The sequence below is a fragment of the Notamacropus eugenii genome, chromosome 5 (genome assembly GCF_028372415.1).
Source record: "Notamacropus eugenii isolate mMacEug1 chromosome 5, mMacEug1.pri_v2, whole genome shotgun sequence".
NCBI lineage: Eukaryota > Metazoa > Chordata > Mammalia > Diprotodontia > Macropodidae > Notamacropus > Notamacropus eugenii.
The window spans coordinates 234284340-234416429 of record NC_092876.1 but is presented as its reverse complement, the minus strand read 5'-3'; the positions used below and the strand labels follow the sequence as shown (position 1 = coordinate 234416429).

The window sequence follows — 132090 nt, the reverse complement described above, 5'->3', positions numbered from 1 at the left end:
AAGAATGTGAGAATTATTATGTTACCTGAGTCTACAACACTCTCTAGATCCTCAAGTTGAAGAAAAACCCATATTTTAATGGAGGGTTTTGCTCTTCCCAACCCAGGGCCATTTTTCTTGTTATTGTGACAAAATTGTCAACCTCTTTTTCTGGACTTAGGTAAAGATTAGGGAAGGCCTAAGCAAACCTTGAGAGGCCTGATAAAATGCCCCAGCCTAATCTAGAACATGGTGAAGATCTATGAATTGTTGTTTATATATAGACTTTACAAGGGTTGCAAGAAATGCTGTACCATGGTTGAAACCAGATCAAAATCAGTGTCTGAGAAGGGAGAATCTCAATCCAATCTCAATCCTTGGTCAACACGAAATATAGGTAATTCCTGAACATTAAGCCAAAATATGGCCACAACAAATTTGGAGGATGGGAAAAATGCTGCAGGTAGACACTGAAGCCCAACTTTAAGTAATGTAATGTAGCTGACAGGTGGGGGAAAAAAACCTCAAAAAATAGCAGACCAGCTGTCATGGGATAGTCCAAAGCCAGGTGGCTTTAGGGGCAAAAAACATGAAGCAGCCCAGGAGGTAAAAAGGCAACCATAAATAGCTTCAAAGATCCCACCATCTCCAAGTACATGCTATAAAAAAAGAAAAAAATGCCAAAAGATAATTAATTTTCAGTAACATTGAAACACAAAGATTGCACTATCTATTACACATTGTAGAGTATGGACAATAATAATTAAAACAAACTTACTGAACCTCATAATTAAGGAGGGGAAAATTAAATTCACCAATTAACAATGAATCAACAAGTGTTTATTAATTGCCCACTGTGTCATGCTCTGGTAAAACAAATACAAAGAATGAAAGAAACCCTATTTACAGGAATCTTATATTCTAATAGGGGAGACAGCAAGGACATGTGTATGTGAATAAATACAAATGTGTGCAAATTAGTTTGTACTAGCAACTGGGAAGATCAGGAAGGGCTTCATGCAGAAGATAATTCCTTAGCTTCATTTTAGAAGGAAGAGGAGGACTCTATGGGGCAAAGATAAGAAGATAGTGCATTTCAGGCATGGGTCAGTACAAACATAGAGATAGGAGACAGTCTCCTGTGTGAGGAACAGAGAGAGAAGGCCAGTTTGACCAGTTTGGAGAGTGCAGGAGGAGAAGTAATCCTAATAAGGCAGCAAAGGTAGGTTTTGTCCAGATTGTACAAAGTTTTAAAAGTAATCAGAGAAGTTTATAGTTTATTCTAGAAGCAGTTGGAAACTTCCAGTTGATTGAGCAGGAAATTGATATGGTCAGATTTGTGATTAAGAAAAATTACTTTGGCAGCTGTGTATAAAATGGATTAGAGTAGGAAAAGACATGAGTCAAGAATACTAATTAAGAGACATTGCAATAATTTAGGTGAGAGGTGATGACAGCTTGAACTAAGGTAGTAGCTATTTCTGAATGAAGATAAGAAGTTTGATGGAAGAGATACTATGAAGGTGGAAATACAAGATTTGGCAAAAGATTCAATAGATGAGGGAGAATGAGTTGAAGATAATACCAAGGTTATAAACCTGGGAGATTGGAAGGGTGATGGTGACTTCAACAGAAATTGGGAAGCTTAGAAGAGGAATAGGTTTAGAAGGAGATAACATGTTCAGTCTTGGATATGTTTAGCTTAAGATAGCCATTCCAAAAGGTTTAATGGTCATTTGGTGATACAAGACTAAAGTTCAGAATAGTTACTAGCACTGGAGATAGATAGATAGATAGATAGATAGATAGATAGATAGATAGATAGATAGATAGATAGATAGATAGATAGATGGTGTCATCTGCATAGAGATGGTAGTCAAACCCACAAGACTGATGAGACTACCAAGAAGGAGAAGAGAAGGTGACCAAGGACAGAACCTTGAGGTACATCCAAAGTTAGGGGGCATGATATAGATGATAAATTTACAAAGGAGACTGAGAAAGAATGTTCATTCAAGTAGGAAGAGAGCCAGGAGAGAGTAGTGTCATGAAAACTCAGAAAAAATTTCAGCATCACCCCCTTCCTCCTTTCAGTTCCTGGGTATTGTAGTGTATTGACTTTTGTTTGGAAATTTAGATAGGTTTCATTTTTTTGTTTTCCTAGAAGAACTCATAGTAGAAAAGAGCAAAGGGAATTTGAAGAATTACTGGTGCTTGATCATACAGCGAAAACTAGTACACAAAGTTCAGTTATATTTTAATCACAAGTGGAAGAGGGGAGAAGAATGGAATGTCTCACTACAGAAGCTTGCTATTTTTAACTGTTGGAATTGGCTATTTAAGGTAATAAAATGTGTATGATCCTAATCTGTTACTGTGTTTAAAAGCTCTTTTGAATTCTACTAATTAAGAGACAGAAGTGAATATGGTGCTTGAAAGAAAAATGTACTAGGAGCTGTAATTCGATTTCAATTTAACAAACATTTGGTAAATAAACAATCAGCTAGGTCTGAGCACACAAAGACAAAACTGATAGAGGTGCTCTTAACAAGTTCACATTCCACTGGAGGGACACTGCACATAAACATATTAATAACACTTGTGATATGAATTATATTTTAGCTACTTCCTAACATAACACTGCATAACTACTAACATAACCCTGAAACAACACATTTCAGCAGATGGACAATAGAGGCATCTTTGAATTCCTGGGTGATTACCTCCTCTTGCCATATAACTTGGAAAATTTCAGTCAGCTTTTGTATGGGCAATGGACCCTCTACCTTGTAAATCTCAGCTAGAATAGAATCAGCACCAGGTGCTTGAAAGACACGCAGAACCTCTTCTTTACTTGGAGCTTCAGCTAGGAACGGATTGACTTCAACCTGAGGTAAATAGTCAATGACCTCAGCATTGATTGATGATGAGTACACTATGGAAGTGTTCAGATCTCTAGGATCATATTGCTAATCAAACTGGCTCCATCAGCACTGAGTAACTGAGATGCACCATAGGTCTTTGGCCTATAAATAGCCTTCAGGGCATCATAAAAGTGTTTTGGATTGTTACTATCAGAATAAAACTGAATTTCATCTGCCTTCTTACAGAACCAAGAATCCTGCATCTCTCTAAGCTTTGCTTGTACTTTACCTTTGATGGAATTAAATGCTGCCTTCTTAGAGATGGATGAACTATCCTTCTGGTAAGCCCTGTAGAGTTCTCATTTTTCATTTAGCAGCTTCTGAATTTCCCCATCATTTTCGTGATGAGCAAATGCAACACTGTACACCAAATCTCTGAAAGCCACCCACTTGTTTTCTGCTCCACTGTTGCCAGCTGTGTGTGTGTTTGCTCAACTTTTCCTCCAAGTTAGCAACAAAGTGTTCCCTGTAAAGGTAAAGGAAATAGATTGTCCTGTGACAATCACAGGGGGTCTCTCTCTTAGTCATTGCTGGCAAGATTCTTGCCAGAGTTCTCCTTCACCTAATCCTTCAGCTGGAAGATGATCATCTACCTGAGAGCCAGTATGGCTTTAGAAAGGGCTGAGGAGCACTGATATGGTTGCTGCCTGACAATTCCAGGAGAAATACCAGGAGCAAAAGAGAGATCTGTATACATTTGTAGATCTGACTGAGGCCTTTGATACTGTTAGTTGTGAGGGCGTATGGAAAATTATGTCAAAATTTGATTGCCTGGAGAAATTCATCAGCATTGATCATCAATTTCATGATGGCATGCTGGCCCGGGTTCTAGATAATGGACAATGTTCTTGTGCCCTCCCAGTCACCAATAGAGTAAACCAAGGCTTACTCCCATGCCTTTTAGCATGATGTTTTCAGCCTTGTTTTCAAATGCTTTCAATGAGGATGAACACGGCATCAAGGTCAGCTACTGCACTGATGGTAAGTTCTTCAACTTGAAAAAGCTACAAGCCAGGACCAAAGTGGAGGGAATGTTGGTGCATGATTTTCTGTTTGCAGATGATTGTGCACTCAATGCAGCCTCTGAAGTTGAGAAGCAACAAAATATGGATCAATTCTCTGCTTCTTGTGCTAATATTGGCCCAACAATTAACACCAAGAAAACACAGGTGTTCCTTCAGCCACCACCACACCATCCATACATGGAACCATTAGTTACAGCAAATGGAGAAGTTTTGAATGCTGTGGATAAGTTCACTTACCTTGGTAGTGTATTTTCTAGGGATGTACACATTGGTAATGAGGTTGATGCATGCATTGCCAGAACTAGCTCATTGTTTGGGAGGTTCTAAAGGAAAGTATGGGAGATAAGAGGTATTAGATTGACTACCAGACAGAAGGTCTACAGAGCTGTTGTGCTGAACTCATTGTTTTATGCCTGTGAAACCTGGGCAGTCTATAAGTGCCATGCCAGGAAACTGAATCACTTACATTTGAATTGTCTTAGGAATATTCTGAAGATCACCTGGAAGGATAAGGTACCAGACACTGAGACCCTTACTCGAACTAAACTGCCAAGCATTCACACTGCTTCAGAGAGCACAGCAACGATGAACTGGCCGTGTTGTTTGAATGCAAAACGTGAGCTTGCCAAAAAGGATGTTTTTTGAACTCACACAGGGCAAGCATTCACATGGTCATCAGAAGCAAAACAAGGACACTCTCAAGGTGAATCTTAAGAACTTTCAAATTGATTTTGTGACATGGGAGACACTGGCACAGGACTGCTCAGCATGGCACACCCACATCAGAGAAGGTGCTATGCTCTGAGAGCAAAGCAGAATTGAAGTAGCTCAAAGGAAACTCAAGACATGCAAATTTAGAGTATCCACCCCAAATGTTCACACATACTATTTGTGCCTAATCTGTGGTAGGCATTCCAAGCTCATATTGGTTTGATCAGCCATAGTCAGACACATTGAAACTTAACTCTAGCACAGTGATGTCATTTTGGTCCTCTTGGAGAATGAAGGACAACAACCAACCAACCAACATTTCAGCAAACTATACTAACATAGCATAATGTGACATGCAGGGTCCCTTTTTAAAATATTCAGGATGCCCAGGGATTCTAAGTTAGGTGGCATAGTGGATAGAATGCTGAACCTGAGGTCAGAAAGACCAGAATTTAAATCTGGCTTCAGTCACTTAAGTAGTTATCTGATTCTGGGCAAGTCCCTTAACCTCTGTTTGCCACAGTTTTCTCATTTATTAACTGGGGATAATAATAGCACCTACCCCCCAGTGTTATTCTGAGAATCGAGTGAGATAACCGTAAAGCTCTTAGCACTGTGTCTGGCACATAGTATGCATTAAATAAATGTTAGCTATTTTATAATGTTAACAATTGGGTTTGTTCCAAAGATGAATTTTATTTACATATAAGCAGGTATTAACTCTATGCATTATTTATTCAATTATTAATTTTTTTTGTTCTACGATCCCCTTTTCAATCCTTTCTGTAGCTTTTGAGATTGCTGACCAATCTCTCCCCCTGGATATTCTCTTTTTTCTGGATTTTCATGATACTGCCCTATTCTGGTTTTCCTCTCACCTGTTTTATTGCTTCTTTGCAATCTCCCTTGCTAAATCATTATCCGTGTCACTCCCCATAACTGGAGGTATTCCCCCAACACATTGTCCTGGGCCCTCTCTCTTTTTCTGTCTCACATACTCTCTTGTTCAGTGACTTCATCAACTCCCATGAGTTCAATTACTATTTTTATGCAAATAACTTCCAGGTATATCATTGATATATCCAGATGTATCAGACTTTGTTTCTTTTCTAAAGTCTAAAATGAATGCTGCCAGGAAGATCAAAGAAGTCCAAAATGAATACGATCAGATAGAAAATGAGAAAAGATTATCATGTCTCATTTCAATTATTGTATTGCCTCAGGAACCCCAGTGAAGAGAAATAATAAATTTTATCCCCTTCTATCTTTTTTTCAATGCTCATTTATTCCTCCTTTAACCCTTCCTTCTCTTTCCCCTCTTCAAGCACTCAGAAAAGAACCAATGCATCTCAAGATCATCCATTTTTTCTTATTTAATGTCCTCAATAACATTTGAAGACATTAAAGTTATGAGAGGACACTTGTATCTTCTCCCCCATCAGAATGTTAATTTACATCATTAGACAGCCCCATTTCAAGTGCTCAAATAAATTCACCTTCCTAGATTTCTCTTGACTCTGTCTGCACTTAAAAGTTCCTATTCAACTCTGCTTCTGACCACTGACTCCCCAAATCTGCCCTCTCTCTTATCACCTCTCACCTTTCTCTTCACCCCTTTCCTTTTTACTTTCCTATTGGGTAAGATAGATTTCTATACCCAAATGAGTGTGTATTTATATTCTTCCCTCTTCAAATGGGTTCAGATGAAAGTGAGGTTCAAGCACTGCCCTCCCCCATTTTCCCCTCCATATCAAGCTATTGTATTTTCATAACTTTTTTGCATTGTTCCCATTTATTTTATCAATTTTTCCTCCATCATCCTCATTTGATTTTTAAAATCTTTTTTTCTTTAGTTCTTCCAGGAGTTTTTGTTGGACTTGTGTTCAATTTGCATTTTTATCTGAGATTTTACTTTTAGCCATTTTGACATTGTTGTCTTCTGAGTTTGTGTCTTGATAGTAAGTTTTTATAGTCAGGTTCTTTTTTTTTGTTGTTTGCTCATTTTTCCATCATATCTCCTAGTGAAATGAAGGGGCACTGTCCCAACATTGAGGCTTCTTTGTATTGTTGTTTTCCAAGGTAGTTCTGAGGATTTGGATGTTTTCAATATTACCAAGGTTTTATGATTTGGAGAGAGGTGTGGCCACTGCTCTTCTGGTCTGCATTCTGACCCTTACCCAGGAAGCGTCCCTGATTCCCCACAGCCATAAGCGTATTGCTCTGCATAGTGCCTGCTCCCTTTCAAGTGCTTCTCTCTGTCCTAGAACCATGATTTGGAAGTGAGTATGGGCAATGAAGTTGTCAAATAGTGCTCCATCCCATGCCCAGTACTAGCAGAGGGGTCCCCTATAATCTTTTTCTGACCAGTTGTCCAATCCCCTTACTGCCTCTAGGCTGAAATTTCCAAAGCTGCTGCTTTGTCACTGCCATCTCCAAGCCAAAACCTGGTATTGCCATCATGTGTATTCTGACCAGCTCCCCTCCTCACAGACTTTTCCTCCTGACCTCTGTATTGCTAATGCAATGCTTTGTATTGCCAATGCAATGCACTGTGGCTGAATTTTACTTTCGGTTTGGATCACATAATAATGCACACTTCAGGCAGAGTAGTTAGTATAAAGTACTACTTATTGATTATAAGCTACTAAATAATATAGGTTATATGAATATGTATATATATATATATATTATATGAGTATATATCCATCACCAAATTGAGGAAGTACCTACATCTGGGTCAGTCAACTAGGAAGTCTTGTTTCAGCCACCTGGAGTCCTGATTGGAAAATTCCCAGGTGATGTGTCCATCCCACAGGTGAGCCTTCTGTTGACTAAAAGGAGAATTCTCACTTTATGGGGTTGTGGACAAAGAGTGTAAAAATAGGCTGGCCCATCTGTTTCAGGGTTTGAATGTTTACATTCCTCCAGGGGTGGCCAGCCCCTTAAGAAGGCAAAAATTCTACCAGGAGCATCTAATCTTTATGGGAAATGATATGTGGTTGATTTATTCATTTTTTTCTCAGCAAGTCTTATGAATTCTGCCCATATTACATCATGTGACTTATGCCTGTATTACATCATGCAGGAGAAATAAGTCCCTGCATGACCTTACAAATTCAATATGGAAGACCTAAAAGTCTTAATTTCCCTTATGACCTTGTGTGTTGTCTTAGGCTGGAAAAATGTCATTACTCATTAACTTTACCACCCCAAAATTTGATTTGAGGCATTAAAGTTGTTTTCAGGGAATTGTTGGGAAACCTTGGCTGCAAAGCCTCCTCTACTCCACCATCTTGGCTCTATCCCCAGGGTGATTCTTGATATTGGATCTGGCACTGAGACAGGCTGCATGCAAGAGGCACATGACCTCTGTTACCTTACTACAAATGATCCTGCCTGACCTAGGATAGGATTAGTGACAGTGCCAGCAATGTCATCATCAGTACTGTGGCCCTGGTGTTCCTAGTGCTACTCCTGCTCATCACTGCTACATCAGGATACTGACTGTGATCTTCAGAGATTTGGCATGGACTGGAACATGACTAGATCTTGAAGGTCTGGAACTCAGTTTTTCTAAAGCAAAGCCTGGGATTTATAGTTTTTGTTCTGTTCTATATTATGTCACTCCTTTAGAGGACCATTACATTGCCTTTTGTTTTTTGAGGGGTATGTGTTGCTGCCTTCCCATTTTAATTTTTCTTTCTTTCTTACAAAGCTGCTGATGCAAGGCTTCTCATATCCCCAAGATGAGGGTTGCCTAATACTGGCCCTAAAGCCATTTTAGTGTCAGATTTGTGGCTGCAAAACTCCTGTGCCCAGAACAGATCAAAATGGAACTGGGAAATGTTTAACAAAATAAATCGAAATGCAACACAACATAATGTTAATTTGTAGCTTTGTAAGTCAATATGTGATCCTTCAGGATCCATTTCTATTTGAGCTTTAATATTATTCTTCTGGAATAACTTTGGGACTTTGCTATCAAAGGGTGGATTGTGGTAGGAGCAATATCTACCATGTAAGTTAGGTTAATTTTTTGTTAAGGTAAGTCCTTGGATATTGACATAGCTTCCTGGTGGCAAAATAGTACAAAAGCCCAGCAAAGGAGGAGTATAGAGCACCTCTCTCAGGATCCTGATTGGAAGACCAAAATTTCCAACAGAAGCAGAGAAGATGTACCCCACTGAATCAATGCTATATCCTTGCTGAATATCTTTTACCTTCATTGGCTAAGTAAATTTATGAAGTATGGCAAGATCTGTTTGTTGAGACTATTGTGGTAGGCTGGGTCTGATTTGTGGTTTGTCCGTTGCTTCCAGTTCAGAATTAGAATGAAGTTATACTGTCATAGACCAGGTAACAGATGGGTAGTTAGGTGATTAAATTACTAGCCTTGGAGTTAGGAAGATCTGAGTTGGATCCAGACTAAGACATTTAATATCTCTGTGATCATAAGCAAGTCACTTAACTCAGCCTCAGCTTTCTCATCTGTTAAATGAGGATAATAACACCTGTTGTTGTTGTTATTGAGTCTTTTCGGTCATGTTTGACTCTTCATGACCCCACTGAGGGTTTTCTTGGCAAAAATACTGGAGTGGTTTGCCATTTCCTTCTTCAGCTCACTTTACAGATGAGGAAGCTGAGGCAAATGGGGTTTAGTGACTTACCCAGGGTCACACAGCTAATAATTGTCTGAGGTTGGATTTAACTTAGACAGGTAAGTCTAACACTCTATCCACTGTAGCTGCCCCATATAGCATCTACCTCCCACAGTTAATGTGAAGACCGACTAAGATAATATGAAAAGTGTTTTGTAAACCTTAAATTATTATGTAAATACTATTATTATTATCACTCAGACATGGTAGATCCTTGAGATGCTCTCATCTAAATATGAGTAAATGTGATTACCATGTGAGAAAGCACCATTATCTGACTCTCCTCTCACTTTCAGCTTTCCCAGCTTGGATTTCCAAATGTGTCTGTAGCTATCCTAACTGACAAGCAGGGCTGGACAAGGGAAGATTTTTACCCTGACACTTAGCTTTGCTGACTGTTACAAAAATGGCACTTGACATTGCTCTCTTCAATGTAACCATCAAGTATTTATCTCCCCCATTTTCCCCATCATGGTGCCTGGCCCACCTTTACCCTGTGTTAGGCCAGTTTTCTTGCAAAAGTCTGTGCATTTGCAACTTACTTCTCCTTAGACAGACAATTTAGCTGTTAATCCTTTTATTACTTTCCTCAGAGATAGGGACAAGTAGTAACAGCCGCTACAGAGATGGTCTCAGTCAGCACTTCAGTAATACTCCCAAATTATAACAGCTGGATCAAACAACTTCCAGATCTAAGAAACCTATATTTATTTTAAGGTATGACAGAAGTAGAAAGACTGATTTTCCATTTGGTCATAATCAGGAGCCAAAGAAAACATCTATTTGTTTATTTATATAAAACTCTCTTGAAGTCACAACTAAAGGGAGCTCCAAAGTCCCCTGGGACTCATTTTCCCCACTAAGGAATGCCAGTAGCAGGCCCCTTGACTTTGGTGTCAGAAAAACCTTGTAAAATCTTAAATCTAAATGTCGCCAAAGCTGATCCTCTAGGTATGAGATAAAATCCTCAAACCTAGAATGTTGTGTTTGCCTTCTGTTTTCTAACCTGTTTTCCTTCTCCTTTGAGGACATATAACTTAGAAACCTGTTTGTTAAACTGTCTTTTTTCTACCTTAGACCATCCTAACTAACTGTTCGTTCCTTTATTGGTAGTTTTTACATTTTCCCTACATTACTAAACAATCTAGAAACATCAGCATTCTGACAAGCAATGACACAGGTTATTGTGAGTGGCAAGATTCCTCTACTCTTTGAAGATGAACTAAGAAAGCAAGCATAATTTATTTTTCAGACAAATACCAAGTCAAAAAGATTAATGAAGGAGATTTCTTAGTACAGGTCAACAACATGGTGCACCTAGTATGTGACTCTTTTTCATTTTGTTAAATTATTTGATAACCAATGATGACCTAATTTATATACTCTATCTTTCTAGAAAATGAGCCTACCAGCTATTATTTATTACTTAGACTTGACAAAGCCATTCATTTCCTGCCTCTTTACATTTGTACAAGACACTCCATTTATTGGCATGCACTCTTCGATCACCTTTTCCACTTGGTCTATTTATCAATATTTATTCAAGGCTCAGGTCAGGTATAACCTCCTTATTTCTCTTACCTATCTCTCCCTCTTCTAATATTCTCATAACACTCTGATAACTCTTCTTTGCCTCTTTCATTCCTGACCATTAATTATCCTTATCTGTGTTCATGCCATAGACAGTGAAATGGAAGACTGTTGAAGGCAGGAACCATCTTCAGTTTTTGTCCTTGTATCCCAATCACTTGGTACAGTCCTTTGAACACTCTTTGTGAGCTCTCCTTTATCCCACCTCTTCTTCATTCCCTACTTTAAACTTGTACAAGTTGTATCTGCCCTGTAGAATGTAAAGGCACTGAGGGCAGGGGCTCTTCCATTTTGGTCTTTATTTCTATAAGGTGCCTTGCATATATTCCATCCGCTTATTAAGTGTTTGTTGACTTGAATCTTATAAGAGAATTTTAATAAAGCTGCTAGAGTAGGGATTAAGTCAAAGTGATTAAAGACTTGTTTTTCAAAGAGTAGACCTGAAATAACAATTTACTTTGAAGGTAAGTAAACAGCTTAGGCAAGAGTGGAAATGTATTCCTTTTAGTGCAGTGGTGGTAGGAAGTCAGTGGTGCCAAATGATACCTTATCAGTGGCACCACAGGACTGAGCAATCCCACTGAGGTCATTCATTCTCAATATTGATACAGATACCTTACATTTATATAAAACCCTACAGCCTACCAAAGTGCTTTTTAACATATATTATCTCGTTGGATCTGTATAATCCTGACTTGACTTGATAGGACATTTTAAATAATTCTAAAATAAATGATGCAATGATATTCTTGCTTATTTTGGCTAAGGCCATTTGTTTTTTAAAGTATCAAGGCCTACAATACTGGCCAAACAGCTTGGGCTCCACTTCAATTCTTTGGCACATCTGTGACGGATTTGGGTCCTCTCTTCAGAGATGTAGACAGCAACACAACTATGTTCAAGTCAGTTTAGAATATGGTTTATAGCTATGTCTACATGACTTTAGTCTGTCTGTATCTTCCAGTACATCCATCAATGTGTCCGGTAGTTTAATGAGTGAAGTAAATTACTTGATTATCATAATTATTCCCATTTTGTTGTTTAGTCATGTCCAACTCTTTGTGGCCCCATTTGAAGTGTTCTTGACAAAGATAATAGAGTAGTTTGCCATTTCCTTCTCCAGCTTATTTTACAGATGAAGAAACAGGGGTCAAATGACTTGCCTGGGATTACGCAGCTAGGAAATGTCCAAGGCTGGATTTGAATTCAGGTCTTCTCGACTCCAGGCCCAGCACTCTATCCACTGCACCACCTAGCTGCCCCATATTAGAGATGGACAAATTGAGACTGAGGTTAAATGACAATGACATAATAAGTAGTATTAGAACAAGGACTCAGGTGTTTTGACTCCAAGTCCAGTCTTTTTTCTATTACACAACATGGCCCAGAATTAGCATCCATTCTGCAGATGTTCTTCTATGTACGTAATCTCTTAGGCTTTTCATTCACTAAGAAAGAAAACCATTCTAAAATTTATCAACAACCAAAGGAGAAATGCCTTCTTGATTACTTCAAATAACTTCACCTTTTCAAGCTGGTAAAAACACTATCTCATCATTGTCCAAAATTAACGTGGACACAGAATCGTAGATTTAGAGCTTGGACAAATCTTTGAGGTTTTCTGGTGCAACATCTTCATATTACATGTGAGGAAACTGGGGCCCAAGTAATAACTGTCAGACTTAGAATATACTAAGGACCTGGCAGATAGTGTAGGCCAGGGGAAAAAAAACAGGATTGCCTCCTTCATTTGCATAGACTCACATAAAATAGGTATACCATTGTCAATTTTAAAAAAGCTGTTTAAACTATCCAAATTTTCTTATTAATCACAAATTTTATATAGCCTTTTCTTTGAGTGTTTGTTTACTCATTTACATTAAAAACTAGTCAAAATTGTATTTGGACAACTTTCAGATGATTTTGTACATTAAAAGTAATTAAATAACTCATGCTATTTCATAAGTCTTATATAAGACCTAGAAATAGCTGGTTTCAAGTAGAGAGAAAGTATGGCAATTAGGACTCTCTCACAGATGTTTGCTATGTTACAATACTAAAGTGGGCCTCATGACAGCGACTAAACAATAAGTACTTTATAAAAAAATTTTATTTCACACTTTTATACAAATATCCACAGGTACGTTCTCATCTTGGAATGATTTCACAACGTTAGTTACTATAAAAATTTATCAAATGCAAACAGACCAGTGACTTGACTTGAGATGACATTTTGCATAATTCTAAATTTAACACTGCAACAACATTCTTGCTTTTTGTGTTGTTGAAAACTACACCAACTTCAGGACATTCATTTTTTTATAGCAAAGGTCTACAAACAATGCCAACATAAGCAGCCTCTTAGCAGCTTATAAAGCCAGTACATTAGGATCTTGAGTTATCCAGACAAGAAAGTGAATTTTTAAACACTGATGCTACCTAGTTTTTTGAGACTAAAATTGTAAACAAAATACAATTTGTGTAAATGTCTCTATGAATGAAGACCTTTGAAATGCATAAGGATTTTAATGGCATGTAGTTCCTGAAAAGGAAAAAAAAAATACCCCAAACCAATGAAAGTACACATTTGGTATTTGGTACTTTTGGAAATTTCTTATACTAGTTTCAAACTAATTAGCACCTTCCTCCTTTCCCTCCCTATATAACTTAATATTTTGGAACATGATAGTTAGATAAACTATTTTATGATGTCCATTTCTATTCAAGATACAATCAATGTATGTAACACAGCAGTTGCCCTATTATGTCAGCAGAATGCAATAAGCAATTTGAAGGCATTGTAAAGTTCTTATTTTAATAATCACAAAGTCACTCAGGGAACGTAAGTTGGAGAAAAAACATCAATGCACTCTTTTGGTGGCTCTAATAGTAACCCAAAAATTAAAAGTCATGCTATTGTGCCTGAAAAATAAAATCACTGTTTTGACATTAGAGCATCATTCAGTAGTCTCAAATTGGATCAGTTCAGATCCACCATATGCACCTAGGCTTTTTCCAAGTGCTATTAATAGAGAGCATCTGGAGGAGTGAGGAAGAGAGACAAACAGGTCCATTTCCTCCAAGACTTCCTTAAAGCATGTGTGTGATGTTCTGCAAATAGTTGCTGGAGGGAAAACAAAATGCCCCCAAAACAAAAAAAAGAAAAAGAAAAAAAGGATTCTTACTGTTCAGTAAGGACAATCTTAATCTTAAGAGTTAAGTCCTATCTCTTAACCAAACCCAGATCTAGATGGAGTTTAGGAAGAATGAGAATGGGAAGAGAAAAGAGGGGAAGATGCTACAATATAGTTAAGTTTTAAGTTATTAAAAAAATATCTCTGGTATATTTATAAAGAATTATTATTTTCTTTTTGAAGTGGAAGATTTAGGTCAAAACCACTAACCACCTAGGTACTAACAATGATCACCTAAACGAATCAAAGAAAGGTAAATTGGATAGATAGTCTTTGGCCTATGTGTTAGTGAAAGGCAAAACCATTTATGAGAAAAATAAATACCAGGGCTAAAATATATACAAAAAAATAGAACTAGTATTCAAGCCTGGTGTGTGTGTGTGTGTTTGTGTGTGTGTGTGCGCGTGCATGTGTTAGTCAAAAAAGAAGATGATAACCTATGTATTTTGGTGTGAACAGTATTCACACAAATCTGAGGTGAAAAACAAGATGATCGGATGGCAGCATCATCTTCTATTGCACATTTGCTTGAAGACAGTACTTTAGCTTAAATCATGGTTGATTTAAAGTTCTCCAATTCTAGTGGAAAAAATGTTTGGAAAGGCAATGCTAGTATTATGAAACTTACTACACACCAGTAGATATCAGCACGACTGAGGATGGTGGCTTTCTTTCTAATATACTAATGGGAAGATTTCACAGGAGGTACAACCCAGCACAATCTTTCTCATGTTAGGTCAGTCACACCAACATGAAAAGCAATCTGGATATTTAAATTAAGGCAGTTTAAAAAAAAAAATCAGTTCTGTCCATCTCGAATTTAGCTGTGCAAAATAAAAGCCTTGGGATACGTAACAATATCCACAGTTTAAAACTGTAGGTCCATACTGTCTGTAGTAAGTCTGAAACCAATCCTCAGTTACCAAAGGAACTTTTAAAATCCATTTAAATGTCTGAGTTGGAAAACAAGAGAACAGTCTGGAGAGTGTGTTGTTTTTCCCCCTAGGAGTAGCTTTCATCTTCATTCCATTTTGTGATCCACTGTTTTTTTTCCAGGCCATCATTATATTTCTCATCTTTGATCTGTCGTTCCTCTTTCCGGATTCTTACAGCATGGTATCGGGGAACGCTGTCATCGTACCTGGAGCGCTTAAAGAATCCACACTAGAGGCAGAAAAAGGGAACAAAAATATTCAGTTATAAAATGCAAAAAAGAAAAAATGTACTAAGCAGGAATAGCTAAGTTTTTTTTTCTTTTAAAGTAATGCCCACATTTGGGAGAAAAGAAATAATTTTCCTTAAGAAAGGAACACATATGACTGAAAAGAAAAATGGCCGAGGTTGGAGAAAGGGAGAGTGATAGAGTGAGAATACAGAAGAAGAGCTTTTGCAACTGGAGGCCAAGTCCATTTTCACCTGTTGACTTTAGATTAAAAATTCTTTTTTTTACAACAGTGAAACCCATCTCTGTTCTAACAATTTAAGAGTTACTGGGAAAATGCTTCTACAATTTAACAAATAATCACAATATTACATTTGAATTATAGCTCATTTTAAAATCACACTAGGGGAGTCGTTTCAGCATAAAGGACATTTTGGAAATAGATTAGGAGCTAAATCAAGCCTGAAAAAAAAAAAAGAGAAAAGGTTTCCTTGCCAAAACAAACTGATGTTAAGTCACAAACATTTTGCAAGACAGTACTTGAATATACCAGTATGGTGTAACTGGCATATTTAAAAACCTTACCTATGCTTCCTGTTTAAAGCTTCATTGCTTTATCATATCTCCTAGGAGCTATATGTCATCTCAGTTGCATGGGACATGTTGACCTCTTTACAAGTTAATCCTTTTCTTTACAAATAATGAAGTAAACGTGTGCTAGCATTAAACTGAATTACACACTGCCTAAACCTTTTGTTTGTTTGAGCTGCCATGGGACTCACAACACCAACGAGAATGGCTTCTTGTTTTTCTTGGAAAATACAAGATGCCTTTTCCATTGAAAGTGCTATATGAATTAAACACTTTAGCTGTATCTACCCTGCTCTGTTGAAAGATGACGCAATCTGAATGGAAATTTTCTAGGTTATTTCGGAATCAAAAACTGTTTGGAATGCAGTGTGGTAGTAAAGGAAGAGTCTTCCAATTTAGAAATGCAGCTAGATGATGGATGATGAGCATATTTAGAATGAAAGATTAGACTGTTTATTATGCAACTACCTACAGGAACAGAATGCTTATGTTGAATGGTATTATAGTAGTATTAAAATACCATGGTAAAAAATGCATTAAGTATTAATATGGCAACAGGAAAAAAATGGTATGAGAGCTTTTGTCTCAAGGCTACTTCTATACTGACCACATTTTTTTCATGATTTATAATTTCAGACCACATCACAGTGGTATCTACCCACCATAAAACACAGCTATTACCCCATTTAAACAATGCAGTGATTAAATCACATTCAATGGCATGAGAGAAGTACTACGCTATTGAAATTTGCATGGGGTAGCAAACTGAGCCATGGAAAGGAACAGGAAGTTGGGAAAACGTCATCCTTTCCCTGTTTACCAAGATATCCAAAAAAAAAAAAAAAAGAGAGAGAGAGAAAGGGAAACACTCAACTTCTCTCATGGGTCTACAAATAAGAAAAGTAAAAGGAAATCCAAAAACTTCAGTGAAACCTCTAAAAAGAGTACATAGAGGTCCAAGTGCACTACAATAAACTCAGTGGACTGTCTAAATTACTTTGTTAAACTTAAATTTCTTTGTATCTTTTACTATTTCACTAGTGCGTAGAGTTTGAAATCCTAATTAGAGAAATTTTGGTAGTAATGTAGCTGAAATGGGCTTCGGCCTGTCTTGTGTTTGCAGCAAAGCAAGGCTGCATCTCTTGATCTTAGCAGCACAAGATTTCTGAACAACAAAATTATTCCAACTGTCAATCCCCCCTCCACTTAATGTAAGTAGATTAAAATGATAATGATGAAAAAATAAGGTAAAATTAAAATGATGAAAAACCCTTTTCATCAAGAGAAATAATGTTTTCAGCATGCAACAAAGGTTAATAAAACAGCCAACAGACAATTTCATGATTAACAAAAAAAAATCAGTAGCAATTTCTTATGTGTTTAAAATCTCCAATTTTGCTCACCATCTAATAGTGAGTACATATGTATGTATGCATGTGTGCACATACACACACACATATATATACACACAGAAGCAAGTTATAAAAGTTATAGAGATTTGAGTATTCTTTGTTTAAGAGTATATAAGGATTCAAATTTTTGCTACTGTTTTAGCTTGTATTGGAATAAAAGGGGAGGGGAAATCATACTTGTAGTTGAAGGATTTTTCCTATAATTTTTTTTAAAAGCATGTGAGCATTCAAATGCAAATAATGCAAATAAACAGAAGCAAGCAAGCACATGATGATACATGGAAACTCATGTGTTAATGAAACGAATGCAGCAAGCTCTTTCCCATAACATTAGCCACCACAACCACAGCGGGTCCCATAGCTAGCAATGAAAAAACATTCATCAATTACCAATTACAGAAGTAGCTCAATACTATGCATCAGAAGTAAGCCTCTCTTTATCAGATGGCTGAGCATGGATCTCAGCCTTGTGATATGTGGCATCAAAATGATCTTTCTTATTTCTCTTGAAGAAACCACACTATAAGGAAGCAAGGTACTTAGTCAATTTCACAGGTTGATGTACAATAGCCAAACAAAAGAAAACTCAGCACTTGATCCATTACTTTTATAGCCCATTTACAAAGATACCAATTTCAGTGGCAAGTAGGTAAGACAACACACTAAATATTTGGGGTAACATTCAACCTAATCCCTCCAGGACATATTATCTCTTCTGCTGATTTTGCTTTATGACTCCAACAACTAAAGAACCAAGATGGGTTAACCTATCAGAAGGGAATGGATTTCATTTATTCAGAAGAAAAATGTCAAGGTATGCATTTTCTCCAAACGAAAGGCTTAAACATGCCAAGCTGTGGCTTTGGTTTCATCTAGAAGGTGCATTGTGCCCTTTTGCAGAAGGTCAAAAGGCTGACCTATGCTGTTTGTTCAGACAAGTTAGGAAATGAATTCTCTTAAGTGAGACAGCGCAAATCCTAGGAAAAGAGTTTCTGAGGTTTTTTTTTTCTCCTTTCACAATAAATTCTGCAGAACAAATACCATCATCTACTCGAGGCCTAGGGATTTATGGAGTGAATTACAATACAAATTTGAAGACAGCACAGTGAAAGAATGATTGCTGTCATTTTCACAAATTCTGGAATGAACATGAAACCCTCAAATGGTAGAAACTTAAGTGAATTAGGTTAGGTCATTCTAAATGAGTATAAAAGCATTATCCCACTTTCCACTGTAATTTCCTTCATATAACTGGAGAACTTGGTCTATTTACTTATACTCAGTTCATAAGGTCTTGAAATTATACTTTGAAATATAGCTTGGCCTGATGGATCTGTGACCTTTGGCGAATTCAACTTCTTATGCTGACAAATGTTATGAAGGAAAAGATATACCTAGTTGATATTGGGAAATGTATGCTTGCTTGTGAAACCACCTACTGATCTCTCAATTATCCATGCTAATCAAGAGACAGTGTGATCTAAGGCAGAAGGGTCAAACTCTTGAGAGCAAAGCCCAAACAAGATTAAAATGTAACTGGGGAATGCTTAACAACATAAATAAAAATACAACATATATAATGTTAATTTGTGGTTTTCTAAATAGTCAATACACAGATCCAACCCTTTTCTATCTGAGTTTGACACCACTAGCTTAGTGGATAGAATGCCACCCTTGGAGTCAGGAAGTCCTGATTATGACAAATACTAGTTCTATGATCATGGGCAAGTCACTTAATCTTCCAATGCCCCAAGCAATTCTCTAACACTGTGAGTAAATATGAGTTGCTGATCTGAATTGGTGGAGGAATGTTCCCCACACCAAGAATTCACATGTCTGGGGGATCCAAATGGAGGAAAATCAAGGCCTTAGTATGATGGAAGTAACCATAAAATAATGAGTCTTAGTCACATGTGTATTCTGTACAAAAATTTAAAAGAAAAGAGTTATAGAATGGCAGATCAGGGAGTGATCTTAAAAATTATCCAATCAAACCCTATCATATTTCAAATAAGAAAACTCAGGCAAAGAGAGATTATATGATGTAGCCAAAGCAACACATCTAGTTGATGAGTGTGCTGGGGCTAGAAGTCATGTCTTTTAAGTACCTTTCCATGACACCAATTTTTAGATAGCCTATCTTTAGATAGGATAGTCTATCTGAAAGCTATCCTTAGGCACTCCCTAACACGAAAACACTTTTCTCTTGGTTTCATTTTTCTTGATTTTATTTTGGCATGGACTGGTTAGACTTGTCCCAGACTATGAAAAACACAATTACATAAACCTGATGCTTGAGCAGTAGAAGGTCTACATTGGGCTAATGGAGGTCAAGCTCTGTCTAAGATTCACTGTGAATTAAAAGCTCTTGGGATAATAAGAACTCCAAACACATCCTCTGGGAGAAGTCTGAGGAATGACTTCACTTTGGAAGAAACAAGTGTGGCAGAGGTTGGAGGATGCATAGTTCTCATTTATTATAGCAGAAAGGTGAAATAGTGTTTTGTATAGCCCATTACACTCTGAACTCTATTTGTAATTTGTAACTCTCTATTGTAATGAGGGTAGCTAGATAGCACAATGGCCAGAGCACCGAAGTCTGAAAGACCTGAGTTCAAATATGACTTCAGACACTTACTAGCTATGTGATCCTGGACAAGTCACTTAACCTTGTTGGCCTCAGTTTCCTCAACTGTAAAATGAGCTGAAGAAGGAAATGGCAAAATAGTCTAGTATCTTTGCCAAGAAAACTCCAAAATGGGGTCATGAAGAATTGAACATAACTGACAATGACTAAATAACAATAATATTGTAATATGAGGTGAGAGAATTGTGAATTACCAGTAATAATAAAAACCAGGCCACAAAATAGTGTCTGTATGTTGTAACCTCTAGGAAGAGCAGCATATATATATATATATATATATATATATATATATATGCAGGCAGACTCCTCATAAAAGATACATGTAGGAAGTATGTATACATATAAATATAATCCTCATATAAGATGTAGGATATGTATACATAACATATAAATCCTCTTAGAGCATATATATAGGAAATCATATGAGGATGAGTACATGTTATATGGAGGAAATGTTTGTTTTAATGTGCTAAAGTGGTTTCAGAAAAGGGGAAGGGGAAGGTGTTTTTCCAGTTAAAACAAAATTAAAACTTTCCATGTAGACTTTGCTTATGTTTAGAATAGAAAGTAAAAGTGGTACTTTTTTTCAAATTGATTCCAAGTTTTGCTCACCTCATATAGTCATTTCACATTAAAGTGGTGGGCGACTTGGCTAAAACTTGCCAAGACTACAGTAGCCAGCAATTAAGGATGTTTTTTTCCCAAAGGAACAGCATTGCAGTCTCAAACAACAGAAAGATGAATCTAGTATTGCTAAAACATTTAGTTATGTATTCTATGGCTATACATTAAGGTGGCTGAACTTCATACATCAAAACTTTCCATAATATCCAGATAATTATAACATGCTGGTCTCACTCTTTTAAAAGCCAGTAGTTTTTAAAACATGAAATAAGATGCATACAAAAATGCTAAATGAAACCCACCTTCCATAGTAAAAATACTAATAGAGCAAGCATCAAAATTCCAGCAAGGATAGCCACAAGGATGATCCACCAAGGCACTCCAGAATACTGGGCAACTGTCTTTGAAGGAAATACTGTAACACGGACCTGTGAGACAGAAGAAACCATGTGAGGATGAGTGTACGCTGTGTGAAGGAATGCAAAGAGCCAGAGTTTGAGAGATCAATTCTCACTCTGATTTGCCCCCAAAGGAAGTTAAGGCAAGGCCATCTATGAAATTTTAAAGGGAAATTTTTTTCCCTCTATTAGCTGTGTAATACATTCCACTCTTGTTTACTTCTCCAATCTCGCTTTCTTCACTATAGGCAGCCTTAAAAAAGCTTTAAGTTCACAATGATTAAGCTCTTTTTTTTTTCCAATCAAAAGTTCAGTAAAGGAAAGAACTGTTAAATTAGACAGAAAGAATGTACATGGACAAGAAGCTTTCCTACATTTTAGAGGTGGCAGTGAGGGACACCAAGACTGATGGAAGGCATGGAAGTCAGGAGAGATGTGGGTATGCATAAATACTTTTCTTTGGGTGGAAGCAGCATGGTGGAGGGAATCAGGAAGATCCCTGCACATGCGAGTCCCTCATCCACCACATCCAATCACTTATATGATTCTGGAAAATTCATTTCACCTCTCAATGGTCCAGGAAACTGAGATTTTAAATTGTGATTCTGCCCTGGTCAAAGAACTTCCTCTTCAGGAACTCCCAGAACTGAGGAAATCTGAGATCTGATCAGCAACACTGACCTGCATCCTTACCTTACCTTACCTTACCTCCCTTGCCTGATAAACTCCTGACCATCCTTTAAAGCCCAAATCAAATGTTATCTCATCCATGAAGCTTTCCCTGATGCCCCCATTCCTCCATTAGGATGATCTTCCCCTCTGTCCCTCACGTGACACTTATACCTTCTCTAATGCACTCATGCGTCATTGGGTAAGTTTGTTTTCTCTTATAACACTGTCCCAGTGAGGGTCAACACACTGGACTCAGATGGTTCTGGAGGAGAAAGTGAGGCTGGTGACCTTGCACAGCCTTCCCTCACTCAAATCCAAGTTGAATGCCAGTCATGTCATCACCTTGATGTCATGGTCTTCTCCAAGAACAAAGGAAAATACAATATTTCCTCCCTCTCCAGATCCATATGGCCTATACATAGCAAGTTTTAAATAAATGCTTATTGAACTGAATTACTGATCAGTAATAATACTAGGAATATTTACCTTTGAGAAAAAGGAAATCTTATCAGTTTTCAAATATTTGCATGAATGAGGAAGGAAGCATGTTTTGTATTACTCCAGAGTGAAGGATCTTAAACGGAAGTACCTGGACTATAGAGAGAGGTCACGGATTCTATGAACTTGAAAACTTATCATATTTGGATAATTATTTCAATATAATTGGTTTCCTTTATATTCCTATGGATTTTGTTTTGTACATTTAAAAATATTATTCTGGAAAGGGATCCAAAGACTTCATCTGACTGCCAAAAGCATAGAGGAACCTCTGCTATAGAAGGCAGAAAAATTATTGATGGATAGAAGCAATATTGTGCTAGTAAATCTTTAACAATCAACTCTCTAAAAACATATAACACCATTTTAAGATCATCTGCATTATCAGCACTTTCTTCATCACCTTAAATCCAAAAAAATCAGCAAAATAATAAATCACGTCCTGATTTGTAACATTTGCTGATTTCTGAAGTATAAATTACTCACAATGAAAATTTAACAATCAGCTTTTGAAAGCCTATACAAGTTGATTCCAGTACATTCCTGGTTAGAAGTTACAAAAAGACCAACCTAGGTTCAACACAAGGAAGAATTTCATAATAATTAAAGCTATTCAACAATGGAATAAGATTCCTTGTGAGTAGTAATAAGCTTCCTGTCACTGGAGGCATTAAAATACAATTTTCTACAGCAAATAAATTGTCACAGTCCCAACTTGATTCAACTATTTTGTGAAGACATGATACTTCTGTACTTATTGTAAATTGGTCACAAGAAAGCATTTGGCTCTGTAGAGTAAAATGTAGCTTTTTAGATTCTTCTCCAAAGTTTCTAGCATGCAAATGTTAAAATCATGCAACACTTTCCTGACAGATGAAACCACAGTTATAAGTTCAATTGATGATTCTCTGATAGTATTAAGACAGAAAACAGAGAGGCATATGCTTGCCGAAGTCTGGCCCTGGTTTAGGGGAATGTCCTGTGTGTAGTCAAAATGGAAGAGGGATTACCTAGAGATACTGAGGTTCTCTTATTGTTCATGTTTGAAATTGTGCTCAATGAGATACTTCACTTCTCAAAAAAGATGAGCCCAATAATCACACAGCCAAGTGTGTGTTTGTCCTTCGTTGCTGAAGAAGACCATGCCATCAGAGAAATGATGACATGACTTGCATTTGACTTTGTTTTGAGTGAGGGAGGGCTGTGCAGGTCACCAGTCTCACTTCTCCTCCAGAGCCATCTGAATCCAGTGACCAGATATTCATCAGGATGACTGGAGATGACCCAGGGATGAGGCAAGTGGGGTTAAGTGACTTGCCCAAGGTCACACAGCTAGTGAGTGCCAAGTGTCTGAGGTGAGATTTGAACTCAGGTCCTTCTGACTCCTGCAGTGGTGCTCTTTCCACTGCACCACCTAGTTGCCCCTACATAGTCAAGCAGATGAAGAATAAATATGCTTACTGCCCAGATTACAACATATAATAGCTTTGGCAGCCCACTGAGTTAGTCAATCACAGTGCAAGTACCTTAAACTAACACAGCAGATAGATAAGGACATGGGTGCAAGACAGAACAGGTATAGGACAGAAGACTATACTTCATTTAGGAAACTGCATAGCCCTATCAGTGATCTCAAGATGCTCCCTTTGGTTACCCCAAAGGTCAAAAGAAAGATGTGTGGTGGTTCTAAGTAAGTTACATTGTATTGACCTGGAATTAAGCTACAGAGTACAATGATAACTTTCACTCAAGAGGACTAGAAGAGAGGATTATTTTCACTTAAAAGAGGTCACTGAAGACCTGTCTAACTGCAAAAGGAGTGAAGCCAGTTATGTATAGATTGGAAGGGTTAACAGATGGGCAGTCTGTTATACCTGCATTCATAAAATATTAAAAGACCTAGAGTAAGGCTCTAGATTGTTTGGGTAGATCTGGAGATTTTTAGCAGTGCTATAGAAGAAAATGGACAAGAATCACATAAGATGAGAAAGAAAAAATGACTTACAAAATTCACCAGTGGAGGTAATGTTCACATTTATGAGATTCTGGATCTGTCATCTTAAAAAAAAATGAGAGGATGGGCCTAGATCGGCGTATTTGACCTGAGGTCTATGAACTTGGTACAACAATATTTCAATTTAATGGGTTTCCTTTGCAATTCTGAGTTTGATGCATTTAAAACCTTTACTCTGAGAAGGGGTCCATGACCTATAAAAAATGTTAAGAATACCAGACCCAGATAATCCTTGCAACTCCTCTAAACTCTGAAATTCAGTTATTCTATAAGTCATTCTACAAATACTTGGATTATTTCTAGGTTTCATTCTGACTCTAAGATTCTATTAGAATGTATATATCTTTTTAAGGGAATGGGTAGATGTATAAAGAGGAATGATGAAAGACAAAAGTTTACCCTTCTATGAAAAACACTGACAACTAGCCCAGAAAAAGATCAAAATGATTCTGAAACTACTCACTTGAGTGCCTGAATTTGGGACCTTAATATTCTCTGCAGCAGCAGTAACATTAATGGAAGCCTGAAGAAGAATATCTAAATAGTTCAGCTTGGAATATTCCTGTTTTGGGGAAAAGACAGTACACATGTCAAAGAAACAATTGATCCATATGAGAAAGCAAGTCTCTCTCCAAACAAGTGTCCCATCATGAGGCCATACCTCTAGGAATGTACCGTTCCACAGCCTTGACCGTAATATAACAGAAGCCTTACTGTCCAAACCGTGTAGGGGACATTTTATGTTCACACAGTTAACATTTGTGCTACAGTTCTGGAAAGAAATTAAAATTGAAAAGTTGAAATGTAGTGTACCAAAGAATGCTAATAATCTGCCAAATCTCTTAGAGAACGCTTACAAGTGTCTGATATTTTCTTTCTGCAAATAAAGAAAATTTTCTGCCATCATCAGTTTGTTTCTCTGCAATTTCTCGTTTCTTTCTTGAGTTGTGAGGAGATTCCTGAAGGAGAAGGAGAAGAAATTTCACCAGGAAGATCTCAAGCGATCAAGTGGTTCTTCCTTTTCGTTTTTGCCCATACAATCTGGACCTAATTACTTATCATCCCTCCCAAAATTATTTCAAAACTACATTTTTATGCTACAGTCACACACAGATTCCTTCTCAACAATTTATGTACAAAACCAGCAAAAGTTCTTGTCACCTAAACTTTGAACATTTAATGATTTTAAGACTAGTCAGATCATCCCTAGCTTACATAAATACATGCTGGAAAAAAGAACAAGCTCTCCAAAGAAACAGTGAGGGCATAAACAGCCCATCACCACACTGGTGTAGGGAACTCCCAGGGAGGAAATTTCTTCTATTAATGTAGATTAGCACCTCCTTGGAAACTTAAGAGATGTCCAGGGGCACTGAGATGCTATGGGTTACACAGAGAGTACATTTCAGAGGCAGAATTAGAAGTCAGGTCTTCTAGACACTAAGGCCAGCTCTCTATATCACAACATACTACCTTCTCACAGGTCCAGAACAACAAAAAAGCCTTTACACTTGTGATTGATTCTGAAGGACATTGTCAATGCCCAACAGCTGTACTACAAAACATCTCTGGCTTATATGGTTAAAGCAAAGCAAAATTGAAACTGCCTGTCCAAGTCTCTAGCATGACTAGAGAATTATTCATTATAATTGCTGACATTTTTTTAACACCATTAGGATTTGCAAAGGGTTTTCTGCACATTATCTCATCTGATCTTCATAATAACCCTGTGAGGGAAAGATTGCCAATAGCATGGCCCCATATTATTGATGAAGAAACTGACGTATAAGAAGATAAGTGACTTGCTCATGGTCACACAGCTAGTCAGTGTCAAAAGGCACGATTAGAACACACGGCTCTTCTGACTACTAGGTCAGCTGCATTTTCACTGTACCATAATACCATACCAACCATAGTATCATGCCTCCCAAATCTTCTCAGCTCTCAATAGATATTATCCTATTATTGACCATCAAATTTCAGAAGTTTTCATTTCCTGGAATGAGTACTAAGTAAAGGTGGCTCTAGCCTTTGAAATTAGGTATTCAACCTGAAAATTTCTCACTCTTCCTTAGTAACTTATAACTAAAAGGAAAATATAAGGAAAGAGGAAAGGCAAGGTTATCATTCTATTGATTTCCTCAAAAAAGTTTGGTTAATGTATCAAAGCAATCCTCTCCCATTTCACTGACATAACGACATTAGATACATTATAAGCTGAAAAAAACCTCACTAACATACCCTTAGTCGCAGATAGTTAATTTCCTCTTGTGGCTCACAGTTTATTTGCTCCAATCCTTTAGATTCTATTTTCATCAAATAAAGCAGCCATTTGCCATTGCTTATTTCTTTGGGCCACTGAATGTTTAGAGATGCTGTGCCAAGATTTTTAAGAGGTTTTCCTAAATTAATTACCTGTTGGGAAATAAAAATGCATAATTTCAAAGTAAATTCTCTTAATGCAAATCTATAGCAGCAGTTACCACTCATGAACAGTTGGAAAAATGTCAAGAGTATTTGATGTAAAAATGGAATGAGAGCAGTGAGGCATCAGAAGCACAGATTCTGGGGCCATGTTTGTTCATGCAGAGGACAAGGGCAAAGCACACTTGTCTCCTGATCCGTGTCTATGGAATCAGGTCATCACCATTAACTTCAAATGTGAAGATACCCATTGGAATCTCCTTATGTGAAGATACCCATTGGAATCTCCTTGTGTGGTGGCTCTCACGGGTCAGGAATGACACTTCTGTGACAGACAAAGCGTGTCATAGCAGGCTTTTAGTATATGTAATTGCTATATTTCTGAGCTCAGGATTTTTAGTCACAGGAAAGGGAAACCTACGTATGACTTTACAGAAAGATTCAATGTCATATGGATAAAGTCAAGCAGATATTTGGACAATTTAATCATCTGCTGTGTGTGTGTAGCTAGCTAGTCCTGAGGGAATTTTTCATCACTTCATTGCTGTGTTGTGCAACACAGTTCCAAACCTCCTTTCCCACTGTGGTCAGTATGTTTTACAAAATATAAACCCAGTTTCACATTTCTTAAGTAAAACAAAAACAGGAAGATAAACCATTTGAGAGAAACAGAGATATTACCTTCTAAAACCAAAAAAATTTTTTTTTAAATTTTCATTAGTATAAATAATTACAAGGTGCCAAGTTGCCTCAGAGTTCCTGAACTGAGGAATGAGCTGCAGAAGGATGTGGCAAACCACTCCAGTACCTCTGTGAAGAAAACCCCAAATGGGGTGAGACCCTATTGAAATACTGAACAACAACAAAAATAACAAGCGTATATAGCGCCTACTGTGCACCAAACACTGTGCTAAGTGTTTTACAAATACTACCTCATTTGATCCTCAAACCAACTCTCTGAGATAGGTGCTATTGTTATCCCCATTTGGTGATTCAGCAAATTGAGGCAAACAGAGAATATGAAATATTAGAGGTTGGATTTGAACAGCCAGCACTGCACTTCTATTGTATATATAGAGTTGTATATTGTGTATAGAGTATGTGATAAGTACCATGTAAAATGTGGATGGACAGGTCAGGTTGTAGGGGCCTTAAATGCCAGGCTAAGGAGTCTGGAGTTTATTTGGTAGACAATGGGAAGACAAGTTAAAAAAAAAGAAATTGTTTTTGTGAACACTATATCTTACACACATTTGCTCTAACTCACCCTGAATTCATATTCTATTAAGTTTCCAATCTCATCTTCAGATTTCATAGCTCGCTCACCAACAACAGTACCTCCAAAGTACACCTGGGAAGGTTTAGCAACTCTGTTAAATTAAAAAACACTGGGTTTCAGTAAAGATTGTAAATGGTTCTTTCAAACATTGATTTGTTATGCTAAATACAAACACTTACCCAGAGACCGACAAAAGCAGTTCAATAACCACTTTAGCTTTAGCTGTAATTGAAGCCAAATTATCTTGATTGCTTGTTCTGAAGTGAAAAGGAAACAATGAGGTTTTATTTTAACAGTTTTTTCATTATAATTATACTTCTTTCGTGAGTCAGATCAGAGGCAATTCATAGGGGCCTACACATTCATGGTGCAAGGCTACATGAAGATACTGAGGAAAAAAGCAGTCTTACGTTTCCAACTTCAGATTCACATCGAGGTCTGTGCTATCAAAGGTGACTTCTGTGGTACTTAAAATCAAATAAAAAGTAACCTAGAAAAGAGAAACACAAGTGTATGCCAATTAACATGAATCCAATCTATCAAAATCTTAATGACATTTTAAAATACTAAAATGAAAAAAAGTTAGCACCCACACTGGAATTTCTCTTAAAGGGATTTCCAAGTTCACAGTCCACTTGGGAACCATTTATATTGGCTGCACAACTCAACTGTTTTTCCTAAGAAAGTTAAAAAAAAAAAAGGTCAAAATATCAAATGCTTAAGATTTATGTGTGCATATGAAATACACACACCCATTTTCTTTCTCCCTTTTTGTCTTTAAGGATACTCACAGGATAAGCCTTCAACTCTCTATATGCAGAATAAGTTAAGGTGTCAGGAAAAGTTGCAACGAGTTTGGCTTCATGGGCATCATCCCCATCTTTTGCAGGATTCCTGGGATCAGATGGGCTATTTGTCACTGTTATTTCTAAAGCAATATCCTTCTGGTCTTTGAGAACAAGTTCTGGGACACCATTGTGACTATAAAAAGACAGAGTGATAACACGATCATTCTCAAGACACTTGAAATCTTTCCTCATCAAAACAGTCCTTGTCAAATGATAACAGTTTATGCTAATGCTACAAAAGGGATTCTTACATTGGTAAATAAGAAAATTTGTCTTGGTTGCCATCTCGTGTACAAAATCTGTACTTTAATTTCAGATTGCTATTACAGATGTTGTCATTTCCGCATCCCTCTTTTAAGAACTGGACCTAGAGAAAAACCAGAAATGAGTAAGTTAATATCCATCAGGAAAACACAGAAAGCTAAATAAATCAATGGCTTCAATAATATCCACCTTCTGGTATGACAACCTCCACCTTTGAAGAAACCACAGGCATACAAGCCCTTTGTGAAATATCCAATTCCCACTTGGGTCTGGAAGGATGTAGTAAATAACATTTTGATAACTATATTACATAAGAATAGATCATAGCCAAAGCTGTCTTGTGGTAGAGTGGATAGTGTGTCAGCCTGGAGTCAGGAAGACTCATCTTCCTGAGTTCTAATCTGGCTTCAGACACTTATTATCCGTGTGACCCCTGGCAAGTCACTTCACCCTGTTTGCCTTAGTTTCCCCATCTATAAAATGAGCTGGAGAAGAAAATGGCAAATCATTCTAGTATCTTTTCTAAGAAAACCCCAAATGGGGTCACGAGAATCAGACACAACTAAAAACAACAACAAAAATGTTTTTTTCCTCTTTGTTTCACCATGCTTCACTGAGGCTTCTTCCAGAAGGCAGAAATGTGCTAGAAAGAGGTTATAAAGATGACAAAAATATCCATTTCAAGCAGTGTTATATACACTAAGGTATTTTACAAAGTTTAGATTTAACTGCCTCTGGTTTCATAAAATCTTATACCTTTTACTATTCACTCTGGGAAGGTAGCCTCCAAAAATCCATCAAGACTAGAAGAGATCACAGGGGGACTGTGTATAGCATGAATGTAAGCTGGCCTACTGACAGCAAGTAAGATACACAATTATAAATAAGTGAATCCTCTCCTCTCTAAATCAGCGCAATACCAATTCCTAACCCTTCCACCTGTCCTACTCCCAACCTAGTGCAGGATCTCTAGCAATTCAGACTGTAACTTTCTCCGATTCTAACAAAATGTAACTAAGTATCTAATGCTGCGTCCATTTCATCTTGCTGATCACAGCTTAAAGCAATCACTTCGTTTTCTGAGTAAGACTCGCCCCTTGATTCTAAGAACCAGACCAACCAAGAGTAGCTTTATGACTTTCAAAGGTAGAAATGAGTATAATTAGGTATGAGAATACTACTGCAACAGGAGAAATATACTATATACTGTAAAGAAATATTAAACTCAGCTGGTTATAATATGAAAAAATTGCAACAGAAAAATAATTTCAGCCTATAAACTACTAATAATTACCTACATGCCTTCCTAATTTGGGGGGAGAGGAGAAGAGGAAAGAAATTATCATTTCAATGATGTGAAACAAGAGTGTATGCATGTGTGTATATATACATATACACACATAATACACACATATACACACACACACACACAGATGTATGTGTATACAAACATGTAGTATATATGCATGTATACACACACACATTAATGTATCTTTCAATATTTACACCTATATCTGGATCTATGATCCTTGTTAGTCTCTAGATTATTAGAGATCAGAGTGAAAAATAAACGTCAGCTGCTAGGGTAAATCTATATAGGTAACATGTACATAAATATTAATAAGTATATATATACTTGACATATATATTAATACGTATTAATACATATTAATACGTATTAATATAATAGTATATATTAATATTAATATATTAATAAAATACATTATATAATATATGTGTATAAAATATAATATATATTATATAATATGTATAATAAATATAATATGCTATATAACATATAATGTAATATAATATATAATATTATAATATATTAATATATAATAGTATATATTAATATTAATATATTAATAAAATATATTGTGTAATATATATGTATAAAATATAATATATATTATATAATATGTATAATAAATATAATATGCTATATAACATATAATGTAATATAATATATAATATTATAATATATTAATATATAATAGTATATATTAATAAGTGTATATATATACGTGACTTTTGTTTGAGAGATCAATGAGATGGTGATTTTTCCAAATTCTAAGAAATGTAGGTAATTATTTGTACTGCATAACCAGAGATTATTTTTTCCTATCATTACTTCCCTAGATTATGATTGGCTGTAACATGTAACATATACTGAATATGTAATACATGCATGTGTCACAAAACAAATTTATACAAAAGAGCATCCTCTCAACCTAATCACACGTTCTAATTATCCCCTCAGGAAGACATTTTATTACACTGTTTAACACTGTAGGAAAAAACTTCTGAAATCTGATGGAGGGTCAGGCAAACCTACCTCTGAGGTCACTGTTTTGGGTTCATTTGAATTCAGAATTGGAAGAAGTTCTGGAAGTGAATTCACTCGCCGCCGTGAACTTGGTTCTTGGATTTCCACTGAAGCTGTTATGGGAATGGGACGTAGTTTATCTCTGATGTTCTCCTGGAAAATAGAGCCATCGAATAAGGATAACTTACAGCCTGGAAACAGTACCATTCTGACACACTTCTGAGGAGTATTTAATTTTGAATTTAAATATTCTACTTTCCTACTTCTAAAAATCTGTACACACCACTATAAAACCCCTCAAATCAAATAAGAATAATACTCATGCAGTATCTTGACCCTCCCTCTAAGCTTAACCTCTTAATCCCTTACCTGCAGCCAAAGTGTTCTCTCCATGCACATTTTTTGCTTCTGCCCCTTCAGAGTCAAGGTATGGGAAGACTTAGGTTCAGAAGCTTGATTTGGAAAATGAACTCTTGATGATAATCCGGATTTCCTCCTCTGACTTTCAGCTTCAAGTGTACCCACAATTGCTAAGGAAAATTCAACAAGTAAACAGACACTATGAAATATTTATTGACTCAAAGCATAATCTGCTACAGGCATATTTTTAGTTTTTAAAATCCCTTCTTTTTTGAACTTTGGTGGAAAAACATTTTTTCCCATTTGCCAAGATGGAAAATTTCCTGGCTACCCAATGTGGAAAGGTGATTTTTTCCTGTTTCCTACTAACAATTTATTTACACATTCAACATCCAATGATTTATAAATGAATTTCAACTCCAGCCACGTGAGGGCACTCAAGAACAATCAAAATTGCACAGCACCATTTTCTGTTTGTGGCTGGCATGATTACAGCAAATCACAGAATTCTAGGACGAAATGGGGGTCAAAGTTCTCTTCAAAAAGTAGAAATAATACGATTTCCCTTGCCTAAAGCTATCAAGCAGGGAGCTTTTTAAAAAAAGATGAAAAACAAAACAACATTAAAAAAACACCACAGTGTGATACTGGTTGCATTTTCTTACAAAAATTTAGTTATGAAGTAGCCTTCTGATGATGAAATTGACTTCTAAAAAAAATTAAAAGATGGTTGTTGCGTGGTCCTTTTGTCAGTGTAACATTCCTATAAGGATGAAAAGCCACCATTACCAAGTTTCCTACACAGTAATTCTGAGCTAAAAGATATTAATGTTACAAATCAATATTTATCTCCATTTATATAGCCTCTAAAATACAGAATTATAGAACTGGAGCTAGAAGAAACCTCAGAGTACAAAAACCCCCCTCATTTTACAGCTGATAAAACTGTGGTCCAATTTTAAAAACTGATTTGCCCAAGGTCACATAAGATAATAAACACCAGGCATGGGATATGAACCCAGACTTACATGAGGGTTGAAGCAGCATTTATATATATGACTTTAGGATACATTTCCCACCTACCCTGCCCCCAAAAAGCAGATTTATTCTATTATGTTTCTTTGACTACTAGAACTTAGCTCGGATTTACTCAATACATGGTAAATGACCAGAAGGAGAAACAGTTCAGAGGTAAGTTAGGTTTAATAATGTTGTTCTTATTAATATTAGTTACTATTGCTACTGGCACTGATAATACGAATTCAAACACTTCATTTTAAAGAAACTGAGACCTGGGAAAGTAAAGTAACTGCAGGAAAGGAGGCTTTTTGGGGTGGGGGGGTAGGGAACCACCTTTAGACCCAATTGTCCTTATGGGATAAAATCACAGATTTTATGGAAGAGACATCAGAAGCTATTTATTCTAACCCCCTAATTTTACAGATGAAGAAACTGAGGACCAGAGAGATCAAATAACTTGGCCAAGATCAGAGGTTGTAAGCATCACAGGAGTGGGATTTTTAAACCTCAGTCCAATGACTCCAGCCAATGCTCTTTATACCATATCATGTGTTAAAAACAATAATGATAATTAATTCTTTGTATTAAAACACTCATATGTACACATACACACATGCACAACTCCCACAACTATGTGACTCTCTCCTTCTAACTGATACTACTTCTACACAGACAGGCAAGACCAAAACTTAGAGACACTGACATATTGTTTCAACAGTAGGCATTTCTGAGTCCATCTGAAGAATTCCTAAATGTCAGAGCTGCCAAATGGAATGTTTCCCATTTTAAGGCCCTCCACAATCTTGACATTATCCATTTATCAGTGACCTGCAAACATTAAAATGAACTAGATGAAGGCTTACAAGCTGAGTGCCCCTCAAAGTAAAAAGTCAGGAAGGCTTTGGGTGCATTAAAACCATTTATGTACCAAATTCTACAGTTCACATCATCATAAAATATTTTCAGACTGCCTCTGAACTGACCTTTTGAGAGCAAGCCAAGTAGAAGATTCATTAAAACTAAATAATGAGTATCTGTGTAAGTGGATTACTACATTTAAGGCCTGTGCAATAAAAACTGCCTTGCCACACACCAGTTCATAATTTTTTTAATACAAGGAGGGGCAATTAAATGCATTTATTTTTATAGGTTTGCAAATATTTTTCTAATTGACTTGCAATTTTTTTAATATTACGGAATACTCATGAATAGTAGGTAATCTTTGAATATGCCCTGAAAAAGGTTAATATATGCACATATCTACAAATACAATACACACAGATAAAAATAAATCTCTGTATTGTAGGCATTTGATAAATATTTGATTGACAGACTAATCATACAAATGCAAGGTCCTTTATACAATTCATAAAATATGGTGAAAACCTACCATACTTTATTCTTCCAAAGATAAAAAAATAGTTCATTTCCAGGGAGGTAGTAATAAGTGCTTTGAAGACTAGACCTTCATTTTACCCAAAATGTGACCTGAAAATTTCTTACTAGATTTCTAACAAAATTTAACAAGACTTCTCCTCGTAGGATCATCAGTTTAAAACAAGAAGGGATCTTTGACATTGGTTGTCCAACCCCCTCTATAGATGATGAGGAAATATCTTACAGGGTCCCACAGGTAGTAAATAATAGTTGGGATTCCAAGCCAAATCCTTGGATTCCAAACCAAGTGTTCTTTCCACTGAATCTTTCTGCCTCCTATTACTAGTCAAGGAATAGTTTTTGTTGATTTTTTTTACTGGAGTGGCTAATTTCCTCCCAAAGAATAGCAGAGGATCTGTGAGTTTTCAAATAAGTAAGTATAAAGTAATGCAAATAGGGAGAAAAAAATTCTATTTATACTTGGATACATTGCAGGCTATTCCTTGTACATGTGAGCTTAAGATCTGGCAAGTAGGCTAAGAGAACGCTGAGCAGTATTAAGGAGAATATTATAAATAAGATTAAAATCCAATCAGTACATGCCCTTTGCACAGTCACAGTGCACCTGGACCTGCATTACCAAATGCAAGACCCAAAAGATAATGACAAAGACCTAACAGAACTGGAAATAATCCAGAGAAATGAACAGAAGCCAAGTAAGGCTGCGTAATTATCTTTACATTATCTTCCCTGTTAGTATGTAAACCTCTTGAAGGCAGGGATTGTTTCATTTTTGTCTTTGTATCCCTATCCCAGGCCCAGCACATAGGAGGTATTTCATAAGTGCTTGCTGATCGACTCATTAATTCATCTGTATGGCTAGAGGCTAAGAGGGAGCATGTGATCAAAGTGAATGTAATCTGGGACTTTAGGCAAACACAAATTTCACAAAAATCTAGAATGAACCAGAGGACATCCCTTGAAGCTTAAGAGAGGTAAATTTGAGGAAAAAAGGAGGGGAGGAGAAGGGTATTGTTCTACACAACAGCCAATAAATTTATTCAAATAATTATCCTCCCTACTCCCTCCCCTAAAGGTAGTACAAGCTAACGTGGATTTAGTAAGTGGATTTAGTGGAGGGTAGGTACACGATAGGATTTGTTCAGGAAAACTAGAATATCCTATAGATGTGTATGTGTATAAAACCTTTCTGAGAGTGATATATTAGAGAATGATTATGTCCCTAGTATCTCTATCTAATCAAAAGAAAGGAGTAGACTGGACAAATCAGAATTTAGACCCAGTACAAAATTTCTTATATTTCTGTCTTTACCTTGGGAGTTTAATAGCCATTTAATTTGGCTTTAAACTCTGACATATCTGCCCCGAACTATGAAGCAAACCAAGGAGGTCCCTCACTGCAAGGCTCATAAAAAAATGCCATGTTACCACAAACACCTGTCTTTGCCTTCTGTGTTTCAAATAAAAAATAGGTGTACCACCATATTAAATCATGCACCAAATTCAGTAACTAAATGTGCCACAAAAAGGGAAACTTTCAACCTAGCATAAATTCTTCTAACATCTTATGAACAAAAATTTACCATTAAGATTGTCAAACCCTTGTCGAAGAAGTCAACTTGGGTTGTTCTAGGAGATAGACTATCTGCCCTTTTAATGGATGAGCAAGGACAAGAAACAATGCTGTTTGTGTCCTTCAGGATATGAAAAAATGTGGGGCAAGGGGAGGTGCCCCATAACAACACCCCATAGGGTGTTGTAAGGGGTGGAGGCAGGAGAGTAGACTTGGTGAATCTACCTAACTCTAGCCACCTCCACAGAACAGCAACAACCCCAAAGCCAGCTTTTCCACACACTAATTTGCACTGGAAAGGAAAGTCTTCCCTGGTCTGCCATGAAACTAGGAGCATGGTTAGAGGAACAGTTATTCTCCAAGGTATGCTGGTACAAATGGATTTTCTACAGTGAAGGTTTTCTCTATTATTTAGTTCTGGAATATGTGCTGTTGTATTTTTTAAAGAAGGAGGGGGAAGTAGGTATACTCATGTAATAACAGTAATAATATTTATAAGGTGCTTTAAAAGTTTATAAAATGATATAATATGTATAAAGCACTTTATCATCACAATAACCCTGGGAGGTGAGCATAATTATTTCCATTTTATGTATGAGGAAACTGACATCTACAGAAGTTACTTGCCATGGGACACATCTAAACCCATTTCATTGTCTCTAATAAAAAGCATTTTAGTCCTATTTCTTTTGTTTGCCATAGTTCTATTTTTTTCTAGAATTTTTGAAGATCTTTCAACTTTGAAATAATTTCTTTAAAAATCTGTAAAAATCCATACATATATACATTCTCAGGTACTTACATATTGCAGGGTTGTAATTACTGGGCTTGGCAGTGTATTCAAAACAGGCCTTGACCTTCAGGCTGTATGAAATCAAGCAAATCATTCTTAAATAATGTCTTATCATGGTGGGATAAATCAATTAAAAACTTTAATTTTCACATATCCCCAAATTACTTTTTCTTTCCAAAAAAGGATGACTGTTTAAGAGAATAATAATGATAGTTAACAATTATATAGCACTTTGAAGTTTACAAAACACCTTATAAACATTACCTCACTTTATCCTTACAATAGCCCTGAAGGGTAGGTACAATTATTATCTCTATTTTACAGCTGAGGAAACTGAGGCAGATAGAGATTAAGTGACTTGCCCAGGGTCACACATAAGTGTCTGAGGTAGGATTTGAATTTAGGTCTTCCTAGCTCTGGGCCTAGTGCTCTATCCATGGTACCACCCAGCTGCCTCTAAAACTAGTTAACTTTCCTTATTTTACAATTGAGGAAAGTCAGGCAAAAAGGGATTAAGGCATTTTCCCAGGGCCACCCAGCTCATAAGTGTCTGAAGCAGGATTTGAACTCAGGTCTATCCTGGCTTCAGGTCCAAAGCTCTATCCACTGCTCCACCTAAGGATAATATAAGGTTTCTTCTTTCCATGCCCCAGCACATCTTGCTTGTAGAAAAGTATGCAAATAAAGGGAATTAAAATTCACAGGAAAACACAATTAGCACGCACGCACGCACGCACACGCACACACACACACGCACACACACATGCATATACAAATACAAAGCCAGTCTGACAGACAGCGCTGACCATTCCCAAAGTATGAAGAAGCAGACAGATGCAATCGATAGCACCCAACTATTGATCTCACCATATGCCACTTGGGGCATCGCAGGCCATTTTCTGTCTTAGATCAATTCTGTTTGGTGTTACTGTGATTGTTTTCAGGATGTTGATCACAGGTCGAGATCTGGAAGAGAACCCATTTAGAAGTCTGTTGGCCTCTCCCTTGAACGTCCTCTTCAAACAGCTTTGCTGTGTGAAAGTCAGGTGTACACCACAGAGCAGAGATGTTTGGAATCCCAGGACTTAGAACCTGAAGAGGCCTTAAAGGTGACTTAGAGGTCACCCACTCTCCATATTTTATAGATGAGGATAGGGAGACCCAGGCAGGCTAAGTGACTTATCATGAATCACCCAAGTACTAAGTAGAAGAGCCAGATCTTGAACTCAGGTTTTCTGACTCCAAATCTAATTACCTTTTTATTATATAAAAAAGTTGGTAAAGTATAGCCTAGGGATAAAAAAAACCAAATGTGGGCTGGATGTGGTCCACAGGCTATGGTTCCCTGGTTTTTTCTATGCAGCCTCTCTCCATCTGATGTGTGTTTGAACAACAATGTGTTTGAAGTGTTAAAAGCAATTTAAGCTGAAAGTAACTGATGATAGGAATTTTAGCCTCAAGGATCTGATTTCTTGAAAAAGAAAAGAAACTAAACTCTTGGACGAATCATTTTAACAGCTGTTCTTTCGGAGCTCTGATATCACACAGGGTGGATATCACTCTGTACTATCTATCAATATTTTCCTGTTTTCATCCTTTTTAAGACATAAACAGATGTCCATGTTTTTCTCTTTTGTGCTTAGCACAATTTTTATTCCTCTGCCCTTTCTATTCCTCTAGAGGAAGATTGGAATCCATGTCACAAGAAGGGATCTACAATTATCACAGCAGGGAAAACAACACAGCTGAGCTGCAGAGATGGTGAGGGAACAGGTGCATTCACTGTGACAGCCGAGCACACCAGCCTGGAGATGATGTCCTGAGGTGTGGGTGGCTGCTCGCTCTCCCAGACTACAGAGCCACTCTTTCTCTTCATCACTGCTGGTGTTTGCCACTCACCACCCCCATGGCCACTTGTAATCATGGCCACCACCATCACTTCTCTCCTCCCTCCATTCTTCTTCTCTTTTTTCAGTCTTTTTTGTCTTTTCTCCCTTTTCTCCAGATGTGTTCCTTAGTTGCCAAATGCTCGGGGAGGAGCTGCTTCTTCACTTGTAAATAATTAGGCTCTGTGTGTGTGTGTGTGTGTGTGTGTGTGTGTACGTTTGGGTGTGTGTGTGTATGCACCCACTTCCAGGTCTGAAGCCATTCTGAAAGATGACAGGTCTAGGAAGCTATTTTCTGTATAGCCAAGGCTTTCCACTATATTTCTTGAAAAATATTCTTTAATTCAGAAAATGTATTAATTTTTTAAAGTGCTCTTTCCCCCAATTAATCTAAAATGACTCAGATTTTACTACAGACCTCTACTAAAGCACTTCTCTGACACGTGAGCATGGCAGGGAGCTGGCCATGGGTTCTCAAGGCTAGGTAAGTAGAGCGCATTCCACCATGCTTCAGATAAAGGCTAAGTCCAACAAGAGGCACTGACAATGTGCCTCTTATATGTTAAGTTCTGAGGATACAAAGAAAGGCAAAAATGCATTCTCCACCCTCAATGAACTCACACTCTAATGGAAGAGATACCACACAAACGACTACAGACATATAAGATATAGACAGTGCAAATGGGAGGTAATCTCAGAGGGAAAACACTAGCACTTGAGGGAGAAAGGGAAGATGAGAAGGAGGGAGATGGGACTAGGAAAGTTATTTCACATAAAATGGAATTTATACTGAGCCTTTTACTAAGTTAGGGAAGCCCAGAGGCAGAGGCAAGAAGAGAGCATTCCAGATGTGGGGGAAGTCAGTAAGAAAATGTTAAGAATCAGGAGACAGAATGCTATATGGAACAGCAAAGCCAATGTCACTACAACATTCGTTGTAGAGTACATGTGGAGGAGGAGAAAGTGGGATAAAACATAGAAAGCCTGGAAAGGTAGGAAAGGGTCAGGTTAGGAAGGGATGTCAGAGTCAAACACAGGATCACAGAGATAATAGGGAGCCCCTGGAGTTGACTGTTTCTTGTTTAAAGATCAGCCTGGGCTCATTTACTAGGCTTGGCCACAACAGCTCCCTATGACCATCTTCCACAAGGGTTCTCAACCTGAGGGTCTATGGATATATTTTTGGGAGTCTATGATCTTGGACAGGGAAAAAAGGTATCTTTATTTTTACAGTTGTTCAGTCATGACCCCATTTGGGTTTTTCTTGGCAAAAATACTGAGTGGTTTGCCATTTCCTTTTCCATCTCATTTTATAGATAGGGAAACTGGTGTAAACAGGGTTAAGTGACTTGCCCAGGATCACAGAGCCGAGGCCAGATTTGAACTGATGAGTTTCCCTGGCTCCAGGTCCAACACTCTATCCACTGCACCTCTAACTGACATTTGGCATTTTCTTCCATTATTGAAATACATTATTCTGAGAAGAAGTCGATTGGCTTCAGGGTCTATGATGCAAAAAAATCTCAGGAACCTCCAGTTCTACTAATTTACAAATGGACTGGGAGCTCATCCATGGAGTGTGTTTCCATGGTAATGAAATAGCAGACTGCTGAAGTACTGCAACTCTTACTGTATCAGAAAATTATTTTTTGGTTTTTCTTCTAAATAATTCTCAAAGCCAAAGAATATCTTCAAAATTAGTTTTTTAAAAATTTGTCTTTGCAGCATAGACACCAAGCTTTTGAAATTTCAATCTAAATTATCATTCTAAATATGTCATTAAAATGTAGATTTGTATGATTAATCAAAGACACATATGTACCTGAAAACTGACACTGAATCAGAGAGTGATCCAACAGCGACATCAGGATAGGAATTTTTATCAAGGTCCATATTTCCAGCAATTGAGTAGCCAAAATATTGAGATTTACCCTCCAGAACCTAAAATGAGAAGGAAAACAGAATATTAGATTATTCAAATGAACTTTTTAGTCATGTTTTGAAAAAGAAATACAAAATTTCTTTTGGCCCATGTTCCTTTAAAGTTCATCTCCAAGTCCCCCCCAATTTATACTCCCAAAGTTCAAGTATTTTAGTTCATCCAAGGTTTCCAATTTATGTTGCTTCTACACAGGAGAAGTGTGTAATTATCTGATTAGCTTGTTCCATGTACAAAGCTAATCTGGATAATTCAATTTTTTTAAAAAGCTCTCATTTTCCTTAATAGCAGTTTTGAGGGCTTGAATCATCCAGGTAATTGCAATAATTCTCCACTTCATTCCACCTTGGTGGATACAAGCCGAAATATGCATTTAGCATGGCTGTACAAGGAAATCCTAGTTCAGAGGGTTACTTTGTAAAATATAGAAAGGCTGAATAGTCAAAACTATTCTTCATTTGGGATTACTCTGATCTCTAGTTGTTTATTTAAAATATTTCAAAATTAAAATAAATAGATCATGGAATTTGTCTCCAGAAGCAAATTCCCCAGATGTTTCCCAGTGTTAAAGATGAAAAGAAATTCAATTTAGATCTGTGAATGTTATATTGTAGCACAAAACTGAATTTGAAATAAGTGGTCAATGATATTGAATCACCTGTGTGGGTTTGGTATTTATTCCACTTGGAGAGCCATGATAGATAAAAACTTTCCCAGAACCATCGTAAGGTGCTCCTACTGCAATATCTGTTGAAGACATAACAGTTTGACAGGCATTTGCGTTTCCAAAAGTCACAAACAAGCATTTTCATAAGATTTTAGACGCAGTCATTACTGGAAGTCATTTCAACATTCAGACCATCAACATTTTGTCATCCATTGTCTCACCTGGATATCCATCTTGATTAACATCACCGATGTTTTCAACCGCAATGCCAAACATAGAATCTTTGGTTCCATTAAGACGAATTGGCTTGACATTATTCCATTTGCCTTGTTGATTAATATAGACATACACAGCACCCCCAACTTCTCCATCTCTATCAAAATACTGTGGTGCTCCAATAACAATGTCTTGCCAGCTTCAAATATAATAAGGGGAAGAATTGTATACAATTAGGTCAAAATCCTTGAAAGTTTAGGGTTATAAGACTCCTACCCATATTGCTGAAATGCACAGTTGGCTTGTCATCATCAGCACAGAGAAAGGTAAGTCCAAAATCACTCTAGTCATCAAATACTGAAGACTATCTCTGGAAGAAATGGTGTATCAAAGGAGTACTTTTGGTTCAGGGGAAGCAGGAGATCCTCCTGCTTTGGTCCACACTTAAGAATCTGGTCCAATTCTTGAGATATCTGAAAAGGTGGATAGTTTATAGGATAGGAAATTTTGGTCATGGGTTAACTCTCATACTGAGTCCCTTCATGGTGTGGGAAGGGGATTTAGGAGTCTTGGTTTGATCAAAATCCCCTGAGAATTGCACCCCCCCCCCCCACTCCTAGAAAGGATGTAAATGATAACTGGACTAGATATGTTCCTTTGGAAGTCTTTAACATCCCTAGAAATAACTGATAGTTCTTATCATTTATTTTTTCTTTTACTTAGGCACCAGGAATATGTGGATAGGAAGAGAATGGAAAGGCCAGGAGAAGGTGATGGTAGTGGAAATTCCAATGCCATAAGTTTTTCCTGTAATAAAGAACTGATGTGATGATATGATAGTCATGTATCTCCATTTCGCTTTCCTGGTTTTCTCACTGGATGTAACCCACCATCTTGGGAGTCAATTGGCAAATACCTAATATGTGCCAGGAACTGATTCAAATACAATGAATGGAACAATTCCTGCTTACAAAAAGCTTCCATTCTAATGATCAAGACAAAGATGTTTAACGTACATACTGTTGTTTAGTTGTATTAAACATGTCTTGACTTTTTGTGACCCCCATTTGGGATTTTCTTTGCAAAGATACTAGAGTGGTTTGCCATTTCCTTCTCCAGCCCATTTTACAGAAGAGGGAACTAAGGCAAACAGGGTGAAGTAACTTGCCCAGGGTCACACAGCTCATAAGAATCTGAGGTCACATTTGAACTCAGGAAGATGACTAGTCTTCCTGACTCTGGGCCTAGCACTTTATCCACTGCATGACCTGGTTGCCCCATAAATACAAACAAAAATTGTTAAATACAAGGTAATTGGGAAGGAAAGGCACTAGCAATAGGCCCTAGGGTGGTTGAGGAAAAAGATCCAAAAAGGCTTCATGTAGAAAGTAGCACTTGGGCTGTATCTTGAAAGAAGGCTTCTATGAGGTGAAGTTGAGGAAATGCATAATTATGAGGAAAGGCCTGAATGTGGGAAACTGATGGAGAATTCGATCAGGGGAGAGTCAGAGGAGAGGGTGGGGATGGATGTATATGTATCTGAGAGTCGTCTGCATAGGAAGTCATGAGGTTTCCAAGAGAGGCAGTACAGAGGGAGAAGAATCCAGGAGGTGTGAGATGGAGAATAAGGTGTGAGGAAGAGGGTTCAAGACAATCCAACTATACAGTCCAAGAAGGGTAGGAATGTTCAGTGAGGCTGGAAAGACTGGTTAGAGCCCAAATCAAGACAAACAGAAGAGTTTTTATTTTATCCCAGAAACAATAGGTAGTGGTTAGGGTTAAGTGAATAGAAAAAAATGAGACGGTTATTGGTCTGTGTTAAAGGAACCAAGAGAGGGCCCAGTAATCAGAAGGAAAGTGTGGTTAGTAGGGTGAAATGCAGCAGAGTCTGAGAAGGATAAGGGCTGAAAAGATGATAGATTTGGCACGAAAAGAGCATTGGCAATTTTGGAGAAAAACGTTTCAGTGGCATGATAAGGTTAGAAACCAGACTGCAAAGCCTTGGAAAGTGAATGCCAGGTGTTCAGTAAATGTTTAAAGAATGTCTTTTGATTTGAATATTTTTAATTGTATTTTGGCACTATGATGGGCTTGGAGGATTCTGAGAGATATATGACACATTCCTTGCCCTCCACGGATCTAAAATCCAGTTGATGAGATAAGTCAATATTCATAGAAAGATAAATACAATAACAAACCTTTTTTTTTGTAATAGTATTTTATTTTTCCCAATTACATGTAAGGATAGTTTTCAACATTCATTTTTTTATAAGATTTTGAGTTCCAAATTTTTCCTCCCTCCCCTCTCCCTAAAATGGAAAGCAAACGTATTTCCACATTAGTCATATGGTGAAAGAAGAAACAGAATAAAAGGAAAAAGCGACAAAAAAAAAAAAAAGGGAAAATAGTATGCTTCAATCTGCATTCAAACGCCATAGTTCCTTCTCTGGATGTGGATTGCATGAGTCCTTTGGAATTGTGTTGGATCACAACAAAATCTTTTTATGTAATTACAATGCACATGAATATAAATCAAAAATCAAACAATCCCTACTCTTATGGAACTAAAATGCCCTGAAACTGAAATCACTATCTTTCTCCCAAACCCTCTGCTGTTCCAAAATTCCCTATTTCTGTCAAAGGCAACACCATCCTTCCAATCTTCCAGGTTCATAACCCCAGCATGATTCTCAACAACTTACTGTCCCTCATCCCACATATCCAATAAATGGTCAACTCTTGTCATTTCTATCTTCACAACACCTCTCGTATCGGATTCCTTCTTTCACATAGCTCACATAGCTACCACTTTAGTTCAGGACCTCATCACCTCTCATGTGGATTATCTTACTAGTCTCCTAACTGGTCTGCCGGCCTCAAGTTTCCCATATTTCCAATCTACTCTATACCCTACTGCCAAAGTACAATTATCCCTTCCACATCACGACTTATCCCATTGTGATTTTGAAGTTATCACAGGTAGGCATAAAAAATTAAATGGGAATGGAGGCATTTTTTGAAAACAGCAGATGACATGTGAAGGTCAGCAGATGAAATAGGAAAAAATTTAGAAACTCAGAAATGTATAAAATTTACATATAATATTATATAATACCAATAATCCATAAAACCCATAACCCATAAAAGAAAAAAGAAAAAAATTCAGGCTTCTCTAGTACGAAGGAGGACCAAAAAATCTTACATGGATTTTGCAGATCACGGGGGGCACCATGTCCCTAACCTCTACAATGTGGAAGAGATAGCTATTAATTACAGACCATAACCTCCTATTCACCATCTACACACTTCCTTCCTACTGCCTCTAGGATAAAAAACAGAAACATGTTCAGAACTTGGCTGCAACATATTTCCAACCTCAGTAAACATTCCCCTCCTTCCCAAATTCTGAAATCCAGCCAAACTAGTCTTCTCTCTGTCCCTCACATGTGACTATCCCATCTCCCACCTTTGTATCTTTGAACTAGCTATCTTCCATGCTTGCAACATACTCCTTCAGCTCCACCATATACAGAGGCCCCCTCTTCCTTCAAGGCCTAGTTCAAACACCATAGCCTTTCCTGATCCCTCCTTGCCCTGCCCACCCCCCCATAGCTGCTAGGTGCCTTCCCTCCTAAACTACCTTTTATTTAAATACTTTATGTTTATTCTCCTCATATTTATCCTGCATATGCTTACATATGTCATACATTGCTTACACATCCCATACTGTAAGTAGGCATTGTTTCATTCTCTGTAACAATTGTATCCCCAATGCCCAGCACTGTGCTAGGCACAGGGTAGGCACTCCACAAATACCTGCTGATTTTTAATGATTGATTACCTTCTATGCAGGGGATATGACATATGTACAAATAGGTAAATATGAAGAAATGTAAGGCAGGTGAGAGCATTCCAAACCGTTGGGGATTGGCTTCCTGTAGGAGGTAGCATCTAAGCAGCGTTCTTCTCCTTCCAAGAAGAGGGAAAAAGACCCAAGATTCTAGGTAGAAAAAGAATATTCCAAGTGTGGAGGCCCCATTGGGCTAAGGCCCAGAGACACAAGATGGAACAGAAAGTTCCACTCAGCTGCCTGAGTGATTTTCTGTAAAGCATGGGTCTGACCACCTTACTCACTTCCCAATTTAATAGAGTCTAATTTCTCTCTATCACTACCAGAATAAAATATCAAATCCTCTCTTTGATTTTCACAATCTTACCCCTTTTTACCTTTACCTTTCTAGTCTCCTTATACTTTACCTTTAAAGCATTCTCCACCTTATATGTACAGTTATTAACATATTATCTCCCTAATTAGAATGGGAATTCCTTAAAACTTTTTAAACTTTTGTATAGAGTAAGCACTGTAATCAGTATCAGGAAGACGAGTTCAAATCTGGCCTCAGACACTTACTAGCAGTGTGACCCTCAGCAAGTCACTTAACCCTGTTTGCCTCAGTTTCCTCATCTGTAAAATGAGCTGGGGAAGAAAATGGCAAACCACTCCAGTATCTTTGCCAAGAAAACCTCCAATGGGGTCAGGAAGAGACTGAAATGACTGAACAACAGCCAGAATAAAATGCTCATCGACTAACTGGGGCTAGGGTAGAAAAGTAATAAGAAATAAGATTAGAAAGGAAGGTTCAGCACCATATTATGGGAGGCTGAGGAATTTGTATTGAATCCTAGAGTTACTTAAAGTTTTTATACAGGGGAGTTTCATGGTCAGACCTATCCTTTAAGCAGTTTATTTTTGTAGTTGTATGAAGAGTGCTTTAAGAGGAGAGACACTAGAGGCAAGGATACCAATTAGGGAGTTATTATACTAGTATGGGTATAATGTGAGAGTGGCCTGAACGAGGGTGGTGGTCTTGTTAAATGGAGAGAAGGGGATGGATGTGAAATAGTGGGATAGGACTTAAAGAACATGGCAAATTGAATGGAGGTGGTAAAGAAAAGGCAAGGATGAGCCTGTATGCCCAACAGGATGGTGGTAATCTCAACAAAAATAGAGTTTAAAAGAGGGACAGACAGGTTTTTAGAGTGTAAGGGTAGAAAATGAATTCTACTCTGGATATGTTAAACCTGAGATGCTAACAGTACACTCTGACAGAGATGCTCAGTAGCATTAAGATAAATCGCATTCCTGGCTACCGTACACTAAGTAATACAGATCATAGGTCCTATAGGGTTAGGTTAGGCCAAAAGCAGGTTCAATATAGTTGTACACTGGGATGGGGTTCTTGATATGGTGGCCTGAGTGCTGAAAGCCTGCACACTGTTCTTCTCCTTCTCCATTCCAAATCTTCCTTTCTCCAGAGTATTCAGGATATTCCAACCGCTGGTTATAAACAACCCACCTAGTGTCATAGAACATCTGCAAAGGCTGACATGTTGAATTACTTTGAAGTTTTTAGTTTTATTTACTTTTTTTTTTTAAATCATGAAGCAGTGTAAGTCATAAGGTCATTAGAAAATTAGGCAGGCCTAAAACATATGGAGGGTCAGTATTTAATATAAAAGTCATATTGCAAAACACAGACAAATGTAATGATGCTCACAGTTATCATGCGCATTTTCTCCAAATAAGAGAAATAATCAAGAAAATAGGGCAGCTTAGTAAAAACCTGTCAGCAGAACTAAGAAAATCCTTAACAGAAAGAATAAAACAAAATAAAAACAATCTATGTGCAAAGTTATCTTCAAGTCCTAAGAACCAGTAAGCAATGAATACTTTTCAATATAAAAGTAGAAACAAAATAAAGCTAGTTCTGCTGAGAAATCCTTACCCATCTCTGTTGAGGTCCACTACTGCCACATCATAACCAAAAGAGGAGGCCAGCCCTTCTCCTTCAAACAGATACTCAGTAAAAAGGTGTGAAGATTTCATGCCTCTCTTTAGAAGAACCACAGCTCCACTATGGTTGGCTCTTGGTGCACCAGACACAAAAGTGATGTCATCTTTAGAGACAATACCTTTTCCAGAGTCCAGTGAAAAACCTAGGAAAGCAAGACAGAGACACAGAACATCACAACAACTTTCTATTACAGGAAAGGCATATGTCACTGGTGTTTCCACTACCATCACCTCCTCCCTGCCCCACACCCAACCCCATGCACTTTGGAAAAGGAACTACAAAGCCAAGAGCCTTGGCATCCAAGTTTAAAAAAAAATGATAAGAACTATTAGTGCTTTCTAAGCATATTAAAGACTTCAAAAAGAAACCCTACTCTGATTAGCATTTTACAGAGTATGAAGAATTTATACAATTTATAAATGTAACTAAGTTCATTTTAGTGATGATAAGGGTAATGCTTGGATTATAGGATATGCTGTAACATAGTAGAGAACATCTTGGTGTATACACACGCAGGGCATGACTTGACTTTCAGCAGAGCTGAGTCCATGCAGTAAGTTGGGTTTTACCATTCCACACTGTATAATGCAATGATAAGGTTTTGATGCATCGATATATCTTCTACATTCAATCTATTCTGCAACCAATCAAAAGAGAAATCTTTAATACACAATAGATAGCACAGAGATGTTTCAAGGAGATTTGGTTCTTGGTTATGGACATGCAAAAGAAAAGCATGATGTAATGCTGATGAGGCTGTGTAGTATTTCAGAAGCTGCACGATGGAAAATGCCATCCACATCTAGAGAAAGAACTATGGAGTCTGAATGCAGATCAAAGCACATGATTTTCTTTTCCTTTTCATTTTGATTCTTCTTTCACAACATGATTAATGTGGAAATATGTTTAACATGACTGCGCATGTATAATGTTTATTAGATTGCTTGCTCTCTTGGGGAAGAGAGTAAGAAAAATCTGAAACTCAAAATCTTATAAAAAAATGAATGTTGAAAACTATCTTTACATGAAATTGGAAAAAATGAAATACTCTTTAAAAAAACGTAATATTAAAAAAATTTGAGAAGTTGGTATCAACAACAGAGTTGAATAAGTTGTCATTTTTCATCAAAATTTTTAGAGGACACACCTAACAAGGACCTGAACCTAATCATTTCAGATTGTTTGCTAGAACCTATAAGTGGAATGTAAGTACTGAAACATATGTATGTATATGCATATATGTGTGTGTAGATACACATACATGTGCATAAATGTGTATATATGTATGTATACATACACCTACATAAATGCATTTATATGTGTAGGTATACATATATACACATATACATAGTGTGTGCGTGTGTGTATAGAGGAAGGAGAGTTGCTGAGGGAGCGGGGAATTGATTTGGTCAGGTCTGGAGCATAAACGCCAATACTGAACCATTCAAATGGAGAAATGAATCCTATACAAAAGCACAGCAAATGCAGAAAAGTATCAGCCTAGCCTCTCTATTTTCTTTAACTTGCGGAAACTTTCACCACTATTGTTCCAATTCTCAAATTAGGAACTGACTTTAAAATATGATATGTAGGAAAGCTACAAGAAGTTTTGACTGGAGTGTTCCATTATCAATCGGTCCCTGAAAGTGGTTCAAGGGCTGAATCCCTGCTATCAAATGCTTTTAATTGTGGTTTTATTTGAAATGGAGTGAGATTTAAAAAAAAAAATGCTGGCATGTAAATCAAGGTGGATTTATTTAAAAAAAAAAATGACAAAGACAATTTACTTGTCATCATCTCCGGGGTCACAGACCTAGGTAGCTATTCATCATCACATCAGGAGATTTGTCGGCCCTTACAATGGGGGGCTGTGTTTTATAAACAAATTGATCAGGATCTGTATAGGAAACACTGGTCAAAAAGAGAAGGCCTGTATACACACATGGGGAAGAAATCAAATAAAAAGCAATTATGTTTGGTAAACAGGGTGATAACTGTTGTGTCTCTTTTTAGATAACCAAAGATATGACAGAAGCCAATGGACGCCCAAGTTGTGGGGTCACCTCCTCACACCTCGGACACCTATCCCTTTATTCACAAGAAATAATAGCCAAGAAAGTGCTTCAATCAAGCAACAAATATCTACAGACAGCCAAAAAATACAACTAACACTATTTGTTTTCTTGTTCTACCGTTGAAGCCCTGACACACCAGTAAGGGGGAAAAAAGTGATAAGAACTATCACTCTCCCCTAATTTCTAGGGATATCAAAGATTTCAAAAGAAAAATATCTAATCTGTTTAGCATTTACATAGCTTGAATCATAAAGAATTTATGTAGCTTATAACTATAGGCTCATTTTCATGATGGCACTGGAATGAGTGTAACACTAGGGTTTGAAGCTATGCCATAAGGAGAGCCATACATAATATATACATCCTTTTGTATGCCAAAGATGGCATGATTTGACTTTCAGCAAAGCTAGACCTATGGAGGTTGAGTTTTTTCAATCCATGCAAAAATTATTCATTCAAAAGGAGGCAAAGGCAGTGTGACAGAGAGGTGCAAATATTTAGAAATGTCAGCAAACTGTGGTCAAAATATTTAGGGGAACATGAGCTCCTTCAGGGCAGGGGTTTTACTTTTTCTTTGCATCCCCATTATTTAGCACAGTGCCTGGCATATGGTAAATTCTTAATATAAGCCTGACTGATTGATTAACAAACGTTTGCTGTTTTACTGAATCAAAAGCTAAAACAAAGGTCAATTTTGGCCAACCCACTTAGTATTTCCCATGTTGCACAGATTTCCAAATAAAACTGACTTTAAAAATAAAAGGTGGGAGTGGTCCATCAGAACATACTCATATGTGTGTGCTCTAACATCAGTGTTTAACTTGAAAAGTATTATGAGTGTGGGCATGATTCATAATGGGAAGGAGTATAAACCATTTACAGCAGCCTTCCTTTTCTGTCCCATTGTTAATCAATGCAGAGATGCAAAATGGTGACTCATAAATTCCAAAGTCTCAAAGTTTCACATTGGCAGTAGCCCTCGATACTCCCACAGTTCCCACTTTTGAGGCATTTTCACTTGACCTTCATCTTCATCAGTTCTTTCTTTGACCAGTCTTCCATCTGATTTGTGTTCTGTCTTTCCTGGCTCCTTAATTTGGTCTTTTAGTTGCGAATAAACAGTGCCGCCTTCAGGACAGAAGCCTTCTTTTTACCTTTCATTTTGTAATTCCTTATTGGAAGTGTCATACACCTATAAAGTTAAAGCTAAAAATTTTTAGAGAAGGTAATTTTCTAAAATTTCAGGCCATAATTAATATTCTCCTTCAAGCTTCCTTATTTGCAGTAGGATCATAGGACTGAACTGGTAGGACCGCAGGTATCATCAGGTCTGGCTTCTTCATTTTACAGGTAAGAAAGCAAAGGCCAAAAGTTGGGCAACAGGAGTTGCCCAAAATTACACCAATACCAAGTAGTAAAGCCAAGATTCATTCTCAAATCTTCTCATGGCAAACCCAGTGTTATTTCTATAACACCAAGGAGGATTTTTTATTAGTTCTATCCAAGTACTTTCTCTTCTTTTGTTTGATACAAATTCCTCAGCTTAGTTTTGGATGTTAATTTTTTTCTTATGTTTTTGCCATGAAAACCACAGTAACTGTTCTTCACGTCAATTGACACCAAGAATTAGAGGTTTTTAAATCCTGTTTATAATTTCCATAGTGCACTTGAATAATTTACAATAGTCATTAGTAACACCAAGAAGCCTTAGGCATTAAGGGATTGACACAATCACCATTTTGTAAGTCTCCATCATAGCTCCAGCAGTTAAGCTCAAGCTAGAAAACGAATGTCACAAGCCAGGATGCCAGATGGCCTGAGTCATGCTTACCTTTTAGAGGATGATTCCAAATCACAAAATAAGGAATGTAAGGTCTTTACCACATCATTCAGTACTGCCAAACATAATGAAACTCTTAAGAATACTTTCCTAAAGGAGAAGGTTAGAACTCCACAGGGAATTTCATTTCCAGTTACCTTTTTTTTTTTCATTTCCGTATGGCCCATGGTTAAATGCCACCAGTACATATGATGCCTTCTTTCTAAGTACAAAGCAGAGGGCCATATCCCATACCAAGAAAGGGGCAGGGAGGGTACTAGTTTGGGCAAAAATTGGCATTATTATTCTCTTAAGTAATCTGAAGTCAGGTAGAATTCCACTGTCAAACCAAAACAGGTATAGGCAGGTACCTTTCACTCTGGTTTTTATTAGGCAGAATCTAACAAACCTTGAAGTTCTGAGTTTCCAAGATTTGAAGAACGAAGCTTTTGAGAGAGGGACACAGGATTGTCATATAGCCACAGAGTGGTCTGGAAATGTTTGCCATCTGTACTTATTCCTACCTAAATAACTGTTAGCTGGCACAGGAACTAGACTCTCATCATGGTCAGTCTCACCACCAACTTCATATGGCCCATCTTCAAAGATATTCATATCAAAAAAACTGTCATTCTTTTGCTCTGCACGAACAATTCCTGAAGGAATGAAATGGCAAAAACAAAAAAAAGGGAATGAAGACAAAACCAAAAGAAAATAAATGGTTCCTAACACATTTTCCATGTGATCACTGAAGAGAAAAGAGCAGAGTTGAAAGGAGAGTAAGAAGCTAAGAGAGAATAATGAAGAAATGAATCGTAATTAACCAGGGTGAAAAGAATATTACTGTCATCCATGTAAATTCTAAAGAGTCAAGGAAATTGAGATTGTAATAGTTTTAAAAAAAAAAATAGATGCCTTGAATCTTAATGAAATCTCTACGATGTCATGAAACAAGATGAAAACATGTTTGCTATAAAAATGATAAAATATATGTATGTATATGAGAAATTGACAAAAACTTCCTCCATAAACAAGCCAAAAACAATTTAGTTTCTTTACAGTGATGTTAAAAGTCAAAATTTGTTTTTAATTCCCTAGGAGAAAGATATAACCAAGTTATGACTTTTAAAAACTATATATATTTAATTTTAAAAACAGAATTTCATATCACACACTCAAACCCTCTGCTGCTACTCCTGCAAAAAAACAAAAAACAAAAAGCCACAGAAATAAAACCAAACTCCAAGCCCATCTTATCTCTGCTTTTATGTCAAGGCTTAAATAACAAGAGCTGACAGTTACACAGTGCTTTATGGTTTAGAATTGTTTTCCATAAGTTATCTTCATGCTACTCCTGTGAGGTAAGAAGGAAAGATATTATTATGACCATTTTATAGCTGAAAAAAATGAGGTCAAAGAAATTAAGGAACTTGCTCAAGGTTACCAGGCAAGAATTTGGCAGAACTAGGGGCACCAACCCAAGGCTGCTGCCTTCAAATCCATTGCTACTTCTAAAATACTCCCTGCTGTGAGTCCCTCCTTCTCCACAAAAACTGAAAGAACCATCCTCTTGTAGTTAATAGCAATAATTCCTCTTTGTTCAAGAGAAGTCATTTAAAATCTCTAAATATTTTTTCAACATGGTCTGAGCCATGTGGCAGGCACAGGAGACATGTTGAGAGATTACACCTTTTGTCAAGGAGTCCCATAGGCAGATTAAATATAAGTGTAATTATGAAATTTATCAGAGGACAGTATTCATAAGAACCATTTTTAACAGGAATCAAGTCCTGAAAAGGCCCCAGTAGAAAGGAGGAAACTTTAAAAGTTATTTTCCTAGAGAAAGTAAATAAAATTCTTCTTATTTTTTTAATCAGGGAAGTTTCTTCTTGATATGAGTTAGAAGTCAGTCATTCATTTGTTTTCTACACTTTCAACATCAGATAAAATTATTTTTATTATAGCAGTGGGACTTTTTAATATTACTCTCAATTAATAACTGTGGACCAAATTACTTGACTGCCTCCCTGTCTCCCCAAACCACGCTTTTTCTTTGAAGATCATCTCAGCATCTCCTAATTCCTGATCTCAACTGAACTGACTGCTTTACCATATTGGTATATGACATCCTAGGAAAAGATGCAACCAGAGAAACATCCACTATAATGAAGCTTTATTCCTTCACCTGTCACCCCTTCACTTTTCTTGATGCTTACAGATAATGGTTTGAGGAAAAAAACATTCACCGCCTATTAAGATTCCTGTTAAGAGTAACAGATATCAAATTGGACAGTAGTAACCATTACAGCCACACTGCAAAGAAAATTATTATTTCCATGTATCATATATTTGCCTACATACAATAGATAATATATTAAAAACAGCAAATAAAAAAGAAATAAAGATGACCTTAAAAATTGCAGAATGTAAATGTGACATTATAAACCTTTCCCTTTAAATCATATAACTTGGAGGTATTAGGATATTTTATTTTGACCTACTCTTGCTTTTTCCATTCTGAAGGTCTAACTTTTTTTAAAAATGTAGTAATATTTTTACTTTTTTATGTCACCTGCCCCTTGCATCTGCATAAATAAAACTGCTCCCTTATCTGAGCTTCTCCTTTCCAACAGCTATGTTATAGACTGCTAAAATCTATCCTTCTTTAGTAGATGCTTAAAACTATTAGAGATTTTTGACACTGCTTTCTTCCAAAGTCTTCCACTGTCTTCTTCCTACAGATCATTCTTAGTATTTTTAGAAAATTTCTCCATTTGTTCTATAGTAATAAAGTATCCCTTTAGACACACATAATCCTCACTGTAGGGGTCATGGCAGCAGTTAAAATAATGTGAATCCTCAAGATGAGTTTTCTAGATAATGACCATTCCAGCTTCCAGACATGGTGTTTTGTGCCCAAAATTAAAACTGGAAGAGTAAAAATTCTTTGGCAAAAGTAAAAACTCTCACTGAATGTACATGTATACACAATATCAATATAAACATATACACACATAAAGAGACAGATATTGATACTGATATAGATATGTTCTCTTACCTTTTTCCCACCTTACTTACTACATCTAATCACTTATTTTCAATTCAACACTGGTCAAAAGAAACTTCTTTTTTTTTTACAGATAATTGTGTATTTTGTGAAAAGGATACACAGGTTCCAAGCCACCCACAGTTTTTCCCATGGCTCTTAGGAGAATAATAATGTCTATCTGCAAGGAGACAGGTTCTCTTACCTTTCCAATTATAAGTGCCTGGGGCTCCAAAAACAATGTAATGGAAATCTTTAGTAAAAGTTGCAGAGACACCTTGCTGACAGGAACCAAATTTTTCATGGCCTCTTAATCGGCCATCACAAAAACTCCAGTCTCCTCCATCCATGTCGTCTTCAATTCTAAGAGACTGACTCAACACGTAGCACCTCCCGATTATGTCCCGAGACTCCTGCTTGGTGTTAACATGTTGCCTTTTTTCATACCGATGGGCACACGTCTGTGAGACATAAGAGATAAAAGTACAATTTAATCTGTAAAAGCACCTCATAACTAAGCTGAGGGTCAACTGCACAGGAAGAACAAAAACAATGATATAATATGACATAATAATTCATTCTTCATTTCAAGATCTGATGAAAAGGTATCTCTTAGTTACTTGGTGAGATGACATCTAGCTAACTTCTAGCTCCTCAAACACTAGTAGTTTTCACCTAAGGGGAAGTTCCAAGTGCAATTGTTAGGTGCTAATTCCCAAAATGCAATGAAGAAATGGCAAATACCTCAATTTATTACAAAAATTTATAAAAACTAAGAAAATGTCTTACTTCCTTCTTCTTTAATCAACTCAATACTAAAAAATTTGTAACTAGAAGTAATTTTATGTTCTGGAAGAAAAGAAAATTTTGCTACATTTGCACATATACCCAATGCACTGATGTTTGAAATATATTTACATACGTTAATACACGCACATATATGTATATTCACTTACATGTGTGGATGTATACATTAGTATATACATATGCATGTGCATGTGTATGAATTTATTACAGAGAATGCTGTATAAACATAAGCCATTGGTATACAGTACTCCTAGGGAGGGGAATCCCTCTACCAAGGAGATCAACAACTCTTCTGCAACTTACAAAGATGCCTAGGGCCCTCAGAGGTTAAATGATTTGCCTAGGAATCATGCAGTAAGAATGTTAAAGGAAGGCCATGGAACCTAGGTATTCTTGATGCTTCCTTCTCCCCATATAACACTGTTTCTCATTTACTGTATGTGTTATTCTAAAAAGAGGGAAAGAACATATAGCCTAAAAAGCTAATACTCTCTATTTTCCAATATTATAAAATCCATAACAACCTCCAGGATTCCATGGGACACGTACTGAAAACCAAGGAAAACACTTAAAATTTCACTAACTATATCCTTCTCCATTTCTTCCTGCTCACCCCCTCCAAAAAAAACTACCATAAAATTAACAGAATCTTTTGTTTCTTAAAATGCCTCTTATTCCTCTTCACAAAAAATGTAAATTTGTACAAGTATACAATAGTGAACCAACCTATAAGGATTCACTAATTTTTTAATAAATTTTATGTTTCTTGTAATATAGTTTTTTTTTTTAATCCAGTCCCATGATTTTATCAGTGAAGGTTACTTCAGGTGAGGAGTATTAGAAAATCTCCTGTAGTCCTGGGTTTAAGTGACTTGCACATAATCACACAGCTAGCCTGTGTCAGACGTGGGATGTAAACACAGGTCTTCCTGATTCCAAGGCTGGCCATCTATCCAATATGCCACCTTGTGTTTCAACTTACTCATATGCATTGCAAATTTACTTTATAATAATCAACTCTTGTGGTTTTTAAATATCATGTATATTTAGCATGTGTGACATACACTTAAGATTAATAAATTTATTTTAACTGTTTATAATTTGTATGCAACATTTTTTGGAGGCAATCAGAGTTAATTAATTTGCCCAGGGTCACATAGCTACTAAGTGTCTGAGGACAGATATGAACTCAGGTCCTCCTGACTCCAGGACCAGTGCTCTATCCATTGAGCCATCTAGCTACTCCTGTAATTTTTTTAAAAGGCAGGAAAAGCCTACTTCAGAGTATGTCAAAGAATAAACACTTCCACTGCTCATTATAGTCATTGGTAGCAAAGTCTAAAACAATTGGTCCCTTAAACCTCTGATTCTCAGTACTTACCACCACCTTTCCCCCTGGTCCCTGACTCTGGACAGTGACACCCATCCACTGGTCTTCCTTACTCTCGGAATTAGGGTCAGCTATGATATAAAAAGATAATCACACATCGTTAGCATTTTGGAGCTCTCTCAGAACATGAACAAAAAATATCTGCTTACTTCTTTAAAAAAAAAAATAGTAACTCTCTGTCCTCGGATCTTACCCAGAGATACATAGATACTATTACCAACCTTGGACAAACTGATAGTTATTTGTAAGGATGTTTAAGAATATTTCATACATTTTTATTTTGTTTTTAATTTATAAAAAAAAAACATTTCCATAACTTAGAAGAATAATAAAATGACTGCACATGAAACTATAAATCTATTATGTACAATTTCTCTTTTTTTAAAATATATAATAAATTTATCATGTAAATTTCTTCTCTCCCCTCCTTCTACCCTAGAGAGGGCTATATCAGACACGCATATATGTACACACACACATATATACATACTTCTATTTATAGTTCTTTCTCTGGATACAGATAGCATCTTCCTTCATATGTCCTTTGCAGTTAATCTGGGTATTTATAACAGTCAAAATGACTTAGTTGCTCAAAGTTGTTCTTAGAACATTGTTGCTATCACTGAATACAATGTTCTCTTAAAGCTGCTCATTTTGTTCTTAATTATTTCATTTTTCTAAAATGAATGAGCTCATCATTTCTTATAGAAAGTGAAGAACTCTAGCTCTTTTTTTGTGGGGAGTGGGGAAGTCATCAGGGTTAGGTGACTTGTCCAGGTCACACAGCTAGTAAGTGTCTGAGGCTGAATTTGAACTCAGGTGCTCCACACTCCAGAGCCAGGTTTCCATCCACTGCACCACCTAGCTGCCTCATGTAGTGTTGAAATATATAATACTGTATCATTGCTGGTTAGCCCTTTCTCCTACCTTTTGATATTCAACACAAATACCAAAAGATATTAATGCCACTTTAAAGCCAAGGTAAATAAGGAGATCAACCAAAGATCCTTCTGTACAAAAACTTGCTAACAAGTGTTTCCTGATGATGACAAGAGGTAACATTTCACCTCTGCACATGATTGTCCCTTGTTCCTGGAGGTTACAAGCACAAGTGTTTCTTAATCCAATCTGTAGCCAAGACAGCAAAAAGTGGTGCTTCTCAGACCAAGATATCCAGTCAAAGAATACCAGTAGAAGTGTATAATGAGTAATAGCACACTTCTCTTTACTTGAAGTAGAAAAGACCTCAATTCACTTTTTTCTTTTAGCTAACAATGTATTTTCACGTTGTCTCCCCTAGTGATTTGTGAACTTCTTGTACGTAACGATTGTTTTTTTGCCTTTTTTTGTATTCCCCGTACTTAACATATGTTTGGTATACAATAAGCATTTAATGGACGTTTGCTGATTTGACAATAATTATTTATAATACAATTTAGAAATCCCTAAAATCCTTTTAAGAATTACATTTAACAATCCAGAATGACCTTTCTCTTCATTTCTATTTTATTTTTACTGAGGCAACGTATTGTAGCAGAAAGAATGCTGAATTTTGGGTCTGAAGATGTCTCTTCAATTTCTGCCTCTGATAGATACCAGCCGTTATGACCATGGGCAAGTCATTCAACCTGTCTAAGCCTCAGACAACTCTCTAAGGCTATCACGAGGTAGTGGAAGTTTTCCACATCAACTCACAAATCACCAGGCGTTGACATACTGACATAAGGAATCTTCATTATTTAAGCTAATCAGGGACCTGAAATCTAAGCTCTACTCAAGCGAAGCACAAAAGTTAAGTGGGAAACAACATTTAAGTACTAGTAAGTTCTAACTCCTTTTCCAAGTGTAACCCACTATGGAGTTTTGTACAATCCCTCCCACTGGTCTCAACATTTTTCCCCAAGAAGGCAACAGTATTCATTCTAATCACTGATACATAAAGACGATAGTTAACGATTTTACAATCTAGGAAAATTTAAAACAACTGCAAGTGGAAGGAACCTATGTCCTTCTGTTCACATTGTAAAAAGTGTGCAGAGATTTTAAGTGTAGTTAACAGTCTAGATAAAACTTTAAGAGAGTAGGGCTGCTAAACATTTCGAGGACAACTGTGTGAAAGTCTCCTGGCAGGGCATCACTGAAAAGCTACTGTTTTGCTGTTTTTAGTCATGTCTGTCTCTTCATGACCCCATTTGAGGTTTTCTTGGCAAAGATCCTAGAACGGTTTGCCATTTCCTTCTCCAGTTCATTTGACAGATGAGGAAACTGAGCCGGGCAGGGTTAGGTGATTTGCCCAGGATGACACAGCTCATAAGTGTCTGAGGCCACATTTGAATTCAAGTCTTCCTGGCTCTAGGCCCCACACTCCATCCACTGTGCTACTCAGCTGCCCCAAGAACTGTAGAAAACAGTAAATTGGGTGTTAGAGGGCAGTGCATATGAGCAGTATCTCACCTCCTATGGCTCCAGATGAAAAGTCAGTATGAGATGGTGAAGGGAATGCTGGCCTTGGGGAATCAGAAAAGGCTGCATTTCAAATTCTGGGGGATACTTATTAACTGTGTGACCTTTATTAATTGTGTGGCAGGTCATGTTTCCTCATTTGTAAAATGAAGATAACAACCCATGTGCCTCACAAGGCCGCTACAAGCATCAAGTGAGACAATGAAGGCGAAGCGTTTTGCACTTTGAAGCATTACATGAATGAGAGATTTACCATTTATTATTATGGTTGATGTTTTTAACCAATCATCTAGAATTTTAACCATGCTTTCAACTTTCACCTTAGGAAAGAGATCTGGAGTTTAAAGCCATCTTTTATGTTCACATATTTTTCATATCAAAGATTTGATTGCTGAGAATAAAATGCAAACTCTTATTTTTCTCTCTGCCATGAATGCATTCTCAAACAATGGCTTTATGCAGTACCTTGTTTTGTCCATAGGTGGCAACATCAGAACACTTTATTAGTGAAAAGGATTTTTTTTTTTTTTTTTTTTTTTTTTTTTAAATTAACGGGCAATTCTTGTTAGGATAGAAGCAATAAAAGTAGCACTTTTAAAATATCTCACTGAGATTCAGAAGTTTATTATTTCATGAAACAAAATGTTTTAAATACAGACCATCAACATATAGAACTGTATAGACACTTGTACAAAAATGTTTTATTCCCCCATGGAGCTGGAAAAACACTTAAGAGGTCACCGAGTCCAAACACCTCCATTTATAGATAAGGAAACAGATGTCCAAAGAGACTGGGTGACTTGCTCAAGTCCACACAGTGAATGCAGAAGCGAGATTTGAACCAGGCTCCTTTAATTGCAAAGTGGGCCCTCTTTCAACTTAGACCTTGATAATCCATTATAGAAAGAGTTAAAGGAAGAAGAATGAGAAATTCACAATAAAGTCTAAGGTGATTCCTCCCCATAAGACCTCCAGAATCTGTATTTGTCTAAATAAAGTCAGGAGGAACTTACCATCGTTATCAAATTCAATGCGTTGGCAAGGTTCCTGGGATGTGATGTCACAGCTGTACAGGCCTCCGGTCCGGTTGGCCATCTGTAGTGGAAAAGCTTTGGCTCGAGGGGCTCCTACCAGCAACCTATGGACAAGATAAAGGTAAAGAGGGTGTTTGAGTGCCTGAAAAAATTAACATCTCTAAGATTAGTCAGAATAAGGCGACATTTATAGAGGCTGGTCAAAGTCACTGGCAGATTCTGCAGGGATGAGGCAGCCTTATCCATTTGTATGAGCCACCCTCTCAGAATAGGTTTACTCCTACAGATATGGTACTCTTCTCATCTCCCATTACTTACCTCACTGTTCAGCCCACATTAGACTACAAACTCCTCCAGGGTAGGGATTGTCCTTTGCCTCTTTTTTACATCTCCAGTGCTTAGCACAATGCTCAACACCTAGTAGATGCTTAATAAATATCTACTGAATTGAACTTAAAAGGGGTAACAGGAGCCTTTAATCAGTTTTATGTCACGGACCTTTTTAGCAGCCTGGTGGAATCTATCCGCCCCCTTCTCAGAATATTTTTGAATGTACAAAATAAATATATAATATACTGCACAGGTGGTTATATCTATAGATGTAAAATAGATATAGATATATCTATAGATACAGATAAAAATGGTTGTTTGCATGTTGTTTCCCCTTGAGCCCCTTAAGGACACTCTCTTTCCCTTCCATCCTCAGCACTTAGCACAATGCTTGGCACATTGTAGGCACTTAATAACTGGTTATTGACCAGCTGACAGAAAACCAATTATATTGAAATAGTTACCAAAATATTTTCCAAAAAGTTAACAGACATCAGGTTAAGCTCCCCTGCTCTAGAAAGTCAGCTCTTTGCTTCAACTGATATCCTATCAACCCACCTATCATAAAGGATGTGCTTTGTGATAATATGGCAGGTGGTTTTCCTATCTCCTATTTAATGCTCTTCCAGCAGCTCCAATCCTCTAGCCCTCTAGATTTGGACAACCAAAGTAAAAGTGACCATCTTTGGAACCAAAGAATTTTAGAACTGGAAGAGAGGCCAATAATCTTTTTAATTCCAGCAATACCGCGACATTTGGGGGACCTGTTTTGCATAGATAACCCAGGGCAATTATGAAACAATCAGGAGTAGTAAAATAGAAACAAAACAGCGCCAGGTGAAGGTATGGAGATGAAACAGGAGAGGAAGGCACTGGGAGAGAATCAGAAAGGAGAAAATGAAAAGTTACTATTACAACCACCACTCTCCCCACCCCAGGGCACATTCACATGCTCTGGTGGCTTGTATTTTTCCAGACAGGAGAAGAGAAATAAAGGGAGGAATCGTGTGGAAGAGACTGCTAAGTAAGACCTACCTAAGTCTGTCTCATTTTTAGGTCTAATAGCATCACACAGTATTGTCACCAATTCGACAAAGAACTATTAAGAATCTGCTATGTGAGGGGCACCAAGGAGCATGTGAGGGGAAGGGGTAAAGGATACACAGATGACTAACACACAGACTTTGTGAGCCCTGCCCAGTGAGATGATAGGATGGGAATTAGCCAAGACTGCTTAATAGAGGTAATCAGTCAAGGCTATCTACTATATATCCAACTACTGTATATGCACAGAACACTTTGGAGACTTGGGTGGGGATACTGGGGTAAGAACACAAAAGAAATGAAAGGCAGTTCCCTAACCTTAAGAAGCTTACAAATCTAGTCAAAGAGACTAATCTGCATGCATGAAATATTAAGACTTTACAGATCCCCATAATTAAATTCTTTTTTACAAGCATTTATTATGCACAAGGCACTGGAGATGCAAAAAACAAAAACATCAAAAGTCCTTAAGATAAAATACCAAGAGAATAAGAATAAAGGCGTGTTTCGAACAGGGGTTCATGGGGGGGGGGGGGGAGGGGCTATTTGTTAAGGGGATAGACCACAAATGAAAGGTGAGAATATCAGACTTTCTAAAGGGTCTGTCCTGTACTGCACTATGATCTTTTTTAGGTGGTAAGCTAAATGGGGCAAAGTCTTTGCCTTGTCTCAGGAACATCTAGTATAGATGGAGCTCTACAAATAGTAGGCATTCAATTCATGTTGTCACCTGACTTATTGCTGTTCTGATCGATGGCTGCATTTGGAGGAAAGATCTGGCAGATGTAATTTTCTACAGTTCTAGTTGAATGCTATGCCAGCAGTAGGGAACTGGTCCAGGTTTCCTGTTTCTTTTTTTTTTTTTTAATTAATTTTTTCAATTAATAAAATCTATTTTTTTCTCCCCCCTCTTCATCACTCAATTGAGAGAGAGGGAAGAGGGCAGTGAAAGAGCAGAGAGGAGAGGGGGAAGAGAGGAGAGAGAGGAAGAGGGAGAATAGAGAAAAAAAGAGGAGGTAAAGAGGAAAGAGAGAGAAAGGGAAGGAGAGAAGAGGAGACAGAGGGAGACAGAGGGAAGACAGGAGAGAAAGGGGAGGGGGAAGAGGGGAGAGAGTGAAATTAGAAAGAGAAAGAAGAGGAGAGGAGAGAGAGAAAGAGAGAATAAGGGAGAAAGTGAGGGAGATAAAGAGGAAGAAAGGAGAGGGGAGAGAGAGGGAGAGAAGATGAAAGTAGGGGAGGGAAGTAGCCAGTTGAGCTTTAAAGCAAAAAAGAAACTCTAAGAGGTAGGGGTGAGCCAAGGTGCGCATTCTAGGCTTATGCAGTCTTGGAGGCAAGAAACATGATGTGTATGGAGGTGTGTTTGGAATATAGAGTATATGGAGGGTTTAGGATGAGGTCATTTGTAAAGGCTGTATTAATACTAAGCAGGAATTAGCATCTGAGGAAACAGAGAGCACCTAGAGGGTGTTTGTGCGTGTGTGTGTTGGCAGAGGGGTATGTGACATGGTCAGAATTGTGCACTAAGACAATCACTGTCAGTCATGGAGAGGAAAAACTCACTCCCTAGAGATGGGGTAGGAAGACCAATTAAAAGGCTAATGAAATGGTTCAGTTGAAAGGTAATGTGGGAGGGGCGAAAAGGGCCTGGGCCAGGTGTGAGTGGAGAGGAGGAGGCAACAATGTGAGAGATGTAGCAGAGAGAGGAAAGACAAAGAAAACATGACAACAAATCAAATATGTGGGGTACAGTCAAGGATGACTAAGGAATGAAGCATTTTTGGAAGCATTGATTAAGCACTTACTACATACCAAATAATGTGCTAAGACAAGAAAGGCAATCCCTGCTCTCAAGGAGTACAGTTCTATGGAGAGGACACCTACCCTGGGAACCTGGGAGATGAAAAAATGGTGATGTCCTCCAGGGATACTTGGAAAAGAAGGAGGTATTTGGAATGAAATGAAAGAAAAAATATTTTTTTAAGTACTTACTATGAGCCAAGCATGTGAATACAAATAAAAAAACAAAGCAGCCCTGCTCACAGAGCTCATACTGTAATTGGGAGAGATGATACATACAGGAGAGTCTGGGTGAAATGTGAATGAAAAGACCCAGGGTCAATAAAGCATGATAGCACGGTGGATGCCAAGGTGTGGGGGTCTGTAGGCTTCACTGATGTGAGGAAGGGAAATCCTGGTAAAATCCAGGTGGGTGGGTGGGGTTCTGGGAGGGGCCACTGGAACACTAAGCCCTGCACTGGTCTGGGCTGCTCTGGATTTGGGGAAAAGATCATGAATTCTGTTTCAGGCATGCCGAATTTGAGATGGCCATGAGACAGTCAGTTTGAAAAGTCTAATAGGCAGTTTGTGGTATAGGAATGGAGCTCAGGAGAGAGATGAGGGTTAGATAAATAGATCTCTGAGTCATCTCCTTAGAGGTGATCACTGAAACCATAACACCTAACACAGTCTCCAAAAGAACAGTGTTTGAAGAAAAGAGAGCCCAAGGCAGAGACTATATACAGGGAAGGGGGCACAGATGATGATCCAAAAAATGAGAAGAAATTAGCAGGCAGGTAAGAGGTGAACCATGAGAGTGAAATGTCAGGAAAATCCAGGAAGGAGAGAAGTACCTGAGAGGAGAAAATGGTCCTTGGTATCAAATGTTACAAAACAGTAAAAGAATGAGGATTGAGACACTGACGTTAGATTTAGAAATTAAGAAATCATTGCTGACTTTGGAGGAAGCAATTTTGAGGGAATCATGAGTCTAGAAGCCAGATTGCAAGAGTTTTAGAAGGGTGGGAAAGGAGATTAAGTGAAGGCAAGGATGGAGGCCGGGAAGGGGTTATGAATTGGATGTGTTTTTAGGCAGTAGGAAAGGAACCAGTAAATATGAAGATATGAAAAACAGGAAATCAAAGATAAGAGTTGATAGACAATGGGAGGGAGGGAAGGAAGGGGAGGACAGAAAAAGTGGAAATAGACAAGGGAGGGTAGAGAGATAAGGCGGGGCAGAGAAATAAGGGGAACAGATAGGGGAATAAGGGGGAAACAAAATGGGGAAGAAAAATACAAGGTGCAGAAAGAGACAGACAAGGGGGAGAGGAAAGAGAAAGGGAAAAGAAAGGGAGAAGGAGAGAGGAAGGGAGGGGGAAAGAGAGAGAGAAAGAGAGAGAGAGATGGGAAGGGACAGAATCAACAACACATACACAGAGGCTGACTTTGTTAAGTAAAAAGATTACCCCTTCATTAAGCTCGATTGATCATCAGAGGATTACAAGTAATGTACATGCTCATGTATATTAAAATATCAAGCTGATTTTTTTCTACTTATAATCCAGTATACAATAAACAGTGCATATATCTGCATAGTGATGGCAGAGTTTACAGGATAGAGAAAACAAATTTGTCTTTAAAAAAGTCAAATGGAAAGGAAATGAGGAGGTATATTGCGCCGTCAAATTCCCTCCAAGTCGGGTTTGCTCTCATTATGCCCACTCTTTAAATGGCAACAAGCCTGTACTCAAAAATCTTTGAAATGCTCCCTTGCACTCTCATGAAGCCCCTCTAGCCAGATCCTCTCCTCCTTCATCCAGGTAAATCCCTGTCTTCATCAATCCAGAGAAAGGAGAAATAAGGAGCACAGGAGGAAAAACAAGAACCAGACAGCAGAGGGCCCCTTGACCTTATTCATTCAAGAACTGCTCCATTTTCGACGACTGTCGTTCAGTCGTTTCTCAGTCATGTCCCAATCTTCGACCCCATTTGGGGCTGCTTATCTGTTTTTTGACAAAGTGCTAGAGTGGTTTGTTATTTCCTTCTCAAGCTCATTTTACAGATGAGAAACTGAGGCAAACAGGGTTATGTGACTTGCCCAGCGTCATACACAGCTGGTAAGAGTCTGAGGCCGAATTTGAACTCTGGCAAACATTAAAAGAAGATTCAGGCTATACCGTGATCAAGGAAACGGGACTTAGAAGAGTAAAGGTGACTGAGTTTCAAGTTATCCACATCCAAGGTCAACAATCTGCTGCTCTAGGTTTAGTAACCATAGAAAGAAATATAAGCCAATTCAAGAGGTAAATGCGGACTTCAGGATGCTTTCAGTTCTGCTCACAACAAACCCCAGGGCAGCAGCTTACCAGAGGAAGATATCAGTCTAAATCAACAAATTAGAGAAAAGAGAAGGGCTTCCTTGCCTATCAAAGGTACAGGATGCCACTAATCAGACAGGAGATGCTAAAACATTCCATTTGGGAGCTACTCTTATTGTTAGAGGGCAGTTAGGCGGTACATCGGATAGAGCACTGGGCTTGGGATCAGGAAGACTCATCCTGAGGAGTTCAAATCCAGCTTCACACTTACTAGGTATATGACCCTGGGCAAGTCACTTAACCTTGTTTGCCTCAGTTTTCTCATCTATAAAGTGAGCTGGAGAAGGAAATGGCAAACCACTCCAGTATCTTTGCCCCAAAAAAATCCAAATGGAGTCACAACTGAAACGATTCAACAGTACCAACTGATTGTCAAGAAGTTCTTCTTTATGATGGACTGAAGTCTCACTCTCTGCCCTCTGGAGCCAAACAAAGTAAGCCTAATCCCTCCTGCACAGGATAACACTTCAAACATTTAAAGGCAAGAATCATGTCCTTCTTCAATCTTCTCTTTTCCAGGATAAATATAACCATTTTCTTCAACTGACCTTTCCGTCAGCATGGTTTCAAGGCCCCTCACTCACCACTGTGGCTACTGTCCTCCATATGAGCTCTACTTTGTCAATGTCTTTCCTCAAAGGTATTAATCAGATCCAAACCTGATAATACAGATGTGGTCAGATGAGAACAGCAAGACTCTTATTCTGGATAGTATGCAATCATACTGGTATGAACGCAGCCTAAAATCACTACATTCATAGAAATAGATACAGTGCTTAGAAACAATCCATTAACAGTCTTTTTAAAGTTGTTTATTATGTGCCAAGAACTGTACTAGGTGGTGGGGATACAAAGGAGCTCTGTGAGGACAAGGATTATCTTTGGCCACTTTGTATTATCAGCACTTAGCACGCTGCCTGGCATATAGTAGCTGCTAAATGAATATTGATTATCAATATTTCAATATTAGGAGTCAATATGTGCATATATAAGCACATACAAAGCAAAAAAGAAAAATACAAGGCAATTTTGAGGAGGAAGGAGTAAAGGCTTCATGTGAAAGGCAATAGGTAAGCTGTAGGTCAGAGGGATAGATCAGTAAATACAAAAGATTCCCAGAAGGCTAAGAAGTTTTGGATTCCAGGTATCTTCTAAGGTTAAACTCCTTCCTTGAACTCCCAAAATCACCTCCCCTGAGGGTTTTCTGATCCACCCAGGAGAGGCTTGTTTCATTCCAGGACCGTCGATGTCACAGGAACAGAATCCCTGGGGGGCCCCTGCAATCCAGCCAGCATATTTCATTGACTGACGAAAAAAGCCAAACCATTTCGCTCTTTCTTTGTTCTTTTCCAAAACAACCCTCTCGGTCCTGACCTATCCTATGTTAATAAAAGGCACACGCACAACAACAATCTTAAATCCATAATGACAGAGCTGAAGGTGTGTACGTTTTAGCTTTAATGGGAGAGGTTTGCAACATCAAGATGTCTAACTGGCCTACTATATCAGCTCAAAACAAGAGAAAAATTAATTATTATGGTTGAAAAAAGAGCAAGCTTCTTGGTTTACACTTAGACTGTTTTATCCACAAAAAAATGAAAAAAAAAAACATTTTCAACACGTCTTTTATAGGACCAGGGGATGGTCACCTCCACAGAGATTTTGTCTGCCTCAGAATGTATACTGCTATGCAAAGAACCATGGCATGCTTACCAAGAGCCTCCAAAAACTTCAACTTTAAAACAAAACAAAATGAAATTCAAAAACCATAAAACCATGGTGCTTCCTGTAAAAGATCAGGAAGAAAAACTGAAATCATATGACATCATTTGAACAGATGGAATAATGTGACCTAGGAGGCTATTAAGCCAAGTTTACTTCAAAATACTTTACATGGTCTGATCACCATCTAGTCTCTTCAGTCATTCAAATTTCAAATCTGTCCTCCTGTAGCATTTTTAAACCATTCATTCTAGGGAAAAGGAAAGTTTTGTTTCATGGTCCTTGGAAATAACTGAGGTCTCCGGGACTCCCAATTATGCCTGGATTCAACTGAACCCATCCAAAGAAGAAATATTGCTTCATCATACAAAACTGAGTTTTAGCATTTCCAATTTAAGACTTACAAAAATTAGTAGATGATATGATAGCTACTAGTATGTCACTGCTACATTTAACCAGTACCAAAACAATCATTTTTGAGGAACTTTTTTTTTACTCCTGCCTAAAGATTCTGTGCAATCAAAATTTCTACTGAGCCCCCACTCTCCTTTATTACTCATACCACAGGCTACATACAAGACAACAAATTTTGGATTTTTTTTTTTTAAATCTCTGAGCTAGAAATAATTAACTAAATATAAGGGTGGAGCTCCACTCCAGGTCAATTAATATAGTCACACTGGGTCCAGATACTTGAATCAGTAAAAAGCATCAACCAGATGTGAATATATCTTTAATTAATTTGAGAGGTTTACAGGGTTTTAGCCAATGGAAGGGAAAAAGGCTGATGCCACACAGGAAACACCTTGCAAGTGCTTAAGAAGATCATGTCACACCTCTTGGAGTCCAAATCCCCTTAATAAAAGGATTTATTCTGTGAAGTTTGGATTCAGTCAAAGGGCTACACTTGAGGACCGAGAGGGAAACCTACCACAGGTTCCCTACCCTGGTCTTGGACCATTCATATAAAAACAGCAAGCCATTCTAGAGCAGGGCAGTCAAACAGTGAAGCTGTATAGTGGTGAAAGAGTTCCAGGTTGGAAGCCAAGGTTCTGAGAAAGAACTGAAATAGGAAATGAGAGAAGAAAAGAGAATTTCTCTTTCCCTCTGCCCCAATAATCATGTCATCAAGGAAACTAATCCAGTAGGAGTTGGTACACCCAGCTGGGATCAAAAAAATTGGAGAGAATACATCTGAAGCTAGGAGTTATAGTTCAGGTAGAAGAACTCATTGATGAAGAGACAAGGACATCATTAGGAATGCTACAAAGGGATCAACTTGGGGGCCCAAGAGAAACCCATACCTAAGAAATTTCATGAGAGTTCTGAAGGAAGAAAATCGCATGGAGTAACCATGAATTGTGAGACATTTTGCCACACATTTTTTTCTGTACATGTGTATCCCCCATCACCTTTGTAGTACAGTTTATGCCCACTCTCTATTTCATTATTTATAGAATTTTGTCTTTCTTCTGAACTTAACAAATAAAATGAAAATTTCCATGTATATTTTGTTGTTGAATCGTTTTTCAGTCATATCTATCTCTTCAAGACCCCATCTGGAGTTTCTTGGCAAAGATTGACATTTCCTTCTCTAGATCATCTTACTGATGAGGAAACTGAGGCAAACGGGGTTTAAGTGATTTGTCCAAAGTTACATAGCTAGGAAATATCTGAGACCAGATTTGAACTCACAAACGTAGTCTTCCTGACTTCAGGTTTGAAACTTTGTCTAATGCATCACCTAATTTCCTTCCATGTATATACTAGGCTAGGCTAATAGGTTTACTTGTTTATAAACATCGTGTATGTAATAGGTTCCACTGATTTAATTTTTCTATATGTAAACTTTTCAAAATTTAAATTTATATTTAAGTACCAAAAGGCTTTGAATATTACTGCTTTGCAGTATAGTTTGAAATGTGATATTGTTAGACTCCCTTCTTTCCTACTTTTTTTCATTATACCTACTGAGATTCTTGAATTCCACCGTTAATTCTGCAGGCTCTATAAAGTAATTCTTTAGCAGTTTTACTGTGGCATTGAATAAAAATCAATTTAGGTAGTACTATCTTTTTAATTATATTGGCATAATGTAACCACAAGCAATTAATATTTCTCTGTTTAGGTCTGTCTGTTTCTTTTAAGAATGTTCTGTAGCTGTATTCATATAGCTTTTGCATGTGTGTGTGTGTTGACAGATAACTTCCAAATATTTTTTATGTCCTATAGTTATTTTGGACAGAATTTTTCTTTCTATCTCTTCCTGCTGGTTTTGTGGTTAATATATACAAATGCTGATGATTTATCCTGCAAATTTGCTTGAAGTTGCTTATTTTTTCAATTAACTTTTACTTCACTTTGTGGGTTTTCTGGAGACATACCATTTCACCCGCAAAAAGTGATAACTCTGTTTTCCTCTTTGCCTAAAATTATTTTCTTAATTTCTTTTTATGACGTTACTAAAGCCAGCATTTTCAGAACACTATCAAAAATTTGTGATCGTTACAGATATCCTTGCTTCATCCCTGATCTTCCTGGCAAGGAGCAGGGGCAAGAGGGAGAGAAAATATTGTTTGCTTGTTTTTTAGAACTAGTAAGGAGGGCATTCTAAATGTGAAGTGTTGTATATGCTTTCAGGTGAGGCTGTATTGTCAGTTTTACTTAACTGTTTTACTACAAAAGACTCTTACAAGAGGCTTCTTGTATGAACTTGCCTCTCTTACAAGCGATTTCTCACATAGCAGGAATAATCTATAAATGTTTGTCATGTAAAAACAAACCATAAACAAAACCTTTTTAAAAAAGGCCTCTAGCCTTTCTTCATTACAGATAATTTTGGCCCAGGGTTTTAGTGAGATGTTGTTTACTATAGTAATAGAAATTTAAATGTCTGCTTACTGTTTTTTAGTGTTTTTAACAGAAATGGATTTTGGATTTCTCAAAAGTGTCCCCCCTGCCCAGTATCTATGGATATGATAAGGGGGTTTAAAAATGTTCTTATTATAAATATAGCCTATTATGCTTAAAGTTTTCCTTAAACCAACCTTACATTCCTCACATAAAGCAAACCTGGTCATGATGTATCTTTTTACCATATCTTTACAGTCTCTTTGCTAAAAATAAATTTTATCTTTCCAACAACCCTTTGCGTGCTATTATTATTCCCATTCTACAGATGAGGAACCTGAGGCAGATGTTAAACGACTTGCTCAAGGGTCACACAGTATCTCGGGAAGAATTTGAACACAGATTTTTCTGACTCTAAGTGCAAGGCTCCATCTATTACACAACCTGCTTATTTAATATTCTTACATAAATGTTCATTAGGAATACTGGTCTATAATTTTCTTTCTCTGCCTTTGAAATTCATTCCTTGATTTAGGTATCAAGACCATAATCATGACATAGAAAGGTTTTGGAAGGTTCCTTTTTTTTCTTATTTTTGCAAACAGTTTGTATAATATTGGATTTAATTGTGCTTTATACATTTAAAAGAAGTCACTTGTAAATCTTTCCAGTCTTTTTTTTCTTTTGAAAGTACAATTATGATTTGCTCAATTTCTTTTTCTGGTATGAGATAATATAAGTGATCTATTATTCTACTAAGATAGGTATCTCATATTTTTGTATTACAATATAATTTTTATATTATAAATATTCATACATTTCATCTAAGTTATCAGGGTTTGGGGGGCATATAATTGGGCAAAAGAGTTTGAAAGTTTATTTCATCTTTAATTACCTTTTAATTTTTAATGCAAACAATTTGGCCTCTTTTTAAAAAGCAGACTAGCTAACAAGTTTTTTAAATTACATACTTCCTGCCCCCAACAACAAAACTCATGCTTGTGCACTCTCTTTCTGTCTCTGTGTCTCTCTCTCTCTGTGTCTCTCTCTGCTTTCAATTTTGTTTATCTCCTCTTTGATTGTCAGAATTTCTATTTTCCATGTTTAGTTGAAGATTTTTGATTTGTTGTTTTTCTAGTTTGTTTTCTTTTCAGTTGCATGTCTAATTGATTGATCTGTTCTTTCCCTCTTCTGTTGAGGAAAGTGTTTAGTGATATAAATTTCACCCTAAGGACTGTTTTAGTTGTACCCCCTAAGTTCTGGCATATTTCTCATTTTTGCCATTTTCTCTGATGAAATAGCCTTTGTTTCTATGATTTGCTCTTTGCTCCACCATTTTTTCTAATTAAATTAGTCTTCAATTAATTTTAATCCTTTATTCAAAGAATCTCTAAAGAATATAATTTTAATGCACTATTGACAATAAAAGATATTTATGAGACTTTTTTTGCATCATCATAAGATTTTTATTCCTTGGTACATGATGGTCAATTTTTGTAAAGGAGTTATTCTCAACTGTTTTATCCTCAGGGAATTATGTAAACATCTTTCTGTTCCAATTCAATAATTGCCAGAAATCTATCATAACTAACTTTTCTAAAGTTCTATTCAATCCCTAACTTCTTTCCTACTTATTAATTTTTGTTACATTTGTTTAGTGCTAAAAGGAGTAGACTGAAAATACTCCTCTTTCCCTTTACAGTTTTACTGTCCATTTCTCCCTGCAATCTGATTAATTTTTCCTTTAAGTATTTATATAAGACATTTTAAAGTATTCATATTTAAATATTTATAATAAGCCATTCAGTGAATATAAGTATTGATATTGATTATCTATGGTACCTTTATGCATCATGTAATTTCCCAGTTTACCATTTTTTGTGTCAATTTTTACTGTTGCCTTGTCTGAAATCATGATTGCTATTCCTTGCTTTTGAGTTCACCCAAAATATATTTTACTCCATCCCTTCATTTTTAACTATCTGTGAATCTTTATGTTTCAAATATATTTCTTACATACAATATATTGCTGAAGTGTGCTTTTAATCCATTCTATTAGCTTTCATTTTATGGGTGAGTTCAATCCCATTTGTGTTTATGGATATGATTACTAAGTATTAATTTTCCTTTATCTTGTATTTTATGCTTTTTTCTATCTTCTTTCCCTTCGCCCCCTAAAAGAATGTGGTAAAAGAGAAGGAATTTGCCTAAAACTAGTGATCTAGAATGGAGGTAATCCATTTCTGTTGTCATAACACTTCACCTTGCCTTACTCCCAAACATGTCTTTTTACTCTCTTTCCTTTTAAACCCTTCAGCATAACCTGTCCTCTGACACTAGATTTTTTTTGGTCTTTCCTTATATCCACAATAAGAAGCCATGGCAAGAGGTCTCCCTTCTTGTCTCTTCCTATTTCCCTGTTGAGTTTAATTCATTTGTACACCAAACTCTGTGTGTGCACGTGTGTGTGCATGTGTGTGTGTGTGTGTGTGTGCGCACATGCGCATTTTCAATCCTCCTTTGTCCAGTTGAAATGAAAGAGAGGAGAGTGCATTCTAGGCATGAGAAACAGCTAATGCAAAGACTAGAAGGTGTTAAGGTTTGTGAAGTGCTTTATTGGAGTCACATAGTAACCATCAAATGGTGTGAAAAAGAAGTGACTGGTCCAGGCTCACATGGCTACCGTATGAGGGTGGGTTTCAAACCCTCATCTCTCAACTCTAAACATTAAGGCTCTCAGGCCAGGGGCAAATAAAATGATCTCCTGACTTAACTAACCACAACTGTCAGCAGCCTTCCAGGCACCATCAGATCTTTCCCATCACACACCAAGCCAACAAGAGAGCCATCCTTTCATTTGAAGGATACATGAGAACAGCATACAAGACAAATAAGCTTGTTACAGTAAAAGTTCATCTCAAAAAGAATCAGTTGTCAATTAGCTGCCAGCAGATTTATCCCCTGCAAATTTTGCTTTCAGGGTTAACAGCATCTCTTCTATTTCATTACAACTTTGTTAACAACTAGATCCCCTCTACTAATTTTGCATGCAGAGAATCCCTCTGAAACGCAGATACTTAATCATCTCTCTTGCTACAAAGGAAGGATGGACATTATAAACCTTGTCTGAAGAAAGCCGGGTAGACTGAGGGACCTAAAGTCAGTTAGACCTCAGTTCAAATCCAACCTCAAACACTCTCTAGCTGTGTGACCCTGAGCAAATCACTTTTAACCTGTTTATCTTAGTTTTCTAGTCATAAAATGGGTATAATAATAGTACAGAAACACAAATGATGGAGAGTAAACAATAGTTACTTGAAAAAATTCAATTCAAAAAGCATTTATCAAATGCTTATTTGCTGAGCATTGTACTAAGTATCAGTGTTGCAAAGACAAATATGGAACATTTCTTGTCCTCAAGAGACATCTTTTACTAGGAAGAACTAAGATATACATACATCAATAAGTAAAACAAAGTAATATCACAGGGATGGAAGTGATCTTCCTAACAAGTGACCGGTGGGACAGGCGGTGGGGGCAAAGGCCTCAAGTAGGAGGCGGAACTTAAGCTGATCTCTAAAGAAACCTTGAGATTCTAAGAGGCAGAGGTGAGAAAGGCATGGAGGGAGTCTGTGAAAAGACATGAGGAAGATGGGGAGATGAAGCATCTGTCCCACAGGAGGAAGAACATGTATACCAGTTTGGCCAGAATACAGCATTAGTGAAGAGAAGGAATGAGAAATCAGTCTAGAATGATAAATTCATGATCCAAGAGTACCAGAGGAAACAGACTGGGAAGGATTTTAAGTTCTAAACAGAGGATGTTAATTTCAATTTCTTCTGGGAAGAAAATTTTATGAAGTATTGCAAGTAGTGATCAAAAGCTCTACATATAACATTTTTCTTTGTAATGTATGTATATACTTATGTGTTCACATTTACATGTGTATACCATGTGTTATATATAAATACAAACCCATATTGTGTATATCTGTATAGTTTAGCAAGTAAATGTGATGAAAAAACTTTGTACAGATCATATTTTTCCTGGTTACAAATTATATACTTATATGTTCACATTTGTGTTACATGTATATCATGTGTATATAAATGCAAACATGTATATCACATGTATGTAGAGTTTCACAAGAAGTTGTAATGAAAAAACTATACATGCCAAATTTTTGTAACATGTACATACTCATGTTCATACTTATAAGCATAGCATGTGTGTATAGAAATGCAAACATGTATGCTATGGTGTGTATATATAGTTTCACAAGTAGCTGTGGTGGAAAAGTTTCGCATATACTAAATTTTCTTGACAGCATATGTATATACTTAAAATTCACACACATGTGTTACATGTATATAACATATATAGATATTAATGTGTGTGCGTGTGTGTGCATGTGAATGTGTGTGTGTGTGTGTAAAATCAAGGAAGAGAATGCTTTTCCTTGAGTAAGGAATACTTCGTTTCAAATCCAATCTCAGACTTTCTAGATATGTGACCCAGGAGAGTCACTTAAATTGTCTGTCTCAGTTTCCTCATCTATAGAACGAGAATAATATTTGTACCAACTGTTGAGAGGATAAAATGAGTTAATAGAGTAAAGCAATTTGAAAAACTTACTGCTCTATATGGATGCTAGCTATTAGCTATTCCATAACATACTCTTGTATCTAAAGCTTTGAGCATACTGATCACACATTAATTTTTACAGTTATGACCTAGAGCTTTGTTAAATGTGGTATCACAGATATAGTGCACAAACCTAAGGATTTAATGTTTAGGTAGTATCTTTTCAACTCTATCTCAATCAACCAACAAACTAGAATGTTTTATATATCTAGTTTTCATTTTGGGATTTCTTTTAGGTCAAAGAGAAAACACTTCAAGCAGTCACAAAGACACCATTCAAATGCTGTACAGCAATAATCAGGATCACATATGATCTAACCACAATCACATTTAAAGGAGTAGAGGGCTTGAAATATGATCTCCCAGAAGACAAAAGAGATGGGATTACAACCAAGAATACTCTACCAAGCAAAACTGAGTATAATCCTTCACAGGGGAAAAATGGATATTTAATGAATTAGAGGGCTTTCCAGCACTCCTGATGAAAAGACCAGAGAGTAAGGGGATTAGAGAAAGGGAGGTGATAAAAGGCAGATCAGATAAAAGAGGGCAATGGTCACAAGCAAAACAGACAAGAGGAGGGACAGATCAAGAAAGAGACAGACAGACACGGAGACAGAGAGAAAAGAATAAACAGAAGAAAACAGGACAGAGGAAAATGCACACTAATCATAACTGTGAATGCAAATGGGGTAAATTCACTCATAAAATGGAAGCAGATAGCAGAAATGGATCAGAAACCAGAATCCCACAATATGTTGTTTACATGAAACATACTTGAAACAGAGAGACACTCACAGAGTTAATTTAATAAAGGGTTGGAGAAGTTATACTTCAGTTGAGGTTAAAAAAAAAACAGGGGTAGCAATCATGATCTCAGACAAAGCAAAAGAAAAAACAAATCTAACTAAAAGATAATCAGTGAAACTACATTTTGCTAAAAGGTACCACAATGAAATTACATTAACACTAAACACACATGCACCAAATGGCATAGTATCCAAGTTCTTAAAGGAAAAGTTAAAAGAATTATAGGAGGAAATAGACAGTAAAACTGTACTAGTGAAGGACCTCTATTTTCCCCTCTCAGAGATAGGTAAATCTAACCACAAAATAAATTAGAAAGACATTAAGGAAATTAAATAGAATTGTAGAAAAGTTAGATATATAATAGACCTCTGGAGAAAACTGAATAGGAATAGAAAAGAGTATAACTTTTACTCAATTGTATATGGCACCATCACAAAAACAGACAGTATATTAGCGTATAAAAACTTCACAACCAAATGCAAAAAAAAAGCAGAAATATTAAATGCACACTTTTCAGAACACAATGCAATAAAAATTACATTTAAAAAAGCAGCAGAAGCATAATGAAAAGCTAATTGGAAATTAATCTAATCCTAGAGAACAAATGAGTCAAAGAACAAATCATAGAAACAATCAATAACTTTATTAAAGAGAATGACAACAATGAGACAATATTCCAAAATTTGTAGGATGCAGCCAAAGCAGTGCAAAATAAAAAAAAATTTTTCTAAATGTGCATATCAATAAAACAGACAAAGGGTAGACCAATGAACTAGGCATGCAACTAAAAAAATTAGAAAAAGAAAAAATTAAAAATCCCCAATTAAACACCAAATTGGAAATCCTGAAAATCAAAGGAGAGATTAATAAAAATTGAAAGTAAAACAAAAACACTGAGTAAACAAAATTAAGAGCTGGGAGGGGGGAACCACAATAAAATAGATAAGCCGTTAGTTAATTTGATTTTAAAAAAGAAAACCAAATTACTAGTATCAACAAAAAAGGTCAGTATACCGTCCACCAATGAAGATGAAATTAAAGCAATTATAAGTTATTTTGTCCAATTACACACCAGCAAAACCAACAATTTAAGTAAAATAGATGAATATTTACAAAAATATAAACTTCCCTGATTAACAGAAGAGGAAATAGAATACTTAAATAACTCTATCTTAGAAAAGAAAATAGAAGAAACTATCAGTGAGCTCCCTAAGAAAAAATCCCCCAGACCAGATGGATTTACAAGTGAATTCTACCAAACATTCAACAAATTAATTTCAATAGTATATAAACTATTTGAAAGAAAAAAATAGGTAAAGGAGTCCCACCAAACTCCTTTTATGACACTGACATGGTCGTGATACCTAAACCAGGATAAGCAAGAACAGAAAAAGAAAACTATAGACCAATTTCCTTAATGAATATTGATGCAGCATTTTTAAATAAAATACTAGCAAGAAGATTACAGCAATATATCACAATGTCATACACTATGACCAGAAGGGATTTATACCAGGAATTTAGGGCTTGTTCAATATTAGAAAAACTATCAGCAAAATTGACCATATCAAACCCAACAAAAATCCTACGATTATATTAATAGATGCAGAAAAAGCCTTTGACAAAATATAACACCCATTTCTATTAAAAAAACACTAGAAAACATAGGAATTAATAGAGCATTTCTTAAAATGATGAGGAATAGTCATTTAAACCAAAAGCAAGCATTATCTATGATGGGAATAACCTTGAAGCCTTCCCAATATGATCAGGAGTGAACCAAGGATGCTGCCACTATTATTAAATACTATATTGGAAATGTTCACTATAGCAACAAGATAAGAAAACAAACTTGAAGGAATAAAAACAGGCAATGAAAAACAGAACTATCACTTTTTTTTGCAGATGACTAAAAAACTAATTCAAACAATTAACAACTTCAGCAAAGTTACAGGATATAAAATTAGTCCACATAAATCATCATCATTTCTATGTACTACCAAAAAGACCCAGCAGCAAGAGATAGAAAAAGAAATCCCACTTAAAATAACTGCAAACAATATAAAATACTTGGGAGTCTACCTCCCAAGACAAACCTAGGGATTGTAACAACACAATTACAAATATTTTTCATACAAATAAAAATAGATCACATAAATGGAGAAATATTAATTGTTCATGGGTAGGCCAAGCCAGTATAAAAAAAATGACAATTCTACCTAAATTAATTTACCTACTGAGTGCCATATCAAACTATCAAAGAATTATTTTATAGAGCTAGAAAAACAGCAACAAAATTAATCTCAAAGAACAAAAGGTCATAAGAATATCAAGGGAGAGGAGCGGAGCCAAGATGGCAGAGTAGAAAGACGCAAATACACATAGGTCCGAACCCACAACCCATAGAACATCTGTACAAAGTAACTCACAGCGAATTCTGGAGCAGTGAGGGCACAGAACAGTGGAGCAAAGGAGATTTCTATTCCAGAGGGACCTGCAAACCTCTCGCAAAAGGTCCGTCGTGCTGCAGACGCGGAGCCCAGCCCAGATCTGCCGCGGCTGTGGCACTGAGAGGAACAGATCCGAGCAGGCTTCAGGGACGGGATCTCCAGCGGCCACACAAGTCCCTCCACCCACAGGTGACGGGGGTCGGTGAGAGAGTCTCTTTGGCGGGTCGAGAGGGGAGTGGGGTGCCCCCATAACTCAGGCCCCCTCGGGAGGCAGAAGCTGAGAGGCAGCGGCAGACCAGGGCTCCCCAAGCAGGCAGCAGCCTGGATCCATTGTTGAAGGTCTCTGCATAAACCCCCTGAGGGAACTGAGCCTGAGAGGCGGCCCTGCCCTGACCTGAGCACCTGAACTTAATCTCACACTGAATAGCAGCCCTGCCCCCACCCAAAGCCCTGAGGCTGGAAGCAGCATTTGAATCTCAGACCCCAAGTGCTGGCTGGGAGGATCAGGAGGCAAGGTGGGTGTGAGGAGAATATTCAGAGGTCAAGTCACTGGCTGGGAAAATGCCCAGAAAAGGGGAAAAAAATAAGACCATAGAAGGTTACTTTCTTGGTGAACAGGCATTTCCTCCCTTCCTTTCTGATGAGGAAGAAGAATGCTTACCATCAGGCAAAGACACAGAAGTCAAGGCTTCTGTGTCCCAGCCCACTCAATGGGCTCAGGCCATGGAAGAGCTCAAAAAGAATTTTGAAAATCAAGTTAGAGAGGTAGAGGAAAAGCTGGGATGAGAAATGAGAGACATGAAGTGAAAGCATGAACAGCAGGTCAGCACCCTGCTAAGGGAGACCCAAAAAAAATGCTGAAGAAAATAACACCTTGAAAAATAGGCGAACTCATTTGGCAAAAGAGGTTCAAAAAGCCAATGAGGAGAAGAATGCTTTAAAAAGCAGAATTAGCCAAATGGAAAAGGAGATTCAAAAGCTCACTGTAGAAAATAGTTCTTTCAAAATTAGAATGGCACAGATGGAGGCTAAGGACTTTATGAGAAAGCAAGAAATCACAAAACAAAACCAAAAGAATGGAAAAATGGGAGATAATGTGAAATATCTCATTGGAAAAACAACTGACCTGGAAAATAGATTCAGGAGAGACAATTTAAAAATTATGGGACTACCTGAAAGCCATGATCAAAAAAAGCCTACACATCATCTTTCATGAAATTATCAAGGAAAACTGCCCTGAGATTCTAGAACCAGAGGGCAAAATAAATATTCAGGGAATCCACAGAACACTGCCTGAAAGAGATCCAAAAAGAGAAACTCCTAGGAACATTGCGGCCAAATTCCAGAGTTCCCAGTTCAAGGAGAAAATATTGCAAGCAGCTAGAAAGAAACAATTCAAGTACTGTGGAAATACAATCAGGATAACACAAGATCTAGCAGCCTCTATATTAAGGGATCGAAGGGCGTGGAATAGGATATTCCAGAAGTCAAAGGAACTAGGACTAAAACCAAGAATCACCTACCAGCAAAACTGAGTATAATACTTCAGGGGAAAAATTGGTCTTTCAATGAAATAGAGGATTTTCAAGCATTCTTGATGAAAAGACCAGAGCTGAAAAGAAAATTTGACTTTCAAACACAAGAATGAAGAGAAGCATGAAAAGGTGAACAGCAAAGAGAAGTCATAAGGGACTTACTAAAGTTGAACTGTTTACATTCTTACATGGAAAGACAATATTTGTAACTCTTGAAACTATTCAGTATCTGGGTACTGGGTGGGATTACACACACACACACACACACATGCACACGCACATGCACACACACATAGAGACAGAGTGCACAGAGTGAATTGAAGAGGATGGGATCATATCTTAAAAAAAATGAAATCAAGCAGTGAGAGAGAAATATATTGGGAGGAGAAAGGGAGAAATTGAATGGGGCAAAGTATCTCTCATAAAAGAGGCAAGCAAAAGACTCATTAGCGGAGGGATAAAGAGGGGAGGTGAGAGAAAAACATGAAGTCTACTCTCATCACATTCCACTAAAGGAAAGAATAAAATGCACACTCATTTTGGTATGAAAACCTACCTTACAATACAGGAAAGTGGGGGAGAAGGGGATAAGCAGGGTGGGGGGGATGATAGAAGGGAGGGCATGGGGAGGAGGGTGCAATTTGAGGTCGACACTCATGGGGAGGGATAGGATCAAAAGAGAATAGAAGTAATGGGGGACAGGATAGGATGGAGGGAAATATAGTTAGTCTTATACAACACAACTATTATGGAAGTCATTTGCAAAACTACACAGATTTGGCCTATATTGAATTGCTTGCCTTCCAAAGGGAAGGGGTGGAGAGGGAGGGAGGTAAAGAAGTTGGAACTCAAAGTGTTAGGATCAACCATCGAGTAATGTTCTTGCCACTAGGAAATAAGAAATACAGGTAAAGGGGTATAGAAAGCTATCTGGCCTTACAGGACAAAAGAGAAGACGGAGACAAGGGCAGAGAGGGATGATAGAAGAGAGAGCAGACTGGTCATAGGGGCAATTAGAATGCTTGGTGTTTGGGGGGGGGATAAAAGGGGAGAAAATCTGTAACCCAAAATTTTGTGAAAATGAATGTTAAAAGTTAAATAAATAAATTCAATTAAAAAAAAAAAGAATATCAAGGGAATCAATGGAAAAAAAAAGTTAAGGAAGGCAAACTAGCAGTTCCAGATTTGAAACTCTATTACAAATCGTCAAAACAATCTAGTACTGGCTAAGAAAGAGTGCTGGATCAATTAAATAGATAAAGTACATTATACACTGTACTAAATGGCCATAGTAATCTAGTATTTGATAGACACAAGCTTTTGGGGTAAGAATTCAGCATCTGACAAAAACTTCTGGGGGAACTAGAAAGCAGTTTGGCAGAAACTAGGCACAGATCAAAATCTCACGCTATATACCAAGATAAGGTCAAAATGGATAAATGATTTAGACATAATTAGGGAGGAGTAGATCTATGGATGATGAAAGAATTCATGGTCAACAGGAGAATGAGAGGATCATTAAAAGTAAAACAGACAATTTTGATCACATTAAAAGACTTTTGCACAAACAAAAGCAATGCAGCCAAAATTACAAGGAAAATAGCAAATGAGGAAAAAGTTTTACAGCAAGTTTTTCTGATAAAGGCCTCATTTCTCAAATGTATAAGGAACTGAGTAAAATTTATAAAAATAAGAGCCATTCACAATTTGATAAATGATTAAAGGATATGGATAGGCAGTTGCAAATGAAGAAAACCAAACTATCAATAGTCACATTAGCATGCTCTAAATCACAACTAATTAGAGAAATGCAAATTAAAACAACTCTTAGATACCACCTCACACTTTTCATATTGACTAACATGACAGAAAAGGAAAATAACATGCTGGAGGGGATGTGGAAAAGTTGGGACACTAATTCTGGTGGAGTTGTGAACTACTCCAAACAGTGTGTAGTACATTTTGGAACCATTCTTAAAGGGCTATAAAACTGTGCACAGCCTTTTATCCAGCAATACCACTGCTAGGTCTGTATCCCAAAAAGATCAAAGAAAAAGGAATAGGACGTATTTGTACAAAAAATGTTTTATAACAGTTCTTTTTGTGGTGACAAAGAACTAGAAATCAAAGGAATGCCCATCAACTGGGGAAATGGCTCACCAAGCTATAGTATATGATTGCAATGGTATACTATTGTGCTATAAGAAATGACTAGCAGGATGCTTTCAGAAAAACATGGGAAGACTTACATGAAAATAAAGTGAACAGAATGAGAAGAACTTTGTACACAGTAAAAGTAATATTGTAAGAATGATCAATTGTGAAAGACTTAGCTACTTTCTTTTAATTAATAAATTTATTTTTAGTTTTCAACATTTCCACAAGATTTTGCTTCAAATTTTCTCCCATCTCTCCCCTCCGCCCACCTGGAGACAGTATGCATTCTAAATACCCCTTCCCCCAATCTGCCCTCCCTTCTATCATACCCTCTCCTTTCTTATCCCCCTCCCCTCTATTTTCTTGTAGGGCAAGATAGATTTCTATACCCCATTGCCTGTATATTTTATTTCTCAGTTGCATGTAAAAAGTTTTTAACATTCATTTTAAAACTTTGAGTTCCCACTTCTCTCCCTTCCTCCCTTCCTACCCATCTGCACTGAGAAGGCAAATTATTCAATATATGTTATACAACTGTAATTATGCAAAGGACTTCCTTAAAAGTCATGTTGTAAAAGACTAACTATATTTCCCTCCATCCTATTCTGCCCCCTATTTATTCTATTCTCTCTTTTGACCTTGTCCCTCCTCTAAAGTGTTTACTTCTAATTACCCCTCCTCCCATTTGGCCTTCCTTCTATCATCTCCACCCCCCACTTATCCCCTTCTCCCCTACTTTCCTGTAGTGCAATATAATTTTTATAACAAGTTGAGGGTGCATGTTATTCCCTCCTTAAGTCAAATGTGATGAGAGTAAGCTTCACTTTTTCCCTCTTACCTCCCCACTTTCATTGAAAAAGCTTTTTCTTGACTCTTTTATGAGAGATAATTTGCCCCATTCTGTTTCTCCCTTTCTCCTCCCAATATAGTCTTCTCACCCCTTAATTCTATCTTTTTTAGATATCATCCCTTCCTATTCAGCTCACCCTGTTCCTTTGGTCTATTTGTATATAATCCCTCCAACTACCCTAATACTAAGAAAAGCCTTCAGAGTTACAAATATGATCTTTCTATGTAGGAATGTAAACAGTTCAACTTTAGTAAATCCCTTATGATTTCTCTTTCCTGTTGACCTTTTCATGCTTCTCTTGATTCTTGTGTTTGGAAGTCAAATTTTCTATTTAGCTCTGGTCTTTTCATCAAGAAAGCTTTAAAGTCCCCTATTTCATTGAAAGACCATTTTTCCCCTGAAGTATTACACTCAGTTTTACTGGCTAGGTGATCTGTGGTTTTAATTCTGTTGTTTTGACTTCTGATATATCATATTCCAAGCCTTGCAATCCCTTAACGAAGAAGCTGCCAGATCTTGTGTTATCCTTTTTGTATTTCCACAATACTCAAATTGTCTCTTTCTGGCTGCTTGCAATATTTTCTCCTTGACTTGGGAACTCTGAAATTTGGCTACAATATCCCTAGGAGTTTTCCTTCTAAGATCTCTTTCAGAAGGCAATTGGTGGGTTCTTTCAATATTTATTTTACCCTCTGGTTCTAGAATATCAGACCAGTTTTCCTTGATAATTTCTTGAAAGATGATGTTTTTTGATCATGGCTTTCAGGTAGTCCCATAATTTTTAAATTGTCTCTCCTGGATCTAATTTCCAGGTCAGTTGTTTTTCCACTGAGATACTTCACAGTCAGCCATTTTTTCATTCCTTTGGATCTGCTTTATAATTTCTTGATTTTTCATAAAGTCATTAGCTTCCATCTGCTCCATTCTAATCTTTAAAGAATTTTTTTCTTCAGTGAGCCTTTGGACCGCCTTTTCCAAGTGGCCAATTCTGCTTTTTAGGGCATTCTTCTCTTCATGGGCTTTTGGATCTCTTTTGTCATTTGGATTAGTCTATTTTTAAAGGTGTTATTTTCTTCAGCATTTTTTTAGGTGTCCTTTAGCAAGCAATTGACTTGTTTTTACATAATTTTCTTGCATCACTCTCTTTTCTCTTCCCAGTTTTGGCTCTACTTCTTTTACTTGATTTTGAAAATCCTTTTTGAGCTCTTCCATGGCCTGAGACCAATTCATATTTTTTTGGAGGCTTTGGATAGAGGGGCTTTGACTTTGTTGTCTTCTATTTGCATGTTTTGGTCTTCTTTGTCACGAAAGTAAGGTTCTACAGTCTGATTCTTTTTCTGGTTTTTAATCCTTTCCCCAGGCATTTACTTGACTTTTGAAAGCTTTGTCAAGGTAGTTCTCTGCTTCTGGGGTAGGGGGGTGGGGGTGTACTGTCAGCCACTCGATCCCCGCACAATCTGTGGGCCTAGAGCTCCAGAAACAGTTGCTGGTACTGCCCCTGCTGATGCTGTAGCTGCCACAGGTTCCTCTGCCCCCTTCCCCCTCCACCACCCTGGTGCTGGGGCCAGACCACTCCACTCTCCCACACTGGTCCCACAGGCTTTTTCCACTGACCCTCCAATTTGTCCTCAGCATTTTGGGGTCATGAAGTCTGGAAACCACCACAGATGCCCGAGATTCAGTCCCCCTGAGGCCTACTCAGGTCTCATCTGTGCAGGTACAGCCCACACTGGACTGCGCCCTGTCCCCACCATGGCATGATAGACATTTCCCTGAGACCTTCCAGGCTGTCTTGGGCTGAAGATTTGCTTCACTGTCATTCTGTGGGTTCTGAAGCTCCGGAATTTGTTTAGAGTCATTTTTTCAGATATTTGGCTGGGCTTGGGGGGCAGAGCTCTAGAAAGTCCATGCTGTTACTTCACCATCTTGGCTCTACACCACCACCCCCCCCCCACTCAAAGCTTCTTTCAGCCAAAGTAAAACAAAGTTTATTAAAGATTAAAGATTTATTGAAGATTCGCCATATTGGGTTGACCTTGAAGAAGCCTAACCATTTGTGACAATCAGGCCAGATAGAACCTCAGCTAGACAGAGTCAGAGTGGGATTGAATCTGAGCCAACTTAGCTACTTTGAAAAAGACAATGATTCAAGACAATCTCAAAGGACCCATGATGAAAAATGCTATCCACCTTCAGAGAACTCATACAGACTTAAGCGTACTTTTTTTTTAAAACTTCCTTTATTTTTCATTTTGTGTTTTCTTTTGCAACATGGTTAATATGAAAATACATTTTACATGACTTCACATGTATGATCCATATCAAATTGTTTGCCTTCTAAAGGAGGATGGAGGATTGAGGAAAAATTCAGAGCAAATATTTTTCAATGATTATCAAAAATATTTTTACATGTAGTTGGAAAATATTTAATGAAATAAAAATAATTTCTTAAAAAAGATCATAAGCACAACCACTTCATTTTAAAGATGAAGAAACTAAGGTCTTGTAGACTTAAATGACCTGCCCAGGGTCACACAGCTGGTTAAATATCTGTGTTAGGAGTCAAACCTAGTCCTCCTGACGCTGGATTTAGCAATCTATCTAGTAAATTTCAGCGTTTTATACTAACTTAGAATCACATATCTACTTAAACATATCTGGCATTAAACATGTCTGTAAAACCTTCACAAACTTACTCCCAATATGATAATAAGCAAAAATACTTGGCTCAGAAACTGAATTAAGTAAATTTGCATCATGCAAAATGTCTAAGGGCTCTGTGAATACCAGTAGAAGCAGATACCAGAACAGCAGTTCCCAACCTCCTTTGACTGATGGAGTCCCTCCTCTCCCAATGTGATGTGTCTGTAACTGTAGGCAGGGGCATACAGATATAAAATCAATCTTGTTTAAGAACTAAAATTTTATACTGAACCTCATGTAATGGTAATTTAAATGGGAACATCTTTCCCATTCATTAATAGGCCCATGTGACCTGCTAAAGTCACATGGAAGCCTGAGTCACATGAGTCCGAGTCACATGGAACAGGAAGGAGTGGGGCAAGAAGGGTGGAACAGGAAGAGGCGGAGCTAGAGCAGAGCTGAGAGGAAGTAAGTCATGAGAGTAGTATTGCCAGGAAGGATAAATGTAAGCAGGTAACTGGCTAGTGTGAGTGAAAGAGCTTGTTTGTGAATTTGTTTAATGGAGCTGGTTTGTGAGAAGCCTAGAAGGGGGAAGGCTTGGGGCTAGTGTTGTTCTCTGCATTGTTATTGTGTATTGAGTTTTGTTACTATGATGGATTTGGCTTTCTGGTGTCTGAATAAATATTTTGGTTCTGTCTTCCATGTGGAGAGTCTATTGTACTTGATAATTCAGAACTGCACCAGGATATTCACAGCTGCCGGAAGCACTGTAAATATTGCAATTGCACTACACCTCAATATCACTTCACACAGAGACAAGTGTCTGCTGGAACCAGCTCAGACTGGCCAGGGCTGATTGTTAAATGTTCAGTGTAAGCATTTATGCCTTAGAAGTCCTCAAATGCTACAAATTAAGGTTTGATTTATTGTTTTTTTCTTTTCCAAAGTTAAAAAGGTGACACAAAAAAATTTTAATAATACAGATTAAACTGAAAAGTTTTGTCACTTTTAAAGACAGCTGTAAAATATTTACCAAAACACCTCTGGTACCATATCCATCAAAAGTCAGACAGCATGATATAATAAAAAGGGCGCTAGATTAGAGAGATTCTCCTCTGCCACTTAGTAGGTATATCATGGGTTATTCACTTAATCTTACTAAGCATAAATTTCTTCATCTGTAAATTGAGCAATATAATAGCACCTACCTCCCAAGGTTCAAATCTGATAAGTTTAACACATTTTGCAAACTTTAAATCATTATATAAATTGCAAGCTATAACATTACCAATAGCAAAGATGTGAAAATATGAGAAAATTCATCATTGGGAGAGTTATGGGGGAAAAGAAATGCTAGTGCATAGGATTAGAGATTAAGAGCTGAAAGGGACTTTATATATTATCAAGCCCAGCTGCTTCATCTTACAGATGAGGAATCTAAGCCAAGAGAGATTAAGTAATTTGTGCAGGCTCATATGGTTAGAATCTAAGGCAGGACTTGAACTCAGGTCGTCCTGATTCAAAGCTCTCTACATTATTCACTGTGCCACCTGGCTATTTACTGGTAGAGTTGTGATTTGGTTCAACCATAGAGAAAAACAATTTAAAATTATGCAAAGCTTTTTGACCCAAAGATTATTCCACTGCTGGAGGATTTATGCAACAAGCAAAGAAGCATCTGTACATAAATTTTTATAACAGCATTAACTGTGATAACAAAAAGTACATATTTGTGAAACAAAGTATATAAAAACTGAGAAATGATTAAGTGCATTTTGGTAAATGAATATATAGGAATATCATTGCACCATTAGGAATATGAAGAATTTAGAAAAACATTAGACTATTGTATAAAATAGAGTTAAAAAAAAAAAACCAAACCAGACATTATGTACAATGAAAATAGCACTATGAAGAAGTCAACAAGGAGAGGCAAAAAAAGTCTGGTCAACTACAATCCTCAATTTCATTACCACATATGATCAAAGTGAAAGGACTCATCTCCTTTTACAGTTAACTGATAAAGTGGAGCACAAACTGCATAAAGGGATTTATTTTGGTGTTTGCTGAGATTTTCTGTTGTACCAAAACAAAATTTATCATTAGTTTATTTTTAAAATAAAATCAAATAAATTGACTCTCCATCTAGAAGCTGGTTCCAATTAGGTTAGAAATTAAAATGACCATGAGATCATCTTTCCCATTAAAACAGGAATTCTTAACTTAGGCTCAGGCAAAAGATTTTCAGGGAACCTGTGAACTTGGATGACAAAACAATTACATCTTTAGTTTTACTAATCTTTAGCTGAAATTTAACATTTCCTCCCATTATAAATGTGGACAACAAACCCAAGTGTCATTAGCAATACCTATGAATTGGTTGCCAATAGAAATCACAGATGTTTTCTTATCATTCTATAGTGGTTGCAGATATCTTAAAATATCACTTACACCCATCGCCACTTAGGGATTACTAGTTATTACACCTAATCCTGAACTGCACATGATTACACTCTTCCTGTCTACAGACTGTATTTCAATATAATTGCTTTCCTTTGCAATTCTAGATATTTTATCTTATGCACTTATTTTGAAAAAAGGACTAGTTTTCATTAAATTTCATGGCACAAACAAGGTTAAGAGTCCCTCTATCAGGACTCTTAATGGCATATAGAAAAAGATACATACATCTTGAATCCCTATTGTCATCATGACAAAAAAGAGACTTTCCAACTTTTTTCCTCTGAACTAAAAATGTCAGCTTCTCATTCAATTTAAGGCCATTGAGGTCAAGCCCACACCAATTATAGGCATTGTCTTTGAACACAGGATGGGAGTTATAGGCTCCAGAGCTGAAGGGCACTTAAGGAATGGGGCATCTAACTCAGCCCCCTCTTGTTTTACAGTGGAAGAAGCTGATGCCAAGCAAGGGGAACTAAAGTGACTTTTATAAGGTCAGACAGGAGGTAAATAGAAGGGGTTGAACCCAGATAGTCCAATTCCAAATCTAATACCCCTATTACAACACACACGCCCATTGTCTAACTACTTTTGCCCCTACCCCACTAAAGAAAAAAAAAAGGATATGTTACTGTTCAGTCACGTCCAATTGATCATGACTCCATTTGGAGTTTTCTTAACAAAGATACAAAAGTGATTTGCTATTTCCTTCTCCAGCTCATTTTACAGATGAGGAAACTAAGGCAAACAGAATTAAGTGACTTGCCCAGGGTCACACAGCTAGTAAGTGTCTGAGGCCAGATTTGAACTCAGGACTGAATCCAGGTGTAGCACTCCATCCACTGTATCACCTAGCTGCCCAAAAGGATCTGATATTCTCCCTAATTTAAACATGATGACTAGATATCCCGCATTTAAATAAGATGCTCTTGAATCTTGTTAAATTCTGAACTGTACGAGTCAAGTTAAAACAAAATAGCAAGGTATATTCTGAATTTAATCTATCATACAAATACCTATCAATGAGTGCTAATATATCAGGAGAAAGGGGAAAGAACATCCAAGTTTTAAGGGCTTTTTTTTATACTGATAAAATATAATTTTCTTTAAAAGACATAGGTTTGGAGGTGTTAGGAAGGGCAAAAAAGTGAGGTGATTGAAATCTAATCAGAATTAGCAATCTCTAAACTCAAGATTTTTTTTCCAAGCTCAGACCTGAGATTTCATGAGTGTTGAAACACCCTCCACTGGCAGATGGAGGCCTATAACTCCTCTGCAACTTATAATCTTGGAAAGCTGTCTGGGGATACTGAGAGTTTAATTGCCTGGCCCCTGGTTGTACAATCAGAGGCAGAAGGCTGCACCAGGAATAAGATTAATGCTATGTAATGCAATTCTCTAGCTCATTTCTACTAACTAGTTTTTCTGGTGAGATCAGCGAACACGGGTTTCATATGGACATGTAAAAATTATCAAAATGAAGTGGCCATTTCATTTCCAAAAATCCTTTGTTCAACTATTAACAAACTACTATTAACAAGTCCCACAAGGTCATCATTCTTACATCAAGAGAGACTATCTAATGCTTACACATACTGTAACACCAGATGTCCAAAGGGCATTCTTGAGGCTTTGACTGTTTTCTTTTTCATCATTTCTAGGAAGCTCTAGCTGCGACTGACTAGAAATTATCAAAATTCAAGCACTTATTTGCATATGATATCTCATTATTGGCAGTGGTCAATTATTAGCCCTCTGTCTACAATCCCAACATCACAGATTTAGAGCTGAAAAGGACCTCATCAGTCCAGTCCTTTAGCTCAACTCACCCTTTATAAATAAGAAAAATGAGGTCTAGAGGGGTGTGTGCCTTGCCCAAGTGGCCGAGCTGGGATGCGATGCCAGGTCCTCTGAGACCAAATCTAATCTAACATTCTTTCTGACCCTAAAAGACCCAGGTCTCACAATATACTGCTTTTGTTCTTTTCATGCAAGTCAATACAAGCTAAATGCATTGCTATGAAAGTATGGTTAGAAAGCGATTGTATGAGTGTATGAGTACCTAAGCAAAACAAATCCAAGTAGTGAACCATACTATCACACACCACAATAAAAAATAACTAACTTCACATATATCACTTTAAGATTTGCAGAGCACTTTACATGTTATCTTGTCTGTTCCTCACAAGTCTGGGAAGCGGATACTCTTATCATTCCTATTTTATATATGAGGAAACTGAGACAGAGGGAGGTTAAGTGACTTGTCCAAGAGTCATATGGCCAGGAAGTATCTGAAGCCAGATCTAAATCCCTTAACTCCTAACATCAAGTCCAATGGTGCTCTAGGGGTGGGGAACCTGCAGCCTTGAGGCCACATTTGGTCTTCTAGGTCCTTGGATGCAGCTTTTTGGCTGAATCCAAGTTTTACAGAACAAATCCTTTTATTAAGGGGATTTGGATTCAGTCCTCCAGTGCAGCCCTTTGACTGAATCCAAACTTCACAGAACAAATTCCCTTAATAAAAGGATTTGTTCTGTAAAACTTGGACTCATCCAAAAGGACCTAGAACCATATGTGGCCTCCAGGCTGTAGGTTTCCTGCCTCTGCAGGCCTTCACCATCTAGCTGACATATATAACACATCAATACAAAATTCAGAATTATAGGTGTTCAAGAAAAATAGTTTTCAAACTTTCCCTCACTGGGAATAGGAATTCCCTTAATTTAACTTCCCCCTACCCCCAATAAAATTCCATTTAAAACATATACTGAGAACTAACTTAAGGTTAGCTACCCAGATATGTGTGTCCTAAAGTCCTGCTGTTTGTCTATCAGAAATCCTCTAGTTTACCCATCAGCTATCTCTAAATGGCAAAGATTTTGTTAGGAGATATGGGATGAGCTGGTAGAAAAGAAAGGTCATTACATAGGGCAACAAGTTCATAATTTAAAAGAGATTCTTCTTTCTAAGTTTCCTGCCTAGGAAACCAAAGCTTCCCCAATAAGCTTTGCCCTCCATCAGTTTACTGAAGAACTAGGGCAACTGATTTTAAGTTAATTGGTCAGTCTGGTCTGTTTCTCCAGCAAGGGCTATGCTCAGAATTAAGAAACTGATGAATGTAAGCACGGTGGCCCCGTTACACACTGGTCTACCAACAACCTATTGAACTATTGTAATAAACAAACCCCAGAAAACTCCATTTCAGACCTCTGGAAATTGCCACCTATCCAACTAAGATTAGCACTATTCATTCTTTACTTCTTTGTCCATTTTCATGCTCAACAACAAAAAGTCAACAAATATTTGTGAAGCATCTTCTACATTCTAAGCACTGTGGTAAGTTCCAGGGACACAAAGGAAGGCAAAGGAAGGTCCCTGCCCTCAAGAAGCTCAGTTTAATGGAAAGCTATCAACTATGTACAAACAAGATCTAAACAAGTTAAATTGGAGATAATCTCCAAGGGAAAGCACTAAGAATGTCTATGAAAGCCTTCTTGCAGAAGGTGAGCCACTAGCTGGCAGATGAAGGAAGCTAGGATATGAGATCTTGAAAATAAAAACCCAGACCATCTTACTTTGGGTGGCTCCCTGGCTTCAGAAAAAGAAGATGAATTTTTCTAGTATGAAGCAGGAGTTTAAAGTGAACATAATCAAGGAAGTCTTTAATTTGTAAAGACATTCAAAGTGAATATAAGTCTGGAGCAGCTCTTTTCCTATGTTCCTTGTGAAAACTTTCTTACAGATATAAAATTTAATATTTAGGCACTTATTTTTAAAGTAGAAGAGTAAATTCAGACACAGTACTTCTCTAAACAGAATGTAACAGAACAATATATAAGGTATATCCCCTGTGGACTGTATTAGGTCTAAACATCTGCTGAGAAATAATAGTGTTCATCATTTTCCCAGCATCCCCTTAGATTTAAGGGCTTCAAAGCATTTTACAGATAGCATTTCCCAACATGTACCTGAGAATTACCTTACTCAAGAACTGCAAGGCATAAAAACAATCTGTCAAGGATGGCTTTTTGAATCTCCTTCTCTAGGAACATTAAAAAAAATCAGGCTTGATACAAGACTTGGTACAGACCAAGGCAAAAGATACATGACCAGGGTTTAAATCCTGGCTTAATACCTTGTGTTAGCCAGGACTAATTACTTAACTTCACTGTAGTTTTTTTTTAATCTGTAAAATGAAAATATTGACCTAGAATTAACCACTAAGGCCCATTCCATTCTAAACTCCTATAAGCACTTCTTTTTTTTTTAAGTCATGGTCTCCCTATCTCTCCCAGGCTGGAAGTTTAGGGGGTACTTGCTGCCTAGACCCTCTCTCTGATAGGCACAGGAGCTATGATCTATTCCATTTCTGATTTGAGCAGGCTGACCCCTCATTAGACAGCATGGGGGTGGGAGATGATAGGGAGTCACTATATTAAATGCTAAACTTAGCATAGACAACTGATTGGCTAAACCCATGGAAATTCGCAACTCCTGAGTTCAAGAGATCTTCCAGCTTCTCCAAAAAGAGAGATTACAGGTGTGAGCTCCCACAACTCTCATTTTTCTAAAGGTTCTTTATCTGGGAAAATTCCAGTAATCTGGTTTCCCTATTTGACTCTAATAACCTATTTATATTCTAGTTGACATTAATGCCCTCCCTAAATACTATTGTTTCCCAATTTCCTTTTTTAAAATCCCATACCCACAAACCACTTTTATTTTATAAAGGTCAATAAAACATATCTATACCAAAACTTTGTTCTAGGATTCTGCACAGAAAATACTTTCCAATCTGGTTTACAAGGTCATGATTCAATGCCCACTCCTGGGAAGACACCCAAAGTTCCCAGAGCTTTCCTTAATTAAGAATCAATTTGCTCACCACAGCTGCCCTGGTGGAGAAGGATAGAGGTTGGGAGTTGACTTCCAAAAAAGAATTAAATCAGAGTTCCAAATATAGGGGAGGCAGAGTGTAGGCTTTACATAAAAATTTGTCAGACCTACTTTACTTACTCCATCTCCTGCCTTCTCAACAGTTAATACAGTTCTATACCGTAGTATACAACAGCTTTTGGATATCTCCATTTAACTATCCTCCCTTTGCTTCAAATTCCACATATCAGTCTCAACCAGTTGCATCATCATCCGCACCAGCCCTAACTTCCATAAACCAACTCCTCTTCTCAATCATCCCATTATCTTTTTTCCCCAGATTTATTAATTTGTTTTAAGTTTTCAACATTCATTTCCATAAGTTTTAAATTTTCTCGTCCTGCCTCCCCAAGATGGCATTTAATCTTACATGGGCTCTACACATACATTTCTATTAAACACATTTTCACTTTAGTCATGTTGCAAAGAAGAATCATAACAAATAGGAGAAACCATGAGAAAACAAAACATAAGGAAAGATAAAATAGTCTGCTTCATTCTGCGTTCCAACTCCATAGTTCTTTCTCTGGATGTGGATGGCATTTGGCATCATGAGTCCTTTGGAAATGTTTTAAATCCTTGCATTGCTGAGAAGGGTTCAGTCTATCAAAATCAGTCCTCAAATACTGTGGCTGTTATTGTGTATCATGTTCTCCTGTTTCTGCTTGCTTCACTCAGCATCAGTTCATATAAGTCTTCCCAGGTTTTTCTGAAGTCCTCTTGTGAGTCATTTCTTATAGCATAATAGTATTCCATTGCATTCATATACCACAGTGTGTTCATCCATTCCCCAGTTGATCAGCATCCCTTCGACTTCAAGTTCTTAGCCACCACAAGAAGAGCTGCTATACATATTTTTGTACATAAGGGTCCTTTTCCCATTTTTATGATCTCTTTAGGATACAGTCCTAGAAGTGGTATTGCTGGGTCAAAGGGGATATTTTTATAGCCCTTTGGGCATAGTCCCAAACTGCTCTCCAGAATGGGTGGATCAGCTCACAGCTCCACCAACAATGAATTAGTATTCCAACTCTCCCACATCTTCTCCAACATCTTTTCCTGTTTTGTCATGTTAGCCAATCTGATAGGTATGATGTGGTACCTCAGAGCTGTTTTGATTTGCATCTCTAATCAACAGTGATTTAAAACATTTTTCCATATTACTATAGATAGCTTTAATTTCTTCCTCTGAAAACTGCCTGTTCATATCCTTTGACCATTTATCAACTGACCATCATATTATCTTAAATAGTTCCAACAACCTGGAAAATGTAGACTTTGTCTTTCACTTTTCCATCTATTTTAACCAATATAGCCAATCTGTAACCAAGTGACATTATTTCTTTATACAAAATTTCACATGAAGTCATCCTTTCTTTTTTATTCCCATCCTTATCACCTAGCGTATACCCAAATATCTAGGACAACCTCTTAGCAATCATGTATGTCCCACTGCCCACTACAACTTAATCTTTATATAATAATGCCAGATGAATCTTCCTAGACCACCATTTTTATCATTATTCCCCTCCTAGAAAAGTTACAATGGTTTCTTATTATAAGTTCAAAGTCAGCTACTTCATTTTCTAAACCCTCTATAACATAGTCACATAATAGCCACTTCACCTGATTTTCTATACTTCCTCATTACCACCTACTATTCATGCTAAGTTGGCCTCCTTGCTCTCTCCCGCATATCATGCCTTTAATCCATGCTCTTCTCTGCTTTTCCCCCAAATCTCTCACTAACCTCTTCTCCCCATCCTGGAATCCCCTCAAGCTTCCTATCTCCTTCAAGAAGTTTTATCTCAATGTAGTCCACGCTGATCTCCTTTCTCTGATTTCCCTGGGGCATGTTCAGTCAAAGCCATTATCAATTAATCATTCTTAAATTGCTTCATATCTGTGTCACTGCCCCAACAATTTTATTTGTTCCTTGTATACATATATGGTGCCTTATGTTTCTTTACCTCACAGCATAGCGCTGCACAAGTTAAAAGTCATTCAATAAATAACTTTTTTGTTAACTAACAGCTGGAGCACAAATTATCTCCATTTAACAGATGTTCAAAACCTTTAACCCTGATTTATCAAGATCAAAAGAGTAAGTGAAAATGAATTTTCGTTTTCTATATTAGTACACTCCTGTTTTTACTTTCAGAAATAATGGATTTTTGAAATGAAAAAATTCTAGATTAATGAAATTTTAAGAATGTTTTCGACAGTAAAGTCATAAGCTCTCCAGGACCCTCAGGAAATGCGGCATTTTGAATACCAAAGTTTTTTGGCTATAGGGTTGCCTTTGTTAAATGAATTTTAGACTTCACTTGCCCCCTTTTTTAGTAGTGCAGAAGTAATAATTATCATATTATTATTATCATCACTATCAACAGCTAACACTTGTAGAGCACCTACTATGTGCCAGGCATTGTACTAATAAGCACTTTACCACTATTATTTCATTCGATACTCACAACAACTCAGGAAGGCAAGGATTATTATTATTTATTATTATTATTATTATTATTATTACTGGTCTTCCTCCTCCTCTTCCTCAGGTCTTCATAAGGCCAAACCCCAGCGCTCTTATCCACTGCTCCACTTAACCGCTCAAAATGAGAGCTTTACTCAAGGCTCTTCTTAAAAATGCCCTTGCCAGGATAATAACAACTCAGTTCATCACCTCATCTCCACCCCTCCAAGCAGAGGTCAGCCCTAATCTTACAGCCTTGCCCTGATTCTTACCCAAGGGAGGGGTGGCTTTTGTTGTTTGTACAGAGGCACCCATGGTTTACCACTGTACATCAAGGTCCATGCTTATACTTCACCTAGATGGCATAGCAGACAAAGCACTGGACCTGAAGTCCAAGTCAGGAAGACCCGAGTTCAAACTCAACCTCAGAAACTTACTAGTTGTGTGATCCCAAGCAAGGCACTTAACCTTCCTGCCTTGGTTTGCTCACTTATAAAATGGAAACAATAAGACTTCCTGCCTCTCAGGTATATTGTAAGGATGATCATTTATAGAGATAATATTTTTAAAGTGCTTTGCAAACTTTAAAGTGCCATATAAAAGAGCTATTATTAAGCAGTTTTTATAGTATCCACATAGGCACTGCCTCTATTGGTAAAGAACACAATCCTTCCATGCCTTGGCAGATTATTATTATATACTATAATTATATTCTATAGGATTTTTAGAATTACCGTAGCTTTTAATTTTAATAAATCCTGACTCCAGGACCAGTATTGTAACAGTTTAACAAGAGGGAATGAGAGAATGGCCTTCCTCATTGAGCCTCCTAACTCAACTATTTAAGAAATGGGAGGTCTAGACCTTATCCCTCTCATCAATAAGTGTTGGATCTGGAATTTTAAACTAGGTCTTTGACTGCGATTACCTAAGTACTCCCCCCACCACAGCACACTGCCTCTGTTGGTCCTCGGTAGAAAAGTGTACACAACCAAGAAAGCTACAGCTTCACCAGTTGATTCAATTTAGAATGCTTATTATACCTGTTGGACCTTTGTAGTTAAAGTTGTAGGTTTTTTCTAGTAAACTACCCAGCACTTAGCACAGTGCCTGGCACACAGAAGGTGATAAATATTTATGGACTGATTATGCTCATGGCGCTGACTGCCTTCATCTACACAATGACCATACCTTACAAACTTTCTGATATCGTCCCAATTTCAAGAAAAGAAAGTGTCTTGATTTTTGATTCAGAAAATATGGTCTCTGTATAATATACTTGTTTAGCAATGAAATACACATTGACTCTGACATACCTTGAATTGTTTAACATTTTTATGTGTTGTAGACCTTTCCCCCACTAGATCACAAGCTTCTCGAGGGCAGGTTCTGTCTTACATTTAGCAAATAAGACACTTTCACAGAGTATAGACTTGGTGAATATTTACTGGTGTGCATAACTGCTATTCTACGATCCAAAAAAGGGCCATTCTGGTATCACTGAAATTGAGTGTATAAAGCCAGTCTCTAGCCCATAAGGCAGCTGTCTCCACACAGATGCTGGAGATGGGAGCTACTGGATGCAACTGTGAAAGTTAGTGCTTCTATGGCCTCCAAAGGTCCTCCATTTATTATGCTGCCCTGCCCAAGTTTGTGATGGTTTCTTTTAAGATAACTTTACCTAGAGATAAAGTTATCTTAAAAGAAAAGATCTTAAAAGAAGGAGTGGCTACCCTCTGTAACCAAAGGCTATAGTCCATCCTTCGACATCAAAGGTTCACAGAGATAATGGTGAACTATTTCTCATAACCAAAGGTGACAGTTTTATCTAAGTCATTCATTCCCTAGGACAGTAGGGAGTTCAACTGTGTTGTACACTTTTATATCTGTGCCTACCATACCTCTGCTTGCTCAATCAACCTAAGGCTATACATAACACTTTAGAAATGTATCTAAGCTCTTGTTCATTTGTGTACCAGGGTCATGGTAACTAGTCGCTGAATTTTTAGTTTCATGTCACTGATCAAAGTTTTGACTTCAGAGTCTATTTGTTTCAGTGCAGGATCATTCTCTTTGGGATTACTGTCTGTCAGTAATGCTAAACTGATATAAGAGTAACGAGTCATCAGTCCCAGGAAACTTCCTTCAGGCTGTCAGGGTCACTTTATGTACTCTTTAGCCTAAAAGTAGAGGACTAAATAAAGAACTCTCTGACAGGAGCATTTAGTGGTGTGACTTGGAGTCTTTTTTTACATCATAAAGTCAATCAAGCAAAAATGTAAAGGTAAGCAACATATTTATCTGACGTCTGGTTTATCTTTTAAAAAATTTTTGCTATCTATATAGAGACAGCTATACACACATATGCACTATAAGGTCAATACCTTATAGTCTTGCAGAGTTTCCCAGAGTAGTTTTATCATGTATACATGTATATAATGAGTGTTCTAGGCAGCTATATGTACTAATGCCCAATAGGCTTCAGGTTTAAGCTGAGAAACATAGATATACACATGTAGATATATGATATGTATGCATGCATAAATATATCTGTGTATATATAGATTGTCAAAAGTATGTATGTCTTGTATGCATATGTCTATACGTGTATGACAAATCAAATCCACACCTAGTGCACTTGTATCAGTATATGTGGATGTACTACTACCCATGCTTTGGTAGGGGGAGTCCTCTATGCAAATGAAATCACAAATCCAGTCCTCAGCCATATCATGGACTCATACAGCTAAAGCTGAAAAGGGACCTAGTTCTCAGAGTTCTCAGACATCATTTTACAAATAAGGAAATTGAAAACACCAAAAGGTTAAGTGATTTGTCCAAGGTCACACAGGTAGTGGGTGTCAGAGTTGGAAATCAATCCCAGATTCTGACTCTAAAACCAGCATTAGTTTCTGCTGTACCTGTTTAGCTATCTGGGCCATTTAAGTAATAATGATACAGAGATTCATGATTATAAGCACTTTTATATACGTCCTCTCATGGATCACTTAATATTCCTATCTGGTAAGTAAAGTAATTATTATTTTGACTTCACAGATGAAGAAATTGGAACTCAGAGAGGTCATATGACCTTCTCCAGAACATAGGGCTAGTGAGGGCTTCTGACTCCAAACTCATTAATCTTCTACTAAATATGAGCTTTCTTTAAATCCATTCTCCATCCCTCTCCATTCCCTTATCTCTCAAAGCACAATCAAAAGAATTTAAAGTGACTTTTAAAATTACTGGAAAATAGCCAAGTTTGAGATATTATTTAAAAAGCAGGGAGTACCAACTTTATTTCATCTCCTAAGGAGAAACAGGCATATTTCCCCAAAGTTCTTATTTTTTATTCCGCTATGAATACTTTATATTTTGCTATATTGGTAAGCCTATTATTTAACAGCATATTTAAGAGGCAAGTTTACTAGCAAACAGACTTTCATGAAGGTCAAAGTGAAGGTTGACAACTGGAAAATCAGGTTTTTGACCCTTACAGTTCAGAATTAGGAAGTGTTTAAATGTTAGATACCATTAAAGTTTCTTCCAGAAATCAGCTGCATTTGAAAAGCATTGGCAGCCGCTAGGGGTGATTGAAATAGCAGCCATTTCTTCAGGACACTTTCAGACCTAGGAACTTACTTTTTTCTTAATTTCTTTATTGGAAAGCTGATGGTTTGAGGCTTTAAATTTTTCTTGAATTTTTTTTCAATTAAAAAGCATTTATTATTGCTTTCTACTACCTCTGCACCATCCCCCATATCTCAAATCTGGAGGGGGAGAAGAAAAACAAAACTTGTGGGTTTTTAAAAGTGATAGTCTTTTACAAAATTATTAGAGCAGAAAGGATTTATAGTGAATAAGAAACCAGAGCCAGTAAGATAATCATTCAGAGACTTACTCATCCTGCACTCCATAAATACTCACCAAGTTGAATCATTCAGACAATCCATTGTCTCCACTAGTGGCTATTATGGTTTTGATTTTCTTATGTAGAGTCTAGAGAGCTTTTCATATACTAATATAGAGACTCCCGTGAACAGTTTAGGAGAGAGACGGGTTGCAAGTATTGGTAATTTTCTCTTTATAAGTAGAGAAACAGAGTTCCCATTGAAAAATCAATGACAGGAATAGAACCCTGCAGGATTCCTTACTCTCTCTCTGTTGATCTGACAGCTCTTAGCAGCTTTTCATTTCAACTGCAGGTCTGGGCCTGTTTAAAATCAATGGATCTGATTTTCACTGCTATTATTTTTTCCAGAAGGAAGTTGGGATTGCTTCGGTAAAGGCTTACTGAGTATATAACAAAAACAATGTATGTACTTTGGGAGTTGTCTTTATTATATGAACTACTTTGTCCTTAATCAGAGACACACCTATATCAGAAAGTGTAAGGAGTCAAGCTGATAACATAAGAACTTGTAACCTGCAGACTCAAACTCTGGTATCATTTCAGTCATCGGAAACTGAGTTTGGTTCCAGTATGTGCTTTGTATGTATAAGAGTTCTCTTTCCTCTCTCTCTCTCTCTCTCTCTGTCTCTCTCTCTCTCTCTTTCTCTCTCTCTCTCTCTCTCTCTCTTTCCTCCTTCCCCCGCCCTCCACCTCTGTGTCTCTCTCTCACTATTTTACTGTCCTCTAACACCCAATTTACTGCTTCCTTCGTTTCTTTGGAGCAGTTGGGTGGCACGGTGGATAGAGTGCCAGGTCTGGAGTCAAAAAGACTCACCTTCCTGAGTTTAAATCTGGCCTTACATACTAGCTGTGTGACCCCAGGCAAGTCACTAAACCCTGTCTGACTCAGTTTCCTCATCTGTAAAATGAGCTGAAGAAGGAAATGGAAAGCCACTCTAGTATCTTTGCTAAAAAAAAAACAACAAAAAACCCAAATAGAGTCACAAAGAGTTGGACATAATTAAAAAGATTTAAAAATCACATTTATAAAATAAATATTGTTTTTAAAAAGGAGTAAATTGAGGTGTAATAATTCCCTGGGCAACACCCCACATTCTCAACATCGTTCCCTAATCAAAAGTTAACTGGTTTAGGTCCCATTTCCTCTAAGACCTTGATTTTTTAAAGTAACAGCCCAAGAAACTGATTAATTTTGATAATTACTTGTGTAATGCTCCTGGCTTTACAAGGTAATATCTGGTACTCTCCTCAGTGGTCTTTTGGAGACAATGCTTCATCCCAACAGAGTAACACTTAAATCGAAGTATGCAATAAGGTGGTGGGAAGCAACTGGGGCCTTGTCTTACTTGGCAAAGTACCTCCTAGGTAGGTTTTATTCTCATGATCTAAGCCTTGGATCAGTGTTTAAACAATGGTGCACAGGTGACTCTGGGTTTAGAAAGATTATGCTGATAGATTTGAGGATCCGCAGGAATATGTGGCTACTGGCTATTTTGGGTTTTTCTGTTTTCTTGTTTTGGGGGTGGGGAGCAGGGATGGCACCTAAGGGAGAGAGCACTGGCCCTGGAATCCGGGAAACCTGCATTCAAACATAGCCTTGGGCGCTTACTAGCTGTATGACCCTGGACAAGTCATTCAAACTCTTATCTACTTCATTTCCTCTTCTGTAAAATGGGAATAACAATAGCATCCACTCTGCAGGGTTTCTGTGAGATATCTGTCAAACTTAGTACCTGGCATTTAGAAAGTGCTTAATAAAATGCATGTTTCTGACAAATATGGAAATGTTGCGTATGACTTCACATATATTAGCAATATCATACTGCTTGCCTTTTCAAGGGGGAGAGAAGGAGAGAATTTGGAACTCACAAAATTTTAAAAGAATGTTTGAAAAATTTTTAATTAGGAAATGCTTTAACAAAATCAACATATATTTAAAAATAAATGTATGTTTTCTCTTTCTTTCCTTCCTTCTCTTCCTTCAAAGCTCAGTTCAAGTCCCAAGTTTCATGATGGCTTTCCCTGGATTGCCAATGAAGAATATTCCCTCCGTACTAATTTTTTCATGCATTGCTGTTAGGCAGCACTGTATAATGATACAAAGAGCCCTTGAACTGGAATCAGATGACTTGTTTTACATAAAAGCTCTGTTATATGTTGTTTAACCTTGGGCTAAGTTTCTTGCCCTCTATGGACCTTATCTTCCTCATCTACCAAATGAGAAGATATCATCTCTAAGATCCTTTCCAGTTCTAAATTCTATGATTCTTTCCTTGGGGCAGCTAGATGACACAGTGGATAGAGAGCCCAACCCAGAGACAGGAAGATTCTTCTTAGTTCAAATCCAGCCTCAGACATTTACTAAGTTGTGTGACTGTGGGCAAGTTTCTTATCCCTGCTTGCCAAAGTTTCCTCCAAAGCTGGAGAAGGAAATGGCAAACCACTCCAGTATCTTTGCCAAGGAAAACCCCAAACAGGGTCACAGCTGAGTTCCACAAAACAACAATTAATGACCTGTTCTATGTATATCATATTCTAACTTGAATTACAGTCCCTCTATATAAACACTCAAAGATAAGAAGTAACTGCATCTTCCTCTCCCAACTCCACTTTTGTATCCCAACACCAAGCATGTAGCCTGTACTCAAAAGGCCTTCAATAAGCATTTGCTGAATTGAACTGTATGTCGGAATTTAAAAGGCAACTGTCAAACAGCGTCTAGCTTAAAAAATATCTCCCCTTGTATTCTCTTCAGAGGGGAATGAATCACTCCCATTTAAAATCAGCGTGGGATTCAAAGCTTTAAAAAAAAATTAAAGCACCCATTGATAACTAATTCCCATGTCAAAACATTTTAAAACAGCATCAGTGGGCTAAGTAGCCCACAGCAACCCCTTTCCAAGTGGAAGCTTGGCTCTTCTCATCACCCAGATCACACGCTGAATCACTGCTGGGGTGAGAGAGAGAGAGAGACAGAGACAGAGACAGAGACAGAGAAAGTGAAGTCTGATAAGGCCTCAGTTTCCATTTAAGGTAATGAGAAGTGAGAAGAAGGGCTCAGTAACAGAAGCAAAGTACAAGGAGGAGAACAACTGGTTCAGGCATTGGTTTAATAGTTGGGATCTAGCCAAAGCCAACCCAAGAAGGCCTTGCTTGGGCTATCTACTCAATCAAAAAACGCTGAGGGTGATTATAAATCAATAAAGCCCTACAGCTAAAAGCTCTGCTGTTTCTTCATTTAGAAAAGGAATTGGGTGTGGAAACACGTTCAGTGGGCCCCAACAAACCCTTCTAGAATTTGAATGGAGTATTTGGGGAAAGGCCACTTGGTTTAGTGAGCAGAGTTGGATTTGGGAGTCAGGAAGAAGTAGGTTACAATTCTGCCTCAGACGCTTCCCTTGCTTGAGTGACCTTGAGCAGGTTATTTCACTCATGGCTGTGTGACCCTAATCCAATCCTTTAACACTCTAGGGAATTCTGTAAGACTGCAAAGAGGACACTCACTTAATAGCATTATTAACCAATCCTGCAAATCTCCAAACCAGTAAAAATAAGAGATAGGAAAATCAAAAAACAACCCTGCAGTTTTACCTCACACCCAGAAAACTGGCAAAGATGACAAAAGATAGGAAAAGGTTGTAGAACTATGCACTCACAAATGCCTTATTAGTAGAGCTATGAATTAATACATCCACTTTGGAAAATAATTAAGTATCCTGCTACAAAGTCCAAACTGTCTGACCCAGAGATTCCACTGTTGGGAGATCACTGACAAAAACGAAAGGCTGCAGACACCAAAATACTTACAGCAGTACATTTGGCGGTAGCAAGTAACTGGAAACAAAGTAAATGCTCATTGACTGGAAAATGGCTACACAGATTGTGGTTTATGGACGTAATGGAATATGTTATCGTGCTATTAGAAATGTTGAACATGGTGAGTACAGAGAAACACAAAAGAATTTACACGAATCAACGCAAAGTGTACAACAATTTAAAAGCAACAAACAACAATCACATTATCAACAATGAATGTCGTGAAATTACAACGAACAGGTGTGGGTTCAAAGAAGAGACCTCTGAAGATGATGCTCTCCCCAAAACACGCTTTTCTGAAGTGGCCTCTAGAGATGTGCACCATCGCACAGAATGTCAGATCTTTTCAATAGGTTGATCAGTTTTGCTGATATGTTTTCTCTTCCTCTTATTCTTAAAAAAAAAATTACTTGTTATAGGAATGGCTCTTAGGAAGGGGGAGGAAGTAAGACACAGGGGAAATCTAGGAGATGTAAAAAAAGAAAATCAAAAAAATCTATTTAAAAGAAACAAAAATACCCAATCTTGCTTTGTAGTCACTGGCTAGTGGAGTCAAATACTTTTGGTATGGCTGAGTAAGACTGGAGGTTGTTGTCATTTCACACTAAGTTCTGTGAGGGCAAGAGGATGTTCCATCTGAACTTTATCGTGATACACAGGGAAGTTTGTTGAGTTCAGTTGATTACCGTCACTAGTTGGCATTAGCTTTTTCCATTTTCAGACAAAGTGACAAAAAATATAATAACAGAGTGCAAGGAATGGTAGATTTAGGGTCCACAGATCTGTGCCCAAGTCCTGGTTCTCCAACTCACTACTACCTATGGGAAGTAGAGTAACAAATTCATCTTAGTTTCTTAATCTGTAAAACAAATGAGTAGATCATAGCTTTAAATCTAGGATTCTGTGAAATGTAGAATAGCCCTTGTTATTCAGTCACATCTGACTCTTCATGACTTTGTGGATTATACCATCCATGGAGTTTTCTTGGCAAATGTACTAGAATGGTTTGCTGAAAATGTCCTTCTCTAGTGGATTAAGGTAAACAGAGGTTAAGTGGCTTGCCCAAGGTCACACAGCTAGCGTCTGAGGCCAGATTTGAATTCATATTTTCCTAACTCCAAACCCAGCACTCTCTCCACTGAGCCACCCAGCTGTGGCAGAATCATTCCATTTGCTCAGTAAGTACCCAGTTTGTGCAAATAAAAACACAGGATGGCTTGTCCTTGTGCTTCAATGTTTGGTTGATATGATTTTCCAAACTTGATACAAAAGTTAATTAAAATGTTATTCTTGGCATATGAACCTGGACATACTACTCCCATATGAAAAGCCAAGAGGTATACTGCAGAAATATTGTATTGGGAAATTCCTAATGCAAAACACTGGTAGAAAGTAAAGCAAGCGTGTATACATATGGCAGGATCTGGATGGATGAATCAATAATGGCCAAACCATGGAAATATGTCACAGAATGGAAAACAACAACAAAAAACTATTAAAGTCAAACGAGCTGATACAGACAGCCCTGAAGGAAGCCAAGGGAAAAAAAATTTAAACAACGAATGTGCCATCCATGCGAACGAGGGGCCAGCGGCTGCCAAATTTGGGTGTTCCCTGTACAATGTGTTTCCTTTTGAACTTCAACCTGTAAATGTGCTCCTGGCATAGCAAAACCTCCACTAGAACCTGGGAATGCAGAGTGAAACAAGTCTGGGCCTCTGCTGACTGAGAAACTTTCAAGAGGCATTTTGGTATACAAACAGATCATCCAAGTTGGGCTTTTAGGCAGTTTGTTTCCACTCCAAAACAATTCCAGCAAGTGCCTACTACTCGCAGTAGGAGGACATCAAAGGGGCAGCAAGTGGCATTTCTGCTGCCTAGGGACTTATCATTTAGTAGGGGGACAAAAGATGAACACTAATCCAAACAGCATGAGTTTACAGACAAACATTTAATGAACACCTACTACATACAAGGCTCCGTACGAATTACCGCAAAGGACATAATGATAGGATAATATCTCTACCTTTGGTGTAATAGAGAAGTTTTTTAGTAATCTGGGGGCTATGAACTTGGTTTTTTTTTCATATTTTCATTAACTGTAATGCAAAATGCCTGATTTTTCTTTATAATCTTACATACTTTATTTTACATTTAAAAACATTATTGTGAGAAAGAGCCCATGGGCTTCACCAGACCGTCCACGGAGTCCATGATGGAAACAAACAAACAAAAAAAATAAAAACACTTGGTGCAAAGGAAAAAGATCTCAATTTGGAATAAAAAATCTGACTTACAATTCTGGCGCTGTTATTTACTACCAATGCAGGAGAAAGAGTGATAGTTTTTGGAGCCCAAAGTCCAAATTTTGGCTTTGCAAGTTAATACTTATTTAGTATTTCTGAGACCTCAGCTAAATCACTTAACCTTCTAGACTCAAGTTTCTTTATCTGTAAAATATTGAATAGATGATCTCCAAAGTTCCTTTGAGCTCTAAATCTATGATCCTTAGGAATTACATTTTTTGGAGCCTCAGATTCTTCAACTATAAAGTAAAAAGATCATGGAATCTACCTCATTGGGATATTTGTGATGATCACACATGATTACATATTAAAACACTCTGCCAATCTTAAAAAGTTACTTACTAGCTGTGTGACCCTGGACAAGTTTTAACCACTGTCAGCCTCAGTTTCCCCATCTGCAAAATGAAGATAATAACAGCACCTACCTCCCCCAAGGCTATTTTTGGTTGCTTAGTCAATCAGTCATGTCTGACTCTTGGTGACCTCATCCGGATCCTCTTGGTAACGATACTGGAGTAGTTTACCATTTCCTTCTCCAGATCACTTTACAGATAAGGAAACTGAGGCAAAGAGGGTTAAGTGATTTGCCTAGGATCACACAGATAATAAGTGTTTTGAGGTCATTTAAACTCAGGTCTTCCTGACGTCAGCCCCAGCACTCCATCCTCTGAGTCACCTAGCTGCCTCCTAGGCAAATAGAGGTCAATGATTTGCCCAGGGTCACACAGCTAGTAACTGTCTGAGGCTAGATTTGAACATAGGTTTTCCTGACTCCAGGCCCAGTGCTCCATCCACAACCACAACAAACCCACGGTGGTTGTGAAGATCAACTGAGATAATATATGTAAAGCCCTTAGCACACTGTAGGTACTATTAGGTTTATTATTTTGGGTGTATTATTATTATTTAGGTGTATTACTATTATTAGGTATATTATTATTAATTATTATTTTATAAGTTCATCTCCTGTAGGTTCACTAGAAGCATGTTCAGAAGAATGGCTCCACTAGCACAGAGGAATATGGAGATGGCATATGCCTCATCCTATTCCATGTGGTTTTTATTTCTATACTTTGGATATCGTAAGCATCCAGTATTTTGACAAGCTAAAAACAGTCTTAAATTTTTATGAATCAGGGTCTGAACAACAGTGGGCAGTAGATGTCCGTTCAAGCAGATGTGTATTTGTTGGATTCTCAAGGATATTTTGGAGTTCATATTTCTAATACAAGGATGTACTGAAGTCTAGCCATTTTGGAAGAATGATTAGCTTCCAATATATAATAATTTAAAGAATAAAATAATTTGAACAACAAAAATGCTCCATTTTCTTTTCTACACCTATGATTTCATGAAGTAAGGTATTCCTGATAGGATACTTTCTCTACCAATGCAGAGGAGGCCCTGAGTCACATCCAGTATGAGTCAAGGGCAGGATTTTAACCTGGGTTTCCTGAGACTAGGACTTTTTTATCCATTCTCCAATATGCTTCTCACTTGTTCTGTTAATTATTATCATTATAAGGAGAATGATGACATAAAACTTCCCGTTCCTTCAATTTAAGGAAATGTATTATCAAGCATGAAATCACATGGCATTGATTAAAGAAATCCTGGGAAGGCAGAAATCATTGCTTTTTTAAAATAACAACATAATTTAGCAGGAAAAAAACACTGGACAATGGAATCAGGAGAACCAGGCTGTCAACCTGGCTCTGTCAGTGGCTTGGTTGAATTCATCTGTAAAATGATGGGACTGGGCTCAATCCAGGCACTCTAAACTTCTTTAATCTATAATTCATGCTCATACATAATCTCAGACACTTCACTTCCACTTTAATCAGTTTTTTCAAGGTTATCTCCTAAGCTCTCACCTCATTTTTTGAGTAACAGAACACTGTGATAGACAAAGGGCTGACTACATCTCTTTCCAACAAAGATTTCCACAGCACTCCTAGTAATAGGTAAACAAAGTAGTGATCAATATGGTGCAGTGAGAGGAAACACAAGGGATGCCAGGATTACAGAGAAATCAGCTGAAACAGCAAAAAGCAAAGATGACGGGCTTCTCTCTTACTACTAGCTCCCAATTCCATACATTTACTTTATGGCAACCAAAAGATAAATACAATGGGGGTTGTGTCTCTCCTGAGTTCATCTGAACTTGGTAACCTATTTTAGCCTACAAGTCAAAATCAAACAGTATAGATTTGGATCACACTTTCAAGAAAAAAAAATGATACAAAGAGAATGGTAGTTTTAAATATAAGACAGATAGTCCTAAAACAATCTTTCCCATGGCCCTACTTCTCTTACCCCCTTTCAAGCATGCATTTCCTATCCTTCTCATTTTTCTATCTTTAGTGCTAAGGACAAGTTACAGGGGACCCGTTAACGTTGCTACATGTTGCCTGCTCCTACCTCAGTCCCACCATCTGTTTGTTACAGGGCTCTCCTATAATGAAAGAGCACTCAACTTGTGGTTTTGCCCAATGGCCATAGACCCTGGGGTAATGTGACTTTAACCCTGACCCAGAAACTGTGATGGAAGTTACTGGTAGAACTGGAGGCTACAGTCATGAAACTGAAGGAAAGAGATAAGACAAGATTTTTTTCTGAAAAAGCTTTCTTGCCATTTATGATGACAACAGAACTACAAATCAATTAATCCACAAGCATGTATTAAGTATGTACTATGTGCTCAAAGAGTTATTAAACTACCTAAACCCTTTGACCCAGCAATAACACTACTAGGTCTATTTTCAAAGATGATTAAAATGTTAATAGCAGCTTTCTTTGTGATGGCAAAGAACTGGAAATTGCAGGGATACCTATCAAATGGGAAATGGCTGAATATGTTGTGGCATATAATTGTGATGGAATACTACTGTGCGATAAAAACTGATGGGCTCAATGATCTTAGAAAAACATGGAAAGACTTGCATGAAATAATGAAGACAGAAATGAGCACAACCAAGAGAACAGTGTACATGGAAATAGCAATACTGTTTTAAGAACAACTCTGAGTAAATAAGTTATTTCAACTATTATAAATACCCAAATTAAGTATGAAGGACACATGAAGAAAGATGCTATCTGCAACCAGAGAAAGAATTGATAAATAGAAGTATGTCTAGAATCATTTTACGTATATATACACACACACACACATACACACACACACACACACAAACACATCCCTATTTGTGTCTAATGGTAGCCATCTCTAAGGTAGGGATGAGGGGTCAGGAAGAAAAAAAAGGAAAAAAAAGAAATTTACATGATAATTTTGTTGTATATTTGAAAGGATAGCAAGTTGTGCATAGGAAATTTGCTGTTTCAAGTGTAACCATCTTTTTTTATTGTCCTGTGTTATAGAAATGCTGATCTTATTCCATAAATTAAAAACAATTTTTTTTTTGAAAATGTACTACTATATGCTTTTCTAGATGTCAAAGATACAAGAACAAAAACAAAACCCCAGTCCTCAAGGAGTTTATATTCTATCAAAAAACACTGCATCATCAACTGACTGGTAGAATAATATTATCTCTACAATAAAACCTATTAGTATTAACTTATGACAAGAAAACATCCAGTACAAGATACTTTTAAACAAATTTAAACAAATTTCCACTCATTTTTTGGCCTGGAATTCCCAAAGATTTACAATAACATATTTTCCATCATATGCCACAGGCATATCTGTTACACTTCTTTTTGCTCCATTCAGTTGGGATCTTTTGAATAAAGGAAAGATGCTTTGTTTTATCACGAGTGCTAATTATAACTAAACAAAAGAGAACATCATCAGAAGGATAAAAACTATGATATGAGAAGAAGTCTTCAAATTCTTGCCATGATTCCAAGGAATTATTTGGTCCACAGTGCTGGGTGATGCAATGGATAAAGAGTTAGGTTTTAAGTTAGGAAGCACAGCCTGTGACACTGAGGTGTGTGGACTCCTCCCCCACTCCCCGCCCACCCTGGGAAGGTCTCTAAACCCTAGCTGTTTCACATTAATCTACCAGATCGTAGCAAGATTACAATCTGCAAAGCGGAGGGAAGAGAGAAGAGTCTCCATACTCAAAGAGTTCTCTACACACATTCTCTTGATAAAATGGGAACTCCCTGAGGCCAGAGCCGGTTTCATTTTTGTCTTTTTTTCCCCCAGTGCCTAACATAGTAACCACTTAAGAAGTGTTTGCTAATTTATATTTCACGTACTCACTTTGGTTCATGGACTTTCAGCCTTTCAGAAGACTAGAAAATCTTTAAAAAATACCATTTTAATGAAAATAAGGAAGCCATACTTTACAAAAGACATGAACTTGACGTTTATTTTGAATTGCTTAAGAAGATATTCAACCTAAGAAGAGATATTAGACACTAGTGAGGCTTGGAGTCACAACAGATAATAGTTATTACTAGAAAACAAAGCATTAACCAAGGATTTTATTATTCACCATGTCATTAACTTTGCAACATGTTTCTTTCAAAACATTCCTGCTTATTTACTTCCCTTTCGAACGAAGACTTAGAGGGGAAAAGCATTAACATAGATATTTGCCTTAAATTGTAGCTGAAAAGACATTTCAAAAAAACATGATGCATTCTGTTTTTCACACAATCCAAGTGTGGTTACTTTGTGTGTGCATATGTGTGTGTATGTACACATATATGCATGTGCACACACATAAACTTTAGTAGTTTAAAACTGCACAAAGACTTTTGGAACATCATTGTGTGTGTGTTACTTTGTGTGTGCATGTGTGTGTGTACACATATATGCATGTGCACACACATAAGTTTTAGTAGTTTAAAATTGCACAAAGACTTTTAGAACATCATTGTGTGTGTGTGTGCATGCGTGTGTGTGTGTGTGTGTGCGTGTATTTTGGAGCATCACTAGCGGATGGTATCTTTGGAATTATTTAGGATGTTGGCATCTGTGGCTTGTGGATACATCCTCGTCATCAACAGGATAAATTCCAAATACACACACACACACACACATATACACAGTCAAACATTTTTATTGAGTTCTTGTTCACACTCTCACAGCACAAAAGTTGTCTCTACTGTTCTCTACTTTCTATCTGGAGGGGGTTAAAGAAGGGAGAAATTACATTTTAGAAGATCTGTTAGAACTGAAAAGAAAAACTGGACTGATGGTTGGCAGCATGCTCTAGCTGACCATCATTTTATTCATACAAATGTCAACCTTCTGCCTGGTAAACTGACTAGGAATTGTTGTGCCATGTTTTTCTACACAGAGGAGCCCAACAAGAAGATAAGATACTAATCAGTCCATTACTAGTCTGAAATAGAACTATGTTTGTGAGAAACTCACCTAACTTGTCCCTATTTGGGACTGATTAACAATTAGCTGCTTTCAATTAATTCCAAGTAATCACTGTTTACCTTTAAATACCAGTTTCATGATAAATTCTACTTGTTTTTATCGGGAAAACAGTGTTTCAAAGCCCTCTATGTGTCTCCCAACTGTAAAAAGTTTGAATGTTTCTTCAGTGACTAGGGTGAGCTCTGTAAGTAGATAGACATTAGATTAAAATGTAATAAATCAAACAAAAGGGGAAACCCAATTTTTATTAAAGCTCTAGAATAACTGCACCAGCTTGCAAACTACTTCCTATACCTCCCAGAGAGGCAAAAGGGACTTTTCTGACATGGCATTGAGAAGGCATGGCAACCAGGGAAGAAAAATGACAGCTGGCATTCTTTATTAAGAATTCTGCTTGGCCATGATACAATCCCTCTCCATGGGAGTTCCACCTTCATGACAAAGGCCAATCTAAGAACTTCATCACACCACAACTCTCTGTACATTCATCTTCAAAATTAGTCTTCAATGTAGAAAACTACTCCAATTGGTACTGAATCCCATTATTAATGACTATCCAAAGTCTACAAAAGGCACTTTTATTCCATATCTTTTGTAGTATCTACTGTGGAATAAGACTATTCTGATGGACCATTATGAGGGGGCAGTGAGAATGCTGGGTTCTCAAGATTATGCTGCAGAGTCTGTGGGCCTGACTAGCTCAGTTCAGAGAGGCCCACCACACACCTTGCAAGTTAGCTGCAAAATACCAAAATTTTCAGCCACAGTATGAAGACCATCTCCTAAGGTGTTTAGAGATTGCATAGGTGTTGGTGGAGGGAGTACCCACACCAAAGAAATCATAGATCCTGGAAGTGTTTCAAGTCAAGACTGGAATACAGCCTTCAAAAAGGGAAAATGTGCTTTTAAATGAGATCAAACCCTAAGTAGAAAACATACACATACACAGTATCTTAATGGTTGTGTTTACATAATTAACACTGAGTTAGATGGAGTAAATCTATAATTGTCATTGTTATCCCCACCAAACCTCTATCTTCCCACTCTAACCACTCCAAAAGGCAAAGGGAAAAAAGGAAAATCAAGTATGCCAGTCCATAATGGTAGGTCTTGATGCATATAACACAGGAAAGAATCATAATGAATCTAGGCAATTCTACTGACAGAGAGTCCAAGGGAATGCCACGGCAAAGTGTATTTATTCTCCTAGATGTCCTTAAGATTTAAGGACAAATAATAACCAAGTAACATCTCTTGTTGCTCTGAGTTTATTACATGTAAAGCAGTACTTGTCTTACACTGATTTCACCAAGGATGTTTTGTAATATTCTTGGCTTATTTTTTTTTAAATCAGCAAGCATTTATTCAGAGTATGCCAGGCACTATGCTAAGCAGTGGGGATTCAAACACATCATCCACACTGAAAAAACAAAGTGGATAAAGAAGAGAATTGTCCAAATCATATATGCAGTTGTATTTATACCCCACTGAATTAGTTCAGAATTATGAGTGTGCATGCGCACACATGCGCACACACATACACACACACACACACACACACACACACACACACACACCTCTTAAATGGAATTCCAACAAGACAATATTCTGGGTCCACACCTGAATAACAAGAGGAGGGAGTAGTTACGCTACTATCACCTTTGGGAAATATCTCTACTTTTTATTTAGTCTTATCATGCCTACAATAAGATTATACTGACATATAATGTATAATCTTGTAGCCATGACAAGAATAAATAAAATGTAGAGATATTTCCCAAAGCTGATATAGTTAGTTAGAGAACACTCAGTAATGATAAAAGGCTACGGATCATGACACAGCATTACCTACAATCTAAACTGGAGGTGCCTCAGAGACATATAGACTACATTGTAATGACTCTAGGGTCCCTTCACGCCAACATCCTAAAACTTCCCAGATCTCATTAGCCTCTTGATCTACTTTTGTAATTCCCCAATGAGCTGATCACATTAATATGCATTATGTCTTACCTGCCTACTAGACTGTAAGTAATTCAAATTGATAGGTGTAGCTAAATTAGTTAGGAAAACACTACTGTAGTCTATCCTCATTAACGTGGCTCTTTACTATTAGCGCTCAGGATGACCAAATCCAGCCCTTTGAAGATACCCCTGCACAGCAAAGTATTCTGCTAAACTCACAAGCTCTTCCAGAATAGTACTCTGACACCCATTTGGTTGAGCGGCAAACCATGCTGAAGTATGATCAAAAAAAGGAAGCGTGGGAAGCTGTCTTGGCTTCCTGTGAGCCTGAGGATAGATAGAGACAGAGTCTGGCTATTTAAACACTAGCCTTTGGAATAATTTAATAGATCAAACTATACAAACATTACCCAAATATAAGAGAACCTTGCAAATTTTTGCCAGGTCTAAAAGTCATACTCATTTGTTCCCATTTCTTCCTCTTCTTCTTTTTTTAAACTATGAAGATAAAAATAAATAACGCACTATAATAAAGAGTAGGGAATCAACAAGTGACATGTAGGACCCTTCCCCCCAATACACACATGGTGGTTGTCCTTCGTTCTCAATGAGGATCAAAATGACATCACTATGGTAGAGTCAAGTTTCAGTGTGTCTGACTGTGGCTGACTGGACTATACAAGCTCGGAATGTTCTACCACTGGTTGGACACAAATAGTCCATGTGAACATTTGGGTAGAATTGCCAAGTACAGAGACTCTTTTCATGTCTCCAACTGTCTAGATATTTTGCCCTCTGGTCACAGATTCATGCCTTACCAGAAGAGCTAATAGAGATGAATCATAGGCTTGAAGGCACTTTGCCCATGTCATCAAGTCCATCCCTCTGCCTCCAGCGATGATTACTCCTTAAACACAGGAGGCTTACAGACTTTAAGATATTATTTCATGAACTCACTTAATAAATTCTATGGCTAAATAAGCCTTTAGAGTTAAGAAATGATTCTTTTGTAGAAAACCTAAAAAGTTACTTAAAGCAGCTTTATAGTCCCCACAGTACTAGGCATATGTAGCATGTTTCCAAATGCGGTACTCAAATACAGCACTCTTCTGTTTCTAAAAAGTTTAAATATAGCACTTAATGCTATTTATAAACAAGTTTCCACAAGCACAGTTCTTAAGGTCAAACGCACAAACTTAATCAACGCTTTCAGATCTCAAAAAGGCACCTTGGGATAGTAGATAGAACTAGTCTTAGAGTTAGGAAGACTTGGGTTCGAGTCTTTCCTATGCCATATACTGGCTGGGTTATTCCCCTCTCAGACCCAAGTCCCTTAAGTTTTCAGTGCTCTAAACAATTCAGTAAATTAGTTTTCTTAGCCCAGAGTACAAGAACTTGCTTTTTGTTTTTGAATTTAGATAACGGTATTTTAATACAATTGGTTTCTTTGTGATCCTACCACTTTATTTGTTGCATTTTAAATCATTCAGAAAAGGGGTTCACAGGCTTCACCAAACTGTCAAAGGGGTTCATGACTCACAAAAAAAAAGGATAAATAATTCCCAAGAGTTATTCCTAAGATCTTGAAGTTCTGAGATTCTAAACTATAGAGATGGTGCCAATTTGCATTGGTAGAGAGAATTGCCTCACCATGGAGTTCTGCATACTAATGAAATCACAGGTCCAGTAACAGTTCCTATATCTAAAAACATCCACTCTGATAGAATCTATTTTTTTAATGCACCCATATTCATAGGATAATAGAATTCAAACTGGAAGGGACCTTAGAGGTCATCTAGTCCAAACACCTCATTTTACATATTTGGAAACTGAGGCATCTCAAAGGGAAGGAAGTTGTCTAAGGTTAACATGGGTACTAAGCAGCAAGGCTGACTCTGAACCCAGAGACTCTTAACTCTACATCAGAACTGTTTCTACGTCATTACTGCCCATCATCATTTTTTTCTAAGACTTAGAAAATTCATTAAGGTAAATTATTGACAATAACCAATTCAATACATATCAGGCATTGTGACAGAACATTGTTCAGGGGGAAATATGCGGTTCAGATGAGACGTTCTACCTACTGTCATGGAGCTTAGCAGGGGGAAATAACCCATCAATACACAGACAATTCTAACTTTAAGTAAAGCATAAATGCATTAGAGAGGTGCAAATCACAGTACTATGTGGGGTACAAGGTTATTACCAGTTATTACTATGGGGAAAGCTTGATGGAAGAACTGATATTTGAATTAGTCTTTAAAATATTCCATCAATGACTTGTTCAAGTGACTGAAAGTAGTTTGATTTAGCAAGAATATAGAGTCTGTAAAGGCAAAGAGTTACATAAAATAAAGGTAGAAAGATAGGTTGGAACCAGTTAAGGGAGAGCCTTAAATGCCAGGCAATGGAATTTTAACTAGTTAGGTTTAAGGCTTAAAACCACTAAGGCAATTTTTTAAGTCAATAGTAAACCTAAAAAAGTATAAGTCTTACTTCATCCATTCAACAAATATTTGATGAATGCTTACTATGTTCAAGATACGACATGGGGCATTTACAAAGATAAGACAATGATCTCTGCCCGCAGGGAGTTTACAATCCAACAGCTTGTGGTTCTGTATACCATAAATGCAGATAGATGATCTTACTTATTGCTTGGAGCCCTAGCACATTACAGAACTTTCTGGGTAAGTTTGATAGGACTGCAAAGAAAACTGATTTAACGCTGAAAAACTGTTACTGAATAGGTTGTGAGATATAGCAGCACAAAGAACTTTAGCATTCCTCTATAAAATACGTTTGGAAGGTGCTGAGCCCAGAATTGATGAGCTCAGGCCATGTCTCATTGAAGAAAAGTAGATGGTTCTAGTGGACCCAAATGGCTTTTACTACAAAAGCTCTGTAAAACTAATTATTCTTCTCAGTTATGCTGGATGGTTATAACTTGTGGAATACCACTATCTCAAAATTACAAATAATCCAAAGGGTGATGTAAAAACACCTGGCAGGTCTAAGCAGGCTGCAACGTGTTACCAACAATGACTTATGCAAAAGAAATGATGTCAAAAGATATTACCAAGGAAATGACTAGAAAAGGAAGTGGTTCAATTGTGTAAAGAGGATGAGAGACAACAGATGGACCTCCCAAATGGTGTGTTGTATCCCTGAGATAAAACCTCTAGCCATCGGGCAGATTTTCCAGGATTTTTTGGAAAAATGAGCAAAGATCACATAGAAATGGCATACGGGGATATTTATCTGCTCTAGTAGATAAAATTCCAAGTTCATCAAAGTAGGTATGAAGAAAGTGAATAATTATTAAAAAGTAATTGGATGCAAGGACCTAAAACATTTCCAAAGGATTCCTAATGCAAAATGCCATCCACATCCAGAGAAAGAACTATGGACTCACAACGCAAAATGAAGCAGACTATTTTCTATTTTGTTATGTTCTGTTTTGTTTGGGTTTTTCTCATTCATGGTTTCTCCCATTCATTTTAATTCTTCTATGCAACATGACTAATGTGAAAATGTGTTTAATAAAAATGTATGTATAGAACTAGTATGAGATTGCATGCCATCGTGGATAGGGAATGGGGAGGGAGGGGCAGTAAAATTTAAAATTTATGGAAGTGATTGTTGAAAACTGAAAACAAATAAATTAATTATAATGTATAAATAAAAAGAAACTGGGCCAATTTGGTACAGTTGTAAACAGTACTAGATTAGGAGTCAAAAGACTCGAGTTCTATTTCTTAGTAATCTAAGTGGGTAATATCAGGAAAATAATTTGTCGAGGTCTCAGTTTCAACATCTATCAAATTCTGGGAGCTGATGCAGATCTCTGAAGTCCCTTCCAGTTCTAAAAGGTTAAATCCATGTCACACATCTCCTTTTTAGCCTTCCCCACATCTCTTCTCCTCTTCTCCTTTTCTCACCTCCTTTTGCTTTTCTTTCTAATGAAGGGGTGATTGCTGACTTGTGACAAAGTTAAAAGTTAATATTTATAAAAAGGTTTAAGAGTTGCGAAGTGCTTTTACACCTATTACCTTGATTTTTGTCACAACCCTGTCAGGTAGGTGCTATTTATTATTATCCATATTTTAGAGATGAGGAAACTGAAGTGAAGGATAGTCATAGAGCAAATAAGTGGCTGAGAAAGGACTCCCAAATCAGATCTTCTTTACTCCAAGTTTATATGCTACCCTACTCAGCTAATGACAAACATTCTCTGAATTTTCCACTCTTATGGACCTCAATTTTTAAAAGAACTAAGTGTAAAGCACCACCTAAGACAACAGAGTGTGAGTTTGGGGTAGAAATGGCATAGAAATTTTCACCAACCTAGATATTCCTAAACAGAATCTGCTAACCTGTAACCCTATAATCTAAAGAATGCCAAAGAAGCTTTTCACTATAACAGTCAGAAGGAGAAAGTTTATACCTCCATCTACATATTGTCTAAGGAATTGGCAAAAAGAGGAAAAATTAAAGAACCTAAAACATGAGACTTAATCTGGAGAAGCTCATGTTTTATGATTATAATACAGCTAAAAAGACCCCCAACAGGGGTCAGACATACCCATAGACAATACCTTGCCCCATCAGGACTTTGTCTTCACCACTAGTGGTATCACTTATGGAGGTGGTGTACTTTTCAATATAATTCTAAATAGAATTTAAGTTAATTTAAATATAAATCTCTACCTAAAAAGCAGGCCTTTTTCTTTTTACATGCACACTTGCCCAACATTTGGAAATGATGAGAATTCAAACAGTTGGAACCTTGCTTTTGAAATTCACAGTGAATACATTTTCACTCTGGTTTACATCCTATTGGATGACCTCTCACTATCACAGTATAATGGGCTTGCTCTAAGTCACAGGTGCATTTCCTTTGGCTGCTCCCATGACCCTTCCCCTTCACTCCAGCCTTGGTTATTTTTGTTATACTGACCCTAAGAATAGCTTGGTTTCATTATTTGCAGAATAAAAATGCTCCCCAAAATTACTACTAGATATATCTTTTAAGTCTAAGATATAGATTTTAAGCCCAAGCTGCTTGGTCTTTGTAGGATCCAAAGATGGTTCAGCATCTCTGAGTGATCACCCCTCCTTCTCCTCCCAAAAAATCCTATTAGAATTGATAGTTTTGCAGGACTATGGTAAAATGGTGTGATTTTTTTTTTTTTACTAGACACAAATAAAATGGATAAACTTCCAGGTCTTGAAATCCTACTATATCTGAAGGTAAAAGAGTGAATAGTTTTCATAAGAGGATCCTATGTCCTTTTTAGGCATTCTAAAAACTAGATACTTTCTTACCTTCTGGTACTTTCAGGTCATTCTCTAAAATGAAGATTCCTAGACACTTGATGTTTTTTACTTATAAAACAAGAACTTCATATTTTTTAGTCCTATCTAAAATCTGAAACAAGCTAAAGAATCTCAGATCCTTTTTGACTTTCCCTACAAGCATTTCACATTGTTGGCCATTCCCTACTTCTGGATATTATCTCCCTTGGTCTTGATTACCTCTTAGCATCCTTCTTATCATTCTCTGCCTGCTTCCCAAATATGACTAATCCCTAAATCTCCATCCTAGACTTTCTTTTCTCTTTTCACGCTCTCCCTTCAATTACCCAATCTACCCCACATGATTCACACGTGATTCCCACATAGTTTCTAGGCCAATCTATCATTTACATTTCGAGTCCTATCAGTGACTGCCTGCTACAAACGTCCACTTCTAAATACCACCAGCCCCTCATACTTAGTATGTACCCAAATGAAATAAACCCATGATATTCCACCCATATCTGCCCTTTCTTTGACTTTTCCATTTCTCTTGATGGCATTAATATCCTCTCAAGTTCAAAGCCTCACAATCATCTTGGCTTCTCCTTTTACCCCTCCCCCATCACCCAATTAGCTGTCAAGTTCTGTTAATTCTGCCTTCATAATCTCTTTTTATAAATGGTCTCCACATATATTCCCACTGTCCAAATTCAGGCTCTCATTCTCTATTACTAGATGTTCACCATCTCAGCTTGCCCTTTGCACTCTCAATATTTCCCCAGGTCACTTTGCATATTTGGAATGAACTTGTATTTCATCCATAACTTTTTCAAGCTCTAGCTCAGACACCATAGCCTCCATAAAAACTTACCTTGATCCCCCAAAGGAGAAAAGTGATCTCCCTCTCGCCTCAAATCTCCTTAGAGTACTCTGTCCAATTTCTCCTTTGCTCTTATCTTTGTACTTTGTATCATGTTTATTTGTGTACACAACAGACTAAATTCCTAGAGAGCAGAAATTGATTTCCGTTTTGTCTCAATTTCCTCAGCATCTTGAACATGGCCTTGTCCTAAGTAGCCACTTATTAAATGTAGGTTGAATAGAATTCTCTAATGGTTCAGGACAGAGGATAAAAAAGTAAATTTAAGAGACTAATGAATAATTAGCTTATTTATCAAATTTCAGAAAGTAAATTTAGGAAATCCTTCATATCTCAATGTTGTTTACGGTTTGAGAATTTTTAAGTGAGTCATCAAATTTGCCAGGAATTTTGTGGAAAAAATTGTCACCAACACATTATTTACTCTGCAGGTAGACCTGTGAATAGCTTTGACCATTAAGTTTCCAAATCTATACACGGACTGACCTTTTTACATTATCATGCCCTTTGGAGACACAGAGCTCTACAAGGTGAACCAACTAGGTCAAATTCTATGTTTTCAGCTCAGATCTGAAACCTAACCAGGAAGCTCCCCAGGAGTTCAACAGTGCCATGGCGTCCTAATGCCTCAAACGTCTAAGTCAAAACGCTCTGCTCGCCTAACAGGTGTAACAGAAAAATGGCATTCTGAGTAGCTTCTTTAAGAGCCAGTCCCCAGAGAGTGTTTGCAAGCGTCCCTGAGCTCCTCCTTCCTCCTCTAAAAAGGCTAGGATTCTCTGTACCTTTCCCATGCACAAAAGTTCCGTCCTGGGAACTGCCTTCTGTTTTCTCCGGTCTGTCGATACGGAAGCAGCTTCAACGTAACTAAATGCCTTGGGGGGAGGGGGAACCTTTGGTCGTTTCTTTCTTTTTCTTTCCCCAACCCCCAGCACAGATCCAGAATGCAACTAGGCTGAGACTACTAAGCTCCAAACATATATTTTTTATTCTCTCCAGCCCTATATTCTAAAACAAAACACAACACACACACGCCTCGAACTGGTTTCTAATAAGCTGGATCCTGTGCGAAGACTTAGTGAAGTTTTCTTGGAAAGAAGGAAAGAGAAGACAGACTGAGCCCGCAGTGGCCACTGTCCCATAGGCTTGGCTGGAGGCAGTGAGGGGGGAGGAGGCATGTCACTTTTCCATACTTTATTTTCCAGACTAAACCCGGATCCGACTTTTGCTTTAACCTCGGGGGGTGGGGGGAGGGAAAGAGACCAGTGAAGAGGAACAGGGGTTCCAGGCTTCGGAGGGGGGCAGCAAGCAGTAGGGTGCTGGGAGGTGGAAAGGAAGGGGGCACAGCCTGGTTTTACAGCTTGTTTTGCCAGCGGACCTGCGTCTGCTAACAGGTGGTTGGGGAACTCCTTCTTTTAAAAGAAAAGTAAAGACCTCATTCTGCTACCGCAAGCAGGTACCACCCACTCCTCACAAGACTGGCACACGCCTCAGGGGTGAACCACAGAAAACACAACGAAAAACGGACCTGCAACCTCGTGCCCTGCCACAAGTGGCCCCCCGAACTCCCCAGCTCGGAGGGGGAGCCGGGCTCCGGGGTGCAACTTTCTCCCCGAGTGCACGCCTGTGGACACACCGGACACACCACACACACACACACACACACACACGCACGCATGCATATACAAAGGTGAATCTGAGAGGGAAACCTGGATCTGTCTGATACAACTCCCTCCCCGTGAGCGCGCGCGCACACTCATGCACATACCCATGCACGCACACACACACACACACACACACACACACACACACACACACTAACGTGGACCTCTTTAAGAGGGGGACCTGAGTTTCTGCCACAACCCCCTCCCTGGGCACACACACCAAGGTGGGGCTCTGAGAGGGAGAGCGCGATGTCTCGGATACAACTTTCTGCCCTGCACACATACACATGCACACCAAGGTGGTCGGGGGAAAGCCGCCACCTGCCAGGTTCCCGGTAAAAATATTCAAGAGGGAAACCAACTCTCCCGGGGGGAGGGGGGGCAGGCAATGGGGATAGAGTGGGGGTGGGGGTTAAAGTTGGAAATTAGAGAAATGCTGCTGCTGCCGCCGCCGCCGCCGCCTGCACACCGGCCCTACCCTGGGAGGGAACCAAGAAGCGTGTCCTCCCCTTCCCCTCCATCCTCCGTCGCCACCCCGGAGGATGGGGGGTCGTGTGGAGAAGCATGAATCAGAAGCCGGGATCCCGGACCCAGGGCAGCACGTCCAGCACAGCCCTCCCAGGTGGCCAGCCCCGGCCAGGGATGGACCTGCTTGGCCGCAGGGCAGAGCTGCACGGGTGGGGCGAAGAGGAGCGGCGGCCGCGCAGAGTGTGGACGAACTCCGGCTCTCAAAAGAGCCGCCAGCGGGGCTCTCGCAGGACGGAGGCGGAGGGAGGGAGGGGAGGAGAAGGGAGGAGGGTAGGGCCGGGCTGGGAGGGCTGCTGGTGAGGGGCGCGGGGGGAGGGGGAGAGGGACGCGGCGGGCGGAGAACTTACAGCCTCTTGTCCTGCGGCTTCAGCTGCCAGTGCATAGCCAGGGAGAAGCCGAAGAGGCTGTCGGGCTCCCCGGTCTTGCGGATCACGTTTTCCTCGCGGGTCTCCAAGTTAAAGGCGGCGCAGAGGTGGAGCAGCAGACACGCCGACAGGTAGAAGAGGAGCTCCGGCTGCCCTGCAGCCGCCATCGGCAATCACGGCGGGGCGGGAAGGGAAAGGAGAAAGGGACCTGCCGGGCTGCTGCTGCCGCTCCTGCCGCCGCTGCCGCCGCCGCCACCACCTTCTCCGGCCCCGGCTCCGCTCTCCTGCCCCACCCCCCGGGACTAGCCGTACTCCCTGTCCAGCCTCTCCCCCTCGTAGCCCGCTCTCCAACAGCTGAAAGAGCCCGTTGTTCTCTGGAGACTCGCAGGCGTTTTATCAAGTGACGAAGGAAGCCGGGCCCCGCCTCTCTCCCTACCCCTCCTATATTCTCCCTCCTCCCGGGGCCAGGCCGGCCGGCTCTCTCCGCCCAGCCTGCACCTTCTCCGGCCAGAGCACGGGCTAGTCTGGTTAGGGAAGGCTCCCCAGCCCCCGGCCGAGAAAGCCAGTCCGGGAAAAGTCTTTCGCTCTGCAAGTGGCCCATTCTCTAACTCATTCATTTCGACACGTGGACCGCCACCCCTGGCTTACCTGTTCGGTAAGATCAGGGGTGGAAGAAGGGCGAGTTCTGGGTTGCACTGGTTGCCCAAGTTGAATCTTGAAGCCCTTGGACTAGGAAGAGTCCTGCAAAGCTATCTAGCCCATCCTACAGCTGCTAGGCTACACTGCCCCTTATCTGGGATATCACTTTCCCTGCCTTCCTCTTAAAAGCAGCATCTAAACTTGGGGGAGAGGGGGAAATTAGATGGAGACCTCGTAGTTAGTCCAGTATATATTGCAAAGTATATTGAAGTCACTTTATAAATGTTAGTTCATAACAATTCTAATGAGCCCCCTGCTGACCCCTGCTTACCTTCTCCCATATGTTGTCCTTCTAATGTCCATAGACACTATCCATCTAATCTCAATTTCAGCTACGTGCAGATGGATGCGTGAAGATAAATGTTTTTCAAGGAAGTCATTGTGGTTTCAGTCATTCAAAACTTATTTTACACATTTAGCCCCCAAAGAGGAAACTAAACAGGAAAGAGCTGATCTTTAAAGCTGGCCTCAGCAAATGTGCCTTTAAAGAGCCCAAATCTCATTGGCAGCTCTCATTTAACATGATTTTTCTGTCACAGATTAACAGTAGAGAGATAGGAAGCAGAGAAGATACTATTGCAATGGTCCACACAAGTGGCTATGAGGGCCTGGGTGAGAGCTAGGGAATGGGAATGGAAAGGAGAGGGATTGGAGACTGTGGAAACAGTTTAGTAGTATTAAAAAAAAACTGATTGGATGCAGAGTTAGAGAAGGAAAGGCCAATGATATTTAATGTTTCATAGAGTTTTAAGATGCCCTAAAAGCATAGGGCACAGAGGACATTGCCTGATCTATGTAGGAGATAAAAGATGCTCCTGTCTTTCTTTGCTGAAGCACATGGAGGGATGGTGGTTACTGCCAGATCCTCTGGGACAAAGTGGACCATAGCATGCCAGGGCCATAACATACCAAGTTCTTTAATCTTTTGCCTCACTAAATGAGTCAATTAATTCATGAGTATATATTTGGTTCTTTCGATGTTTCCCTGTCAAAAATTACCCTGGTCAAGCCTAGACCAAACTAAATAATGGGATATAATCCCAGTAATTCCATAGTATTAACTAATGTATCCAAACAGTTGCTGACAGGATTACACAGAATGAATTCCAGTTATTGAGCCATTGTAAACCCAAGAAATATTAGTCAGTTTTCCTCAAGATAACTTTTCCTATACTTGAGGATTGTTATAGTAAGTCTAATCCAATCTAATAAGTATTTAAATACCTAATATGTGTGTGCTAGGCACCAAGACATGAGTTCTTAACCTAGAGTCTGCTGTATATTTCAGAGGACCCATGAACTTGTATAGAAAAAAAAAAATCACACCTTTATTTTCACTAACCTCCAACAGATATTTAACATTTCCTTCCATTATGAATGTAACCACTAAAGACAGTAAATTTAGCAGTACCTATGACTTTGTCACCAACAGAAATTAGATATTTTCATATCACATTAAAGTTGTTGCAGATATCTTGAAGTATCACTTATATTCATCACCACTTTGGAATTACTGTTATATAGTCATTCTATTTGTAATATAGTTTATATGTAATGTAACTATATTTATATATGCTCATAATATGATTATTTTATATAGTAGTTCTTAAATCTCCTGCTAGATACAGAACTATATGACAGATTTTAAAAGCATTTTGATCATTGTATTTCAATATATACTTTTTTATAATTTTAGGTATTACAGTAATAAATATTCAAAATAAAATTTTTGTAGTCCTGTGTATTATCTTTTATGCAGGAAGGTCAATAAGCATTTATTAAGTGTCTACTATATTCCTGGTACTGAGTCCTAAGTACTGGGGAGACAAAGAAAGGCAAAAAATAATTCTTATCCTCAAAGAGCTCACAGTCTAATGGGGGACGCAACATGGAAACAAGTATGTATAAACAAGATCTATACAGAATATATTAGAGAGAGCAGTAATATTAAGGATGATTAAGAAAGGCTTCTTTTAAAAGCATTGTAAACATTATTCTGAAAAGGGATCTGTAAGCTTCATCAGACTGCCAAAGGGGTCCATGACATAATAAAAGATTATCTCGTACTAATAAAAAGAATTGAAAAGCAGTCCCTGTCCTCAAGGAGCTTATATTTTTCTGGAAGTAAAATGTGAACAAATAAGTGTGGGGTCATATATTTAAAGCTGAAAAGGACCTTAGAAGTCATCCTATCCAAGCCTTTTATCTTACAGATGAGGAAACAAGGTGAGAATTTATATAACTTTCCCAAGGTCACACACCAGGCTACCTTTCAAGCATGCTAACTCCTTCAGTTTCTTAGCAGAAAGAGGGGCTTCCGGGGAAAAGGGCCAACAGCAGAATCAAGGATTGAGACTGGGGAGATTGAAAGGGAGAGGTCACAACCTGACCCTAGGAGTAAGTAGGGTCACACTGAAGAGTACTCCCATGGAAAAAGAGGTATATGCTGACAACTGGAAAATAGGGACATTTAGGATGGGTATATACACGTGGTTGGGATTTGGGGACCTTTCTGGTTCTAACCAATCATAGAGATGGGTGGGAGACAGAGGATTTAGAGAAGATGTTCTCCTTTCTGGGCATTTTTTTTTTTTGAGCCAATTGGTTCAAGGTGACTGAAACATAGTGATAGCACTAGTTTGGGGATGATTCCAAAGGTTCAGCTCAACACTCACCTTGGCTTCAGTGGCTTCAATTTGATCTGCATGGACCTTGATTCAAACTGCTCCTTCTGATACCCCTGACAGGTCTGAGAGGGCCTTTTCCAAGTTGAATTTAGTAACTTCTATGCCTAGCATTCCAGGGACACAGCTTCTTTGCTAGCAGCTGTACAGAAGAAACAGCATATACTTCAGTGGAGTTACTGCTCATGATATATTTGGTGGTTGGGCCATCCTTAATATACACTGAGACCACACCTGGCTTCAGGACGGGAAGGGTGGGGATGCGGGTGGCCAGGATCCCAAGGTCTCACTCTAGGTTGTAACATCCACCTGCTTTATATTGGCCTCAGTGAAATACACCTGCATGGAGAGGTGAAGGTGAAGTTGGAACAGTTGGTATTTGTGTGGCTGGGCCAAAGGTGAGTATAAGCATGTTAAGTTGAGGAAGGTGAGAGAACTTACAATCTGGATGGTTCAGAAAAGCTTCTTATAAAAAGTAACCCATGAGCTGAACCTTGAAGGAAGCAAGAGACTTTAAGAAGAAAAGGTTTAGGAGAAATACCTTCCAAATATGAAGTACAAACCATGCATATACTCCACATCCCACTACCATGCTAATGTAATCCCCTGTCCCAAAGCCCATTGGTATGAGATTCTCATCTTATTGATGTAGGTGAAGGCCCTATGAGGTAAGAAACCACCAGCATTCTCCAGTCTCCCTTCAGAACTCTTCACTCAGTCCCCTTTGAGATTCGGTCAAGCTTCAAATCTTCTCTGAGTATCAAGTTGGCTTCCAGCTTCTAGAATGAAAATGGAAGAGGATAATTTCACTTCAGGTTGGTGAAGGAAAAGACTCCAGGAAAACATGAGAGTAATTTGCAGATTCCATCATGTCTTCGTCCCTAGCTTGCTACTCTAAACTTTGGGGAGAGAGAAGACCCTTGATTGAGCTGAGTTATCTTTCTCTCAAAGGGAAAGCTCCTTTACCTTTATAGCATTCTCCTATATATACCTTTTCTGGTTTCTGTTTTGTTATGATTTGGATAAGTGGGTTTCTTTGCTATTTGCCAATATGTTCATTGTGAAACATATCAGGTAGAAAAGAAGTCAAGCTTTGGATATCAAGTTTGGAGAGTGACTCCCTTCCTCCCAGAGATAACAAAGCAATTGGAAGTTAAATGGAACTCACTCATATCCCCCAGACTAACAATATTTAAGGGGGCAGAGAGATATACTTACAACCCAGGACTCACTCTCTGTGAGAAGAATTGAGTGGGTTGGGCCCCAGCTTCCTGCTTCCCCTCCTGGAAGGAATTAAAGCCTCCCTTGGAGAAAGGGAAGGAAGGAGAAGAGACTAGAGATGTCTATTTTGCCTCCCTTCAAGCCATACAAGAACACCTTCCTTATCATACATCAGTACACTCTACATATAGGGCTTCATTTGGCTACACAAAGGCATGGTGATCAGATGAGGAGTGCTGACTTTAATTTTCCATAAACCCTTTTTGACTGACAGTATCAAAGGCCTTGATCAGATGTACAAACATTAAGTACAGACCAAGGCCTTTGATACTGTCAGACATGAAGGCTTATGGAAAATTATGTCAAAATTTGGTTGCCCAGCCAAGTTCATCAGCACTGTACATCAATTTCATGACAGCATGTTGGTCAGGGTTTTGGATAATGGACAATGAATGTGCTCATATTTTCCCAGGTATCAATGGAATGAAATAAGGCTGTGTGCTTGCTCCTATGCTTTTTAGCATGTTGTTTTCAGCCATGTTGTCAAATGTTTTCAACAAGGATGAACATGGCATCGAGGTCAGCTGCCTCACTGATAGTAAATTCTTCAACTTGTGAAAAGACTGCAAGCCAAGATCAAAGTGAAATGAGTGTTGGTGCATGATTTTCTGTTTGCAGATGATTGTGTACTCAGCGCAGCCTCTGAAGCTGAGATGCAACAAAATATGGATCAATTGTCTGCTGCTTGTGCTAATTTTGGCCTAACAACTGACACCAAGAAAACACAGGTGCTCCCCCAGCCACCATTACACCATCCATATGTGGAACCATCAGTTACAGCAAATGGAGAAGTTGTGAATGCTGTGGAGAAGTTCACTTATCTTCATAGAGTACTTTCCAAGGATGTGAACACTGATAATGAGGTTGATGCATTCATTGCCAGAGCTAGTTAAGTTTTTGGGAGGCTCCAAAGGAAAGTATGGGAGAAAAGAGATATTAGACTGACTATCAAACTGAAGGTTTACAGAGCCAGTTTGCTGACCTCATTGTTGTATACCTGTGAAATCTGGACAGTATATCAGTGCCATGCCAGGAAACTGAATCATTTCCATTTGAATTGTCTTAGGAAGATTCAGATGATCACCTGGCAGGATAAGATGCCAGACACTGAAGTCCTTTCTCAATCTAAACTGCCAAGCATTCAAACTCTGCTTCAGAGACCACAACTCCAATGGACTGGCCACGTTGTTAGAATGCAAAATGTACACTTGCCAAAAAGACTATTTTATGGAGAACTCACACAAGGCAAGTGTTCATATGGTCAGAAGAAGCAATACATGGATACTCTCTTAAGAACTTTGGAACTGATTGTATGACATGGGGAACATTGGCACAGGACTGCTCAGAATGGCATACCTACATCAGAAAAGGTGCTCTGCTCTATGAACAAAGCAGAATTGAAAGAGCTCAAAAGAAATGCAAGGTGTGTAAATTTAGAGAATCCACTCCAAAGCTTCACATGGATTATTTGTGCCTGACCTGTGGTAGAGCAATCCGAACTTGTATTGGTCTGATCAGTCACAGTAGGATACAGTGAAACTTGACTCTAGCACAATGATGTCATTTTGGTCCTCTTTGAGAACAAAGGACAACAACCATATTGACTTTAAGGAGCCACAAGTGAGATAGTTTGCTTAAAAGGAATAGTGAATGAAGACAACGCAAAGTTAAGTCAGGAGAGGCAGATTGCAAGCCATCTTATGAGGGGCTTTAAATACTAAACTAAAGTGTGTGTTTTTTTCCTAGAGACATTAGAAAGTCATTCAAGGTTTCTGAGCAGGAAAGTTTCTAGACATGGTCCAACTTGTGCTTTAGAAATATTATTTCGACATCTTTGTGGAGGATGGATTAGAGTGGGAAGAGGCTGGAAGCTGGGCATCCAGTTAGGAGGGTGATGAAAGCCTGAACTATTACACTGTGAACTCCTTAAAGGCAGAGACTGTCTTTTCCCTCTTTTTTATCCCCAGTATTTATCACCATGCCTGCACTTTAGTATTTTATTTATTAAGCACATAGTAGGTGCTTAATAAAAGTTTATTGATTTATTGATAACTAAGGTGGTAGTCATGTGAATGAAAATAAGGTGACAAATGAAGATATGTTGGGGGTGGGGTAGAATGGACAAGATATAAAGGATGACTGAGAAGAATCAAGCATCATATCACACTCAGGGTATAAAGTTAATGACTAGGAGGATGATGATAACCTGGACAGAAATGGAAAAGCTTTTGGGAAAAGTGAGTTTACAGGGGAAAATACTCTTTTGGACGTGTTGAATTTGAGATGCTCATTGGATATACAGTTGGAGATGTTGGGAAGACAGTTGATGCTGACGGACTGGAGCTCAGGAGAAAAAGTAGGGCTAGATTGATAGATCTGGGAGTCAACACATTGAGATAATAATTGAACCCATTGGAGCTGATGAGATCACTAAGAGAGAGGATGTAGAGAAAAAAGAGAAGAAAGCCCAGGAAAGAGTCTTCTTTCAATTTGACTCTTTTTTTTCTGAAGGTCAATTATGCTAAACTCTTTTAATCATTCAATTTAGATTCTGTTTTCCAGTCTTCTCTTAATTTTTTTGAAAGTTTCAAATGTAAACCCAGACTATTTCTGAGAAGAGGGTTTTCAGGTTCCAGCTTCTTCATTAACAGAACACTAACATCGGACAAAATGCTCCTATCAAGATGTATTTACAGATAGAACAAAATTCCCAAGAGTATTATTTCCAAGATACTCATTTAAGCCCGCTGGATCTCAGAAAAGAACTAGATTCAACTAGCATTGCTGAGCTCAATTACTTTTATATGGGATGAAGAGAGGTAGGGAGAGGAAGGGGAAAGACTGATAACAATTAGGTTTATTTCTATTAAGTACTCATTATGTTATAAAATACTCTTTCCCTTGGTTCCTCCCCCTAACTTTCCCCTGACCCAGATGCCAAGCATGGATGGGAATGAGTCAAGATCTGGGACTCATTTTTAATAAGAATCTCTTTGAAGATTTCTTTCCTTTCCTGACAGATTAACAATAATAATCAAAACTTGTGATTCAACAGTGACTTCCTCAGGGATGACAGAATTTGGCCACAAGCAGAAAAGCAAGAGATAAAAAATTTTCCAAAAGCAGGGTTTGGAGATCCCTTGGGCTTTGCTGAACATGACGTCAATCTTGAAGGATAAAGGATGGAAGGAGCAGGAGAATATTGGAGATTACAATGGGTCTAGAGGATAAGAAGTTGTCTGGGTTGGAAGGGAGAAAGCAGTGACCTGGAGATACAAGATAAAGAAATGATAGCTATAGGGCATGAGGGGAAAATAAGTGGAAATGAATGAATCAGAAGAAGTGGTCCACTAAATTCTGGCAAGTGATTAAAAGTGTGGCCAAAACTTCACCTTGTTCAAAAGATTGAGGGAGAAAAAAATATAAGAAACAGTGAATAAGAGATTGCAGCATCCTAGAAGAAATTAGGAAAAGGAAAACTAAGAACAAATGAGTGAATGGTCTATTTTTTTATTGTGAGGAAGATAGGAGGTGGTGGAGGGGGGGATGGGGTGGAAGTGGGGCAGGGCAATCCTATCCTTAATTTCACAGATCTAAAAACACATATTTCAGGTTTGGAAGCTGTCCATCAATGCAGAATGACAACCCTTCTATAACTCATGGTCTCATGGCCTGGAACAATGAGAAGTGACATAGATAATCACACATCAAGCCTATGTCAGGAGCAGGATATTCGATATAGAGTTAGAAGGAACCTTAAATGATATTGCAGGTGACCTCTTCATTCTACAGATGAGGAAGCTGAATTCCAGTCACACAGGGAATATGGAATTTGAACCCATCCATCTTCTCTGTCTCAAAAGTTAGTGTGCTTTTCACTGTGGGGTCTTTGGGTTTATTAAACATTATGCTACTACATTTGCTTGATTCTGTTTGTTGCATGCTTTCTGAATTTGTCTTAAACCTAAATGTTTTAGAGTCCAAGGCTAGTATCCTAACCATTATGCCTCACTACCTTCAGCAGTTTAGATGAACCATAAATGGGAAATTATCCCCTTTTGGGTGGGGGAGGAAGGGATTTTCACAAAAATTCAAAGTGAACTTTCCCAATTGCACGTGAGATGAAAATGACTTTTAAAAAATAAATTTCATTTCAATATTTCATATTCACTTACATTGGCCTCATCAAAGGTTTTATGGCAAGAGCCATTTGATACTATATTTTAAGATGAGAATCTTTTTATCATTTTTGTTATGTTTTCTGAAAAAAGACACCATTTTCTTTTTTTAAACCAGACAGGAAAAAAGCTCAAAATTCTTTGGAAGAGATGAATTCAATAAAAAATTTCTCTTTATGGTTGAAGAGCCTAACTTCATACAACATGATTCTCTATCCCTTCTGTCAATGGAACATGAGGCTGTGTGTAGTTCATTCCATATGCAATGCAAACTCCAAGGTCCAAGTATTAAAGTTAATTTTTTTCTTAATTTCTCCAAGGGGAAATTCTTTCTTAAAAAAGAAAAAAACAACAAACTAGCATCAGTTAAAAGAAATAGTCAATCTACAGATTCACTGACGGAGTGACTAGATTTGATCTTTTTGATACTTTTCTGTTTGTTGAGACCATAGCTCTGCAGAAAGAAAGAAAGAAAGAAAGAAAGAAAGAAAGAAAGAAAGAAAGAAAGAAAGAAAGGAAGAAAGGAAGGAAGAAAGGAAGGAAGAAAGGAAGAAAGGAAGGAAGGAAGGAAGAAAGAAAGAAAGAAAGGAAGGAAGGAAGGAAGAAAGAAAGAAAGAAAGAAAGAAAGAAAGAAAGAAAGAAAGAAAGAAAGGAAGAAAGAAAGAAAGAAAGAAAGGAAGAAAGAAAGAAAGAAAGAAAGAAAATATTTCTGTTTAATTGCCTCTCAGCAATCTATTGAATGTATCATTAACTGATGGCAAGGGTCAGCCAGATGGTTCAGTAGATAGAGCACCAGGCCTACAGTCAGAAGGACCTGGGTTCAAAAGTGGCCTCAGATTTTACTTACTGTGTGATCTTGGGCAAGTTGCTTAACACCAATTGCCTCAGAAAAAAAAAACCAAACAACCTTGAGAACTCATGGCAATGTTGAATTCATAGTTATCTTTTACAGCTCAACTCAAATACTCCCTCTATCAGGAAGTTATTCACACTTTATTGATCAGTAATAACGTTTTCCCATCAACTTCATAAAACATCTTCTTTACAACTTTTTAATGTCATCGTCATGCATTAAAACCAATTATTTATCTATGTATTTATGTACTAGATTCAGACTAGGAGGGCAGGAATCTTATCTTATCTAATCTAATCTTATCTTATCTTATCTTGTCTAATGCCTAGCCCTAAAACAGGTACAGCCCGTGATGTGGACCTTTGATGTCATTGGTGAATGGAACTTCCACTGTGGAAACTCTTCATTAATGCAGAGCAACAACTAAATACAACTTAAAATCTTTTATTTTGGTTTTTTTGTTTGTTTAATATATAAAATTGCAGATCCCTATTACAATCAGCTTGATTTTTTCCAATATGTATTAAGTCTCATAGGTTAGCTTCAAAGTTGTCCTGATTGTCTATCTCTAAACTTTCTGTTCTCTTCAATGTATTTTTAAAAAATGCTTCACTACCTTTCTTTTGTTTGACGGTATCACCATCAATGACCCCTGTGTTACCCTGATTTTCCCCTCAAGAAAAAAATAAAACCCTCTTTTGTAACAAATACATAGTCAAGCAAAACAAGTCTATACATTAGCCCTGCTCCAAAATGCACGTTTATACTCCATCTGTAGTCAAAGGATGGGGAACACATTTCATCACAGTTCTTCTGGAGCCAGGGTTGGTCATTGCATTAATCAGAGTTTTTTAAAGTTTTGTTTTGTTTTATAATATTATCTCATAAATTGGTCTCTGGGAGCAGTTATGTTGTGGGGACAGTTAGGTGGTACAATGGTTAGAGCACTGGCCTTAGAATCAGGGAGACTCATCTTTCTGAGTTCAAATCTGACCTCAGGCACTTACTAGATGGGTGACCCTGAACAAGTCATTTAACCCTCTTTGCCTCAGTTTCCTCATCTGGAAAAGGAAATGCAAACCACTCCAGTATCTTTGCCAAGAAAACCCCAAATGGGCTCACAAAGAGTCAGACACAACTGAAAGACAAGTGTACAACAACAATTGTGGGCATGATAGAGAAGTAGCATTTTATATACACTATCTCAGTTGATCATCATAATAAATCCTATGAGGTAGGTTCTTTTTTTTAATCACGATTTTTCCAGATGAAAGAAAATGAGGTTCAGAGAAATTAAGTGACTTGCCCATTGCTACACAGCTAATAAATAGTAAGTTAATGTAACTTTTGTCAGGTTTGAGGTCTTTATCCCAATTCCCACTCAAACTGAAGAATTTTCTAGATCAAGGTCAGCTGCCTAGCCTCTGGGGTTGTTCATCCCAACTCTATTACTGGAAAGATGGGTTCCCAGAACAATACTATATCTCCTCCTCAAGTTTCTAGGGGTATCCCTGAGGGGTTAGGATTGACTTTCTAATGCTACTAGCATCCTGATATTTTTCTCCTCAATCTGGATTGCCAATTATCTCAATACCATCTAACATGTCAGTTTTGCAGGAAGGAATAAATACAACAGACTCAGAAGTAGAA

At 37.8% G+C, this 132090-nt stretch overlaps 1 protein-coding gene and 1 long non-coding RNA gene across 7 annotated transcripts; one reads left to right on the top strand and one right to left on the bottom strand.

Moving 5' to 3' along the window:
- Window positions 1-12979: 12979 nt before the first annotated feature.
- ITGA6 (integrin subunit alpha 6) lies at window positions 12980-124138 on the bottom strand. 5 transcript variants are annotated; one of them, XM_072612332.1, is made up of 26 exons: window positions 120728-121102; window positions 59564-59688; window positions 56079-56158; window positions 54096-54351; window positions 51369-51500; window positions 48764-48880; window positions 46882-47092; window positions 41101-41294; window positions 40871-40959; window positions 40096-40214; window positions 37255-37353; window positions 36397-36458; window positions 31613-31773; window positions 31253-31396; window positions 28902-29017; window positions 28594-28783; window positions 28396-28479; window positions 28213-28292; window positions 27982-28059; window positions 27791-27893; window positions 26341-26514; window positions 24957-25058; window positions 24761-24871; window positions 24563-24661; window positions 20820-20945; window positions 12980-15245 (listed from the first exon to the last, which is right to left on the bottom strand). In XM_072612332.1, exons 1-26 carry the CDS (start codon window positions 120910-120912, stop codon window positions 15084-15086), a joined length of 3399 nt encoding a protein of 1132 aa, XP_072468433.1. In that variant the 5' UTR covers window positions 120913-121102; the 3' UTR covers window positions 12980-15083. The 5 variants fall into 5 exon arrangements, with proteins under 5 accessions (XP_072468433.1, XP_072468431.1, XP_072468429.1 ...); XM_072612329.1 differs by lacking the exon at window positions 48764-48880 and adding an exon at window positions 17637-17766 and having other exon boundaries at window positions 15120-15245; window positions 120728-121116; XM_072612330.1 differs by lacking the exons at window positions 48764-48880; window positions 120728-121102 and adding an exon at window positions 124120-124138.
- On the top strand, window positions 35839-43493 carry LOC140505867 (uncharacterized). Of its 2 annotated transcripts, XR_011967684.1 has the most exons (3): window positions 35839-35957; window positions 38068-38757; window positions 41819-43493. It is a non-coding gene; the product is annotated as an uncharacterized lncRNA (long non-coding RNA). The 2 variants fall into 2 exon arrangements; XR_011967683.1 differs by having other exon boundaries at window positions 38068-43493.
- Window positions 124139-132090: the final 7952 nt, after the last annotated feature.

What these genes read in the sequence shown, in the direction of transcription:
- ITGA6 (XM_072612332.1), bottom strand. Translation starts at nt 120,912, where the DNA reads ATGGCGGCTGCAGGGCAGCCGGAGCTCCTCTTCTACCTGTCGGCGTGT. An exon ending in TAAATACCAAACCCACACAG is followed by an intron (nt 40,215 to 40,870) that starts GTGATTCAATAT and finishes TTCTCATTTTAG; the next exon opens with GTTCTGGAGGGTAAATCTCA. An exon ending in AGAGAACACTTTGGCTGCAG is followed by an intron (nt 31,397 to 31,612) that starts GTAAGGGATTAA and finishes TCTATTTTCCAG; the next exon opens with GAGAACATCAGAGATAAACT.